The sequence below is a fragment of the Lytechinus pictus genome, chromosome 3 (assembly GCF_037042905.1).
Source record: "Lytechinus pictus isolate F3 Inbred chromosome 3, Lp3.0, whole genome shotgun sequence".
Classification (NCBI taxonomy): Eukaryota; Metazoa; Echinodermata; class Echinoidea; order Temnopleuroida; family Toxopneustidae; genus Lytechinus; species Lytechinus pictus.
This window is the reverse complement of record NC_087247.1, coordinates 40582587-40726765: the sequence shown is the minus strand read 5'-3', so window position 1 is coordinate 40726765 and position 144179 is coordinate 40582587. Positions and strand designations below refer to the sequence as shown.

Genomic DNA, 144179 nt, shown 5'->3' with positions numbered 1-144179 from the left:
CATGCGCGCGTGTGTTTCAGATTTAGACCTAGAATCTGCACATTATAAATACATTTTTAACATGAAAATCAATAAAACGAGCGGCGAAGCGCGAGCTCAAAATATTTGATATTCCGATCTGAAAGGGGGTCAATTTAAGCTATATATTTCAAGCACTTTGTAGGCAAATTGTGAGGTGGATATGGATCGCATAAAGAGCTAATATTTTTAATTATTATTACTTTGAGTTTTGACATACGACCGGGCCATTCTAAGGACATTATGTCATCATGATAATCTTCCTATTCCTCTTCCTAACCGCGAGATGAAACTTGTCGATATTCCATTCTGAAAAGGGACAATTTAATCATTAAATTCATATCTTATTTATTAATCTAATAAGCCTATTGAGAGCGCGAAATCTGTTTATATCATGGCCTGAAAACTGGACATTTCAAGCACTTTCGTAATTATAAATATGATGCATGAGAAATATATTTCTAACAATATGCGAGCGCAAATTGCAAGCCGAAATTTTTTATAATTTGTCATGAAATAGGGATTTTAAGTAGTTTGTTATAGAATTAATATTGAGATGTACGTAAGCGCTAGCTGATACGTTTTGACAATCAGACCTGAATAGGCATATTTTGAAAACTTTATGGAATACACGAAAATAATAGGCACCTGACAAATCAAATTTTGCGAGCGCGCAGCGCAAACAGAAAATGTTAAAGGGATGCTCCAGGCTGAAGATACTTATACTTCAATGAATAGAGTAAAATTCATATAGCAAAATGCTGAAAATTTGATCAAAATCGGATAACAAATAACGATCAGTTATGGAATTTTAAAGATTATTCCGGTGAAACAGTTTTAGGCACATTAGGTGGCCTATTGATGTCATATCCCCACTTGTTCTTTTGTATTTTTTGTTATATGAAATTAAGTTTACTCACAATTTTTCTACCAAAAACTAAAACAATTGGATTGACAACTGATTAAGTGCATTAGTTATTTATTGCTGCAACTTATTTCATCATAATGGAGACACATCATTTACACATGTATGAAAAATGAAACAATTATGATTTCATGTAATACCATAAGAAAAAGGAATGTGGGGATGTGACATGATCAGCCCACCTCATAAATATTCATGACGACGTGCATATAACCGTTTTCACCAAATATTGCTTAATTTAAAAATTCAGTAACTTTGTTATTTGTCATTTTGCTTTGTAAATTTTACTCTATTTATTTAGATATAAATATTCTTTGCCCGAAGCATCCCTTTAATATTCAGACCATAAAACTGACATATTTATGGAGCACTTTTTGAAAATCAATTTGTAACTCAAATAAAATAATGAAAGTTCGATATCCGAGCTGAAATATGTTTTGAATATGGACTTCCAAACTTAATATTTTAAGCTGTACATTGAGCAAGATATGTGGATCACCTAACAGGCAATGCGAGCGAAAATTTTAAATATAATAGTGACATGAAAGATTTTGTTTATTTTCCAAGTCTCCCCCCCCCCCCCCCATTTTGTTTTATTCACTCGTCTTCCTCCTCTTTTTTTCTCTCGTCCCTTTTCCCTCCTTTTTTTCTTTCTTTCCCCCTTTTTTGTTTGTTTTTTTTTCCTCCGCCAATGGGGGAGGGGGGCGGGCCCCCAGGGTCCGCCTATGGTTTATGCAAACATTATGGATAATTTATCAAGCATATACATGCATAATGCCCCCCCCCCCCCTGATATATACACGCCACTAGTGCAGGGGCTGCGGAAGCGGGGGGGGGGGCTGGGGGGCTTCAGCCCCCACTTTTTTCAAAACCATGTACAAAAACGTAAAAATGACCATACGATTGTGCCGTGATTTTTTGCATGGTCAGCCCCCCCCCCCCCCCCCACTTTGAAAACCGTTTTGCGGCCCCTGTAGTGGGATCATACGGGGATCAATATCATATTGACTTTATACCTCGTCTCTTTTTGACAAAGTTCACGTTGGATGCGACATCGTCGCGTAAATATGTAAATAGATAGGGGCTCGTCTACCCATGTGACCATGTCTTTGGATTAGGATTGGTCACACCCACAAAAAATATGTTAATGTGACCTGTCGATCACGTCACATCTGCTCGGCGAATCGTGATTAGTCTAAATTTTCCCTCGTTTTGCTATTTTGTGAACAGTAGTACCCTTTACTATCATGTATAAGAGCTCCAGCGATCTTCCAATACTGTTCTGTGTAGAAGACTACAAGAAATCATCCGGCTGTATTACGTCGTAAAATAAGCGAAGGCGAATTCGCCGGTTACTGAAAGTTCTGTTTGCGTCGAAATCAACCGTAAAAATCCCACATACTTTCTTCATCAACCTATCAATAGAACTTCTGATTTTCTCAGGAAGAAGTACTTGGAGAGTGATGTTGATTTTGGGGAGAATATTGCCAGGCAATTTTATGGTTGGTTGTTTGCGGCGGAGCAGCAGTTCCCCGTTATAGACTGCGCTGCTTGTTGTGCATGCAGAGAGGGGCTGAGACCGAGACGGGCTCGAGGAGGACAGGGACAATCCATCCACTGCATGTGCATGCCGCATTGCCATTGTCTTTGACACTACTCCACTCTAGATTAGACAGAACTGCCGCTACATCTTGCTTCATCATGGTTTCTTTGGGGCGGTTTGCCTCAAGAACATTATTTAGAGTGCCCACAAGCAACGTGTATTGCTCTCACAACCACAGGAGAAGATTATGTTTATCACATCAGCATTTTCAAGAAGTGAGTAGGCCTAGATCTTTTTTAGCTCTAACATTAACAAGTTAGACCCTCTCTAGTACCGTATGGGTACTAGTATTCAACCCGGCATAATTCAAAGATTTTGACATATTCCCCAAAATATTTAGAAATAGGGAATTTATCTTAATTTCATACCTTTGTTATTTCCAGGGTAATATCTGTTGTCGATATTTTCTTTGTCAATCTGTCGACTGTATGCGCGGAGGATCGAATTATGCGGCGATGGCCTTTTGCACTGAATGGTACTAGTATTCAACCTAGTGAGGATTGATAGCAAATCTCAAAAGGGTTTAGATTGCTAAATTAGATCTAGATCTATGTAAGTCTCTGGCTTTGATTAATTCCCTGTTTGGTCTCATCTCAAATGGTCTAGTCCATAGTCAGATGGGACAAGGGCAGATTGAGAGACAGGGCCATCTTTCATCGCTAGGTTGAATACTAGTGCCGACGGGTTGAATACTAGTACCAAAAATCCGTCGCCGTATAATTCGATCGCCCGCGCACACAGTCAACTGGTTGAAGAAAAAAATAACGGAAAAAGAATAACCAGCATTTGCTCTCGGAAATAAGACAGGTCTGAAATTCAGGTAAATTCTATATTTCTATATATTTGAGGAAACTCTCCAAACGGGTTGAATACTAGTGCCCTTACGGTACCGGTATTATTAATATAGACTTGTTAGAGTTTAGATTTGTCTATGTGAAAATTATATTTAAAATTGTGTCAGTGACAGTGTTATTGTAATTTGTTGATTATGTTTAATGTTTGATGGTGTTAATATTATGTTATTATTGATTACTTTCAATGTTGATCATGTTAATTTGGCATTTTCATGGCTTAAATTTATAATAACTCGAGTCTATAGTATGCATGCAAATCAGGAATGACATATCTGATGTCTGAGCCTGAGGAAAAAAAGTCCTGACATCATAAAGTTTATCATAATTGATATTTATTATTATGATTATCCACCATATCCAACATTTATATGCAACCTTTCCAACCTATAGGCTGTGTATCTGTCGTATCCAAGCATCCAAAGTATCCACTGTTCCCAGCTTGATTGTTCCACCATATTATTGATTCCCAAGCTCATAAGTCATGGCCTAAACTCAAGAATTCAGACCCAGTCAGTTTCAATGCATGTTGGAACTCTTCATAAAATAATCTGTAGAGTACTGCATTTTAACTATTTAGAGGTACATGCTCTGATGCTCATGTGGAGAAGGTTTTACACTTGTAAGTCAACAAAATTTATGAACTGCCGAATAAAATATGAAAATAAGCTCAACAATTAATTAATTTTAGTCTCTCGCTAGTATGTGTGTCATTTAGTTTTGTTAGACAAAGATCTCTACTTCCTAAGTTATAGTACTGTGTTTTCATAAACCTATTTTTAACTCTTGACAGAAACAACTCAATTTATCATTACTTTTGGTAATTTCGGTACCGGTACACGTATCTCACATGTACATGGTGAACTAATTTTTGTCTCACCTGCATAGCAGAGTGAGACTATAGGCGCCGCTTTTCCGACGGCGGCGGCGACGGCGACGGCGGCGGCGGCGGCGGCGTCAACACCAAATCTTAACCTGAGGTTAAGTTTTTGAAATGACAGCATAACTTAGAAAGTATATGGACCTAGTTCATGAAACTTAGCCATAAGGTTAATCAAGTATTACTGAACATCCTGCCTGAGTTTCATGTCACATGACCAAGGTCAAAGGTCATTTAGGGTCAATGAACTTAGACCATGTTGGGGGAATCAACATCAAAATCTTAACCTAAGGTTAAGTTTTTGAAATGTCATCATAACTTAGAAAATATATGGACCTAGTTCATGAAACTTATACATAAAGTTAATCAAGTATCACTGAACATCCTGCATGAGTTTCACATCACATGACCAAGGTCAAAGGTCATTTAGGGTCAATGAACTTTGGCCGAATTGGGGGTATCTGTTGAATTACCATCATAACTTTGAAAGTTTATGGATCTGATTCATGAAACTTGGACATAATAGTAATCAAGTATTACTGAACATCCTGTGCAAGTTTCAGGTCACATGATCAAGGTCAAAGGTCATTTAGGGTCAATGAACTTTGGCCAAATTGGGGTATTTGTTGAATTACAGCCATAAATTTGAAAGTGTGTTGGTCTAGTTCATAAAACTTGGACATAATAGTAATCAAGTATCACTGAACATCCTGTGCGAGTTTCAGGTCACATGATCAAGGTCAAAGGTCATGTAAGGTCAAAGAACTTTGGCCACGTTGGGGGTATTTGTTGAATTGCCATCATATCTCTATATAAAGTGTATTGGTCTAGTTCATAAAACGTGGAAATAAGAGTAACCAAGTATCACTGAACATCTTGTGCGAGTTATAGTAGTTTTCGAAATCAGCACTGCTGCTATATTGAATCGCGTGATGCAGGTGAGACGGCCAGAGGCATTCCACTTGTTAAGTAATATTGCCCACTAAGTAAAGTGTGTTGTTTGCATTTCACTGGTCTCACTTGGTTATTAGCTATAAAGGAAATCACATCCAGTTTCTGAAAATTGAGGAAACACAAGGTAAAATAAAGAGATGGAAAGTACTTTATGAAATTACGATTTTGTTATCTGGAAGCTCAGACTTTGAGGAATTTTCTATAAAATAGCCAACATGTTGTTATACATGTATTTTTTAACTTTGAATTTCTTTTATACCGTCTTCACACTGGTTTTCAAAGTTATCACGGTGCTGTCACGGGACGGCGACACGGCTGTAAACGCAATAAATGCATTCACAGTAGAAAAGTTATCCTGGCACAGTCCTGGGATAAATTTCATATTTTCATGTATCCATTCACACTGCAGCAGGTGATTTTTATGACCTCCGTAACAAAACATTGGTAGGCTTGTGACCCAGTGAGTGACCTAACACTGATAAACCAGAAATATTTGAGGGTGGGGAATCGAACCCACGTCCTTCAGATTGAAAGACGAGAGTCATAACCACTAGGCCACGACACCCCCACATTATTGTAAACATATCACAGGTGGTTTATCCCGGTGTTGTAGCGGTGTGCCTTCACACTGAAGAAACTCTGCGACTGTCGCAGGGCTGCCCCGCTACTATTACTATGGCTTGCCTAGCAATAGTTTGCTGCGGAGTTATAGCAAGGCAAGGTTATTACAGGGTAATTTTATTGCGGGTCCGAGAATTCACGCTAAAGGCAACACTGCTACAGTTCTGGTACAGTCCCGGTACTGTAGTGGTGTTTGTGGCCAGTTGAAGATGGTAGAAGTTTCATTTATTATTTTGGGGGCAAAGCCGGCCCATGCCCCCTTATGAGAAGCAAAATTAAAATCTGTAATGTAAAAATGCTGTTAAAACAGAAGTGTGCCCCCCCCCCCTTTGTTTTTAAGTGAAGACCTTTTTTTTGCTTGTCAATTTTTTTCGGGGACGAAATATCTTAAATTTTTGGTTAAAAACCTTTTTTTTTGCTTGTCAAATTTTTCCTCGGCAAAATGTGCCCCCCCCCCTTGGAAAATCCTGGATCTCCCCCTGGACACAAGCACCAAATTTACCATTACAATGTACTTTATTATGTTTTATCCATATTTTCAGCAAAACCTCCCAAGCTTTGGCCTTCTGTTTGATATTGATGGTGTCCTGAAGAGGGGAAAGACAGTACTACCTGAAGCTCAGAAAGCATTTCGTCTCCTAACGAATGACAAAGGAAAGATGAGAGTACCCACTGTGTTCATCACTAATGCTGGAAATTCACTCAGAGAACAAAAAGCCAGTGAACTTACAGATATCTTAGAAGTACCAGTAAGTTGTGTATTTTTTGTTTGTTTACTGTGATGAAGAAATGCCTTGACCTTCAGCAGCTCACATTAAAAAAGTTTGGAAAATATATAGTGTTTAGAAAAGGAAAGTACATGTGTATTGAATTCATTATTTTTGGTTATTATTGTTATATCATGTCCATGTGTCCTTATTTTTTTTCTGCTTATTCCTTACTATCATAGACTATTGCCAAACTCTGTAGACCTCCCCTTGGAGAAACAAATTGATATTTTAATTACATGCAGGAAGATATGAAATTACCAAACTAGCGATGGCATAGATTTATTATTTTGGTTGATTATGTATCCTTGATATCAGTTTGTCATCTTCTTATTCCTTCGCTTTTAAGACTCATTGCTTAAACACTCACCCCTCACTTTGGATAGATTTTTATTTAAGAAAGATATCAACAATATAATGAATTTCAATGGCTTTTTTTTTTGGGGGGGGGGGAGCTCTTGGGAGTATGGACAGTATGATATTTAAAATCAAACGCAATGATTATTACTCTATATACTTGCAAATTTTCACCAACCAGGAACCAATCATATTCATTCATAATTGCATTACAGTATATCAAATACAAACATTTTTATCTCAAGGCCTTGTTAGTGTTTGTAAGCTACATGTATGCACACATTTAATACTAAGACCTGTTATATTCTGAAAGATTTTACTGCTTTGATTTTGACAGTGGGAGTGAATATCTGTATAACCACTCAAATTAATCCAATGTAAAAAAGGCCATGAACTGAGTGCACGTGCAACTCCATGTGCAACTCAGTGACCTTAGTTCCTGGTTTTAGCAATGCAAAGTGGGTAGGTCTTGCCAAGTGCCAACATATATGTGTAGGCCTAAATAGTAAACAAAACAATCATCAAAAGAGATACAGTGGTTAGGTTTCATGGTGGCCCAATTCACCTTTAAGAATGGCTTGTATTAAATGAAGTTATCTGAATTGGAAGCAGTCCAAAGAAATGAAATAAACCGTATCAAATGAAGACTTTAATTGTTTACTTATTCACTAATTCTTGCTACATGCACTTCATGATGTGGAGTCCCAGTTGATATCCAATACTCCCTAGAGTTGTAATTTGGTACACGATAGCTGAGCTGGTAGAGCTGTGGTATCGCACGATGCTGTTACTTGGGTTCAATTCCCACTTGGTGCACTGATGCTTTTTGTTACAGCATTAATCATCATTTCCAGATCCCTTGTTCTAGGAACTTTAACAAGTCTACCCCAATCAAAAGTTTATTTGAATAAAAAGAAAAAAATCAAACAAGCATATCATTGAAAATTTCACTTAACTCGGATGTAAAACAAGAAAGTTATGACATTCTAAATGTTTGCTTAATTTCACAAAATAGTACAAATGTGCACATCCTTGTCAGTATTAATGAGGTGACATCACCTTTTGTTGTATTTTATATTTTTTCTTCATTTCCTTTTTATTCTTGAGAAACTTTTTATTTCATGATATGAACAAAAATTACAAATCAAATTATTTTACATAACTCTTTTTCATACATTCTTTTATTTTCTGCAAAACATACAATTTAACATTACATGTATCTGTATTTGAATGAATGAATGAATGAATGAGTAATTGTGATGCCTACTTCATAAATAATTTTGTAATATGAAGTACATGTATTTTAGTGTTCTCATTATCATAATGTTTTATTCCTACCTGAACATATTGGATTAATAAATGTGGTTTAATTAAAAAGGTCCTTATTATCAAATCTGCATACCGGTAATTGAAATATTGTATAATTCAGACAATAAAAACAAAAGAAGTAGTGAGTGAATAACTTCATTGACTCTCTACTTTGCATAACACTGAGTCCTGTATAACTGTTTTGTGAAAGATAAATAAAGCCTTTGATTGTGCTTTCTTATTTTACATCCGATTTTGATGAAATTTCCAGCATTATGCTTTTTAGATTTTTGTCCATTTATTCAAATCACCTTTTTTCTGGAGTGGACTTGACCTTTAAACTAGTTGCTTGTTTGTGAGCATAATGCTTGCTTGGCAGTTGCCAGTACAACAAAATATAAATCACCGGAACTTTTATTACATGTACATTACGTATTAATCCAAGTGCAATGATAATGTGCTACAGTTCCACACTCCCCAATTATATTATTATTTATTACCTGTTGATTTTATTTTCAATGAAAAAGATTTAATGCAAAATAATGCATAGTTTTCAAGTACTTGCAAGTATTAGTTTTACAAAAAACCAATGGGGATTAAAAATAATGTTTAGCTGTATCCAATAACTTAATGCAAATTCTCCAAAATTGATAAAACATTCCTTTAAAAAAATGGTATAAAAATGTATTTATTCTAAAGAAATTTGTTTGAAAGCATAAAGTCATCAATATGAATTATTTCTTAGCTAAACATTAGAAATGAAAACTTTTCTGTTAATATAAGTGTCATAATACCAGATGTTGATGTTGGTGATCTCTTGATCATATTTGAATATAATATTCTATTTTGTTTTTCACTTTTTGAACAGATCACCCCAGATCAAGTTGTTATGTCCCACAGTCCTCTCAGGATACTGCCTCAGTTTCATGATAAGCATGTCTTGGTGTCTGGTCAAGGGCCTGTTGTGGAAATAGCTAACATGTATCCTTTTCAACTTCAAAAATAATTACTGTTCCACCAAAAGACAAAGGTCAGAAAGTTTTTTGATTGATTTGTTTATTTGATTTTATATTTTCAGCTTGTCAGAATAAATGTGTGCAATATGAATATTATTATTGTCACATGTATGGACTATGGACATAATATTCATTTTCAAAGAAGCTTTGTTGAATTAGAAGCAAGTGCTAGGCTTGTCCCATACATGTATGTTGCTGTAAAATAGCCCCTAACTGGGTCTTTCTAATACTTGGAAGAATGGAAGGGCAGTTCCTTTACTATCTAGACTTGCAGAGGGAGATACATGTATAAGACAACAAAAAAACCTTCGTAATAGAACTGATTTTAACAGACCAACATTAGAAATTGAAACACACTCCTTTATATTAAAAAGATTTTTTTTCACATTGTTTAAAGGTAAAGGAAGGTAGTTACAGCAATTATTTCATGAGAAATTCTATAAAATCAAGGTTAAATGCAACTATATAATGCTAGATCTGGTACATTTATAAACTTTGTGAAATCATGAAATCTTAGGTGAAAACCGATAATTCTCATGATCACTAACAAAAAGGCATAAGTTGGACAGTGTATTAATATTGTTTGAAAAGATATCCGACATTTTATGGAATCCGTGGCTTATTTTGCTCATTTCTCAGCAATTACACTTTTTTTCCAGAGCCATTTGGCACATACATGTATACAAACATTTTGGTGGTCAGCTTATTGGATTCTGTTTAAATGCATTTTGAGATCATTATCAGAACTGCATATATGAAGAAATGTAATCCTTTGAATTTTTTCATTTTGATTAAATATGTTTCTTTTTTAAAATATTATTTTCTTCAGTGTACCGCTACTAGTTTGAAATATTGGCTGGAATTCACAAAGGTGGTTTTGGAAACCCATGGTTGAATCCATGGTTTATGCAGATTTCCTGTATAAATTACAATCCTGTATATTACAACCTACATGTACCAAGTTTGGTAATGAAGTTCATTAACTTATTTCAAATTTCAAAGTACCTGAATTTTGCAGGTATACAAAGCGCATGTACTGTACATGTATTCTCCCTTTTTTAGGTACTGGTACCATTTTAATGTAATTTCTTCCTCAATAAAACAATACTTTACTTTAACTAGAGAATAAAAATTTATAAGCCTTAAACTTAGTACCAAGAATACATGTAGGCAATTGTAAAAATAAATATTTTGACAAGTAAGAATTTATTTATGTTTTTGATACTGTTCATATTAACTGAAATGTAGGTGAGTTTGTATATTGTATGCCATTTCAGACAGTAAGAGCAGTGATGCTTGAAGATGGCTTTGCTGATCATAATAGTTTTTTTGCAAGTTACATGTAGATTGAATTTCTGCCTGGATGAGCTTTGGATTGGTTTTGAAATCTGAGCAAATAAACTAATTCAATAGTATTGTCTGCAGTGTGTGCAACTCAAAAGTTCTGCCTGGGTAGGCCTACATGTATAATACTCATATATTGACACTTAAAGGGATGGTCCGGGCTGAAAGTATTTATAGCTTAATAAATAGAGTAGAAATCACTGAGCAAAATGCCGAAAATTTCATCAAAATCGGATAACAAATAACAAAGTTATTGAATTTTAAAGTTTAACAATATTTTGTTAAAAAACAGTCATCATGAATATTCATTAGGTGGGCTGATGATGTCACATCTCCACTTGTTCTTTTGTATTTTATTATATGAAATTAGGTTTATTCAAATTTTTTCCTCCAAGACCTAGAAAAATTGGACTGACAACTGATTTAGTGCATTAGATATTTATTGCTGCAACTTATTTCATTATAAGGGAGACATATTATTCACACAAGTATGAAATAATGAAAAAGATATGATTTTATGTAATAACATAAGAAAACAGAAAGTGGAGATGTGACATCATCAGCCCTCCTAATGAATATTCATGATGACTGTTTTCACAAAATATTGCTAAACTTTAAACTTCAATAACTTTATTATTTGTAATCCAATTTTGATGAAATTTTCGGCATTTTGCTCTGTGAATTCTGCTCTATGTATTAAGATATAAATATTTTCAGCCCGGACCATCCCTTTAATTTGATTTTGTTGCACACACGTCTCCTTCGTGCTCTGTTGTTGGAAATGATGCCATCATTACATAATTTGATCTCCAATAGTAACTCACAAGTTTGCCATTAGCAGAGCTATGAAGTTCATGTTCAATACATGGCCTAGATATTCAGTGATTTCAAGTACGGTGTTCAGTGTTGGTGTTGGTGTTGAGAGCATAAAAAGGCCACTGAACTGTGTTCCAACACCGAGCTGGGTTCAGAGGAATGATACTGATTGCGTTGTCGATAGCACACCGGGATAGCATATGACGTCACGCCTCTGCGCTGCGCTGCTAAATCATCTCAACTTCACGCGAGAAGTCTCGACTACGAAAGTGAAATCGGAGAGAAATGCATTGAATTCTCATCGTATAGAATACAAATGCTTTAATTAATTCAAGAATTCTAAATAGTGAACATTATTCTTCGTCAAAATATATAAAGCTCTAATGATTTGTACTCATCTTAACTGTAAAAGCTAATTTTACGGGGATGTTTCATTGTGTTCGCCGCCTGTTCACGAGCTTGAAATTGCCAACACCAACATTGATCTTAAAATCATGATTTTCCCAATCCCTGGGGTTGGTGTTGGAGAATGGGGAAATTGCACGTAGATCGTCAACACCAGCCGCAGTGCTGGGTTCAGCGGACGACATTCAACACCATCCTTCAACACGAACTGCTGGAAATACATCATATTTTCCGAGGTCAATCCCAGCACCAGCCTGATTTCAAGTACAGTGTTGTGGCTGGTGTTGTCCGAACACCAACACCAGATTTCAACACCGTACTTGAATTCACCCATTGTTTATCTATACTCCTTCAGAATAGTTTGGACCCAGCAATAATAATTGTGTTCACCATTTCAGGGCCTTGTCTTACAAAGAGTTCACCTATATGGAAATCCATCATTTTCATAAATTTTCCCAAAGGAAGTTTGCACAATGTCCTTTGTAAATAAAGAGAAACACACAGAATTTTTAAAAAAGTTATGAAAGTATGAATAGACATTATATCTAGTAAATATTTCTAACAAACATGCATTTTAGACGTTGACGTTGCTGGCTTTCCATAGTTGTGCTTGATCGGATCAATTGCAGCTCTTTGTAAGACAGGGCTTTGAAATACTCCCCAATTTTTTTCATGATCTCGGTGAGGAAATACTTCTAACTATAATTGCTAGCTAGTGGTAACACGTGCATCATGCACACCAAGTACGGAGCCTAGCTGTGCACAGGAAACAAGTGACCTTTGACCGCAGTTTTGACACTAATTGAGAATCACATCCATTAATTCCAAAATGTGATCGAGTGGACCTATAGCACCAATTATAGCAGCACCCAAATAATGTGGAGTATTCTAGTCTGCACACTTTTTTTTTTTTTTCAAGAAATATTTTGCCTACATGTAGTCTGCATCCTTCAATTCATGGACAAAGGGGTATAGCCAGAGTATTTTTTTTTCATGGTCGATGACTAGTTTAATTTTGTTGCTCACACTACACTCTTCATGCATGCTCTGTGGCTGGGAGATGATGCAATCATAACAGCTGATAGCACGATGGTTCTAGCTGGTTTACCTTTTTATGTCATGAAGAGGCAGACAACTCAATGGCATTCATGCTCAATAGATCACTGACAGCTTCGGGAGAAAAAAAGAAACTTTAATTTTCAAGGTTTTCTGATCAGGGTTTCATGGATCTGGATGCGTGTGATTGTATTATCTCTGCACCTTATAACCCTTTCACAAACCCATCCTCCAATTATCCGCCTAAGAGTAATGCGGATAATTCAATAAAAATTGCATTCACAAACTCCGAAAATAATCCGCACTATTTTTTTACGAGCGCCCGACCTGAAAAGGCGGATAATTGTCATGGCAACTGCACACACCCCCTCCGATGGGGTTGTGTTGGAAAAGGGTGACCTTGTGTGACCGCACCATGGCAATTATCCGCATTACTTTGGAAATGCGTTCAAAGCCAAAATCTGGTCCCGATGCTGCTATTATGCGGATAATTGCAGCATCGAAATAATGCGGATAACTCTGGTCCCGCTCCGATTTTACAACCAAATTATGCGGATATTATCCGCATAATTGGGTTTGTGAAAGGGGTATTAGTGTTGAAAGCTGGATGTAGACAAGAAAATAGTCATACTTGTATGTATACATGATAAAACTGCTCTATGAAGTATACTATAGTACATAAAAATATCCCTTCCTGATCCATTCATACTACTATTCTCACTTCTATGTAGTCATGTACCTGTTTAGTGGTTTATTAAGTGTGTTTAGAACAGGAATCCATGGTTTTATAGAACAGGATAGGGTTGAGGAGACTATGCACAGTTCAATGTGTCATTACACATGGCAATATTTCTTGCCAGGGATCAACCTTGAACTCTTGTCCACAGTCTTCAGACCCTTGGGATAATGGATGTTTATGTGTTTTTAACAGACATACATGTTCCTCCCAGTGCCTTGACAGACCAATTTTTCTTGCCTTATCGCTGTTTTCACTTTAAGTGCCAAATGAGCTTGCAATCAAAGGGACGTTGGTTTTGAGTAAATTGTTTTCAAACATTCAGAAATCAATACCAACCTACATGAAATTACCCCCATGAGGATAAATGAAATGTATATCCATAATGAGTATGAAACAAAGTTTGTTAAATTAAAACTTGTTTCTACTCTTTTAGCCTAGATCTAACTATTCAAACAAGATATGTTTTCACACTTTTTGGAACGTACATGTATGTAGGCCTAGTAAAATGGTTGAAAAGTTTCCTTAACACCCATTTCTCAGGTTGGGTTTTAACAAAGTCATCACTATTGAAGAGGTACGGGATCTGTTTCCTCACTTAGACTGTGTGAGTCATAAACGCAGGAGACCATCCTCAAGTGTAAGTATATTAACTAATCCAGGTGAATAAATTCATCAAATAATTTTTGAAAATTTGTTTTGTTTTATGGAACTGAAAAGGTCAAAAGTTTCATTAAGATCAAAGTCAAGCCCACCAATTATTCATTTTCATGACAATGCTAGTGTGTTGCTAAACAATGATAAGTCTGACTTGAATATTTGTAAGTTGTTTGTAAAATTACCTGTTGATAACGGTACTATTGAAAGGTTGCGATAGCAATTTTCCACAGTGAGTTTTGATAATTCATTGATTTGAAAATTTTCATAACCTCAGGTCAAAAGAATAATAACTAAAATGACTTAAAAAGTTCTTTATTATGTGTACATGCATGCATATACATGATAAAAGTGCTCTTGTATTATAATCAGATTGCAGCTTTACTATCCTGGTCAATCTTTTTCTGAAAACATATTCATTGTTAATCTGAGGAAACAGAGAACATGGATTATGAACAGATACCCTATATTTATTTTCAAAATAGGACAGGAAAAACTGGTAAGAAGTACATTATTATTACCTTGTTAGTAATGAACATGTGCTCTCTGCAAAGTGTCCCCAAAGGAAGTAACATAAACACATACTGATGTACTTTTAAGGAAATAGCCATTAATTAGTTGTTTTAGCATGGGAAAACAGTATATGAATCACAACTTCACAAGCACCAATAACAAATTGATTTATCCTTAGATTGAAAAAAGGAGAAGTTATTTTTTTATAATTTTCTAGGTATTCAATCAAATCACATCACAATATTACCAATTCAGTCATTTTAAGTGGTAACTGTTAGTGGAGAAATTCTGGTATTAAAACATTTGGAAAAACATGCAGAATCTAATGGCCATGTATTGTAACAAGTTATATTTCAACTAAAGTCCTGCTGAATTAATTTTTGAAAGAGAGGGATATGCTGACAATTTCATTTTAAAGAAAAAAATTGTTCTTTTGTATTTTACACTGTAAAATAGTTACTTATTCTATTACAGTTTATAAAACATATATATATGCGTTTATCTCGTTCAGTAATGAAGGAGGAAAAGTAATTATTTTATCATTGAATTTATTTACATCATATGTTAAAAAATAAGCCAAACTATGATCACTAAAAGAGGAAAATTTGAAATATTTAATTTTTGTGAAATGTATCATATATTGATTTTTTTCCTCATTTATTTCAAGGTCTTAATTTTGTATTAGAATTGGCATTTAAATCTATTTGATGATGCCCCAAAAAACCCCAAGTGTGAAAAATGAATTGATTATGAAATATTTCAGGAGCTATTCTCTCCTTTTTTTAACTTTAAATCTCATATATATTTATCAATCTTTCACTATATACAGCCATCCACAGAGAGAGTATTACCACCGATAGAAGCTGTAGTACTATTTGGTGAACCAGTAAGGTGGGAGACCAACCTACAGCTCATTCTTGATGTGTTGATGACAGACGGTCAGTTGGAACTCAAACCTTTAACAGTACCACGGCCACATATTCCAATCTTAGGCTGTAATATGGACCTGCTGTGGATGGCTGAGGCACATCTACCAAGGTTGGTTTCTGGGTTGTTTGCTAATTGAGAGAATAACATATAAACAGAAACAGAATTTTGGAGAACATGAGCTAACGGGACTTGAAATTTAATGTCCCCAGATAGTGACGTATTGCACATGAGTAAACTTGCTTTACAGATATCAGATAGATCCAAGCAGTGAAATATTATAGTCGGTATCCCTTTGGAGATATCCCCATTATTATTACTGTTTATCACCTTAGTTTGATTAGTCACTTGTATGTGCTGTTTGCTTTAATACATGCCTCTCATTTGCTGTTATTGGTCATTAACCAGATATATGTTGATTTTAAATGAATGATTGTAAAGTAAATACAGGTAAATCTAATTTAGATGAATGTTTGCCTAAATTCAATGTAAGCCTTCATACTCTAGTCCACTCTTTGTTCCAACTTTGCCTTGAAAAGAAGTATTTTGAAAAAAATATTTGTTTCATATTTCATAGGGGGGGTAAATTGATATTCAAAGAAATTGTTCAAATTTTTTTGATCATCACCAATGATAGATAGATAGATAGATGATATACATGTATTGTATTTTGGTTTTCTGTAAAATGAGTGATCATTCTTGTCTTATTATACATATAATAACAATGATGATAATGATCATACACATACTGGTGTCGCAGTTTCACGTTCATCTTTTGCAAGTCTCAAAGTCATAACAGAGTTGACATGAATTTTGTTGTATAAGCTGCATTCTGTTGATAAATTACTAGCGTTTGAGCACAATGGGGCCTTTCTGTGACACACCTTTTTTTTTCATGAAGTCTGTGCTCAATGCCTATTCTCATGTTGTTTGATATAAACTATTAAAGCTCTTGCATTTCCAACTCTTATGTTTTTATTCAGGTTGGGACATGGTTCATTTCTCCTTTGTCTAGAAGCACTGTACAAGGTAACCAATCTTTTGAATTACTCTAAAACTAGTCAAACTTCACATGCACACTCTGCATAGTTATTGTTAATGTTACAGCAAATAATGGGAATTGTCACATGTGAAATGCAATTAACCTCCATTGAACCAGCAACTTCTTGATTACAATATTATTTACTTTATATGATTGCCGCTAGCTTGGTTTCAAACAGTTAATTCCATATTCATATTGAACTCTCTGCCCTCCCATATATGAGTTTGCTCATCTTTTTTGTGAGCACTTGAAATCGATACAGATTAGATGTTTGCTCTCCTAGTTGAACTTTGAATGGCAGATGGCACCACATGCCAGAATATTTATTTGTCATAAATTTGATAGGGATTAAACAGAATTATTAATTTTGATGATGGGATTATAACAAGTTTTATCGTGCATTCAAGGAGTCTTGTGAGATTTATGTCTTGTATAATGACAATGTATTTTCTGCAGAGTGCTCAAGTGGCAAGTAATTTTCACTATCATAATGGTGTTAGTCCATACTTCATCATGGGGCCAGTGCACAAGTATTTCAAGGAATCGATATTCCCAAGTATGAAAAAGATCAAAATTAATTCATAGTGTACACGTATGCTTAAGAAAATGTACACATTCTCCAGTGCACCTGCGTCTATAGTTTGTGACTTGGAGCTGATTAGAAATGATTTGTGAATCCATCTTAGGTATAAAAGTGTACACTTTGTTGTATTTATTTTGTTCTATTACCTTGTATTTTATAGAAAGTAACAGGGCATGACCTAAGATACACGGTGTTGACAGGGAAGCCAAGTCAGATCACATACCACTATGCTGAGCATGTACTCAAGCAACAAGCTAGGACTATGGGCATTCAACAAAGTGTGAGGACACTTTATGCTATAGGGTAAGTTTCCACAATAAGGATAGATAATAAAAGTCCAGTCCAAACTTTTAAAACTAGTTTTATCCCTGTGGACATGGGTTGCTATGGGGAAGGTTTCCAGAATAAAGAGATATGTTCAAAGTTTGTCCCTATGAACGGGCTGGTATGCATGAATTTACCTTAAACCTTGCCCCTGCTCCCTCCTTCCTTAGTGCCTTTTTGGTTCACATTTCCTCCTTAACCTAGCCTGATAATGGGTCGTTGTAAGGCACTCAAGTCTGACAGATTGGACACTACTGAGAGTCCTTGATTTTTACCATGGTTCTTTGAAATTTTAGCAAGAAGCTAATTTAATATGATACCATAACATGTCAATGACTCTTTAAAGTTCATTCTAATTTAGTGTATTTTTAGACAATATTGAGTTTTGCTGTGCTTTTCGGAGATGCATTATTGATGAATAATGATTATATGATTACCATAGGTATTTTAGACTTTTTATATTTTCAGATATCTTTACATTATCCAATATGCTCTGTATAGAAATATGATTAAATTTAGAAAGATGTTTATTCAGTTTCTGTATATATGTTTCTCTCTGTTCAGTGACAACCCAATGACAGACATCTACGGTGCTAATCTTTACAACCACTACCTGACATACATGAACATGAGCCGTGTAAAGAAGTCAATGAGCATAGGTAGCTCCATGAACGACCCTGGTGACAAATACAGACCTTCCCTTGGCGGTACGCCTGGCAGTGATTTCCATGACTCCTCGATTAACCTAGACAAAGACTGGAATGACATCATTGCAGAAGAAGGAGCTGAAAGCATAGAGTCGATCCTTGTATGTACTGGTGTGTACTCTAAAAGAGACAGTGTGGAGAAGATAGAACGTGATTCAGACCTTGATCTAGATCACGGCCACAGGGACTTTAAACACGATCCTGATCTTCTACGTCCTTCCATTGAAGTCCAAGATGTATTAGAGGCAATAGAAGAGATATTCAAGATTGAAAAATTTTCTTGACCCTTGTCAGGATTCATTTACTATGTTGTCACTTCACCAAATATTTTCTATTGTTCGACACTTGTGGGCTTTCAGTGTTAGTGGAGGTGTTTTGATGTACGTGTGTGTGCGCATTAAGAATGGAATACATACTCCTCTATAGTAAACCCCAATGAAGATGAAGAATGATTGAGAGCATTTTAATATTTCAAGTGAGTACATGCTAATGTCCTTTTAGGTGATTCTTTCTTTATTTTGGTTTATTGTGGCATCCTTGCTGTCGTTAGACTTCCTATAGGAGTTTTACATAGTTTTGGGCAGCTCAGTTACCTCAACTGTACAAAGACTTTCCCCAAGACCCTGTTCCATAAAACATTTGCAAATTACTATTTTGACTATCATATATATAGTGGTGCTAAAAAGTTGGTGAACTGCACCAGAAAATGAAAATATTTAAAGTGTTCAAGTTCTGCCATCTTTTAGATATCTAATTGTGAAGTCAGGTGATAAAATATTTCATTCAATTAGTTTGTTTCACAAGGCTCGCCGGACATTGTAGTGTTGTTGTCTTTTCCTGATGGGGTTCACTAACCTGCTAGCAACACTGTAAATATATATTCCCTTTTTTTTCAGCAAATTAAATTTTATTTTTGTTAAAATGGATTGTTTTCATTAAACTTTACAATTTTTAGCTCATGGATCAGTTTATGCCATGGTATCCATCGTCTGTCGTCCGTCCACAATTTCAAAATGCTTCTTCTTCGTCATTTCAAATCCGATTTCAATTCTGTTTGCTATATATGATAGCACTAGGTGGGGGATTCAAAACTTCTGCACAGAATTTTGAAACTCATTAAATATGCTAATTTATGCACATTTTTTAAAATTCACGTAAATTGCTTCTTCTTTACTTGTTGACCGATTTTGATTTTCTTTCTTCCATCAGGTAGAGCTTCATGAGGTTCACCAAACTTCTACACTGAATTTTGAAATTATTTTGAGTAGAAAATTATTTACGCTAATTAACGCGAAATTTACTCATAAATCACAGAAAATGCCTCTTCTTTATTTGTTGACTGATATTGATTTTTTTTTCCATTTAGTAGAGCTGCATGTGGTTCACCAAACTTGTACACAGAATTTTGAAATTTTGTCTAGAAAATTCTTTAAATTTATGTGAATTTTTTTCATAAATCACAAAAAATGCTTTTTCTACTTCATTTGTTGATCAATTTCAATTTTGTTTGCTTTATATGGTAGCTCTAGGTGGGGATACAAAAATTCTACACAGAATTTTGAAACTCATTTAATATGCTAATTTATGCATATTTTCAAAACTCACAATAAATGCTTATTTATTTGTTGACCGATTTTGCTTTTCTTTTGTTCCATCTAAGAGCTACATTAGTTCACCAAGGTTCTACACAGAATTTAGAAATTTTGAGTAGAAAATTATTTATGCTAATTTGTACAAAATTTATTCATAAATCACAAAATTGCTTTTTCTACTTCATTTGTTGATCAATTTCAATTTTGTTTGCTTTATATGGTAGCTCTAGGTGGGGATACAAAAATTCTACACAGAATTTTGAAACTCATTTAATATGCTAATTTATGCATATTTTCAAAACTCACAATAAATGCTTATTTATTTGTTGACCGATTTTGCTTTTCTTTTGTTCCATCTAAGAGCTACATTAGGTTCACCAAGGTTCTACACAGAATTTAGACATTTTGAGTAGAAAATTATTTATGCTAATTTGTACAAAATTTATTCATAAATCACAAAAATTGCTTCTCTGTCATTTCTTCATCAGTTTTAATTCTGTTTCCTCAATTTATGTCACCAATGTAATTCACTACAGTGTCAACTGGGCTGAAATTAAAAATTGTGTTGAATTTCGTTGCAAGATGCTGGATGAGCACCACATCACTGATGTGCTAGTTTGGTTTGAATAAGTGTTTCCTCAATATAAGTACAATTTCATAAATGATAGAACATAACGATAAAACATGTAATAGAAAGAAAGAACATATTTGGTTACATTCCCTGATCAAGTGTGGAATGATGAGAGCCATGTATGATATTACAGCCAAGTCTTCATTTCTTATGGCTCTTTTGAAAGTTTTGACTTGCAATGTTTTATCAAGTCATCAGCGTTACATTTATAACCTGTGTGGTTCCGTCAGACTTTTAAAAAGAATTTAGAGGGATGGTAAATACATCGTCACACATGCAGGGTATCAATTCTAATAGTGCACAAACTTCATGTAGTGATATATTGTAGGGATTGGACATAGTCATGAAATCTTGTAAGAGATAATAGATCGATAAAGAGAAAAAGAGAGGTTAAGAGCTAGAATATCTTGGAAACATGCATTTTATGCTTAGTTGCCGTTTTCTGCTCAAGGCTTGTTGATGCCAAAGAAGAGTGGACCTTTCATGAAATGAGGGAACAAGTGTAGCACATAGGAAAATTGGATGTGCTGAAGAAATAGTTTGTAGTTTTGAAATATATTTATTATTAAAAACTACTGTACGTTATATATATGGATTTATATAGAATATTATCATGGTTGCCAGATATTATTTAAAGAAGTAAAAATAATTAGAACTGTATGCCTGTGAAGAAAAAAACTAGAGGGGTTGATGCCTAAGACAGGTTTAGAAATCATGCTTCCTTGAAAACCCCGTAATCTTTGAATGATAGCTGGTGTGCACATTATAGTATACTGGTGTATTGTTTTTCCATGGTTGTTGTGCTGTTGAAGACATAATGTATTGTAATTCAAAAATTGTATAGCTTATCTTGTTTTTTTAAAGGACATGATAATTTATCCCCCATTTGTCTAGCAAAGTCTACTTTGTTTAATTTGTATGTTTTCCTCAACCCTGTTATTTGCAGTTCATATTCAGTTCAGTATTTTGTTAATGTAAATCCATGATAATACTACGTGGATGTTGAGGTAAACAAGGTTATTCCTTTATGCCCTTGTGGAGTTAAATACATTTTCGACAAACTAAATATTGCTTTTTTTGATACTCCAATTTGCATTGCATATCTTTTGAATAAAATATCAGTAGTGAGTTAAGGCAGATATCATTAAACCCATATTTTATGATAGCAATGTCTGTTATTCAAATATATTTCAGATCAGAGAGTAATAGATGGATGAAATTATACTGCACAAACTCATCCATGTAGTCATTTGATTGAACCAACTGCAGTTGCAGATCCAAACATATTATTTAACTGAAAAAAAGAACACAAACACCTTTTAATTTTTTTTCTTTTGTTTGGTTTACTTCTTTGAAAGTCATTGAATGTGTAAAGCATTTTATATCATATTATGAACAAATTATCATCAAACTTAAAATAGATTTCACATTTTGCCATCATGCTTAAAATTCTCTTGTTCAATAAGTGCAATCTTTTATTGCACTATAAAAAAATACTTATGTTTTTCCTAAAATGTATCTTTTCCCTGTTCTATGTTACAAGATAAAGTAAAGGGAGTATTACCTCAGGACATCTTATGTATCATGGGACTATTTTAACTTATTCTTAAGTATACTCCGTATATTGCTGTAATGTTTTAACCCTCAAGACAATATATTGTCTTGTTCTTATCATGATGCAACCCTGTGCCTGTGTTTTGCTTTTAGAAGCTAACATGCAAATATTTGTAATATGCTAACAAGTATTCTGTACAAACTAGCCTTATGAAAAGGGTAAACTGCAAATAAAATCATTTTATTATATTGAGCCGTCTTTCGCTTGTACCTTTTGAAATGTGTATACATTTTCAATTGTAAACTTTTTATGATGCATCCTTGTGAAGGGTGAGTACTATATCCAGATGTTAATTTTTGTTAAAATCTGAAAATTAGAGAAACAAACCAATGAAAGTTAAAAGATCTATATAAAAAATGAAATGGTTATGATTTTTATGTGAAACAACTTTCAGCTGCTCTGCCATATTTAATAATAATTGTATTTTAAATACCATTTCTTTAAGAAATATATTTATCAAATTAGACATACAGGTAACTCTGCCTAAGTCAAATCTCTTGGGATCAGAGAAATTTGTTTGACTTAGGCAAAATTAGATTTTGAAGAGACATATAACACGTTTTCAATAATCTGGTCTAAAAAATTGCTTTGACTGAGGCAATTATTTGACTTAATGGAAGGTTGACTTAGGCAAAGATACCTGCTTTCATGAAAAACAAGTCATTCATCATAAACCTTGAAAAATGAACCTTGAAAAACCCCTCAACCACACCACACACATACCTCTATCTACTAACCCCCACCCTCATACATACAATCACAACATGCTCTCATTCATGTATGCAATATCACGGAAATTATAATAACATAGAAAAACATTAAATTGATCCACAAAATGCAATCTATGTGCAATTTATTTCATGTATTTACTGACATTGTCCATGGTATGTAATTTAGTCAATAACAGTCAGCCCAGTTAAAAGTACTGATAACAATACTATACAGAATAACTGACAAAACATGCCCTAGGTATAGATCGGAATGTTTGCAAGGAAATGATTTCACTCAAGTTGCTCTGGAAGTCAAAACATGCGATACAAATGAGCAACATATCCTTGAAAGCTTGTTGTAGTACTCAATTCTAGAGTAAATATTATTTATGAGTCCTATTACTATAAAATGTACAAATCAGCCTTATGATTTGAAATACATGAAAGAAGTCAAACATTTTGCATTTTGGCATAAGGGCTTCTGTTTGTCTACTATACAATGCAATAGCATTACTTCTTCACACTTAGGGTAAAATTCAATAATCGATCATTACAAAATGAGCTTGTTTTATATATCAATGTTCAAGTTTTCATATAAACTGATTAAATGTTCTGTATAAAAGTAGAGTTGTATTACAGTACAAGTTACGTGATAAATACCAGAGCTATGGCTGAATATGAAAACATAATAGGTACTTGAATAACTCAGGGCCTTTTCACACTTGAATCTTGAATCATCATTGTAATGATGATTGCTATTGTGATTGTGACTGTGATTAGCGTTTGTGATTCTAATCTGTTCTAGTTTGGTTTCACACATGCTAAATATTTGTCATTAGCCTCACTGGAATCATTCATATTACAATTTTTATACCGTGTGAAAAGGGCAGTCACTCAAATCAATTTTTTAACTGATGGCATATCTATTCTGATTTTGAAGAAGATTTTTAATCTGAACCTGCGAATTTCAATTAAAATGTTTAGTACCACTACCTAACCACGTTATAAATGACACCAATAACATAAGGTTTGAGCATATTGGTAGAAACACAAAATATATTTTGTAGACAATGATCTTCAACATATTCCAGTATAATGCTTCCTGCACCTGGGAAATCTCTACATGAGTGCCAATCAAAGTGTAATCACTTGAAATATTTTTACAGGTACCTGCGGATGTCAGTTGAAATAGGAAAGCTTGGTTAGAATAAAAAATAATAAACCACTTGATATTTCTCAAAAAGTACACAAACACATAATGATATAACACGTTTTGAAATAATAGATAATACAGTGGACATGATTTGTGAGAATGATCATTCTACACTGTCTTCAATTCATTGGAAACCCTATTTCATAAAAAAAATTTGAATAATAATGATTCAATATGATATAGTGTCTGTTAAAATTCTCTAAACGCTTTACAGTACACAACTTAACTTCTTAACTTAATTAAATTTACCAAAACTCGATAACTTAGTTAACTTAACTACATTAAATAACTTAGCTACCAACTTTACTACAGATAAATCAACTGTAAAAATGTCAGAATCCATTATACATACTACCAGCCTAATCAAGAACAAGATAACGCTATGAAGATTATAATAACATATAAAAAATATTCTCATCAAAGTGCCTTCAAGATGTGTATATAAAATAATGTGTATGTGAATATGAAGCCTGTCCAAAAGTTGAGAGGCACTGCCAGTGACTCAGTAGGACGAAGAAGCCTTTTGTCGTGTCATGTCGGTGCAGGAATGTCCTTCGCACCACACTTTCGCGCACCCCACTGGTGCAGAAACGCCCTTACGCGCTTTTCTAAGGGCGTTTCTGTGCTCATGCAATGCGCTTAAGTGTGGTGCTAAGGGCGTTACTGCACCGACACCCTGTGAGGCTATGTATGATGTCACTTGATTGGCTAGGACATAATTTGTCACAGAATTTTAGTATGTAGACTAGTACTGATAACAAATTTTTATGAAATGGTGTTTCAGTGCATGTTGAATGAAGTTCGGCACCAAGACGGCTTTAATAGGATCATACCACCAATTTAGTCACCTATAGTAAGTATTGAAGTGAAAACTTGGCTTAAAAGTTTGTCAATTTGTGTTTAATTGAATTCAAGGGCCCTATTGCACAAAAACTTAGTATAAATGATGACTGCTTTAATATTATTAAATCTATCATGGTAACATGCAGCTAATCCAAACAACTGTTTTCATGGTAATACCACTGCAGAGATGCCAACCGTTACGGATTCGCCGTATTTGTTCCGATTTTGTTCCTCCAATTACGGTGTTACGGCAACAATAAAAAGGTTACGGAAAAAACAACTACAATACATGTGTATTGTGTATTGCTTTGCTGTGCATGTGTATATATGCGTGTATTGTGTATTGTGCATGTATATGCGTGTATTGTGTATACATGTATCGTGCATGCAGCGTGTGTGGCCAACATCAAACCAACGGGAGTTTCTCTACTGAGATTTCTATTGCAAGCGCCTCCGCGCGCTGCTGCTGAATACACAGTGAAGTGCGGAGTGCAAGCCGCGGTTCATGCATGCACAATGTCAATGGCGATTGGGTGGTTGAGCGTATAAACGATGCTACTTCGCGGGATGTTCCTGAGAAACTCCCATTTGTTCCTGACAAATATGGTAAATATTCCTAGACAACCATCCCTTTAGGTTGGCATCTCTGCCACTGATGTCAATTTACCATAGTTAATAAAATAATTCGCACAGTAAGACTTGTGTACTAAATGATTTGAGTTGATCATTACAAGAAGAAAAATATAAGAAATTTTGTCCCATTCATTACAAGGCTGAATTTCGATTTCTATAAAATAATTAGAGCTAAATGAAGTTTATACTTTTTCTGCTAAAGTAAGTTCTCACAAAACTGATACCATAAATTTTGTTCTGGAGCTAAGACAGCCAGGATTTAATTCTAATCTCAGACCAGCTGACAACACTAGTTGATAGCCCTGTAATAGCTAGGTGAAAACACCCCCCCCCCCCCTCGGGGAAAAAAATTATAGAAGTATGAATGAATTTAAGTATTCACACTTGGGCCTGTATTCTGATAGCAAGTTTAACTTAAACTCAGGTTTAAAGTTGTGGTTTAAGTATGGGAAGCCAAAAGTATCAAATTTTTTATTAAGTTGTATGTTTCTTATGTTTACTTTGCTCTTTCCTGATTCATCGATGGTGAAGACAATTATCTATTTATACTTCCTAGACAATTCTGAATGATTTGAGAGCTAAATGAGCTGAAGTATGATATCTCTACTGTTAGTGATTTATGTAACAATTGGCTATCCATACTTAAACCACAACTTTAAACCTGGGTTTAAGCTAAACCTGCTATCAGAATACGGGCCTTGTGGTGTTTACAATGAAGTAAATACTTTAAAAGCGTTACTACACATATACCAGATACATTTTGTTTAGAATGCAAAATAAGAATAAATGTTGAAATACCAAAATACATGTATAAACAATGACAGAAACACAATCTAGAATAATTGTGGCATAGAATACATTACAGATTCTTACACATTCTCTTATAACAGGGTATGATGACAAACATTTTGTGTGTGTGTGTTTTCATTCATATGTAAAAGCCTATAAAACTGGAAGACAAAATCTAACATGCAATGTAGTTGTGCTTTTTGTATCTGTTTTTTTTTAAATCTATAACAAGCATTTCAGTAGCCTGTTTTTGTTTTTTTTATCTATAACACAAACGTTTCAGTAGCCTTGGTTTAATTCAAGTTTATGTCTTTACATGTATAAATGAATCTACATCAACATTCTGCCATACTACATGTACATAGTACTGACAACACAATATGCGTCTGAACTTCAAAACCCAATTCATTTTACAAGAGATGAATCCATAGGAAAAAAGGATAAGTTGACCTATGGAAAGTAATTATATCCAAAGTAAAGACCAACATCAGAGGATTTTTTTTCAATGCTTTGTCTCCATTTTCCACAGTTTGTTCCACTTTGAAACATGTTACTTTTAATAAATATCATATCACTGCTTTTGACTTAAGATATCATTTGAGAAAAAAACTGCAAAAACCTGTAATGCCCACCTGAATCATAGAATATCAACTATTTACTGGCAAGACTGTACACATTATACAGATTCAAGTATTCAGCCTTATTATCTACATCAGATTTTCACACAATATTATTTTTCATAACCTTTGAAATAACTGTATACGAGCAAATGTCACACATCACATTTACAACAATGCGGAATAGACATTCAGATGACTTTTTTTTGTTATAGCAAAGGCGAGTTTAAAATGAGTAAGAAAGCTCATGATTTATTCATGAGCTTCATTACTTGGAGGAAATGATACATGTATGATAGCAATAAATTTGCTATTAAATAAATCACCAATTCAAACTATCATATTGTGTTCAATATTAGGAAAATATTTACATCAGGTTTAAACTGGGTTTATCACTTCACTTCAAACTTATGTAATTTTGTACCATTGTTCGCCAAATCAAAAAGATCTCAGTAAAGCATGTTGGAATATCACTGTTAAACATAATTGCATCATATAAATAGCTGGTAGACTGTAAGAATTGTCACATACTTCCACATTCTAGACTTGTCTACTCATCTATTCATTAAAAGTTCAATATAAAAAAAAAATCAATACGTGATATGAAATCCACATTTTCTGAGACGTATAAGAAGTAAAAGCAAAATACATGTGAAGATTTAAAAAAAAGAGATGTCTTGATCCTCACACAAATTAATTAAAGTTACAGTATATAATGGATAACTTGTCATGAACAGAAGTGAAGACAAATTATTATGTTTCAAAATTACAATAAACTCATACATTGCCACTGGATTATGCATTCTGCACTCTGCTAACTTTCTTGAAAAAAAATTCTATCATTTAATGGCACAGCTTAGTAGATTTTTAATACAAAGGTTGAATTGTATATTACAACCCTTGCATGACAGAAGGTAGTTTCAAAAATGTGGAGTAAATTGCGATGCGATACCAGGAAAATTATTACCTGTAAACCACAAACCTCAAGACTGCTGCCATAAAAGGGTTTTACAATAAAGCATAAAACAGTACAGAACTTGAAATTATTTACTCACAAATGATAAATCACAAGATGAACCAATCAACATCTGTACAATCACAATATTGAATACCTGAGCAAGGAAAATTTACCAAGAAAATGTCACAATATCGAGAGAAGGCAACATGCTGAAATGTTCAATCAAGGTAGAATAAAGAAGCTACTCAACTATTGCTATGAATCTACCAGTTTTATTTCTATATTTGGTTTTAGGGAAGTCCATCTTCAACTTAAGTTCATTTCTAATGGTTTCATCTCTAAGCAAATGGAAATTCAACTGTACACTACCAAATCCCATCACTATCAAATCATGGAGATCTATCTGGTATCTCTATCATCAACCTGTATATGGTGCAACCTTGTTCAAAACCAGTGAATAATTATAAAATCATACTAAATGGCTGGGGTTTTTTAACAGGTTTGTACTGCAAGTTCCCTGTCAACTCCAGAATTCTGTAATTCTCAAAGGTTTGTACCTGGATAACAAGGTTCCATTATAAGGGATCCTGATCAAGTGTATCATACTTTGTAGAAGTGAGTAATCTCATAGATCCTTGACAGGAGTTGCCCTAACAATCTGAGCAATAATATTACAAAGTTTTAGTCAGCTGGGACACTCAACAACAACAACTAATCTAAATTTAAATTACTTGCCATTTATAGTTATAGACCACAAATAACTCCTAAGAAAATAAATGGAGCTTTGAGGAGAAAGAAAAAGTATTTAATCCATCAGTAATGTTTGAAATTTTGAAATCATTATATATTTTATTAAAAATGTTGGGTAGGCTTACATGTAAAAATAAAACCCTGTCATGAACCAAACTCTTGGCAAGCAATATCCTAAAGATAATTAGATATGTGAAGATGGTCAATGTAAAACATTTTCATGAATCACTAACAATTAAGTACTACAAAATTAATCAATCATTAAAATTGTATACATAAACTTCCTTTTACAAATGGGAATGATAAAATGATACAAATGTTAGCACACGCAAACAATAGAACATGATTAATCAACTATAAATAGATTCTGGCTCATATGACTATATTCAGTATATTATACCATTAATATGATTAACAAGCCATTTCTTACATGTTGACACTGCCAAACATTTTTAAAACATGTCTTTTAACTACGATTTACATGAAGAGAATAAGTTTGTTTTCAATTAGCACAGATCAGTGAATGCAATGAAGGCAAAATAAAAAGGAATAATTATGCAAACTATCAATATCAATCACAATTTAGCAACTAGAGGAAATTACACAAATATACAATTGTAACATTCATTTAAAAAAAAATCTTGAGTTTCAACAAAAGCAGTGTTTCTGGAATATGTTTCTTATAGCTGTTTAGAAAGTTATGCATGACTATACACACGACTGTTGATCTGTTCTTAGATGTGGCATCACATTCAATAATTTACATAAATTTTTCAAAATTTGATTAGAATTATCCCTATTTTTATTGCTTACTCTGTCTCTTTTGAAATGTTATCAGTCTCCAACATGTAAACTGTATCTAGTAGAGTAATCGTAAATTGCTTTATTAGGAGGAAAATGTGTTGTAACAAATACTCAATGATCTGGACTGGACTATACGAAATGCACCCTCAAAATGTCAAAACAGAAAAACATGAATATTTTATTTAGCACAAGAAAAAAGGTTAAGAGTCATGTAAAGTTGTGCAGAAAACAGTTTTATGAAACACCATCCGGAGTTTATTTCACTGAATTATTATCCAAATTCATATTTCAAAATGATTTATATCTCTCTTTTAGTGACAAAAGAGTATGAAAGAGAGCATCATACAAATCTGTCCTATTCTATTGTCTGACATAAAAGTAAATAATGTTCCTAAGATATTGATCTATAATAGTGATCAAATTTTAAATGGTACTAGATGCTGAAGAAACTTTTGCTCATTAAAATCAGTCAGTCATGTATATGAAGCAATAACCAAAACAACATTACATTTCAGTCTATTTTTGGCACCTCAATAGCAACCAAGTTTCAACTACCAGTGACACTTAATGAATTCATTGTGGTTACCCTGTCAAGCAATTTCAGCAAAAGTGAAATAATACATTTTGTAAAGTCAAGCTCTTGCTTGACATGCAATATGTGTAGCTATAATCATTTACATTAAATGATGACCAGGACACAAATCATTGGCTAGGAAGTATGAGGTGCGAATGAATCTCAAATTTTCAATATTAGTTTCCCTATAATTCCAATCTCAAGAATAAAATCAACAATTGCCTACCCTGTGAGAGTACGAATACTAAATTGAAACTTGAGTAATTTTGACCTCAAGATACTTATTGCAAGATGTAGTTTTCAACTCTTGAAACTGGTATCAGTAGTTGGGGTAATTTTGATGCATTTCAATTCTTTGCCAAAAATTTGAATAATTTATACCATGGCCCGAGCTTACAAAGGGTTGGGATAGATGCAAATCAAATTCAATTTTGAGACTAATCTCAGTTGGATTTTGATTTAAATCCATCACAACTCTTTGGAAGAATGGTCAAAGGTAGTGACTTACTCACAGTTAAAATCAATTTGTCAATTTTCTGAGAATTTGATTGGTCTACAGTTTTCAAGAAATTGATTTTGGATAACAATGAATCACCTCAACTATTTTGAGTAGATGCAAGCAATCACTGATTCTCTTTCATGCTCTCTCTCACACACGCTCACTTTATGTTGACCTGATATTACTGTTTGAAGAGAGTCTGATCATGATTTGGAAGCACTATTACAACATAATTCTAAATGTTACACTTCTTGTTAAGAAGTGCAAAACAATTTCATAGGAAAAACAGTTGACATTCAACAAAGACTGCATCAATTTGTGAAAACTGTTGAACAATTCACACATTTCTACTAACCTCATCTAGGGCATAGGGATAGCATGAACCATACACAGGTCAAAGTAACATGGACAAAAAATTCAATAAAATAATCATTAAATATATATATATTTCTTTTTAATCAATGTACAAAAATTTAGAAAGAAGTGCCTTGGACTAGGCAACGGAGTGTGTTCTTTCTAATCTAAAAAAGGAGAGAGGTAGAACGCTGCTATCCACAACAATTCCATCCATCCACTCGTCTTGTGTTGAGAGAAAGCTTACTGGTTTCCCCTGTTGCTAGGGAGGATTCTCCGCCATGACGACGTTTGAGTTCCTGGCCCAGTTTCCCAAAGGTTTCATCAATGTTGGTGGAGTCCTTAGCAGAGACTTCTATACATCCCAGCATACCATGATGGGTGGCCAAAGCCTTGGCATCCTCATAGTCTACTTCTCTTATATGCTCCAAGTCTTTCTTATTGCCTGCATGTGTATGAAAGATGAAAGAAATTATAGAAGGCAAAAAAGAGAAGAAGTTAAAAACAGGAAATAGCAAATATTGCTTATAAAAATGTTACAAAAACCCATGATATTCAATGATTGAAACCATACAAAAATCTGTAAAAACAAATAATTCTGGGGTGGTAATCTCCTATAGTATCTTTTATCTTATCTCAGTATGATAATAGCTCCCTAATATTACCTCAAATTTGCAATCAGATATTGTCTTATATCTTTTAAGAAGGCCCATATCTTATCTCTGACACGCCCAATCTTCTATCGTTAAAAACATATTCCTAGGCTGTCAATCAATAGAAGTGTCCCTTATGGCATGTCATCTTTGAAAATATTAATCACCTCGAATGAGACCATTGAATGTTGAAAATGTAAGATCTAGTAATGATCTAGTAAGATCTAGTAATGTCCACTCGTACAGAACTAGAAACTCGGTGCAGAATGGTGTAGTGGTACCGCTGGAAAAAAGGCCTTTTCTTACAGTGCTGCCATTCTTTGGAATCAGCTGGATAGTGGTACCCATAGTGCAGTTTTGAGGCAATCCTTTGCTACATCTTATTGGAGAGCGAGAAACTACTAAATTAAAAATAACTACCCCTATCTGACTGGTTCCAGGGACGAGCAATCAAGTAAACACAAAATTAATCAATAAACATATGATCATCTAGTGAATATAATTACTTATATGGATTTGCATATATGCACAATATACATATTGACTTTTGTTCTACATACACACATGTATTTCAGTATGTCTGTGTGTATTTCCTGCAGGTTGCTTGTCTCTTTGAACATATTTTCTTCCTTGTTTAATACTTTTTCATTGTATGTATGTATTTGTTACTTGTATGCAGGGCCCCCAAGAAAAATAGTGCTTAGTCCACTGACAGGGTTACCCTGTGTAAACAAAACAAAATAAATAAATAAAAGTCTGTGAATCCATCTCTGTGTCCCTAAAATAGTCTTATCTTCAGAACAAACCTCTCATAAAATAAGATGTTCATGGGTCAAGCAGGGAATAATTATTTTGACCAACAAAAAGTGTATTCAACATTGAATAGCCTACCTGTAAATAGTTGCCTTCACAGTTAATATTTAACACAATATTCAGAATACCTATCATCTTTAGATTTTATCTTATGCACAGGGATATAAACTGATTCCCAATACCATAATACAGAAATATGGAATCAATAGCAAATGGACAGGCCTATCCAGGAGCACTAACCCGTCCATCCTGTATAACAAGAGGGAAAATGAAGGTTTGTATTGAAAGCCTTTCTACTCATCTAAACTGCATCATCTAAATAGAAATGAATATGAGGACCTCATGAGGCAAGGAGAAGATGCAGGATAAAATCTTTTCCATGGGATGTAATATCCAGAGGATTCACCAGCCTGAGGAAATGTTTTTGATAACTTGGCTTGACAATCTGAGACATGCAAAAGCAGCACTGGACCTCATCACAAGAGAAGCGCTTCAAGCCATCCACACACTATGGTTAGTAAGACATAACAAGGTATTTGTTAACTGTTAACTGATCACAAGAGTCAAGACTCAACATTCCCCCAGCAGAAGAAATCTTGCTGGACACTACACTCTAACCAACCAAGACTTAAAGGCTGGGTTCATCACCTTGTGACCAATCTTTCCCTTAATAGAAATGGAACATCCTTCAACATCTACAGTGTACATATCCTATCCTGTGTTTTCGAGTCTATGGTACACAGGGTAAATTAGGGACAAGGACATGGCACTTTTGGTGTATTACACCGTTCCCAGCATTTCAGACAACAAATAAATAAAACTAAGAACTTGAATGTCCTGCATGTCCTGACAGTCAATGCAGCTCAACCCACCATCGCCCATCTTCAGTGGACTCATCAGAAGGTAATCAGGACTCACATGTAACCTGCATTTTACATTGATGCTGATCAAACCAGGAAGCTGCCATACCAGGTCTTGTATTTCAACCTTAAATAGTTAATATCAAACTCATTAGGCCTAAGGCTTTGATAAAGTTACTTATGTGAATATTATCATCAGACATAACAAACTTACAAAAGTGTAAGGGCTATTCAAAATCTATGTAAAGATTCTTTGTGAAAATTCGAATTTTGAACTTTTGGATATCTCGCATTCTCTCCTGAAAAAGGGGCCTTGGAAAACTAATATTGCAAATTTGTTGATTGGAGCAGAAAGCTACAGCCAAAGATTATATTCTGAAATTTCATGCTTTACAACTGTTTTTATGAAAAATTGATAAATAAATTATGACAAATACTTTAATTTTGATTGAGCCACTAACCAAAATAAATTTTCATGTAAAATCACAAAATGTGTGCATCAAAAATTGTTTATTTCATATCATCCACTCTAAAACAGAATAGTGACCAACACTTTATGGGGGATTACCAAAACTTAAGAGGTTTATCTGTCCACCGTAGTTGTGTTTTCTGTAGTTGAAAATATTGTTTGAAAAAATAAAATATACTACATTCCTCTAAAGGAGGACACTCTTGAAACCAATAGGAAATTATATTCATGAGAATAGTGGGTTTTTTCTCTCTCCTGGAAAATGGGAGGAGTGGGATGAAAAATGTAAACCTACCTAACAATATACAGATAACACTGCCTCCAGCATATTTTTGGACATCTTCTATCCACCGAGGTACATTGCAGAATGTCTCTTTCTTTGTGATGTCATAGGCGATGATGACCCCATTTGCACTTCGGTAGTAGCTCTGTGTTATTGTACGGAATCGTTCCTGTCCAGCAGTATCCCACACTTGAAGCTGAGCAAAGAAATTAAAAATAAGAACTGATTATTTCCATACCATTTACATTTAATAATTTGCATACACCACCATGAACACAAGTACATACACTGATCTTACACCTGTCTTATATGTTATAGAACTAGCACATCAATGATGTGGTGCTCATCCGGCATCTTGCAACAAAATTTAACAAAATTTTTAATATATTAGCCCAGTTGACACTGTACTAGTGAATTATATTGGTGACATAAATTGAGAAAACAGAATTGAAATTGATGAGGAAATGACAGAGAAGAAGCAAGTTTTAAGATTTATGAATAAATTTTGTATAAATTAGCATAAATAATTCTAAATTTTGTGTAGAACCTTGGTGAACCTCATGTAGCTCTCGGATGGAAAAAAAAATCAAAATCGGTCAACAAATACATTTAAATAAGAAGCATTTTTTTGTGAGTTTTGAAAAATGTGCATAAATTAGCATATTTAATGAGTTTCCAAATTCTCTGTAGAAGTTTTGTATACTCACCTAGAGCTATCATATATAAAATTTAAAAAAAGATCAACAAATGAAGAAGAAAAAGCATTTTTTAAACCTAGCAGCACCTTCAATTCTTTCAAATTGTGTGAAAGATGACAAAAACATAATCTCAAAAAGTTGAAATTTCTATAAGTGCATGGCTCCATCATGACCAATGTTGCAGAAATGGTCAAAATTGAAGTTTGCTGGAAATTTTTGTCACTGTCATATGGTAATTCCCACAATATTCACAAACACACACCCCACTTTTCAGACCTGAAACACCATCGACAAAGACATAATCACAAAATCAAGTCGCACAAGTGCTTAAAAGTTGAGTACATAACTCGATGTCTTTCGTTTTGGAATTCTTGCAAAGGAGATATCAAAATGGTCCGTGCTGAAAATATATCTAAATAAATAGAGTAAAATTTACAGAGCAAAATGCTGAAAATTTCATCAAAATCGGATAACAAATAATGAAGTTATTGAATTTCAAACTTTATCAATATTTTGAGAAAATGGTTATATGCACTTCGTCATGAATATTCATTAAGTGGGCTGATGATGTCACATCCCCACTTTCCTTTTTCTTATGCTATTACATGAAATCATAAATGCTTCATTTTTTCATACATGCGTAAATGATGTGTCTCCATTATGATGAATATCATGAAATAAGTTGCGGCAATAAATAATGCACTTAAGCAGTTGTCAATCCAATTGTTTTAGTTCTTGGTAGAAAATTTTTGAATAAACCTAATTTCATATTCATACAAAAGAACAAGTGGGGATATGACATCATCAACCCATCTAATGAATATTCATAAAGACACCGGAATAATGCAAATCTTTAAAATTCAATAACTTTGTTATTTGTTATCCGATTTTGATCAAATTTTCAGCATTTTGCTTTGTGAATTTTACTCTATTTATTGGGGATATAAATATTTCAAGCCTGGACCATCCCTTTAAATCATCTATGTATCAGTGTAGTCACAAACCTAACTTTCTTGGATTTTCTGTTTAACTTGGTACTTATGCCAGAATGTTGAGAGGACACCGAGTTATAAACACAAACATTGTCAAAGTATGGCCTGAAATATTTGTGTACAGTTAACTAATATAATGATTTTGAATTAATTCTGCATTAAATAATGAAGGACACCAATTATAAATGCAAACATAACCATTTCATTTCAGCAAACCAACCATTTGAACTTTAATGATGCCAATTTGCTACATAGAGAGTGATTTTCGTGCATAGCTCAGGACGTAACAACAGTACAAACACAAATTGCTCTCCAAATCTTAATACACACCATGCCACACCAAAGACAAGGCTAATTTCTGTATAATTAGTCCTGAATTACCAACTTCATATTTCAAAAGTCATTTGAAAAATATCTACCCCTAATTTCAAAATTTCTGCACTCTGTTTAGGTTCATAACAAAAGGCACCAAAAGCTTTGATGCCCTAGGTTTGAACACAACCTTAACAGGATGCAAAACTGAAAAAATCAGAAGTTTTAATAAAAGAAATAATGATTAAACCACTTCATGAAACTCATGTTTGTGTGCATAACCCTAGTTTGCAGGACACTACATTAACATCGAACGCTACCATGTGCAACCATCTTGCATGGTAGGCTGAAAACTTTTACTGATTTTTAGTTGAGTGCCTAAGTGCATTGCCGAATGGTGACACATTTTGAGAACAAAATATTTTCATAAAAAAATAATGTGTTTGTGTTCATAACGTCAGGACACTAAAAATTATGCAATATTTTTTAACAATAAATTACACATCCCCCAAACCCTGATTAAAAAAAATTTCATTGAAACTCTTTTGTCACTTACTAGAACTGTCCGAATCGGTAAAAAAAAATTATTAATCTATTATTTTAATGATTTGAGACCAAGACATATCTGGGCTGGGTGGTAGGACAGCAAGAGTTATGTACACAAACACATATTTTGACATGAAATATATATTTTCAAGAAGTCAATAACACAAAAGAAACAAATCAGACATACATTACTGACACTCCCTTATAATTCTATCAGCATTTTGATAACAAAAATGATATATTTCTGACAGTTATGACCAAATCTAAATAATGCTACATGTATCTCTAGTGCAACATTTCAATTCTCAAAAAAAGGCTAATTTTTTGCTATAAAAATTCAAGAAAAAATCAAGAAAAGAAGGTGGGCTGTAATTTCAGCTTCTCGTATAATATATCTTCTTTTTTTTCTTCATTTTTTATATATGTGATGATTTGAATTGTCCCAAGTCAGGAGTATCCATGATTGGAGCCATGCACATAACAAATCTGAGAAGTACAATAAATGCTGAACTTTATTCAATATCCATGTCATTTTGACCAAATTTTGTAAGCTTGTAGAGGAAAGCGGTGTAAAAATAGGGGTTCATGTGCTTGTTTTCAAACTATCAGCACTTTTGTTGTAGCAAGTGTGCTATTTAACACACCAAACATGCACCAAAGGTTTCATATCTATTAGGGATGTTATCGATAACGTCTTTATCGATAGTCCTGTCGATAATCGCTTGTTTTTGCCACTTAGCGACATCGATAACCTTTCTCTCTTTGTTGATAATACCTGCTATTATTTAGGGACACAGTGATTTTCTGCGATTTCACAGAATTCACAGAAACGGCCCTTTGAAAGTGGTGTTTCAAACTTTTCATCAAACTGCACAGAACAGCAACAGAAACAGGGTTGTTGATTTTTTTGATTTTTTTATCCGTATTGTGGGTGAAGAACAATAGAAAACAAGATGGCGGCGTAAACATCGGGCAAGTCTCTTCCGTCTATTCATGATATTTTCCTCATTTTTTTTGATGAATTCTTGTCTAGAAATAAAATCCATAGCGTAGAAATGTCGGAAATGAAGTTGTATCCCATGTACATGATTTAGGGCTAGATCTTTTAGAAAGAAAGTAGAAATCTCGGGGGCGAAAGTTTCAGGTTTTTTGGTGGTACACGCAAAAGTATAGGAAGGAAGACCTGGCTTCGTATGAGAGTAACCTTACGTTAGTAAAATGATTTTTACTCTCTAGAAGCCTCCTGGCTAAGTGCATGGAGCCAATGGAGTTCAGCGGAACAAAAAAGGTCAACATAACAGAGACCGAAGCTTTCGGTCTAATTAATCACCTGTTCATCCATTGTGACGTTAATGCGCATAAATATGCGCAGATCATGATGAGCACAAACATAACTGTAGAACGTCCTTAAATCCCCGAATAGTGACAGTGTGTGATTGGGTCGCAATCATGATCATACCATGGCCTGGGGCACCACATTTTTGTTCAATCTGAATTCATTGGCCAAGCCCAAGGCCAAGGTTATTTAAACTAAAGGAAAATCATATTTCTCTCAAAATTTTATGTTTTCGATACACTTGCTCATTGAATATAAGGAACATTATCAACTTTTTTGTGGAGTAGACCTCAATTTATGTTAAATCCTAAGTAGACTTATTTTTTGTGCGCAAAGCCGCAGATGGGCAGATGCATATGGAGCCCCCGGCCCCCTTCATTAATCTGCACCAGTTGCAACCTTCTGAACGGTCCGACGTGCTTAGTTTTGTGTACGGAAATATAACCTACCTTCACTTTCTTGCCATCAATATTTAGGGTTTTCATTGTAAAATCAACTCCAATCGTGCTATGCTGTTTCTCTAAAAATGTTCCAGACTTGAATCGTTGGACTACACATGTTTTTCCTACTCCTGCGTCACCGATAAGGACTATTTTGAAGAGGTAGTCGAACGACTCGTCAGAACTGTCTACGTAAGACATCGCAGAGTTCTTGCAATTCGGTAAACACGATAACATAAAAGTGGTAAAAGCTGCGTTTTGTGAGAAATTATAGACACTAAGCAGCACTTTCTTCGTGTCTTTTTTCTTTAAATATTATGAAAAGTACATGTGATGAAGAAATACAAGGCTTTGAGAAGTAGTCTGTGCATCTCCAAAGGCTGGCAGAGGGCAGAGAAATCACTGGACAATCGAATCTTGGTCTTGGTGATACGTGTTCATTCATTCGTCAAACAATAAACGTGGAGTTCGAGTTGTCGCTTCGAAGTCCGGTCCAACTCCAGTACGGACCGCACCACTGATCTCTGTTTGCATTGCTGCCCGGGCATTGCTGTTGTCTGTTTGAGGTTGCATGTGGAATTGAATACAAACTAATTACACCTTGCTATTTCATATTCTATACATGTAAAAATACGAATTCCCCGACGAATTCTCAACTTTCTAGAGGCTACACGGGGCAAGACTGAGAAAAAAGGACGAAATCTATGATGCGTGACGGATTAATCATTGGTCCGTGAGGGGATAGTAAATGTGCCACGCCCACATTAGCATTGGTGTCGTTTTGTTGTGATGACCAAGGAGTGCCAGACTCCTTGGTTGTGACAAAAAGTTCACCAACGTAAAAAGCCCGTACATAAAACCTAGCCAGCGGGCATCATTTGGCCACAACATTCAGTAGGCCTTTCATTTCCCGGGTTTCATTCATTCAAAATCCTAAACACTGTATTTCCATCTGAATTCCTTTCACTTAGTCATTGTATGAATTGTAGACCTTTATTTTTCCCATGTGAAATAATTTCATTCAAGTAGATTTAGACTGATTTTATGGCACATATGTTAATATATATATATATTTATATATACCCCCCCCCCCTTGGCAGCGCAATAAATGGGGAAAGGTAAGAAAAAGAAAAGAAAATGGAAGGAGGGGTGAAAAAGAAGAGGCTCGGATCGCCTGTTGAGTGAGATAATAATAATTTAACGGAGCTAAATATCTCCATATGCACCGATTATGCTGCTCGCACTTTTAGTTGTCATTATTTTGTTTTAGCTAAGATGCGCATTCTGTTCTTGATTACAAAAGAAGTGCTGAATAATAATGATAATAGATGCTTATATAGCGCATAATACTTTTACTTACTTTTACTTTTATCCAACGATGCTTGTAGGACTATGCCTGTTCATCGATCCAAGGGAATAAACAGTATGCTCCACACTATCAGTTTCAATTAGTTGCATGTGGCAAGTAGTAGCATGTGGCAAGTAGTTGCAAATGGCAAGTAGTTACGTATGGCAAGATATAAAATCCATTACTCAAAGTCGTAAACAAAAGCTATATCCTTCCAGTGATTATCAAGTCGACAGAATCTCTATGCGCTTTACAAAAGAGGTAATTAAGTCGAATACAGGTATACTTAGAAAAAAATACATAAATACTAAATGAAAAATTAACAAAACATTGTAACATACCTTTCATGAGAACAAGTACGTTTTTAAATTTTTTAGAAAGGTGGAAGTACATGTGATGGCCCTCAGAGTATTGGGTAGTTTATTCCACAGTACACACTGGTACAGGTGCTGCTGACTGAAAGGCACGACCACCAAACGAACAAGTTTTAGACGTTGGTACAGTTAATAAATTCTGGCTAGAAGAGCATGCAGAGATTTCTTTGTGGGACATATTCAGTAATCAGATCATACAGGTACAATGGGGACTTACTAACTAATGTTTTATGATATATTGCTAGAATCTTGAAAACAATTCTCTTCTGTACAGGCAACCAATGCAAGTGCGACAACAAGGGTGTAATGGGATCTTTACCTTTAGCACGCTTGATAAGTCTGGATGCGCTGTTATACATTCAACACGTGATTTTCCACTTAACTGTGATTGGATACACAAGTTTTGTCGGTGGTCATTGGATTCATTGCAATCCCGCACGAAAATTGCACAATTTCCACTCCCAGGGGAGCATTCCTTCCATTCATTACAGCCTCATAATTGCGCTGGCAAATTCAAACATACAATAACTTTCGCATCCTGCCAGAAACCCATTTAGCACCTGGGTCGAGAGTGGCAAAGTGTGGATTAACGCCTTGCCAAGGGACGCTAGACCGCGGTGGGATTCGAACACACGACGCTCTGTTTACAAGGCAAGAGTCAGAACGGTCAGAACCACTACACCACGGCTCTTGATGTTAGACATAGGGACGCCAAGGCGCCGAATTGATGTTAAACCTAGGGGGGGGGGCGCTGAATTGATGTTCGACCAGGGGGTGGGGGCGAATTGATGTTCGACAAAGGGGCTCCAAATTGATGTTAAACCTAGGGGACACCAAATCGATGGTCGACCTAGGGGCGCCGAATCGATGTTCGAAATGGGGGGGGGGGGGCGAATTGATGTTTGACATATGGGGGCTCCGAATTAATGTTTGACCTAGGAGCATCAAATTGATGTTCAACCAAGGGGGGGGGGGGGCGCCGAATTAATGTTTCACCTAGGGGCACCAAATTGATGTTCCACCTTAGGAGGCGCCGGATTGATTTGTATTTGTATTTTTATTCATTTAAACAAATAAAACATACAAAGTAAATGATGCCATTTGACATAATAAAAGGTTATAAAACCCCGTACAAGTTTGAATAAAAAATATAATTACAAAAAGTAGCATCAAGATAAAAAACATCAGTTTAATAATCGAAAAATAAAGTACATTACTTTAATGTACAAAAATAATGTACATTACCATAGAAAAGAACATAAACCTAGGGGGCGACGAATTGATTGATGTTCGACATGGGAGAAGGCGCGAAATTAATATTCAACCTAGGGGGGGCCGATATTCAACCTAGGGGGCACCGAATTGATGGTCAACATAGGGGAGCCGAATTAATGCTAAACCTAGGGGGGCGCCGAATTGATGTTTGACATAGGGGGGGGGGGGTGGGCGTCGAATAAATGTTCGACCTAGGGGGCGCCAAATTAATTGACAAATATAAAGTTAACTTATATAGTGTGCTCAAATTTCACAGGACACTAAAAAAAATAACTTTCATTTGCAATTTTTCATTTCTACCATAAGTGCTTCCTCTCCTGTGACACTAGGCCCGTATGACCTACATGTTTCATGGGCGTCAGTCCAAGCTTGACCGGGGGGGGGGCACCGAATACCTTTTCACCTTTCCGGCTATTTTACTACATCATTATACTGCTATAGCCCCATACCATCTCCAAGGGCGTAGGCTGTGAGGCACGGGGTGCACGTGCGCCCTCCCACTGAGGTATAATATTAATTCGGCGCACCCCCCCCCCGATGTCAAACATTAAATCGACGCACCTAGGTATATATCAATTCGGCGCCTCCCCCCCCCCCCCCACTAGGTTTAACATCAATTCGGTGCCTTGACGTCCCTATGTCTAACATCAATTAATTCGGTGTCCCTTGGTCGAACATCCATTCGCCCCCCTAGCTTGGACATCAATTCACCCCCCTGTCGAACATCAATTCGGCGCCCCTAGGTTCAACATCAATGCCGCGCCCCCTAGGTTTATTATCGATGTTCGACATGGGGGATATCGAATTGACGTTTAACCCAGGGGCGCCCAGGGTAGGCAAGAAGGCGGGCGCCGAAAAAAGGAAGGAAACAGAAAAAAGAGAGGGGGGACAAAAAGGAGGGAAAGACTAAGAAAAGGTAAAAAGGAGAGAAAGAAAGAGAGAAGGAAAAAAAGATGGAGGGAAGGGGGCGCCGAATCGATGTTCGAGATAGGGGGGTGAATCGATGTTCAATCTCGGGGGGGGGGGGCGCCGAAATGATGCTCTACCTGAGAGGTGTCGAATTGGTGTTCGACATAGGAGCGTCGAATTGTTGTTTAACTCAGAGGCGCCAAATTTATTGATGTTAGACCATGGACACAATATTGATGTAATGATTATAACAGAAACATGGCTTCGAGCAGAAGATCAAGTCGTCATCGCAGAATGCCTACCAGCTGGATATGCGGTTGTGAATGCTCCAAGACCAACAGATCCTCATGGCGGCATCGCGGTTATTTTTAAGTCTCCACTTCAACTGCAGCTGAAAATGGATGACTCTCTGACCTATTCTACATTTGAGCTAGCACATGTTGTTAGCAATGGAGGTCAATTGCATTTCTTGGTAGTCTACCGACCACCACCTTCTGTGCAGAATCAGCTCCGTACAGCAGACTTTCTTCAAGAATTTGATGATCTTACTGCTGAGATATCACGATTGGCTGGGCGAGTTCTTCTTCTTGGGGACTTTAACATTCACGTCGATAAACCTTCAAAGTCTGATGTAGCTCAGTTCCTATCCATCATAGAATCTGCTAGCTTGGTTCAACATGTCACCGGAGCTACCCATAACATGGGTCACACTTTGGACCTTGTAATGACCAGAGATGAGAGTAATCATCAAGGACAATCCTCTGCAGACATCTGTCCTACCCGTCATGGCTGCATCATTGAAGACATTGTCATTCATCATAGTCTCATGTCTGATCATCACTGCATCCGATTTGTACTCAGGTATCCTCGGCCGGTGGTGAAGAAAGTTAGGCGGACATTTAGGAACTTCAAGGAAATGGACATCGAGGGATTTAGTGAGGCACTGATTGACAAACTTAATGACTTGTCCTCGGCTGGTGATGTTGATTCAGTTCTTACTGCGTATAACACATCTGTAGCAGCCTGCGTTAATGAGTTTGCTCCTCAGAAATCAGGTCTCCGCTCCACAAGGGTTCGCAATCCTTGGTTCAACGAGGAAATCCTTACTGCGCGTCGAGAAAGAAGACGGATTGAACGGAAATGGATCAAAAGTTCTTCAGACACTGATCACACATCTTTTAAGCTAGCTAACAAGCATGTTAACGACCTCATAGATAAGGCTAAACAAAAATACTATACGGAGTTACTCTGTAAAGCCAATGTCAAAACAGTTTTTAATGTTGTTAATAATCTGCTCCACAAGAATGTTAAATTTCTCCCTGTGTATGATAATCCTCTTGATCTAGCAAATCGTTTTTCTTTGTACTTTGTCAAGAAGATAAGTGATATTCGCAATAATGTCACAAATACACCTGAACCAAGAAGTGTAGATAGTCAAGAAGTCAGTTCTGTTCATGAAAGTATGTTGAATTGTTTTGAGGTTGTCAGTGAGGATAATATCAAACGCATTGTGAGCAATATGTCTAATGCCACTTCTTTAACAGATTCTCAACCTACTTGGCTTTTGAAAAAAAATTGTCAATAGCAATATTCCTGCTCTGACCTCTATTGTAAACAGCTCATTATCATCGGGTACATTTCCAGATGGTGTTCATCAGGCTATAGTTACACCAATAATCAAGAAAAACAATCTGAATAAAGACACATTATGTAATTATAGGCCTGTTAGTAATATTTCACATATTGCTAAAGTGATAGAAAAGGTAGTATCACTTCAACTAACAGAACACGTAAATGATAATGGTTTATACGATCCAATGCAGTCAGCATATAGATCCTATTTCAGCACTGAGACAGCCCTTTTGAAATTGCAGAATGATTTTCTGTCATATTTTGATCAGCATAAGTGTGTTTTCTTAGTCTCATTGGACCTAAGTGCAGCTTTTGACACTGTGGATCATACCATATTACTGAATCGCTTAAAATCTCGATTTCGCATATCTGGTCTAGCTCTTAAATGGTTTAAGTCTTACCTGACTGGTTGGTCATCTAGGGTAAGCATAGCCGGAGAGTTGTCTGACCCGTGGGTCACTGAGTTTGGGGTACCCCAAGGGTCAGTTCTCGGGCCGATTCTGTTTAGTGTGTATATCACTCCCATCTCTGACATTATCAATAAACATGGTCTACAGTATATTTGTTATGCAGATGATGTACATCTGTATTGTTCCTTTGACCCGCGCTCTGTTGATAACATAAATAAAATACTTGAGAAAACCTCTCTTTGTATTTCAGAAATAAGTAGGTGGATGTCATCTAATTATCTCCAGCTGAATAATAGCAAAACTGAATTCATAGCTCTCTGTTCTTCTGCCCGCCATCTGCAATCAATATCACATATTCAGCTTAATGTGAATGGTCAATGCATCCCCATCTCCACTAAAACTACTGTTCTTGGAGTATGCATTGATAACATGTTCACACTGTCTGCTCAAGTAAATCAGGTTGTCCGTAATTGTAATTATCATCTCAGCAATTTGTGGAGGATTCGTAGATTCATTGATCTTAAGACATGTCACCATGCTGTGCGAGCACTTATTCTTTCTCGGTTAGATTACTGTAATAGTTTATATACTGTTTTGTCAGCTAGAGATAGACGAAAACTTGAGGTTATTCAGAATCGTGCCGCTCGATTAATTTTTGGCTTTGGATCCCGAACACCCCTACTTAAGGAACTCCACTGGCTACCTCTATTCCAACGTATTCAGTTTAAAGTCTGTTTATATGTATACAAAACTCTAAATCATCTAGCACCTGAATATCTTAATAATACCATCAAATTATACACACCCTCTCGTAATCTTCGTTCAATCACTGACACATGCAGACTTTGCATTCCCTTGTCAAAACTCTCCTCTGCCGAAAAACGGTTTGCTGTAGCAGCTGCCAAGACTTGCATGGAATACTATCCCTCTTTCAATAAGAAATGCTTCCAGTGTTCTTGGCTTCAAATCTTCCCTTAAGACATAACTTTTTCCTCAATAATTAATTTCCCTTTTTATCTTGAATATTGTAGTAATTATTGCAAATGTTAAATTGTTATTCCTACATTGTACGCGCTATGGTACTTTTTGTTTTTAGCGCCTCTAAATACCCATTATTATTATTATTATTATGGACCTATTAGAGATGTACATTCAACACTATCATTTCTTTGATCGAACGAGATCTGCATCCTAGTGATTATGTGCATCGGGATGAGAACATACAAGTGTTTTGACAATAGAGACTACCAAGGCATGTCTGATTATTTGAAAATGTTTTTCTATTAACATGCTTCAGATTTGAAGCAGCAAAATTAAGAAGCAGACGATTTTTTTGACATAGAATGTTATTATTTAATCCGTACACTTCCGCATGCACAGAATGACCTCAATAACACTAAGAAATAAACGCTCTTTACACGATATGAGCCATGTATCTCTGGAATATTAGGAGGAAAATTTGAAAAATGGGGTTATAAATGATAGACAATCAATCACAATATTGCCTCTATATATCTTGAAGTATGCATATATTTTCCCAAAATAAAACACATGGAACTATAAGATTGCCAAATGTAAACTAGAACTGCACATCGATTTTCCAGGATTTAAGTGAGTCATCATCTTCTGCGCATAGAATTTGTGTAATATCAATGTCTAATCACAAACTGCTTCCTTCAACTCATGGCCTAATTGACGGCAGAACAAGGTAGGATGAAAGTATAAAAAATATGAAGAGAATGTTATTCAGAGCACAATGACGGTCACATGCTAGTGAATTTATTAATTCTTAGATGAGTGTCTATCTGTAATAGGTCCATGATTAGACATAGGAGCGTCGAATTGATGTTCAACCAAGGGGCGGGGGCGCCTAATTGATGTTCTGTCTGCTTTGGGATTTTCCTTTCTGGGTATCCACACAGGGTATATCTTCACTTTCTTCTCCTCACGAATGCTCTCTATTATCTTAGCTTTCCTCTGAAGCTTAGGGTTTCCACTCCCTGCTTTCACAATTCTCACATCATTCTTATTATCTGTATACCATCGTACATTGAGCCCTTCCGGCCACGTGACATTTCAATGTCATGGCCATTCTCACAAAGACCTCGAGCTCCCTCCAAGTCGAGCTCTGAATCTTCTCTGATTCTGACCACGTTTCCACTTCTTCCATGTCGTAACCATCGACACATCCACCAAACCCAAAATCAGATGCACCTGTAAATACAGACAGATGGCAATGTAATGATGACTGCATGGGCGCAACGTTTAAGCGATCTATAATATCCTTCCAGAACATTAGTTCTGTCATAACGTCTGGGGTAATTAGCACTGACGTATTCCAACTTGCTCTTGTATTAATACAATTAAAACTACTCCTAGTTCTCAGTTGCGCTCAGGGACCCATAACTGTGTACAATCATGACAATCATTTCCGTTACGCGGGCTAGAAATCTAACGGATACAACCGGGTTCAAATTGACTTCAGCTATAAAATCTGATACTGAAGTCTTGAGTTCCTCAACCCGATTGACCGTTATGCTAACCTGGAAACTATGGAAGTCCCAGTCTAAGCTCAACCATTTTGCCTGTGGTTTAGGCTCCCAGTCACATTTCTCGTTTACCAACAAGAAACCTAATTTTCTCAATTCCAATTGCACAATCTCACTAAACGACTTTGCCTCTTGCAAACTATCAAGACCTGCTATGCCATCATCAAGAAACATTATAGCCTCATGCCATTGGTTTCGCCAATGAGATACCACTGGCCTCATTATCTTTGAGAATACATAACCCGCAGTTGACAAACCAAATGGCAGTACATTAAAGACGAAATATCGTCTAATCCCGTTAAAATTCCATACAAAGCCCATGTATTCTTTATGATCGTCATGTATTTCTATATAGTGATATGCCGATTTTAAATCGTAAGTAAAAACAAAATCCCCTTTTTCGAAAACATCACAAACAGCCTTGGCGTCCTCCTACTTAAATTTCTGCTTGAACAGATGCGGATTCACGCGCCTTCAATAAGAACCATTCTTAATACTGCCTTGTTGTTGGAAACAGTTAAAGGATTAACCACTTTTGGTTTTTTTTTTTTTTAAGCTCACTTACACATCCCTTTTTTATTAGCTTTGCGATTTCTTCCTCCACAAAAGATGAATTTTCCATTGCAGATCGATTATTTCTTAAATCTGCATCGTCAGTCATTGTCATGAAAGGTAACACATACCCCTTTTATCTAAAGTAGATAATATTTCAGAATTTGCACCTCTTTCCAATAATCCCTCCCCTTTTTCAACCTTCCAACTGGAGATGAACTTTTACATCCATCATTTTCAGTATTATCACACTCATTCCTTTTCACAATGGGATAGTTTGCATTTTCTTTCTTGTAATGTATTCAATTAAGTATTGGGTATATACCTGTATATATTTTTGTAATTATATATAAGCATTACTTTGTAAAGAACCCCATGAAAGAACAGTGGTATTCTGTTAATACCGCTGAAATGCCCGGACTAGCTTTCTTTGATTTTTATTTCGACGAAATTCGCAACCGCAGATAATGTCGTGTCGTGACGAAGAGAACAAGCTTGAATGATACACCCAACGTATCCTTACTACACGTTATCCTTTCTTTCCGCGCTCCAATTCACCAAATGCACCCTTAATTACATTCCACGGAGGCTTTGAACCTCTATTGACCACGCAACCTTGCAACGTATACAATGGTATACGAACAATAACGGAACAACATTTAGCTGCTATACAACCGTAACGCAGGTAAATAATATTCTACCTAAGGGCGCCGAATCGATGTTCGACATAAGGGGGGTGTCGGATTTATGTTAAACTTAGGGGGCCAGGGCGCTAAATTAATGTTCGACATAGGGGCGCGACATTTATTTTTTACATACGGAGGCGCTGAATTGATGTTTGATCTCGGGGCGCCGAATCGATGTTCGACATAGGGGGGGGGTGTCAAATTGATGTTTAACAAAGGGGGTCGATTTGATGTTCAACATGGAGGGGGAGGGTGCCGAATTGATGTTCAACCGAGGGGGCGCCGAGTAGATGTTCGACCAAGGGGCGCCGAATTGATGCTCGACTCCAAGGGTGCCGAATTGATGTTAAACCTAGGGGGCGTCCAGGGTAGGTAAAACGGGGGCGCCAAATACAGGAACGAAACAGAGGAAAGGAGAAGGGGGACAAAAAAGGGAGAAAGAAATAGAGAAGGAAAAAAGGAAGGGGAAGAGGGGGCGCCGAAATGGTGTCCGACCTAGGAGCGCCGAATTAATGTTCAACATAGGGGCCGAATTGATGTTAAATCTAGGGGGCGCCAAAATGATGTTCTACCTAGGGGTGCCGAATTGATGTTCGACATAAAATGTGAGGGGAGTGTCGAATTGATGTCAAACTGGGTGGCGCCGAATCGATGTTCTAACTAGGGGCGCCGAATTGGTGTTCAAAATAGAGAGGAGGGATCGATGTTCAGAAAAGTGGCACCGAATTGATGTTCGACATAGCATCGAATCCATGTCTTATCTATGGGCGCCCAATTGATGTTTGACATAGGGGCACCGAATTGATGTTCACCCTGGTGGGCGCCCCGGGTCGGCGAAAAGAGGGGCGCCAAAAAGAGGAAGGAACCAGAGGAAAAGAAAAGGGGGACAAAAAGGGAGGGAAAGACGAAGAGAAAGAGAAAAAATGGAAAGAAAGAAATAGAGAAAGAAGAGGAAAGGGAGCGCCGAATTGATGTTCGAAATAAGGGATGGGGAGGGGTGGCGCCAAATGGATGTTCGACTTAAGGATGCCAAATTGTTGTTTTACATAGGGGCGCCAAATCAACCGAGGGAGGCGCCGAAATGATGTTCTACCTAGGGGTGCCGAATTGATGTTCGACATAGGGGGGGGGGGTGTCGAATCGATGTTCAACATAGGGGGGGGGGGGGCGAATTGATGTTAGACATAGGGGCGCCGAATTGATGTTCAATATAGGGAGGCGCCAAAATAATGTTCTCCCTAAGGGTGCCGAATCGATGTTCGACATAGGTGGGGGGGCAGTGTCGAATTGATGTTGAACCTAGGGGGGCTAGGGCGACGAATTGATGTTCGCCATGGGGGGGGGGGCTGAATAGATGTTCGACATAGGATGGGAGTGTCGAATCGATGTTTAACCTTTGGGGGTGCCGAATTGTTGTTAGAAATAGGGGGCGCCGAATTAATCTTCAACCTAGGTGGGGGCCGAATTGTTGTTCGACCTAGGGGGCGCCGAATCGATGTTCGACAAATGGGCACCGAATCGATGTTTAACCTAGAGGGTGCCGAGTGGATGTTTGACCAAAGGGGGGGGGGGACGCCAAATTGATGTTCGACATAGGGTTGCGGCATTGATGCTAGACATAGGGGGAGGGCGTCCTGGGTAGGCGAAAAGAGGCGCCTAGGAAGAAAGAGGAAGAAAAAGAAAAGAAAAGGGGGACAAAAAAATGGGAAGACTAAGAGAAAGGGGAAAAGAAAGAGAGAAGGAAAAAACAAGGGAACTGGGGTGCCGAATTAATGTTAGACATAGGGAGGCGTCAAATTGATATTTGACCTAGGGGCGACAAGCATAGTGGCGCCGAATATATTTGACAGAGGGACGCCGAATTAATGTTCAATCTAGGAAGGCGCCGAAATAATGTTGTACCTAAGGGTGCCGAATCGATGTTCGACATGGGGGGGGGGCAGTGTCGAATTGATGTTTAACCTAGGGGGGCGGGGCGCCGAATTAATATTCAACATAGGGATGCGGCATTGATTTCTGACATAGGTAGGCGCTGAATTGATATTCGGAATAGGGGGGGGGTGTCGAATTTATGTTCGGCATAGAAGCGTCAAATTGATGTTCAACACGGGGAGGGGTGCCAAATTGATGTTCAACCTAGGAAGGCGACGAGTGGATGTTCGACCAAGGGGTGCCGAATTGATGTTCGACATAGGGGTCCGAATTGATGTTCGACCGAGTGGCGCCGAATTGATGTTCGACCTGGGGGCGCTCCGGGTAGGCGAAAAGGGCGGTGGGCGCCAAAAAGAGGAAGGAGACAGAAGGAATGAAAAGGGAGATAAAAAAAGGAGGGAAAGACTTAGAGAAAGAGCAAAAAGAAAGAAAGAAAGAAAATAAGAAGAAAAAAAAAGAAAAAAAAGGGAGGAAAAAAAGAAGAGGTAAGGGAGCACCGAATTCGTGTTTGACCTAGGGGCGCCTAAAAGATGTTCAACCTAAGGGGCGCCCTGTGAAGGCAAAAAGGGGGCGCCAAAAAGAAGAAGGAAACAGAAGAAAAGAAAAGGGAGATAAAAAAGGAGGGAAAGACTTAGAGAAAGAGAAAAAAGAAAGAAAGAAAATAAGAAGAAAAAAAAAGAAGAAAAAAAGGAGGAAAAAAAGAAGAGGTAAGGGGGCACCGAATTCGTGTTTGACCTAGGGGCGCCTAAAAGATGTTCAACCTAAGGGGCGCCCTGGGAAGGCAAAAAGGGGGCGCCAAAAAGAAGAAGGAAACAGAAGAAAAGAAAAAGGGAGATAAAAAAGGAGGGAAAGACTTAGAGAAAGATAAAAAAGAAAGAAAGAAAAAAAAAGAAAAAAAGGAGGAAAAAAAAAAAACTAAGAGACAGGGGGGAAAGAGGAAAAAAGAGAGAAGGGGACAAAATAAAGAAGTGGGGCGCCGAATTGATGCTCAACCTAGGGGGAGGGGCGCTGAGTGGATGTTTGATATAGGGGCGCCGAATCGATGTTCAATCTGGGAAGGCGCCGGAATAATGTTCTACGTAAGGGTGCCGAATCGATGTTCGAGATAGGGGGGGGCAGTGTCGAATTGATGTTGAACCGAGGAGGGCTGGGGCGCCAATTAATGTTCAACATAGGGACGCGGCATTGATTTTAGACATAGATAGGCGCTGAATTGATATTAGACATAGGAGGGGGCGTCAAATTGATGTTCGACCTAGATGGGGGGGGGGGCGAAATAATTTTCGACCTAAGGGCGTCGAATTGATGTTCGCCATTGGGGTGCCGAATATATGTTCGACATGGTGGCGCCGAATCGATATTCGACATAGGGGCGCCGATTTGATGTTCAACATTGGCGGGGTGCGTCGAGTAGATGTTCAACCAAGGAGCACCAAGGCATCGAAGTGATTTGTAGGCGAAGGGGGGAAAAGAACCCTAAGAGAAAAAGAAAAAAGGAAGAAAAATAGAAAGAAAGAAAGAAAGAAAGAAGAGGGAAGGGGACGCCGAATTGATGCTTGACTTAGGGGCGCCTAATTGGTGTTCAACCTAGGGAAAGCAAAAAGGGGGCGCCAAAAGAGGAAGGAAACATAGGAAAAGAAAGGGGGACAAAAAGGAGGGACAGACTAAAAGAAAGGGGAAAAAAGAGGGAATAAAGAGAAAAGGAAAAAAAGAAAAAGGGCACCAATTTAATGTTCGACCTGGTGGCGCCGGATTGATTTCTGACATAGGGAGGCGCCGAATTGATGTTCGACATAGGAGCGTCGAATTGAAGTTTAACCTAGAAGCGCGGAATTAATGTTATACATCGGGGCGCTGACCTGCTGTTCGACCTAGAAGCGCCGAATTGATGTTCGACATATGGGCGCCGAACCGATGTTCGACCTAGGGGCATCAAGGCACCGAATTGATGTTAAACCTAGGGAGCGCACAGGCGCCAAAAAAAGGAAACCGAGGAAAAGAAAAGGGGGCCAAAAAGAGGGAAATACTAAAGAAAGAGAAAAAAGGAGGGAAAGAGAGAAGGAAAAAAGTAGAGGGTTGCCGAATTGAAGTCAGACATAGGGGGAGGGGGGCGCCAAATTGATGTTCGACCTAGGGGCGCCGAATTGATGTTCAACATTCGGGTGCCAAATCGGAGATCGTGCTAGGGGCACCGAATTGATGTTCAACGTAGGGAGGCGCTGAATTGATGTTAGACGGGGGGGGGGGGGGGCGTCAAATTGATGTTCGACAAACTGCCACCGAATTGATGTTAAACATCTGGTGCGCCGAATCGATGTCCAACATGGGGGTGCCCCGGGTAGGCGAAAAGGGGGCGCCAAAAGAGGAAGGAAGCAGAAGAAAAGGAAAGGGGTTTATAAAAGGAGGGAAAGACTAAGAGAAAGGAAAAAAAAGGGGAAAGAAAGAAAGAAAAAGGAGAAAGAAAGAAAGGGGAAGGGGGTCACCGAATTGATGTTCGACCTAGGGGGCGCCGACGTGATTTTCTACCTAGGGGCGCCGATTTGATGTTCGACATGGGTGGGGGGGGTGTCAATCTTAGGGGGGGGGGCTGAAATGATGTTCGAAAAAGGCGTGCGGCATTGATGTTAAACCTAGGGGTGCCGATTTGATGTTCAACATGGGGGAAGTGCCAATTGATGTTCAAAATATTTGGGCGACGAGTCCATGTTCGAACAAAGGGCGCCGAATTGATGTTCAACATCTGGGGCGCCGAATGATGGCGTTTACTTGATGTTCAACCTGGGGGGCGCCCTGGGTATGCCAAAAAGGGGGAAGCCAGAAAGTGGAAGGAAAAAGGGGTAAGAAAACGTGGACAAAAAATAGGAAAAGACTAAGAAAAAGAGGGAAAGAAAAAGAGAAGGAAAAAGAAAGAAAGAATGAAGTAGGGCGCCGAATGATGTTCGACATAAGGGGGGGGCATCAAATTTATGTTCGACCTAGGGGTGCCCAATCCATGTTCGACATAGGAGCGTCGAATTGATGATTAATTTAGGGGCGCCTTATTGATGTTTGACATAGGGGCGTCGAATTGTTGTTCAACATGGGGGGGGGGGGTGCGAATTGATGTTCTACCTTGCGGCGCCGAATTGATGTTCGACACGGGGGAGGGGTACTAAATTGATGTTCAACCTAAGTGGGCGACGAGTGGATGTTCGACCAAGGGGCGCCGAATTGATGTTCAACATTGGCGGGGGGGGGGGGCGCCGAGTAGATGTTCAACCAAGGAGCACCAAGGCACCGAATGATTTGTAGGCGAGGGGGGGGCGCAAAAAGAGGAAGGAAACAGAGAAAAGGATATGGGGGACAAGAAAGGAGGGAAATAGTAATATAAAGAAAAAAGAGGGAGAAAGAAAGAGAAAAGGAAGTTTACACTTTGTGAGTAGGCATAGGACTTGTAGTCCGATTGGCGATATTTCTTTTGATGGTACTAATATAGAATGCTCTGCGGCTGCTAGAAACCTAGGGGTCATGTTTGATAATAATATGTCTCTAAAGACCCATGTGAACAACGTATGCAGATCTGCCTCGTTTGCATTGCATAAAATCGGCAGCATCCGTCAATTTCTTACAAAAAAGACCACCCAGAGGCTTGTTCAGGCACTGGTCATGTCTCGCATTGACTTTTGCAACAGTCTTCTGTATGGTCTACCTGATACACAGATTAACAAACTGCAGAGAATACAAAATTCAGCAGCTAGGCTTATTGCTAAATGTCGTTCACGTGAGTCTGTCACTCCACTGCTAAGGGAGCTTCATATGCTAAGGGTTCGTGAACGAATTGATTTTAAGATCCTCTTGCTTACTTTCCAATGTTTGATAAAATCAGCTCCAGTTTACCTTCAACAATTAATATCAGAATACTCACCCTCCCGCAACTTGCGCTCATGCAAAAAATCACTCTTAAAAGTTCCTGCCATCAACACCCAGTCTTATGGTTCCCGATCTTTTTGTTCAGCATCCCCTCAACTTTGGAACAACCTTCCTCAGAGCATAAAACAAGCAGACTCAACTGACAAATTCAAATCTATGTTAAAAACTCATCTTTTCGTTAAATAGATCATCCTTAGCATATGCGGCTTCAACTGTCTACTTTCAACTATTAACATGTATAATTTGATTTTAGCTGAAATTTCTTGTCTTCCTATGTATTTTCCTTAAGCGCTTAGAGACATTCTTTGTGATAAGCGCTATATAAATGATGTTAATTATTATTATTATTATTAAAGGAAGAAAAGAAGAGGGCGCCGAATTGATGTTCGACATGGCGGCGTCAAATTGATTTTCGACCAAGAAACGCCGAATTGATGTTCAACATCGGGGGCAGCGAATTGATGTTAAAACGGGGGCGCCATGAGTTCGCGAAAAGGGAAAAAAGGAAGGAAACAGTGGGAAAGAAAAGGGGAACAATAAAGGAAGGAAAGACTATGAGAAAGAGAGAGAGAAAAAAAAGAAGTGGGGCACCGAATGATGTTAGACATAGGGGGGGGGGCGTCAAATTTATGTTCGACCTAGGGGCGCCGAATTGTCGAATATCGAATTGATGTTCAAACTAGGGGGCGGGACGCCGAATTAATATTCTACATAGGGGCGCGGCGTTGAATTTAGACATAGGTAGGCGCTGAATTGATGTTAGACAGAGAGGGGGTGGGCGAAATAATTTTCTACCTAAGGGCGCCGAATTGATGTTCGCCATGGGGGGTGCCGAATAAATGTTCGCCCTGGTGGCGCCGAATTAAGGTTTGACGTAGGAGCGTCGAATTTATGTTTAACATAGGAGCGCGAAATTGATGTTCGACATTATGGCGCCGATTTGATGTTCAACATTGGCGAGGGGGGCGCCGAGTAGATGTTGAACCAAGGAGCATCAAAACACCGAATGGATGGGTAGGCGAAAAGGGGGTGCCAAAAAGAGGAAGGAAACAGAGAAAATGATAAGGGGACAAAAAGGAGGGAAATACTAATATAAAGAGAAAAAGAAAAATTGATGTTCGACATAGGGGGGGGGGCAAATTGATGTTCTTCCTAGAGGCGCCGAATTGATGTTCGACATAGGGGGGAAGGGCTGCGGATTCATGTTTAACCTAGGGTCGCTTAATTGATGTTCGACCTAGTGGAAGAGCCATGGTATAGCGGTTCTGACTCTCGCCTTGTAATCAGAGGGTCGTGTGTTCGAATCCCATCATGGCCCAGAGTCATTTGGCATGGCGTCAATCCACAATTTGCCACCGTTCACCCCGGTAGGATGCGAAAGCCTATGTAGTATGCCTAGCAATTGAGTCTTGGAACTCGTGTTGGAATACTCCCAAGGGAGTGGAGAAGGTGCATACACTGTATGCGGGCATGCAAGGATCCGATGACCGGGGTAATCTGTAAAGCGCTTAGAGACGTCGTTCCGATGTGGTAAGCGTATATAAATGCGGAATAATATTATTAGTGGCGCCGGATTGATACTCAACCTAGGGGGGGGGGCGCCGAGTGGATGTTTGACAATGGAGGGGGCGTCGAATTAATGTTCAACATGGGGGGTGGGCATCGAATTAATATTCAACCTAGGGGGGGGGGGCACAAATTAATTTTCGACATAGGGAGCGCCGAATTAATGTTTGACCTAGGGGTGCAGAATTAATGTTCGACATAGGAGCGTCGAATTCATGTTTAACCTAAGGCCGCCGAGTTGATTTTTGACATAGAAGCATCAAATTGATGATTAAACTGGGGGTGCCAAATTGATGTTTGACATAGGGGCGCCGAATTGATGTTCAACCTAGGGGTGCCGATTTGATGTTCAACAGGGGAGAAGTGCTGAATTGATGTTCAAAATTTGTTGGCGACGACTGGATGTTCGAACAAAGGGCTCCGAAGTGAAGTTTGACCTATAAATGGCGTTTAATTGATGTTCAACCTAGGGGGCGCCCTGGGTAGGCAAAAAGGGGGACGCCAAAAAGAGGAAGGGAAAAAAGGGTAAGAAAACGGGAACAAAAAAGGAGGAAAAACCTAAAAGAAAGGGGGAAAGAAAGAGAGAAGGAAAAAAAGAAGAAAAAAAAAGAAGTGGGGCGCCGAATGATGGGGGGAATCAAATGTATGTTCGACCTTGGGCTGCCGAATCGATGTTCGACGTAGGAGCGTCGAATTGATGTTTAAACTAAGGGCGCCTTTTTGATGTTTGACATAGGGGCGTCGAAACGTTGTTCAACATGGGAGATGCCTAATTGATATTCTACCTAAGGGCATGGTATTGATGCTCGACCTAGGGGGGGGGGGCAAATTGATGTACAACCTAAGTGGGCGACGAGTGGATGTTTGACCAAGGGTTCGCCGAATAGATGTTTGACCTAGGGGAGGGGCAAATTGATGTTCTACCTAGGGGCGCCGAATTGAAGTTCGACATAGGGGGAGGATGCGAATTGATGTTCGAACTAGTGGCGCCGAATCGATGTTCGACATGGAAGGGCGTCCCGGGCAGGCGACACGGGGGGCGCCAAAAATAGGAAAGAAAACAGAAGAAAAGGGGGGCAAAAAGGAGGGAAACACGAAGACAAAGAGAAAAAGGGAGGAAGAAAGAAAGCAGAGAAAAAAAAGAGAGGGAAGGGGCGCCGAATTGATGCTCAACCTAGTGGCGCCGAATCAATTGATGTTAAACATAGGGGGCGGGGGCACCCTGGGTAGGCGAAAAGGGGGCGCCAAAAAGGAAAGAAACAGAGGACAAAAAAAGGGGGACAAAAAAAATGGAGGAAAAGACTAAGAGAAAAAGAAAAAAAGGAGGAAAGGAAGAAAGAAAAAAAGAAAGAAAGAAAGAAAGAGAGGGAAGGGGACGCCGAATTTTATGTTTGACTTAGGGGCGCATAATTGGTGTTCAACCTAGAGAGCGCCCTGCGAAGGCAAAAAGGGGCGCCAAAAAGAGGAAGGAAACAGACTAAGAGAAAGGGGGAAAAGAGGAAAGAAAGTGAGAAGGAAAACAAACGAAGAGGGGCGCCAAATTAATGTTTGACCTGGTGGCACCGAATGGATTTCTGACATAGGGAGGCGCTGAATTGATGTTTTTATTTATTTATTTATTTCAATATATTCAACCAGGGTAGCCCACTCAGCAATAAACTGGTCTCCCGTGGGGCCTTGGAATACATGATAAAAACAAGTATAAAAACATTTAAATACATATGAAAAATACACAGAAATATTCTAAATAACTTAACTCATGTCATAACAGAAAACAGAGTAGCAAGCATACGGCATCCTTAAAAACATGATACTAATTAACAAATTACATACAAAACAATACATACAAATAAAATAAATTAGATAGACATAGAAAAGTTGATTTCATATTATGAGGCAATAATAAAATTTAAAATTTAAAAAGATGCACTTTCAGTTTCTGTTTAAAGATTGATAGAGATTTTGACTGTTTCAAATTAAATGGCAAGTTGTTCCAAAGTAAAATCGCTGAGTAAGATAAAGAATGTTTAAAAATGTCGGTATGAGTTTTTGGGGTGATCAAATTATCTTTTGCTGCATATCTAGTGTTAAAACAATGAGAGTCACTTGCAAAAGTAAACACATTACGAAAGAATTCAGATGACAGACCATTGATACATCTATACATAAAAATACACTTAAAATAGGTAACGCGATCGTTGAAGGGGAGCCATTGGAGTTCACGAAACATTTCTTTTGAGGGGGTATAAAAATTACATTTTAGGATTAATCTAGCCGCTCTTTTTTAAAGTGTGATTATACGATCTGTGTGCATATTGAAACGCAACCCCCACATTTCACAGCAATAATCAAGGTGTGATTGGACTAAACATAGGTATAGAGTATTGAGGGTATTTTGGTCAACATAAGGCCTAACCCTTCTTGGCATACTTAGGCTGGCATACACCTTTTTACATACATTATCAACTTGGTATGACCAAGATAGGCCGTATGACCACACGGCCCCAATGGAAATCAGTCTGTGAACTGTTTGGGCTTTTTAACCGTGTATAAATAAAATAAATCTTATCTTATCTATCTTATCTTAGAGGTGTTGATCAATTTTGACTCCAAGACTCCGTTGTACACCGTTCTATAACATCTCCATTAAATTTGATAATTACATTTGCCATAGAAATATTAGATAGCTTTTGGGGTGTCCCTATTAACATAAACTTTGTTTTATCCGTGTTAAGTTTTAGTTTATTTATGTTTAACCATTCTTTTAAGGAATACATATCTTGAAGCTTATATTGAATATCTTGTGCAGACGTACTGTGAACATATAATGTGGTGTCGTCTGCGTACACGGTAATACTACAATATTTCAGGGTATGAATCAAATCATCGATGTATATTAAGAAAAGGAGCGGCCCAAGGACGGACCCTTGTGGTACTCCTAGCGAAACAGATTGCTCATTTGAGAGAGTGCCTCGTACAGCTATTCTTTGGGTTCTATCATTGAGATAAGAATTAAACCACGTAGTAACTTTATCTGATGTTCGACATACGAGCGTCGAATTGATGTTTAACCTAGGAGCGCGGAATTAATGTTATACATCGGGGCGCCGACCTGCTGTTCGACCTAGAAGCGCCGAATTGATGTTCGACATATGGGCGCCGAACCGGTGTTCAACCTAAGAGCGCCAAGGCACCGAATTGATTTAAAATCTAGGTGGCACACAGGCACCAAAAAGAGGAAGGAAACCGAGGAAAAGCAAAGGGGGCCAAAAGAGAGAAATACTTGAAGAAAAAGAAAAAAGGGGAAAAGAGGGAAGTTGCCGAATTGATATTCGACATAGGGGGGGGGGGCGCCAAATTGATGTTCAACCAAGGGGCGCCGGATTGATGTTCAACATTTGGGTGCCGAATCGAAGATCGTGCTGGGGGCACCGAATTGACGTTTGCCATAGGGGGATGTCGAATTGATGTTTAACCTAGGTGGGCGATGAGTAGATGTTCGATAAAGGGACGCAGAATTGATGTTAAACATCAGGGGCGCCGAATCGATGTTCGACATGGGGGTGCCCCGGGTAGGCGAAAAGGGGGCGCCAAAAGAGGAAGGAAACAAAAGAACAGGAAAGGTGGTCGAAAAGGAGGGAAAGACTAAGAGAAAGAAAAAAAGGGGAAAGAAAGAAAAAAGGGAGAAAGAAAGAAGAGGGAAGGGGGCGCCGAATTGATGTTCGACCTAGGGGGCGCCGAAGTGATTTGAAGTTCGACATTGGTGGGGGATGTCAATCTTGGGGAGGGGCGCCGATTTGATATTCAACATGGGTGGCGGATATCAACCTTGTGGGCGCTGAATTGATGTTCGAGAAAGGCGTGCGGCATTGATGTTAAACCTAGGGGTGCCGATTTGATGTTCAACATACGGGAAGTGCCGAATTGATGTTCAAACTTTGTGGGCGATGAGTGGATGTTCGAACAAAGGGCGCCGAATTTATGTTCAACATCGGGGGTGCCGAATGATGTTTGACCTAGTGGCGTTTATCTGATGTTCACCCTGGGGGGGGGGGGGGCTGGATAGGCGAAAAGATGGGACTCCAAAAAGAGGAAGGAAATGACTAAGAAAAAGGCGGAAAGCAAGAGAGAAGGGAAAAAAAGAATGAAGTGGGGCTCCGAATGATGTTCGACATAAGGGGGGAGGGTATCAAATTTACGTTCCGCCTGGGGGTGCCGAATCGATGTTCGACATAGGAACGTCGAATTGATGTTTAAACTCGGGGTGCCTTATTGATGTTTGACATAGGGGTGTCAAATTTTTGTTCGACATGGGGGGTGCAAATTGATGTTCGACCTAGTGGCGCCGAATTGATGTTCGACATAGGGGGGGGTGCGAATTCATATTCGACTTAGTGACACCGAATTGATGTTCAAAATGGGGGGGGGGCGCCCCGGGTAGGAGACACGGGGGCGCCAAAAATAGGAAAGAAAGAGAAGAAAAGAAAAAGGGGACAAAAAAGGAGGGGAAGCCGAAGAGAAAGAGAAAAAAGGGACAATGAAAGAGAGAAAGAAAGAAAGAATGAAAGAAAGAAAGAAAGAGGGAAGGGGGCGCCGAATTGGTATTTGACCTAGGGACGCCTAATTGGTGTTCAACCTAGGGAACGCCCTGGGTAGGCATAAAGAGGGCGGCAAATAGAGGAAGGAAACAGAGGAAAAGAAAGGGGGACAAAAAGGAGGTACAGACTAAGAGAAATGGGAAAATGAGGAAAGAAAGAGAGAAAAGGAAAAAAAGTAAGAGGGACCGAATTGATGTTCGACATGGGGAGGGGGCAAAATCGATGTTCGACCTGGTGGCGTGGAATTGAATTTTGACATATGGAGGCGCTGAATTGATGTTCGACATCGGGAGCGCCGAACTGATGTTCGTTCTGGGGGTGCCAAAGCACCGAATTGATGTTAAACCTAGGGGGGCACACAGGCGCCAAATAGAGGAAGGTAACCGAGGAAAAGAAAAGGGGCACAAAAAAGAGAGAAATACTTAAAGAAAGAGAAAAGAGCGAGAAAGAGAAGAAAGCGGGAACGACAGCGAAAAAAAAAATTAGAGGGTTGCCTAATTCATGTTCGACATGGGGGGGGGGGCAAATTGATGTTCGACCAAGTGGCACCGAATTGATGTTAGACAAAGGGGGGGGGTGTCGAATTGATGTGAAACATTAGGGGCGCCGAATCGATGTTCGACAGGGGGTGCCCCGGGTAGGGAAAACGGGGGCGCCAAAAAGAGGAAGTAAACAGAAGAAAAGGAAAGGGGGTCAAAAAGGAGGGAAAGACTAGAGAAAAAAAGGGGGAAAGAAAGAAAGTAAAAAGGGAGAAAGAAAGAAGAGGGAAGGGGGTGCCGAATCGATGTTCGACCTAGGGGGCGCCGAAGTGATTTTCTACCTAGGGACGCCGATTTAGTGTTCGACATGGGTTGGGGGATGTCAAGCTTGGGGGGGCGCCGAATTGATGTTCGACATAGGTGTGCGACGTTGATGTTAAACCTAGGGGTGCCGATTTGATGTTCAACATGGGGGAAAAGCCAAATTAATGTTCAAACTTTGAGGGCGACGAGTGGATGTTCGAACAAAGGGCGCCAAATTGATGTTAAACATCGGGGGCGCCAAATGATGTTTGACCTAGTAGGCTTTATTTGATGTTCAACCTGGGGGGCTGGATAGGCGAAAAGACGGGACGCCAAAAAGAGGAAGGAAAAAAGGGTAAGAAAACGGGGACAAAAAAGAAGAAAAGACTTAGAAAAAGGGGGAAAGAAAGAGAGAAGGAAAAAAGAATGAAGTGGGGCTCCGAATGATGTTCGACATGTGGAGGGGGGCCCAATTTATGTTTGACCTTGTGGCCCTGAATTGATTTTTGACATAGGGAGGCGCTAAATTGATGTTCGAGGAGCGTCGAATTAATGTTCGACATCGGGGGCGCCGAACTGATATTCGTCCCAGGGGCGCCAAGGCACCGAATTGACGTTAAACCTGAGGGGGGGGGGGGCACACAGGCGCCAAAAAGAGAAAGGAAACCGAGGAAGAGAAAAGGGGCACACAAAAGAGAGAAATACTTGAAGAAAGGGAAAAAAGTGAAAAAGATATTAAAAAAAAGGGGGAAAGGCAGAGAGAAAGAAAAAAGTAGAGGGTTTCCGAATTCATGTTCGACATGGGGGGGGGGACGCCAAATTGATGTTCGACCTACGGGCATCGAATTGATGTTAGACATAATGGGATGTCGAATTGATGTTTAACCTAGGTGGGCGATGAGTGTATGTTCGACAAAGGGGCGCCGTATTGATGTTAAATATTAGGGGCGCCGAATCGATGTTCGACAGGGGGTGCCCCGGGTAGGCAAAAAGGGGGCGCCAAAAAGAGGAAGGAAACAGAAGAAAAGGAGTCAAAAAGGAGGGAAAGACTAAGAGAAAGAAAAAAAGGTGAAAGAAAGACAAAAGGGAAAAAAAAGAAGAGCGAAAGGGGGCGCCGAATTGATGTTCGACCTAGGAGTGACGATTTGATGTTAAATATTAGGGGCGCCGAATCGATGTTCGACAGGGGGTGCCCCGGGTAGGCAAAAAGGGGGCGCCAAAAAGAGGAAGTAAACAAAAGAAAGGGAAAGGGGTCAAAAAGGAGGGAAAGACTAGAGAAAGAAAAAAAGGGAAAGAAAGAGAGAAAAAGGGAGAAAGAAAGAAAAAAGGGAGAAAGAAAGAAGAGGGAAGGGGGCGCCGAATTGATGTTCGACCTAGGGGGCGCCGAAGTGATTTTCTACCTAGGGACGCCGATTCGATGTTCGACATGGGTGGGGGGATGTCAAACTTGGGGGGGGGGCGCCGAATTGATGTTCCAGGTAGGCGAACGGGGGGCGCCAAAAATAGGAAGGAATTAGAAGAAAAGAAAAGGGGAACAAAAAGGAGGGAAAGCCGAAGAGAAAGAGAAAAAAGGGAGAAAGAAAGAAAGTAAAAAGGGAGAAAGAAAGAAGAGGGAAGGAGGTGCCGAATCGATGTTCGACCTAAGGGGCGCCAAAGTGATTTTCTACCTAGGGACGCCGATTTAGTGTTCGACATGGGTTGGGGGATGTCAAGCTTGGGGGGCGCCGAATTGATGTTCGACATAGGTGTGCGACGTTGATGTTAAACCTAGGGGTGCCGATTTGATGTTCAACATGGGGGAAAAGCCAAATTAATGTTCAAACTTTGAGGGCGACGAGTGGATGTTCGAACAAAGGGCGCCAAATTGATGTTAAACATCGGGGGCGCCAAATGATGTTTGACCTAGTAGGCTTTATTTGATGTTCAACCTGGGGGGCTGGATAGGCGAAAAGACGGGACGCCAAAAAGAGGAAGGAAAAAAGGGTAAGAAAACGGGGACAAAAAGAAGAAAAGACTTAGAAAAAGGGGGAAAGAAAGAGAGAAGGAAAAAAAGAATGAAGTGGGGCTCCGAATGATGTTCGACATGTGGAGGGGGGCCCAATTTATGTTTGACCTTGTGGCCCTGAATTGATTTTTGACATAGGGAGGCGCTAAATTGATGTTCGAGGAGCGTCGAATTAATGTTCGACATCGGGGGCGCCGAACTGATATTCGTCCCAGGGGCGCCAAGGCACCGAATTGACGTTAAACCTGAGGGGGGGGGGCACACAGGCGCCAAAAAGATAAAGGAAACCGAGGAAGAGAAAAGGGGCACACAAAAGAGAGAAATACTTGAAGAAAGGGAAAAAAGTGAAAAAGATAAAAAAAAAAAAAGGGGGAAAGGCAGAGAGAAAGAAAAAAGTAGAGGGTTTCCGAATTCATGTTCGACATGGGGGGGGGGGGGCGCCAAATTGATGTTCGACCTACGGGCATCTAATTGATGTTAGACATAATGGGATGTCGAATTGATGTTAAACCTAGGTGGGCGATGAGTGTATGTTCGACAAAGGGGCGCCGTATTGATGTTAAATATTAGGGGCGCCGAATCGATGTTCGACAGGGGGTGCCCCGGGTAGGCAAAAAGGGGGCGCCAAAAAGAGGAAGGAAACAGAAGAAAAGGAGTCAAAAAGGAGGGAAAGACTAAGAGAAAGAAAAAAAGGTGAAAGAAAGACAAAAGGGAAAAAAAAGAAGAGCGAAAGGGGGCGCCGAATTGATGTTCGACCTAGGAGTGACGATTTGATGTTAAATATTAGGGGCGCCGAATCGATGTTCGACAGGGGGTGCCCCGGGTAGGCAAAAAGGGGGCGCCAAAAAGAGGAAGTAAACAAAAGAAAGGGAAAGGGGTCAAAAAGGAGGGAAAGACTAGACAAAGAAAAAAAGGGAAAGAAAGAGAGAAAAAGAGAGAAAGAAAGAAAAAAGGGAGAAAGAAAGAAGAGGGAAGGGGGCGCCGAATTGATGTTCGACCTAGGGGGCGCCGAAGTGATTTTCTACCTAGGGACGCCGATTCGATGTTCGACATGGGTGGGGGGATGTCAAACTTGGGGGGGGCGCCGAATTGATGTTCCAGGTAGGCGAACGGGGGGCGCCAAAAATAGGAAGGAATTAGAAGAAAAGAAAAGGGGAACAAAAAGGAGGGAAAGCCGAAGAGAAAGAGAAAAAAGGGAGAAAGAAAGAAAGCAGAGAAAAAAAAGGAGAGGGAAGGGGGTGCCGAATCGATGCTCGACCTTGTGGTGCCGAATCAATTTATGTTACACATAAAGGGCGGGGGCGCTTTGGGTTGTTGAAAAGTGGGGGCCAAAAGGGAAGGAAATAGAGGACAAGAAAAGGGAGAAAAAATAGAGGGAAAGACTGAGAGAAAACGGAAAAAAGAGGAAAGAAAAAAGAAAGAAAGAAGAGGGAAGGGGCGCCGAATTGATATTTGACCTAGGGGTGCCTAATTTGTGTTCAACCTAGGGAGCGCCCTGGGTGGGCAAAAAGAGGGCGGCAAAAAGAGGAAGGAAACAGAGGAAAAGAAAGCGGGACAAATTGGAGGGACAGACTAAGAGAAAGGGGGGAAAGAGGGAAAAAGGGGGGATTGGATAGGGGACCGAATTGATGTTCGACATGTGGAGGGGGCCTAATTTATGTTTGACCTTGTGGCCCTGAATTGATTTTTGACATAGGGAGGCGCTAAATTGATGTTCGACAGAGGAGCGTCGAATTAATGTTCGACATCGGGGGCGCCGAACTGATATTCGTCCCAGGGGCGCCAAGGCACCGAATTGACGTTAAACCGGGGGGGGGGGGGGCACACAGGCGCCAAAAAGAGAAAGGAAACCGAAGAAACTAAAAGGGGCATACAAAAGAAAGAAATACTTGAAGAAAGAGAAAAAAGTGAAAAAGATATTTTAAAAAAGTGGGAAAGGCAGAGAGAAAGAAAAAAGTAGAGGGTTTCCGAATTCATGTTCGACATGGGGGGGGGGGGGGGGGGCGCCAAATTGATGTTCGACCTAGGGGCATCGAATTGATGTTAGACATAGGGGGATGTCGAAATGATGTTTAACCTAGGTGGGCGATGAGTGGATGTTCGACAAAAGGGCGCCGAATTGATGTTAAATATTAGGGGCGCCGAATCGATGTTCGACAGGGGGTGCCCCGGGTAGTCAAAAAGAGGAAGGAAACAGAAGAAAAGGAAAGGAGTCAAAAAGGAGGGAAAGACTAAGAGAAAGAAAAAAAGGCGAAAGAAAGACAAAAGGGAGAAAAAAGAAGAGGGAAAGGGGGCGCCGAATTGATGTTCGACCTAGGAGTGCCGATTTGATGTTCGACATGATTGGGGGATGTCAAACTTGGGGGGGGGGGGGCGCCCAATTGATGTTCGACAAAGGTGTGTGACATTGATGTTAAACCTAGGGGTGCCGATTAGATGTTGAACATCGGGGGTGGCGAATGATGTTTGACCTAGTGGCCTTTATTTGATGTTCAACCTAGGAGGCTGGGTAGGCGAAAAGACGGGACGCCAAAAAGAGGAAGGTAAACGGTAAGAAAACGGGGACAAAAAAGAGGAAAAGACTAAGAAAAAGGGGGAAAGAAAGAGAGAAGGAAAAAAGAATGAAGTGGGGCGCCGAATGATGTTCGACTTAAGGGGGGGGGGGCATCAACTTTATGTACGACCTAGGGGTGCCAAATCGATGTTCGACATAGGAGCGTCGAATCGATGTTTAAACTAGGGGCGCCTTATTGATGTTTGACATAGGGGTGTCGAATTGTTGTTCAACATGAGGGGTGTGCGAATTGATGTTCGACAGAGGAGCGTCAAATTGATGTTCGACATCGGGAGCGCCGAACTGATGTTCGTTCTGGGGGTGCCAAGGCACCGAATTGATGTTAGACCTAGGGTGGCACACAGGCGCCAAAAAGAGGAAGGAAACCGAGGAAAAGAAAAGGGGCACACAAAAGAGAGAAATACTTGAAGAAAGAGAAAAAAGTGAAAAAAATAATTAAAAAAAAAGGGGGAAAGGCAGAGAGAAAGAAAAAAGTAGAGCGTTTCCGAATTCATGTTCGACATGGGGGGGGGGTGCCAAATTGATGTTCGACCTAGGGGCATCGAATTGATGTTAGACATAGGGGGATGTCGAATTGATGTTTAACCTAGGTGGGCGATGAGTGGATGTTCGACAAAAGGGCGCCGAATTGATGTTAAATATTAGGGGCGCCGAATCGATGTTCGACAGGGGGTGCCCCGGGTAGGCAAAAAGGGGGCGCCAAAAAGAGGAAGGAAAAAGAAGAAAAGGAAAGGAGTCAAAAAAGAGGGAAAGACTAAGAGAAAGAAAAAAAGGCGAAAGAAAGAAAAAGGGAGAAAAAAGAAGAGGGAAAGGAGGCGCCGAATTGATGTTGGACCTAGGAGTGCCGATTTGATGTTCGACATGATTGGGGGATGTCAAACTTGGGGGGGGGGGGCGCCCAATTGATGTTCGACAAAGGTGTGTGACGTTGATGTTAAACCTAGGGGTGCCGATTTGATGTTGAACATCGGGGGCGGCGAATGATGTTTGACCTAGTGGCCTTTATTTGATGTTCAACCTAGGAGGCTGGGTAGGCGAAAAGACGGGACGCCAAAAAGAGGAAGGAAAATGGTAAGAAAACGGGGACAAAAAAAGAGGAAAAGACTAAGAAAAAGGGGGAAAGAAAGAGAGAAGGAAAAAAGAATGAAGTGGGGCGCCGAATGATGTTCGACTTAAGGGGGACATCAACTTTACGTACGACCTAGTGGTGCCAAATCGATGTTCGACATAGGAGCGTCGAATCGATGTTTAAACTAGGGGCGCCTTATTGATGTTTGACATAGGGGTGTCGAATTGTTGTTCAACATGAGGGGTGTGCGAATTGATGTTCGACAGAGGAGCGTCAAATTGATGTTCGACATCGGGAGCGCCGAACTGATGTTCGTTCTGGGGGTGCCAAGGCACCGAATTGATGTTAAACCTAGGGTGGCACACAGGCGCCAAAAAGAGGAAGGAAACCGAGGAAAAGAAAAGGGGCACACAAAAGAGAGAAATACTTGAAGAAAGAGAAAAAAGTGAAAAAGATAAAAAAAAAAAAAAAAAAAGGGGGAAAGGCAGAGAGAAAGAAAAAAGTAGAGCGTTTCCGAATTCATGTTCGACATGGGGGGGGGGGGGGTGCCAAATTGATGTTCGACCTAGGGGCATCGAATTGATGTTAGACATAGGGGGATGTCGAATTGATGTTTAACCTAGGTGGGCGATGAGTGGATGTTCGACAAAAGGGCGCCGAATTGATGTTAAATATTAGGGGCGCCGAATCGATGTTCGACAGGGGGTGCCCCGGGTAGGCAAAAAGGGGGCGCCAAAAAGAGGAAGGAAAAAGAAGAAAAGGAAAGGAGTCAAAAAGGAGGGAAAGACTAAGAGAAAGAAAAAAAGGCGAAAGAAAGAAAAAGGGAGAAAAAAAGAAGAGGGAAAGGAGGCGCCGAATTGATGTTGGACCTAGGAGTGCCGATTTGATGTTCGACATGATTGGGGGATGTCAAACTTGGGGGGGGGGGGCGCCCAATTGATGTTCGACAAAGGTGTGTGACGTTGATGTTAAACCTAGGGGTGCCGATTTGATGTTGAACATCGGGGGCGGCGAATGATGTTTGACCTAGTGGCCTTTATTTGATGTTCAACCTAGGAAGCTGGATAGGCGAAAAGACGGGACGCCAAAAAGAGGAAGGAAAATGGTAAGAAAACGGGGACAAAAAAGAGGAAAAGACTAAGAAAAAGGGGGAAAGAAAGAGAGAAGGAAAAAAGAATGAAGTGGGGCTCCGAATGATGTTCGACTTAAGGGGGGGCATCAACTTTACGTACGACCTAGTGGTGCCAAATCGATGTTCGACATAGGAGCGTCGAATCGATGTTTAAACTAGGGGCGCCTTATTGATGTTTGACATAGGGTGTCGAATTGTTGTTCAACATGGGGGGTGCGAATTGATGTTCGACATAGTGGCGCCGAATTGAATTTTGACATATGGAGGCGCTGAATTGATGTTCGACAGAGGAGCGTCAAATTGATGTTCGACATCGGGAGCGCCGAACTGATGTTCGTTCTGGGGGTGCCAAGGCACCGTTAAACCTAGGGTGGCACACAGGCGCCAAAAAGAGGAAGGAAACCGAGGAAAAGAAAAGGGGCACAAAAAAGAGAGAAATACTTATAGAAAGAGAAAAGAGCGAGAAAGAGAAGAAAACGGGAACGACAGAGAGAAAGAAAAAATAGAGGGTTGCCGAATTCATGTTCGACATGGGGGAGGGGCCAAATTGATGTTCGACCAAGGGGCACCGAATTGATATTATACAAAGGGGGGGGGGGGTGTCGAATTGATGTTTAACCTAGGTGGACGATGAGTGGATGTTCGACAAAGAGGCGCCGAATTGATGTTATACATTAGGGGCGCCGAATCGATGTTCGACAGGGGGTGCCCCTTTTGGGGAAAAAGGGGGCGCCAAAAAGAGTAAGTAAACAGAAGAAAAGGAAAGGGGGTCAAAAAGGAGGGAAAGACTAGAGAAAGAAAAATAGGGAAAGAAAGAGAGAAAAAGGGAGAAAGAAAGAAAAAAGGGAGAAAGAAAGAAGAGGGAAGGGGGCGCCGAATTGATGTTCGACCTAGGGGGCGCCGAAGTGATTTTCTACCTAGGGACGCCGATTCGATATTCGACATGGGTGGGGGATGTCAAACTTGGGGGGGGGGGGGGCGCCGAATTGATGTTCCAGGTAGGCGAACGGGGGGCGCCAAAAATAGGAAGGAATGAGAAGAAAAGAAAAGGGGAACAAAAAGGAGGGAAAGCCGAAGAGAAAGAGAAAAAAGGGATAAAGAAAGAAAGCAGAGAAAAAAAGGAGAGGGAAGGGGGTGCCGAATCGATGCTCGACCTTGTGGTGCCGAATCAATTTATGTTACACATAAAGGGCGGGGGCACTTTGGGTTGTTAAAAAGAGGGGGCCAAAAGGGAAGGAAATAGAGGACAAGAAAAGGGAAAAAAAATAGAGGGAAAGACTGAGAGAAAACGGAAAAAAGAGGAAACAAAAAAGAAAGAAAGAAAGAAAGAAGAGGGAAGGGGCGCCGAATTGATATTTGACCTAGGGGTGCCTAATTTGTGTTCAACCTAGGGAGCGCCCTGGGTAGGCAAAAAGAGGGCGGCAAAAAGAGGAAGGAAACAGAGGAAAAGAAACCGGGACAAATTGGAGGGACAGACTAAGAGAAAGGGGGGATAGAGGGAAAAAGGGGGGATTGGATAGGGGACCGAATTGATGTTCGACATGTGGAGGGGGGACAAATTTATGTTTGACCTTGTGGCCCTGAATTGATTTTTGACATAGGGAGGCGCTAAATTGATGTTCGACAGAGGAGCGTCGAATTAATGTTCGACATCGGGGGCGCCGAACAGATATTCGTCCCAGGGGCGCCAAGGCACCGAATTGACGTTAAACCTGGGGGGGGGGCACACAGGCGCCAAAAAGAGAAAGGAAACCGAGGACAAGAAAAGGGGCACACAAAAGAGAGAAATCCTTGAAGAAAGAGAAAAAAGTGAAAAAGATTTTTAAAAAAGGGGGAAAGGCAGAGAGAAAGAAAAAAGTAGAGGGTTTCCAAATTCATGTTCGACATGGGGGGGGGGGGGGGCGCCAAATTGATGTTCGACCTAGGGGCATCGAATTGATGTTAGACATAGGGGGATGTCGAATTGATGTTTAACCTAGGTGGGCGATGAGTGGATGTTCGACAAAAGGGCGCCAAACTGATGTTAAATATTAGGGGCACCGAATCGATGTTCGACAGGGGGTGCCCCGGGTAGTCAAAAAGAGGAAGGAAACAGAAGAAAAGGAAAGGAGTAAAAAAGGAGGGAAAGACTAAGAGAAAGAAAAAAAGGCGAAAGAAAGACAAAAGGGAGAAAAAAGAAGAGGGAAAGGGGGCGCCGAATTGATGTTCGACCTAGGAGTGCCGATTTGATGTTCGACATGATTGGGGGATCTCAAACTTGGGGGGGGGGCGCCGAATTGATGTTCGACAAAGGTGTGTGACATTGTTGTTAAACCTAGGGGTGCCGATTTGATGTTCAACATGGGGGAAGTGCCGAATTGATGTTCAAACTTTGTGGGCGATGACTGGATGTTAGAACAATGGGCGCCCCGAATTTATTCTAGTGGTGCCGAATTGATGTTCGGCATAGGGGGTGCCGAAGTGATGTTCGGCATAGGGGGTGCCGAAGTGATTTTCTACCTAGGGGCGTGGTATTGATGTTAGACATCGGGGCGCCGATTTGATGTTCGACCTAGGGGGCGCTGAAGCGCCGAATTGATCTTAAACCTAGGGGTCGCCCTGGGTAGGCGGAAGGGGGGGGGGGGGCGCCAAAAAGAGGAAGGAAACAGAGGAAAAGAAAAGGGGGACAAAACTGTTCGGCATATGGGCACCGAATGGGTTTTTGACATGGGTGGGGGGCACAGAATAAATATTTGACCTAGGTTGCGCAGAAGATGTTTGACCTAGAGGAGGCAAATTGATATTCGACAGGGGGGGGTCACCGAAGTAATATTCGACTTATAGGGAAGAGCCGAAATATTGTTCGACATAGGGGTGCGGCATTTATGTTAAACCTGCGGTCGCCGATCTCATGTTCAACATGTTCAACATGTTCAATATTTGACCTAGGGGGGCCCCGAATGAATATTCAACCTAGGGAGGGGCCCGAAATGATGTTCTACCTAGGGGGCGCCGAATGGATGTTCACCCTAGGGGGCGCCGAATTAATGTTTTACCTAGGGGTGCCAAATTAATGTTTTACCTAGGGGTGCCAAATTGATGCGTGGCATGGGAGCGTCGAATTTATGTTCAATCTAGGGAGGCGCCGAAATAATGTTTTACCTAAGGGCGCCGAATTAATGTTCGACATAGGGGCACGGCGTTGATATTTAGCATAGGAAGGCGCTGAATAGATGTTTGACCCAGGGGCGCCGAAATGATGTTTAACCTAGGGACGCGGAATTGATGTTCGACATAGGGGCACCGATTTGATGTTCAACATAGAGTGGGGGGAGGGGGGCACCGAGTAGATGTTCGACCAAGGAGCTCCAAATTGATGTGCGACATCGGAGGTGCCGAAATGATGTTCGACCTCGGGCGCCAAGACGCCGAATTAATTTATAAACCTAGGAGGCTGGGCGCCCAGGGTAGGCGAAAAGAGGGCGCCAAAAAGGAGAAGGAAACAGAGGAAAAGAAAAAGGGGAGAAAAATGTTCGGCATAGGGGCACCGAATCGATGTTTGACCTAGGGGGGCCCGAATTGATATTCGACCTATAGGGAGGTACCGAATTGATGTTAGACAAAGGGGTGCCGAATTGATGTTAAACCTAGGGGGCGCCGAATTGATGCTTTACCTTGGGGGTGCCACATTGATATTTGTCATGTGTTGGGCAACGAATTGCTGTTCGATCTAGGTGGTGTCGAGTACGTTGATGTTTGAAGTGAGGGGGATTGTGGTTCGACATCGGGGTGTCGAATTGATGTTAAACCTATGGGGGTGCCGAATTTATGTTCTACTTGGGGGCTCTGAATTGATGTTTGACATGGGGGGCGAATTGATGTTTTATCTATGGGCGCCGAATTGATGCTCGACATAAGGGGGGAGATGTTGAATTGATGTTCAACCTAGGGAGGGGGGCGCCGAATTGATGTTCGACATAGGGGGGGGGGGGTGCTGAATTAATATTCAAACTAGGGAACCGAATTAATATTCAACCTAGGGGGCTTCGAATTGATGTTCAACCTAGGGGGGCGGGGCGCCGAATCGATGTTCGACATGGGGGGAGGCTGAATTAATATTCATCCTAGGGGGCGTCGAATTGATGTTCGACATGGGGGGCGTCAAATTGATGTTTGACTTAGGGGCGCCGAATTGATGTTCAATATAGGGGGCGCCGAGTGGATGTTTGACCAAGGGAGGTTGCGCCGAATTGATGTTTAACATAGGGACACCAAATTCACTTTTGTGTGACAAAGGGAGGCGCTTAATTGGTGTTTGACCTAGGGGTGCAGAATTAATGTCCGACATGGGAGCGTCGAATTAATGTTCGACATAAGGGCGCCGAGTTGATGTTCAGTCAAGGGAGGCGCCGAAATAATGTTCTACCTAAGGGCGCCGAATCGTTGTTTGGCATGAGGGGGGAGGGAGTGTCAAATTGATGTTCAACCTAGGGGGGGGGCGAATTAATATTCGATATAGGGCGCGCCGTTAATTTTTGACATAGGGAGGCGCTGAAATGATGTTTGACCTAGGGGCACCGAAAAGATGTTTAACCTAAGGGCGCGGGATTGATGTTCCACATAGTGGCGCCGATTTGATGTTCAACAATGGGGGGGGGGGGGGGGGGGGCGCCGAGTAGATGATCGATCAAGGAGCGCCAAATTGATGTTCGAACTAGGGGTGTCAATGCGCCGAATTAATTTTAAACCTATGGGGGTGCCGAATTTATGTTCTGCTCAGGGGCGCCGAATTGATTTTTAATCGATGGGCGCCAAAGTGATGTTCGATCTAGGTGGCACCGAATACGTTGATGTTCGTAGTAAGGGGGTGGGGGCGAAATTGATGTTCGACATCGGGGTGCCGAATTGATGTGAATCCTATGGGGGTGCCGAATTTATGTTCTGCTTAGGCGCGCCGAATTGATGTTTAATCTATGTGCGCCGAATTGATGCTCGACCTAGGGTGAGCCGAATTATTATTTTTTTTAAATAAAGTGTATTACATTAATTTCATGGAGTTTTTTTTTTAACACATCATAAAAAGAAAAGATGACCTCCAATTTACCTTTATTCGATTATGAAATAAGATTATTAAACATGTATTTAAGTCACATATGTTGAAGGGTGGCGCCATTTTCTAAAAGTACACAGGGGCGCCAAAGTCAGGTCGGGCCCCCGAGGTGCAAAATCCAGATACGCGCCTGGGGGCATTATTAAGGGCTATTTGAGTCTCACTAATGATGTAATGCCAGCGTGAAGTGCGACCTGAAATAGAAACATTTTTAACAGCGGCCGATCCAGCATTATCAGATTTGGGGATGTGAGGATTTGGTTTTTCATAAACATTTTCACCCATCGCCTGCACTAAGAGCTATAAAAGCTTATTTTCTTGGGGGTAGTCTTAAAGACAGAGAATTGGCTTTATTGTTACAAGATCTTTTAAGGTCTTTATAAGGACTAAATAAATGATGCAAGCTTATTTCATAAAAACACACTGACCTAATAGTCATTTAAGGACTGTATGCAGGAGTTCATGAAGAGGATATGTATCTCACTAATCAAATAGTATGAGCGCGAAGCGCTCACCTCGGAAAACGAAATATTAACCACTTTCTTAATCGTAAATAAGTAAATTAATTCCGTATCCCAATAAATGAATAATGCTAGTGCAAATGGCGATATTACATCTTTTATACTGACCTGAAAAGAAAAGATTTAATCATATTTTGACCTGTAGAAATATAATTTATTCGGATACGTTTGTCAGTAAGTAAATCAACTGAAATACAAGACATCCTAATATTTTTGGGGACATCTAGCTCATTGCGTCCCCCACCATTGAATGTTCTGGGGCGTATTTCCCTCGATCTGCCCCCCCCCCCCGTGTGACGCGTATGCATGTTTTATGTATTGTACACTCCTTTTGCAAAGTGAGGTTATGTGCCCTTTAATTCATTTTTATATGAAGGCACCGACATTCTTGTTCATTATCACCTCTACACATTACACCATGACGACAATCCGCCAATATACTTTGATAACACAATACCCAGATACCACACCATCTACTCTCTTGATCTCTTTCTAAAAAGTACAGTTAAAAATGACAATGAATATCAATATACCACAATAATAGCTCAGATAAAAATATAAATTGGATACATTACCGGCAGAGAAGATCACGTACATTGCTGAAGGAACTGAGACGAATCTAAGGGTGAATCTATCGAATCAAAAAGTCTCGGTTTTAACTTCAGGGATTTTTTTTCATGAAAGACATTGTCAGCGGCTTACCGACGGAGTTTATATCAGCCAGTCAGATTCGAGAATTGTATTATCTTGTCACACTTGTCAGTGAAAAATCCTTGAGAAGATTATTCGTGAAACAACCCCACAGCTAGTGATAAATACCTTCTCATTTAGCTTGACTACTGAACTCGTTAATTCATAAAGCCTTTCATCTGAATAGCATCCAGCTTAGCAATGTATTATGAATGTGCTTGACCATTACGAGCTCAATAAAAGACATCGAGAACCATTTAATGATCGAAGTGAACGCCAAAACATATCAAAGCAGTCGTTATCGGGCAACAATGGAATATCAGTGGTGGAGAGGGGATTTGACCGTTGGTTATTTGACCCCCTCACTGGCGTCCGGGGGGGGGGGGGCTTGGGGGCCACGGAACCTCCAAAAAATTTCACGACCAAGAAGGGACAAAATGAAAGAAAGGGAAAGAGAGAAGGGTGAAATATGACATTAATTTCCAAATATTGTATAAAATTCTATTAGATTTTCGTTATAAAAAAATGTCCGAATTTTTGCCTGCTCGCTTCGCTTTCTCCAGACTTTTACAATTTTTGCCCGTTACGCCATGTCTGGCCCCTCAAAATTTAATGGACCTCTTCCCGTATATCCGCCACTCTTCTGTTTGCTTGATCCTCGTCAACAAGGAAGGGGTATTTAAGTTTTTTTTTTTTAGTAAGCCAAAGGGATATCTAACCCTCTAGCCCCTATAGATTCGTCACTGAATATATAAGATTTGGAAACAGATTAATAAATCAAACAAATCCAAAAATGTAATCCAATCTTCTTTTCCTTCATCTTTCTCGACTATACACTCCACTAGTTGGTGTATTATTGTACCCGTAACTACATGAATGAATAATGTAAAGAGATAATTTGCACAGTAAAGATTACCATCAGTCTACGATTACTGGTATACAGTGCCGGATCTAGGAGGCACAGGGGGTGCCTTTCCTACATGTAGCCAATGGGAATATATGTGCCTCCAATTTGGATGTATTATTATAAACAATACACTTTTTATACATGGGCGTATCCAGGGGAGGGAGTGCTTTCGTTGCTTTTGGGTCATAAACTTGAGGGGCGCCCAAAAAATATTGACCGAAATTAAAGGGGATGCCATATTGGTTTCAAAACGATCGAGGATCGGAGAGCAAAAAAGGGGCAATAGTGAAGCGGCACCAAACCGACTTCAAAGTTAGGCATCGCTAAGATCGATCTTAAACGGGGGGGGGGGGGGGGGGGGGAATTGTCTTTAAATTAGGGAGTGCCAAATTGATTTAAGATATGGGGAGCGCCAATCTTGAACTTGGGGTACATGTATGAACATATACACCCGCACTCGCCCCCCAAAAAAGTTCCACTTGTTTTGTCATTGTGTCATGGATAATAATTTCAATTCATCATTTCCTGTAGAAACGGCAAATGCAACCGATTTATCATTAGAACAGAACATTACCATCGAGTCGCAAGGATACCCCCAAGCCAATCATGATACCAAGACCGTTTTACCAGACATGGGCTTTCCGTACTAAGCATAAATCAAGGATCCAGATACATATAGACCACCTCAGACTCGAAGAGGAAGATTCATTTGAAATAGGAATGGGTCTTAATCCAAGGGATGAGTTATCCATCATTTATCAGGTTTGTAAGGGGATCGATGTGATAGACGTTCACACTGGTAAACGAATTAAAATAATAGATATGCTTATGGAGTTATTCCATCATGAAATTAGCATTATTTCCTCTCCATATAAACTATGGAAGTGCAATTACTTCAGTACATGGCAACGAATCTACTTTTATGGTTTTAATTCTTCATTAAGTAACCTACAAATTTGTGCTGGCTTTTAAATCATCATTACAATACTTGATGGTTGATGAGATTGGAAACTTTTTAAAATAGTACGATCGCTTTTAATTACCAACGTATCTATTTCAGCAAATTTTCAGCTGTCTTCAAGATCGTATGGAGATTTTACTGGAAAAAAATATTGTTGGTCTATCGGTGGTCTTCCAGGGATTTTCAGAGCAATTCCACAGAATCACAAATTCCAATGATCTTGGTGACTGCTGGAAGACCTTGCAAATTTTCGGTCTTTCAGATATCTTTCAAGGGTCTCTGTTCTGTGGAAATGGTGCATAAGAATTGATATTGCTGTTTCAAGATTAATAACATAATATTCCTGCCTCCTTTGCTATGTACAAAACATGCTCTCCCTCAATATCAATGTTTGGAATAAATTTTTGAAATACTTTATAATCAAGTTTACTTGCTATACATTATCAAAACATTGCAACCATGCCCCAATTCCAAATTTACCACTGCCATCAAGATAAGTTGATACAATCTAGAGTTAATAAAAATAAACTTTAGAAACTTGATTGCAAATATTGATTTAACAGTTTGAATTGATTTGTATATATTTCAACTACAGCAAATTCTTTGTTGAAAGCAGACCAGCAATCAATTGTAAAGTTCCTATGAATTGCAAGAGTTATGACCGTGCCCCCCCCCCTTTTGAGAAGCAAAATTAAAATTTGTAATGCAAAACTGCCATTAAAACAGAGGTGTGCCCCCTCTTTTGAAAGTGAGGACCTTTTTTTTTGCTTTTTGAAAATCCTGGATCCGCCCCTGATCTATTCAAATAATGCATTAAAAAAAATTTAATTTGATTGCATTGCATTCCTCATGAAAGCTGGTGTTTGAAAGCCTTTGAATTATTTTTTTTATATATTCTTGAATTATTTTTTTCTAAATATCCCCAACCTATGCTCATGCTTCCTACTTAAAATTGACGAAATGAAATCCATTGACCAATAAATAAATGAACTGATTCCACTCTCATAGGGTGACAGTGGTTGTCCAGTAGTCCAGCTGATCAATGGACAGTGGACGATACAAGGCTTGACCCGCTTTGTAGGAGCGTGTGGCATCCCATATCAACCATCAGGATTTACTCAGGTTACTAGTTTCTGGACTACGTCGCAGATATATTGGAACATAACTGATTCATCTCTGGCCACTCTTATTGTCAGTGAACAGGTAGTACAAAGACAAGAAAGAGTTGTGTGATATCAATGATGTGATACTGGGTTGAATAAGATGGCTTTCTTTCTCCAATTGCAAAAGATTTATTATTTATGAATTAGAATTTTCAATATTTTTATTGTTCTAAAATTTTGTTGTACCTTAGAATTTCTGAAATTAATAATAATTATGAATTATTCTTAGTACCAATATCAAAATTTGGAAATGAAAAAAGAATTTTTGACCTTAAAAACATCATCATGACAAATTTGTTGATGGCACATACCGTTTAATGTGCATGACTTGCAATTTGCTTTTCCTTTGCATACTAAGCAAATATGCAATCAACTAATTAAAATATGCAGTTAACAAGCACAAACCACTGAAATACAAAAATCTTGTGATATGTGACTGACATTGAAATGCTGAAATAGTTCATTTACTATGGTACAAATGTTGCATGTATCTGCTCCAATAACATCACCTACAGCAAGCTAAGATGGCAGTGTATAACACTATATGACCTCCAATTCATTCCAAAGCTTTACGTTTTCAAATGCTTTATGTGAAACCAGTTATGCTTATTGTACAGAAAGTATGCAGAGAGTCACCAAGATTGTTTGTTTTGTTTGTTTTTATTTCTGTGTTCAAATAATACAATATCAAATGTGACGTGCTTATATGCAAAATACAAAATAATCCATAACATAACACATCATAATAATGAATGATGAAATAGTATAATCATAATAGATAATAAATACAAAATAATGATGTGAGCATTAACTTGACTTTTTGATATTAATAACAATAATACTTCATGAATGCAGGAGACCCCAATAGTGAGTGGTTAAAGCTTGAAAATGATGGTGGCCTCATAAAAAGGTTCATGTGAAAAGATCACTGTAAATTAAATATATCATCTTTAATTTGAATATTTTACCTGGGAATCATTGTAACAATTCTCCCTTTATCAATCCATCTGCAACTCGTATTCACATGACACCACATGAAAAATGCCCATTGGATTTGGCAATGTTCTGAGATTACAAATATTGGTTTCAATTACAATACATGTGAAAAACCAAAAATAAGTCATTTGATGATATCAATTAAAAATTTGAATAACATTATGCAATCCTGCACATGACAATACCCAAAATTTGTTTCAACAATCACCAGAACACTTTAATAAGAGGAAGACATATTGTAGAAATGTCCAACTTCATATTCAATTTCAAATGAAATGACTGTGCAGTAACAACAAGCTGTTGTTACAAGTAGTAGTTCTTAACTTGTTCAACTTTACATTGTAATTGATATTTAGCCATACCTTTTATTGAGTATTCATTCCCATGCATATCACCCTTTTATTATAAATTCATGTTATACTGTGTATGTATTGTAACAGTCATGTCAAAGTATTCTTGCTTTGGTACTAATAAAGATAAGTTAAAATACATCTTTCTAACATCTCTTTTTGCATTATAATCTTTACCCACTCTAAACTTGATTCTGATAAATATGTTTGAATATTACATATCAATTTGCATATCATGGATGACATAATTTTGAATCAATTGACGGGTAAATTATGATTTTGTGACTCTGAACAAGCAAAATTAAGCTTCATTAAGTGAATTCCCTTTATGCTTCACGTTCCTTGAGATATACACTACAAAGTGCTGTTATATTGAAGGAAATAGACTATTTTGAAGAAGAGTGATGATAAAGATGTGGAGGAGAATGAGAAGAAAGGAAGAAGGGAAGCAAATGGGAAAGAGGAGGAGGAGGAGACTTGAGGGTGTTTGTTAATGCAATCCCAACTTCACACTAGTTTGCATTTCCAGTCACATACATGAAGTAGTGTAGGTTAATTGATAATTTTTTTTTCTCTGTAGGGCAATTTTTTTACAATAAAAGAAAACTTGCACGTTTACAGAAGTAAAATAATTATATGAATTATACAAACAAATGCTTCAGCATACTCCATTTCCCCTTTTTTTTAAATTTATGAATGGTTGTCAATCAATCATAATGTATAGAAACATCTTGGAAAGTCCTAGATGATCTAGGTCCATTACAGAAAGAGTCCCAGCATCAAATATTAAATGCAACTTGATTTCCAGCAAGTATAAATAGTGCAACTAGGGGATGCATTGTTTTCTTCAGTTGCACATTTATAACTTTTATTTTTCATGGGGCCTGGTAGATGCAAGATGTGATTCATCCACATAAAAACTGTCAAGTCATGATTTCATTCTAGAAAATTTTGTCGTTTGGCAGGCAAATGTTATTAAAAAATATAATTTTTTTTTTATTACATTTTGTGATGGAGTGTTTGGTATAATTTTGTCCACTCGATAGTGCCATATTCCCCATCTACTTGCCTAACAGCGATTATATGTCTGATCAAGGACGCATCATCAGCTCATGGAGTTAACATTTGAGCAAAATGTTCATGAATTCTCTGGAATCCAAGAGTGAATATGCCATGGACCTCTTGTCAAGAGTTGTTCTCAGCATCGATGTAGATCTCTTCTTGTTCTAAAACTTGATGCCCTGGTCCTAGTTAGTGTCATGACCCATCAAAGAGTAGGACCACATCCTCCTGTTGAGCTAGATCCTTGGGTAGCCTTCCACTTTCATCCCTCATCATCTTCGCATTGTGTTGAAGAAGAGCACCGACACAGCTAGCTTTCTGACTGCCTGCTGCAATATGTAGGGCTGATAAAAAAATAGGCTCGTCAGTTTTGATATCTTTAATACCATGCGGCTTTAAAATCTAGCACTACTTTTTTTTCCACATAACACATGATGCACTTTTGGTAGTCCCAACTATATTAATCAATGGCAGGATTGTTGACATTATGACATTGAAGAATGTAGACCATGCAGTAGGAGATCAATTAAAAAAAGACATTATTTTTACTTGTATTATCTAATAGCCGAAGACATCTTTGAATAGTTTTTTTGTTTCTAAATGGAGTCATGATTTTTGTTTACTCTTTGGACCAATTACAAAACAGCATATTACTACAGTGTGTACCAACCTGTTCTACCCTTGTTATCAGTGATGTTGATGTCTGCTCCAAGGGTTATCAAAGCCTCAATAACTTCTACTTGACCCTCCTGTGATTAATACATAAATCATACAAGAATCATGATAATAGGTAACAGAATGTGATTTTGACGCAAACAAGTTAGTTATAGGGGTAGTCCATGCTGAAAAGTAATATCAAAATAAATAAAATAAATCTAGATGAACAAAATATCAAGGATTTCATCAAAATTATGAAGAAAAAAAACCAACATAAGTCATAACTTTGTTATCCTTTGTCGGAATTTGATGAAATTTTTAGTGTGACTCTAGTTTTACTTCATCTTTTCAAATCATATCATTCCATCTTGAATTACACCTTTAAGAAGAAACAAAAAATAAATGTTTCATGCCAGATTGTTCAGATATCATCAAATTGCATTTGGTGTTGATATGCATGTTAATCGATTCTAGCTAGAAGATATAGATGTCATTAATTTCTAGGTAAAAATGAATCAAAATATCAATGTTGAAAGCTACAGTCTACTAACATTTAATACATCTGAATAAAGCTTATGCAAGTACTTAAACTGAAGAATTTTAGCCATAACATGCACAACCTACTGCCTGAATAGTATTAGATGGAACTTTGAAGAAACAATAATCTCTTTGCTCTGATTTCTCTCATTTACCTTATTAATAACACAACTATAAGCACAAAAATAGAATTAAAAAATAATGGATATGCTTCTTCAATGGCGTATGTAAATGAGGGTCAATGACTTTTTAAGTGTTTGGCCTTGTCCTTATCATTGCTTAAACCTTATTTTGCAGCAATTTGGGAAATGGGCCCTGGGTATAACACCGCATTATTATTGTGATAAGTAGGGATCAAAAACTGCAGCCACATAACTCCGTAATGTTGTGGCTTTTTAGCGGATATGTTGATATACATGCTCACATGCAACTTGCAAACAATCATTCTATTGTTACACAATCATTGCATCTGTCACAAAAACGAATGATGCTTAGCTTTTGATGATGATGTGTATCAGCTCTTTAGATTACAGTATTCTAATATTGAGTTCTTTTTTTGGTATTCTGAGGCATATATCATACAATTGTATTGCGGTATTGATGTACAAACAGGGTAATACAGAAACAAAATAAAATTAAAATTTTCCTTATCTGTTTCACGTACCTTTGCAGCTAGGTGCATGGGTGAGAGACCACCAGTGCTGGTAGTTGTATCCAAACTGATCTTGTATCTTTTTGCCAGAAACTCCACAGATTTTAAGCTCCCTGCCTGGGCTATAAGATGGATTGGCTGACGACCCAAAACATCAGTCTTCTCCACATCAGCCTAAAATGGAGACAACACAAAGAGGAGAAATGACTTCTGAAATCATTCACAATTCATTGATTTTTTAATTAGACAAATTTCCTAGAACAAAATTATGTTTTAGACTTCTGTTTTAGACTACCATCAAAGGAAACAGCCAACTTAATTATTTCCCAGATAAATTCTCCATTTGGAGAAATCTAAAAAATTATGGTATAAATTTCAACGATATATGAAAATATAAATCATAAGTAAAAAAAGCAATATTTTATTGCTATGCTCCATTTCCTTGCATAATCTCCCTTATAAATAATTTCATATTTCACTTCATTTATTTATTTCTGCAACTTTGTCATAAACAAATTTAGAAAGAAAATACAAAAAGAAGAGTATGAAACAAAATATTTTATTGCATCAAAAAGATATTTTGGAAAAAGGTGTATATAATTACAAGCAAAGCAATAAATAAAGTTGTATTTTCTAAGACATATCAATGAAAAAATTGCAGGCGTTACCACTATAAGCTTAGCAGACTGCGTGACAGTCCTCATCAAGGAATTTTTTTTTCATACAAATTTTGACTGATATAAGATTATATCTAACCTTGTGTCTCCCTATGAGTATCTCTGAAACATCTACATGTCCAGCCCTCAAAGAATCCATAAGAGGTGTTGAACCGCAGCTATCTTGCTCATCTGTCTGAAAGTTACATCTGTCCATCATCATCTCCACAGCTGCTACACACCCATGCAAGGCTGTCAATCAATGGAAAGGCATAATTAAGAATAAGACTCACAAGATTTAAAGACTCATCTTGATCAGCCCAGGGTTATAAATCATACCATTGTATCTCATCTAATATACTATCTTAATCAGAATAATATTGAAATTACCTGGAATGAATACACAACTAGTGGGATAATTCAGGTTCTTCATTTCAAGATTACATTATTAATCTGTTGAGTTTTTTTTAATAATTCCTATTTGATGAATTATCCAGTTAATTTATACATGGAGATGCACTCCGGCTTTGTATCAGAATGTAACAACAATCAATTACTGCATTATTTTCTTATTATGTAAGAAAGTAAATAGTCATGGAAACAGATACATGCACAAAGGAAAATTGAGGCTAGAGAGTAAAGGTAGATTGGGAGCCAAAATAATATATCTTACAGGAGTTACAATTCTGTGAAAAAAAATGTAACAGAACTGCACTCTAATTGATTGATAATACAGTAGTGCTAGTATTTTATAGAGCTTATTAAGGTATCTCAATATTATACCTGCTGTATGCAAAGGGGTACGTCCATTTTTGCTGACAGTGTTCCACAAGTCCATAGAAGACTCCAGGAGAAAATTCAGAATATCAACATGTCCTTCCCTGTATAAGGAAAAGAGAATATACAGTTGGTGGTATTGGGATGGGGGGGGGGGGGGGGTATAAAACGTTGTTAGCATTGATTATTTTGATGAAATCTGTAGTATTGATTGGTTGAGAAGCATTAGGCTCCGACTATTACGATAGTAATTGTTGAGAATATCAGTGCTTAGAAACTATTCATGAATTGGTGCCCAGTTGCTGGTCAGAGAGTAGGTGGGGAAAGTGCATTTTTCACTATTATAATGTAATTTTCAAAACAACTACAATGGATTTGCTAAGACTTTAATTATATACCACTAAAGGGGCCTATTAAATTTTCAAAATAATGAAGATAAAATCTTCTACGACATGGCCAATTTTACATATTTGCATTTATATGATAGAATTGATTTATGAATAACTTATGACAAAAAAAGTAATCTTTGAGCTTACACATTTTGTTTTCTTGCAGATTTTCCATAATGGGGCACCATGTGGAAAACTCAGCTCCCTCAAGTTTTATTTGGTTTTATTACACCACTGATTACGATTACTTTTAGCACCAATCTCACCTACATGTACATCTAGTTAAAACATATCATCTTGACATTGTAACTAAATTGACAAAATACAGTCACTGTATAAGTAACAAGATGGTTCATGTACCAAGAGTCTTGCCTGATTTTGCAATGCAATCAATAAAATATGCAATATGATCTTTTAAACCCTAGATGACCTCTGACCCCATCATCCTCATGAACAAACATGTGGTATTACCCAAGAATCATTTGTACCAAGTGTAAACAAAATTTATCTGGAAATAAAGAAATGAGAGCAAGTTGACCTTTTGACCCCTAGATGACCTCTGACCCCATCATCCTCATGAACACACATGTGGTAAACACAATGATCATTTGCACCAAGTGTGAACACAATTGATGTAGAAATAAAGAAATGAGAGCAAGTTGACCTTTTGACCCCTAGATGACCTCTGACCCCATCATCCTCATGGACACACACATGGTATTACCCAAGGATCATTTCTACCAAGTGTAACCAAAATTGATCAGGAAATAAAGAAATAATTGATGTAGAAATAAAGTCATGGGAGCAAATTAACCTCCCCCGATGATCTCTGACCTTATCGTCCTCATGGACACACATGTGGTATTACCAAGGATCATTTGTAGCAAGTGCGAAAAAAATGATCCGGAAATAAAGAAATTATAGAGCAGTTTGAAAGAAAACTTGACCTTTTGACCCCTAGATGACCTTTGACCCCATCATTTGCACCAAGTGTGAACATAATTGATGCAGAAATGAGGAAATGATAGCAAATTGAACAAAACCTTTTAAAAAAAAACATGACCACATCATTTGACCTTTTGACCCCTAGATGACCTTTGGCCCAAAGATTCTCATAAACTCACTTGTGGTATAACCCAAGGATCATATGTACCAAGTATGAACATAATTGATGCAGAAATAAAGAAATGGGAGCAAGTTGAACAAAAACTTAAACATTTTCGAACAGACTAACAAACTAACAGACCAAAAGGGAAAGTGATTACTAAGTCTCTTCCGAACTTTGTCAGGCAAGACAAAAAGGTGTCTGCACGATATATTTTTCATATTACTTTATGCCAATTAATTACTTACCTGCTGGCAATATGGAATGCATTCCATCCATCTTTATTACAAAGTTTTGGATTAGCTCCCGCATGAATAAGTGACTTCACAACATCTAGTTTAGGCTTCGTGCAGGCAAGATGAAGAGGGGTCCTGTTGAAATACAGAAATTTGAGAATCAACAATATACCAATTTCATTAAAAGGGTAATCTATAAACTGTTATTGCTTAAACAACTAAATAAAACTTGAACTGTTGGTTAATTACTAGTATGCAGAGTAAGTCTTCATTTTCCTTGTTAAACCCCAGAACAGAAACAGTCAATGAGTGATCAATATAAGAGTTTCTTCCACATATAGACAATTAGAAAAACAATCATATTCAATGAATGACCTCAGTAGGATTCTTTATTCAATCATCTTAGAAAGCTGGAATGTAACGAATTACAAAGTGTTATGAAATTAAATATATTTCAAAATCTTGCCCTAATTGAGGTCTTTACAATTCAACATAAGCCTGTTAAAATAAGTGATATCTTACCAATCAGCCCTTTTGAGGGGATCTACCATAACACCTTGCTCCAAAAGATAATCAACACAATCTAGATTGCCCATAGCAGATGCTTCATGTAGGGATCTCTTTCCATCTAAGTTAGCACTCTCTAAATCCACTCCTTTGTTGTGCAACCACCTGATGATAGTGATGTGACCCTGTCTGGCTGCAAGGTGGATGGCTCGATCCCCTGAGCGTGGATTTGACTTCTCACATAACTCTTTTGCATGTAGTTGTTTACCAAGTTCATCTCCACTGATGCTGAGATCTTGAGCACTGGATATGATTTTCTCAACTTCAGCAATGTCCCCTTTCTGAATGGCTGTGTGGAGAACTTCTACAAGCTTCTTCATCACCCAAGAGTTCTCACTTCTAATACTCAAGAGAACCTATCATTTTGGAATAAAAAGAATTTGCGATTAAAAAATCACATTAACTTTTGTCTACTCTAAAATTAAAATTAAGTCTTTCTGATCTAACAATAACAAAAATCGATATTTCTATAGCACCTTTTCAATTAGATTCATAGCTCTTTGAGATGCAATCCATAATAATTACTAGGCAATTACAGTTTTAATCATTCTTACCCTCTGTAACTTAGTTCAGTCAGTACATAGTTAAGAGAGATTTAAATAGTTTTGTACCTGATGAACGGGAGTGGCTGTACTACCAGTAACGACAATCGCCTCTACATTACACATTTCAGTACATCCTCCAATGGAGTGAATCCTCAGCCCAACCTTTCTACTCTTCTCCACTAGCTTTATCCAGTGTTTGGCCATCCCCTCCTCAAAATTAAAAAGCCCTTCTTAAAACATGCCTATCATCCCTCCTCAGCACATGCCCGCACCTCCTAGCCCTATCAGTCTTCGCTAACAGGTTCAGCACTTCTTCCAAACCCAAACACCTGCATCAAGTCCTCTGAGTTCTTCCCATCCATCAACTTCAAACTAGGTATTGCTCTCACCATTTCTCTCTATGTCCTCAATATTCTCAAATGTTTTTTTTTACTCAAACACAAAATCTCATACCAAAGAGTCCAATCATTCATCTTCAAAGGATCTTCCTAAACTTCACTCCAAGGCACAAGAACCAAACATTGCTTTAGCTGTCACATGTGTCTCAGATCCACTACCTACACTTCCATGAACACTGGGCACTATTTGACAGGTATGAATACTCCAATGATTTCACCCCTTTACCCAATTTGTCCTCCTGTTCTATAATCCCTTCAACTCTTTTCTAGCATCGTCAACAAATGAAATTTCTTACTAAACTTGGTGTTACCTACCTCAGCAGGTGAGGGTTCATGTAATAATAATAATAATTTTGTATACCGCAAATTAATTGCCTCTAAGCGGTTGAGAGAAAGGGAATGTGAAGTGAAAAGAAAAGAAATAGAAATAGAAATACTTCGCATTACAAAATGTATAAAAAACTAATATTACAAATTACAAATAGTCCTCACCAGATCATGAATAAGGAATACCATTAAAATTGACCAACAAACATCTGATATGATCAATTTAAGATTTCAAGAGATGATTTTAAGTATAACTTTAAATGTATTAACATAGTTAGCATCGCAAATTTGTTGTGGGAGATTGTTCCAAAGAAATGAAGCTGCATATTAGAGAAAGAACGTTGACCATATTGTTGAAGTATGAGATTGAGAAAGGAGAGATTGAGAAGCAGAACGTAGAACTCGAACAGGCTGATATCGAGGATGGAGTTCAGAAAGGTATGAAGGAGCGAGACCACGATATGACTTGAAAGCAAGAGGAAAAATGTATGCTGTACTACACTACCTGCTACACTGTGTAGCCGTAGTGTAGTGTAGTGGAGCGTACACAAACCATCACCTGGGGTAGGGGTTATCCTCATCATCTTGGTTCACCTACTGTGGATCCACTTCCCACATTTCTCTCACCACACCTAATTTGACTTACCCTCTTCATCCCTTTTTTTCTGCCTTCCAAAGATTTATATGAAGAATCTAACACAGTCTCTCAAATGCTTTCTTACGGTTACAATTCCAAATCTTCTTCATTGGTCCCTCAATTGTATCATTCGTCAAAACAGTGCTTCCACTTTTCCCAAAATTCAGGAAATTTTGGGAATTTTTTTACTTTGTCCAGGAAAGGTCTGGGAAATCCGAAAATTACAATTAAATAACAATTAAACGTAGCAACTTTTAACATTCATTTTATATTTAGAGAATTGTTTACCTTGATAGGTAGCTCAAAATTTTCTACTCGCGCTCCACGCTCACATTTCATAATTTTGTTCCCATTTTTAAAGATAAAAATATGTTAAATTCCTTGATTTTGGTCACTTGGACCAAATTTAGGCTCACTGTATTATTGCCCGATTTTCTTTAAAGATCAAATTTGAAAATTCCATGAAATATTTATGAATTTCAGGAAATTTGGGATACAGTTTCGGGAAATTTGTTTAGGATCTGCGGAAACACTGCCTAAGAACCAAATCATCAGCAGACAGCAGCATGATACAGCAACTGTCTCATCAATCCTTCCCGATAAACCACAAGTCCACATGGCTTTGTTGGCTTAATGTTAATATCTTTTGCATTACAAAAGCATTGGTTCCATTGAGATTAGACCAGACAGTAGTGAATTTGATATAATGAAAACAAGAAACTTGACAGAAATTCTCTAAGAGTATTAGTAACAGGGGCAGATCTAGCCTTCGCCAATAGGGGGCCCCAGAAATTTTTTCAGCCATATTTTCCCTGATTTGCCGCTCGAAGTTGATTTTGTTTCTTTGAATGGGTAGTCCTAATAGTCACTTCTTAGCTTTATTTTTATAAATCAACATAAATATATAATAATCTCATGTAATCCTTATTTAAATTGTGCAAGCGCAAAGCGCGAGCTAAATAAAAAAAAATGTACTTTGTCCTAAAATTTGAAAATTATGGTCAATATTTGTGATCCTGAACAAGATGTGTATGGAACTAAATAATTACTGCCAGCGTGAAGCGCGAGCAGAAGGCGTTTTGAACTGATAGAAAGATTACATGTTAATGAACTGCTTGCAATTAGCCATGACGACATTACATATTTTCACCAATGAAAAAATGCGAGCGCAAAGCGCGACTGATTATTTTCCAAATTTCTACCTAAAGAATGGAAATTCTAAGCACTTTTTGTATTTGGGAACAGGATGGGTATATACATGTAATTAAACAATTGATGCGAGCGCGAAGCGCGAGTGGAAAAATTCGAGATTTAGACCTAAAAACGGGACACTCTATTCATGTTTTGTAAATCATGAAAAGGATGAGTAATTGCAGATCTTCCTACATTAATAATGCAAGCGCAAAGCGCGAACAAAATTTTTTTGGTATTCTAAAAAAAATATTCTGAAACTGGATGTTTTAAATATAGAACAAACTGCATATCTAAATAAACAAACGGGCGCATGTTTCAGATTGAGACCTAGAATCTGGGCATTCTAAATACATGTTTCATCATGAAAATCAATAAAGCGAGCGCAAGCTTAAAATATTTGATATTCCAATCTAAAAATGGGTCAATTTAAGCTTAATATTTCAAGCATTTTGTATAAAAATTGAGGTGGATATGGATTGCACTTCATAAAGAGCTGGTATTTTTCATTATTATTACTTTGAGTTTTGACATAGGACTGGGACATTCTAAGGAATTTATGCCATCATATCAAAATGATGACTATCTTCCTATTCCTCTTCTTAAACGCGAGATAAAACTTTTTGATATTCCATTCTGAAAAAGGGATAATTAAAAAAATTAACATCTTATTTATTAATCTAATAAGCCTCATGAGAGCGCAAAGTCTGTTAATATTATGGCCTGAAAACTGGACATTTCAAGCACTTTTGTAATTATGAATAGGATGCATTAGTTAATATATTTTTAACAATTAATGCGAAGCAAATCGCATGCCGAAATTTTTGAAACTGTCGCGAATTAATATTGAGATATACATATCGAGCGTGCAGTGATACGTTTTGACAATCATACCTGAATAGGGATATTTTGAGAACTTTATGGAATACACGAAAATAATAGGTACCTGACAAATCAAATTTTGGGAGCGCGCAGCATGAGCAGAAATTTTGATATTCAGACCATATACTGACATTTTTACAGAGCACTCTTTAAAAATCAATATGTACATCAAATAAAATAATGAAAGTTTGATTTCCGAGCTGAAATATGTTTGATCTCCAAACTTGATATTTTAACCTCCATATTGAGCAAGATATGTAAATCACCTGACAGGCAATGCAAGCCCGAAGCGTGAGCGAAAATTTTATATAGTGACATGACAGATTGTTTTTATTTTCCAAGTCTTCCCCTCATCTTATTTTATTCACTCGTCTTCCTCCTCTTCTTTTTTTCAACTCTTTTGCCCCTCTTTTTTTCTTCTTTTTTTGCTCCGCCAATATGGGGGGGGGGGCCCGGGCCCCTCTGGATCCGCCTAAAAGTATGAGCAAGATTAAAGTCCCAGACTAGTCAATCTAGACCCACTCAAATCAAGGGTTCATTACATGCCGTTGCGCACAGAAAATCAAGCCATAGAAGTCGCATGTTTTTTTTATAACGCATCCCCGGGGGGGGGGGGGGGGGGCAAGTCAAATGTGTTGCTGTACACACGCATGGCCAAATTATTTCCATAATTTATAAACACCCCCTAAACGAGTTTTTCTCTGTGTGCAAAATAACCCCCTAAACAAGTTTTTTGCAGGCTTTATTTACACATTTTAGCGCCTAAACAAGTTGTTGCCAGAATATGACCCTGGGGAAAAAAACATACCTAAAATAAGTTTGACCCTGCGATTGACCAGTGACCGGTCACGCGTGTGTACAGCAAAGTATTTGACTGACCCCCCCCCCCCCCCAAAGGCATCGCAGCACGCACAACACACTAGTTAGAAATCCACTGCCAAAAGCGGTTCTTTGTGCGAGGTTAGTATACTATTAACCTCGCACTAGTGTGAGTGATCTAGACCCTTCGGCCTTTTTGGATGTGCTTTTCATTCTGTTGTAAAAACTAAAGGTGATGAGGGTGAACTCGTGTGTTAGCGATGTGATGGCACTAGACAGGCCTATATACGTTGCAATAAACGATGGCGAGTGGGTTAAACTTATTGACAAGTACAACACTGACAAGGATTACGACTCACGAATACACGAATGGGTTACTTCGACGGTACAAAACAGTGACAACAACTAATACTCACCTGACACTTGCACAAACGATGCCACACGGTAGAAAACAGGTATACTAAATCTGCAGACTTCTAATAACAGACCACGGCGCCGGGTGGGGAGCAGCTGTGTTGGTGCGTCCACACTCGTTGGCGTCTCGGGGTCTTCTCTCTGTGGTGTCTGGATTCCATCTCTCATGCACCAGCTTGTGTACGTGCTGTGCAACGCACACACGTAGCAGGCGTAGGAGCATATAAAGGCTCCTCCAATCAGGAGCGCTCCTCGCATACACACAGCACATACACAGACTTAACATACATCAACATATGTCAATACATAGATTAATACAGACTAATATAGGGTACTGCATGTACATGGCCCAATTACTACATTTTTTTGCTCACACAAATGATCCCAAATTACCTGTAACGTTCTGACGTTACTCGTTAGCTGTACACGTTGCCTCTAGCCTCTCTAGCAGCTAGCCTCATCTTTTTGAACAGACAAGAATCTTCCATGACCAACACCGGCGATTACCATGTATCCGTGGGTATCCTTCATCATCGGGTGTTGCTGCATAAATGTGCATTAAGTGGGGAAAACCCGAAAAGGGGAAACCCCTCTCTTCGTGTAGTTTTGGCCTATTTCAAGACAAATCAATTATTTTATTTTTTCATTTGAATTTTTAAAAGTCTAATAAATTAAAGAAGAAATTCAAAGGAATATTCAAAATCCGATACTTTCAAAATAATGAATACAAAATTTAATCTCATTCATATTTTTCATATGATTGTGCATATTTGATTAACATTGCTCTGAGTGATAATGATATTTGCCTTCGTTTCCAATGCATCACACACCAGCGCGGTAGCCGATACCAGTCGAAGTCTGGGGCCATAACACCAGTGCCATTAGACCAAAAGCTTCGGTCTCTGTTATGTTGGTTGTTCAGCTGAACTCCGTTGGCTTCACTCACCAAATACAGAGACCGAAGTTCTAGCGCGATCTGTACAGGGGACTCAATGGCCATATGTTTATGTACTTAAGATCGGATAAAACAGGGAAGTGAATTTGCGCGACAGCCGAGGTAAGTCACTGTTTTTGTTCCTTTTAACTTGATTTTTCTCCGTTTCTTGGCAATAAATGCCAAGAGGGAATGTCAATTTGTATTTTGGTCGCATTAATTTTCAAAAAAAAATTTCATTAAAGACAAAAATTGAAGAGCCCCGACGGGGGGATTTTGCATTGCAAGTCCCCTAATGGTGGCTGCACGATAGCGAGCCGTCTGTGTATGAGAGAAATAAAAAAAACAAAATGTTAAAAAACTCCTCAAAACAGACGGCTGCCAGCTGTCTACAGTGCCATTAACCCGCAATACGTGTGAGTGCATTACTATTAGATCAGGATTTCACCTTATATTTTAAACGGTGTGGCGTCAAACAAGTGCAAACCTAGATTATCAAAGTATATTGCGTAAGTATGAAGTATGCCTGTAGCTTTTCATTTAAAATATAGTCTATAGATGATGTAAATCAGCAGTGGTTTCATGTTTTTTTTAGTACATAGTCATAAGTCATAACTAAGTACCGGTATATTTAAATGATAAAGCTGAGGATGAATTTATTCCTTCTGACTGTAGTAACATGTGGTAAACTAACCAAGGGAGCTCCGGCCTGCTTCGCGGGCCAGAGCCCAGGAGTAGACCGTGCAAAACGAGGGAGACACGGGACTGCAGATTGGGGTCTCGATAGTATATAATCTTAATAAAATGTGGAAACAGAAATTATGCACTTACCACGATTATATGGATTATATGGACCTCGATTATAAGGTTTTAGGAAATTGGCAAAGCCGATCTCCTAATATTTATATAAAAGTTAGGTCCTACCTTAATTCTTGCTCGCCAGAAGATAGAATGGGATCCAGCCGCTCAGAATCTCAGATAAATTGCACAAATCCGTGAATAGAAATATATACACTTCACAATTTCAAATAGATTAGAAAAAAGGGATAGATGTCACAAAATGTCTCGCGAAGTAATGAGCTCATTAATTATGCAGAGAATATAGACTTCGAATGAGTGGAAGTGACGGTAAGGAATAAGATTGGAAAATGCAGAGAAATAATTAAGTATAAGTTGATCCTCCACAAGATTTGATTCGATCCTCACTAGCAGCTGGATAAGATGGTCAGCGTGAGTGGACAGGACGAAGGCAGAGAGTAGAGTGATGATGTGATGGAGAAAACAAGTTGTTTTTACCAACATCAGAAAAGGTGAGACAAAGAAATAAGCGCCAAAAGGATGGCATAACACAGTTGAAAAGAACAAAGAAGAGAGAGGTAGACTGTGAGAAAAGCAAACATGCCAGCATCTCTGTAGTGATGTTGTATACCTGCAAGTTCATCGCAATAAACAAGAGACAATGAAAGGATGTTTGCTCCAAGTCTAGGAACAAAAGAAAGGTTGTTTCTCAATATAAGAATGTGTTTGCCAAGTAGATTTGGACAGGAAATTGTCTTGCTCTGTGAATGTACAGTCTTGTAGTACATACACATGGCGTGAACAAGTGAGAATATATGAACTTGGAAATAAAAGAAAGAATTTATATACATATACAGAATGTTGAAATATAAATGAAAATATATACAAGGAAAGAATATATAGATGTAGATATATAAAAAGATATAGTCAAGTCACTACAGTAGCTCCCCCCTAGATTTGTACCGAATAGAAATGTAGTATCAAATCGACAAAGGAAAGTAAAAGGGAACTTGGCTATATAAAACAAGAGAATAAAAGGAGTGGAAACACTAGTGAATTTTGAGACATGTTTCAACCGTCTCCGAAAAATTGAATGAACTTGGCAGGAAACCTGACATGGCGACCAGAACGGGTCTTACGAATTTCGGGAGGCATGTGCTTGTCATCAGAATCCACTGCCAAGTCCGTGGAGTTGGATTGTTGATGAACTTGGTCAGGTGGATCTTGATGATAAAATGGAGTGGTAGCCTCCTGCTCGATGAAAGCCGGTTTCAGCCTGTCGACACTGACATTTTCATGTTTACCATTATAATCAATGGTATAATACTTGTCAGTGCGACGGATGACTCGGAAGGGTCCTCTGTATGGAGGCTGCAGTGGCTTTTTAACAGCATCATCTCTTAGAAAGATGTGAGATGAAGAATGCAGTTCAGGATGTACCTGTGTTTGAGTTTGCTGTTTTCGAGTAGGAGTGGGATGTAATTCCCGCATCATTCTCTTTAGTCTGTGGGCATAGTTAGATGGGTCATCGGCAGAATCAATTTGTGAAGGAGCTACAAATTGTGCAGGTAGAGTGACTGTAGTCCCAAACACAAGTTCTGCAGCAGAGCATCCAATGTCCGCCTTGATTGCTGTGCGTATTCCTAGCAAGACTAAAGGGAGTGACTCGGTCCAACGGACCTTGTTATGAGCTTTGAGAGAAGCTTTAAGTTGGCGGTGAAAACGCTCCACTAAACCATTTGCGGCAGGATGGTATGCTGTTGTGCGGATGCGTTTAGTGCCGAGGAGGTTGGTGAGTGAAAGGAAAAGTGCTGACTCAAATTGCCTACCTCTGTCTGTTGTGATGGTAGTAGGTGCACCAAACACTGCTACCCATCTGGCCAAAAATGCTCGCGCTACCGTCTCCGCAGTGATGTCTGGGATAGGGATAGCTTCTGGCCATCTGGTGTAGCGATCAACACAAGTAAGAAGATAATTGTTACCCTCTGATGAAGGAAGCGGGCCAACAAGATCAATGTGCACATGAGAGAAGCGTGCATCAGGTGAAGTGAAAGTACCAAGTGGTGCTTTGGTGTGCCGATGTACTTTACACTTTTGACATTCGAGGCATGTTTTGGCCCATTTTCTGACATCAGCGTTGATGCTAGGCCAAACAAAGCGCTCTGTAATGAGCTTTTGAGTAGCTCTGATTCCTGGATGAGAAAGTCCATGAAGGGAATCAAAAATAGCTCTTCTATGTTTGACTGGTACCAAAGGCCTGGCAGTACCAGTTGATATATCGCACAGAATGGTAGTGGTAGAACCTGGGAGAGCAATTGACTTGAGTTGAAGTGAGGAGTCTTTCACCTCAGTTTCATCTTCCTGATCTTTTGCGATGGCCGCAAAGTCTATGATTGAGGAAGAATCAACTCTGTCAATATACAGACGAGAGAGGGCGTCTGCTGCTGTGTTCTCCTTACCTGAAATGTGCTGTATATCAGAAGTGAACTGAGAAATGAAATCGAGTTGTCGGATTTCACGTGGTGAATGCCTATCCGGTTTCGATTTGAGTGCATGGGTAAGAGGTCTGTGGTCAGTGTAGATAGTAAATGACCTACCTTCAAGAAGATGGCGAAAGTGCTTGATACCCAGATATGCTGCAAGCAACTCCCTACCAAAAGTGCTGTATTTGGTTTCAGCGGGTTGTAACCTCTTAGAGAAGAAAGCCAGAGGCTGCCAAACTCCATCTACTCGTTGTTGGATAGCTCCCCCAACTCCTACGTCAGAAGCGTCGACTAGTAGGCACAAGGGAACATCAGTGCGAGGGTGCACAAGAACAGTAGAGTTAGCCAATTGATCTTTAGCATGATTGAAAGCAAGAAGCTCTTTCTCTCCAAGATCAATTGGCATGTTCTTTTTTGTTCTGTTTTTCAACAGATCAGTCAGTGGTTGCAGCACCTCTGCACAACGAGGAATGAATCGCCTGTAGAAGTTTATCAATCCCAGGAATTCTCGAAGTTTGGTGAGTGACGTAGGTGCGGGAAAATCACGGATGATTTTCACTTTGTCGCTAAGAGGGCGGATTCCGGTGTTGTCCACCATATGTCCGAGAAAAGATAGCGATGAAGCACCAAACTGACATTTCGAGGGATTGACGATGATGCCATACTCCTGCAGGCGATCGAAAAGCTGACGGAGATGTGTCACATGTTCAACCTTAGAGGAACTGGCTACCAGTATATCATCCAGATAAACATAGACAAATGGGAGGCCGCGAATGACGGTGTCCATCAATCGCTGGAATGTTTGTGCTGCATTCCTAAGGCCGAATGGCATTCGAACGAATTCGAATAAGCCGAATGGAGTGGTCACGGCAGTCTTGTGAATGTCGCTAGGCTCGACTGGGATCTGATGATATGCCCTAATGAGATCAATTTTAGAAAAAATTGTCTTACCTGCAAGAGTTGAAGAGAAATCTTGCAAGTGTGGGATAGGGTATCGATCCGGGACTGTGCGAGCGTTGAGCAAACGATAATCACCACAAGGCCGCCAGTCCCCTGGCGTCTTCTTGGGAACCATGTGCAATGGACTTGACCAGTTGCTCTCAGATTGTCGGATAATGCCAAGTTCAAGCATGTGCTCAAACTCTGCCTGGGCAATTCTCTGACGATCTGGAGCAAGACGACGAGGGCGCGCTGCCGCGGGCGGGCCTCGAGTTGGGATGTGATGCGTGGTAGTATGTTTCACTCCTGAATGCTTGTAAACCGGTCGTGTGATATCCGGATATTGACGGAGAATGGAGTGAAACCGCTCCGATGAGTCGTGTTGAACATACATCGGGCTAATAGTACCAGTATATGAACCACATCCCTGGACTGTAAGAGTGGTTTTGGTGTCTATCAATCGGCGGTGTTTGATATCCACCAACAGTCCAAATTGGTCAAGAAAATCGGCACCCAAAATCGGCGTAGGTATGTCTGTCACAACAAATATCCAGCGGAAAACACGCCGTAAACCGAGATCAAGTGTGAAAAACTTTTGTCCGAAAGTCTTGATTGGTGATCGATTTACAGCCTGTAGTTGGATATTTGTCGCGTCAACCCTAGCCGGTTTTCCCAATTTTGAATGAGGGAAAATGCTCACCTCAGCACCTGTGTCGACGAGATAGCGTGTACCAGTGTACTTATCGTTGACAAAGAAAAGGCGACTGGGTTGGGTGCTGCCAAGGGGGTTAGTCGCCGCTATTCCTTGGCGGGGTCGTTTCCCTGGGCCTGTCTTGCTGAGAAAGAGCAAGGACTAATGCACTTTTGAGCACTGCTCCCATATTTCCAGTGATACCAGCACTGGGCACCTGCATGCTGTTTACAGTGATGCGGGCTGCGCGAAACCGACTTGCGCTGTCGACTACGAGTCCATCTCTGGTTTTCCAGCATGGAGCAGGTTAATGCTTGAACCTGCATTGTGAGCTGGTCAACCTGAGCGGAGAGTTGGTCGATTGGAGAAAGGAAAGATTCAGGAGTAGAAGAAACATTAGGGATAGTCATGTTGTAGGGTTAAGAAAAATTGAGGAGTAGAAAGGAAACAAAAAAATAGCGAAGTGAGAATAGCGAAGTGAGAGCTCGAGAGGAAGCGAAAATAGCGAAATGAATAGAAGGCGATAGAAGAAAATTAAGGATTCAGGATCACGTCGGGGTCACCAGTTTAGGAAATTGGCAAAGCCGATCTCCTAATATTTATATAAAAGTTAGGTCCTACCTTAATTCTTGCTCGCCAGAAGATAGAATGGGATCCAGCCGCTCAGAATCTCAGATAAATTGCACAAATCCGTGAATAGAAATATATACACTTCACAATTTCAAATAGATTAGAAAAAAGGGATAGATGTCACAAAATGTCTCGCGAAGTAATGAGCTCATTAATTATGCAGAGAATATAGACTTCGAATGAGTGGAAGTGACGGTAAGGAATAAGATTGGAAAATGCAGAGAAATAATTAAGTATAAGTTGATCCTCCACAAGATTTGATTCGATCCTCACTAGCAGCTGGATAAGATGGTCAGCGTGAGTGGACAGGACGAAGGCAGAGAGTAGAGTGATGATGTGATGGAGAAAACAAGTTGTTTTTACCAACATCAGAAAAGGTGAGACAAAGAAATAAGCGCCAAAAGGATGGCATAACACAGTTGAAAAGAACAAAGAAGAGAGAGGTAGACTGTGAGAAAAGCAAACATGCCAGCATCTCTGTAGTGATGTTGTATACCTGCAAGTTCATCGCAATAAACAAGAGACAATGAAAGGATGTTTGCTCCAAGTCTAGGAACAAAAGAAAGGTTGTTTCTCAATATAAGAATGTGTTTGCCAAGTAGATTTGGACAGGAAATTGTCTTGCTCTGTGAATGTACAGTCTTGTAGTACATACACATGGCGTGAACAAGTGAGAATATATGAACTTGGAAATAAAAGAAAGAATTTATATACATATACAGAATGTTGAAATATAAATGAAAATATATACAAGGAAAGAATATATAGATGTAGATATATAAAAAGATATAGTCAAGTCACTACAAGGTCATTACATTGTTGATATTAATGACAAACAGAAAGATAACAATTAATTCACATGCAAATTTTTGACCAAAAGCATGGAAATTTTGGCAGAAAATGATTGCAATCGATTTCTACTCTTTAAATCATTGTGAAATACGTATTTATTTAATATTTTCCCATTGTGCAAAAATATGAAAATAATTGTTTTTCATTAAAAATATCCAAGATGGCTGACAAAAATGGGGTCTGGGCCTTCCGCATTTGACCCGGCAGCAACACATTTTCTTGACCACTGATATACATGATGGGACCATCAAACCTTTTTATGTACCTAATCAGCTGAATAAACTCTCTCAGCCCCTGGTCTATCTGGCTAAAGATGTTCAACAGTGTCTTCTAGGGTGCATAAAGTAAATGTTCGGTCAGTTCCCTTTCCAATGTGCAAAGCCTGGATTGAGTAAGCTATTGTGTATATAGGAACTGAGCTCTTGTAGTTACCGTAATGCTCTTCTGATTATGGATGAGAAAGGGTCTTTGGGATGGAGCTTGGATCATGAATCAGTTGAGGTTCTCAAGGTCCAGCAGGTAGTGATGCGTGTATTGCATACACGCCCAGCCATAGCTTTCACTGACACTGTTTACATGGTGAATTTTTGATAATTTTTAAACTGCTTTAAAGATATTCTGATGAACTAAGATGTCCCTTACTGTAGAAGGAGACAACAGTATAATTTATGCTGACAAATATATTTTAACTAGCTTTTTACAATTCATAAGATTAATATATTACGTTTACAAGCATTCATTATGTTTATGACTCACCTATTAGTGGAAAAAATCAATAAGTTCTTCTATTCATTCCTTTAAATTCTAACAGCTTTGCATTAAAGAACGATTTAAAGTGATACTTCCATTCAACAAAAAGAGCATCAAAGTATGAATAGATGGGTCTATTCAGAAGTACAGGGTACTAGACAGGAAGTCCATTCAGAAGTACCTAGCTAAGAAATTAAGTAGGAGTATAGTTCATTGTCTACTTATATTCCTCAGTGTACATTGAAGCACCACACTTCCATCTTCATGCAGATAGATATTAGTGGCAGGCTTTGGGGGACTGTGTATAACCTAATTTAGACAGTCTTTGTTTAAAAGTGACGATTGTAGTGTAGGTGACTTGATGGCTCTTTCTGGGAGCTACTCTGGCTAGTGATAACTCTTGCTGATACCTTGAACATACCTTGAAGTTCCACACTTCCATCTTCACGTAGGTAGATATTAGTGTGGCAGGGTTTGGGGGGCTTTGTAGCCCATTAATAACCCAATTTTGATAGTATCTGTTTAAAGCTGAGGAATGAGGACGATTTGATAGCTTCTTCAGGGAGTTTATTCCAGCTATCGATTACTCTTTTACTAAAAAAGTGTTTCCTTATGTCCAGTCTGGAATGAGTTTTTTTTTAGCTTTTGAGAAGACCTCTGGTACTCTGATACATTGCTTTCTGGAACATGAAGTCAGGATTGATGTTATCGATCTGTGACATTATACGGTAGGCTTCAATGAGATCACCCCTCTTCCGCCTATGTTCCAATGTTGTGAGGTTTAGTCTTTTCAATCTGGATTCATAAGGTAGATCTCTTAATTGGGGTATGAGTTTAGTAGCTCTAGCCTGCACCTTTTCAAGGACTTGAATGTCTTTAGATAGATATGGGCACCAAGCTTGCATACAATAGTCCAAATGTGGCCTGACAAGGGATTTGTAGAGTTTTAGGATTACATCTCTACTTCTGTAAGTGAAATTCCTCTTGATCATTCCCAAAACTCTATTGCCTTTCTTGGCAGCTGTGGCACATTGGGTTGAAACCTTGAGAGACTTATGTATCCATACACCAAGATCCTTTTCTTCTTCAGTTTCTCGAAGACTGTCATTTCCCATATGATATGTGTGATGCTTTATAATTTCCCGTCTAGAACAACTTTTGTCAAGCTTTTGAGAATGACATCTAGTCTGGTACTCTGATACATTGATTTCTGGAGTTCACATGGAGTGTGTATTAATATATATATATTTTTTTTACATTATGCAATATCTTTCAAATATCATCATCCCTCTTCTGTCTGTGTTCCAATGTTGTGAGATCACTAATTAAGCCAGATGTCATCATTTATATGTTTCAGCTTCTAAGGAACAAGTTGATAGCATTATTTCTATCCTAAATTGCCAGGCTCAGTGTTACCTTCAAGGCATGACTTCAGTAAAGCTTATGAATACATCTGTTGAATGAACTAATTCAGAAAAAAATAAAACATTGATATAAAGTATGAGATATAAGAGGTGTGAAGTACCCTTCTAAATGTGAAATTGGACACAGAATGTTTAGTTAAAAGTCTAAAAATCTCCATTATACATAACAAACAATGATACTATTAGCAGGATTATTCATTTTTTTTAAATATTGCTACTACATACATGTACCATCGAAAGTTATTGCAAATTGAATGAAAGTACATGAAGAACCCCTGCTTAAATGGCACCCCAAAATCAATGTGGTGCAAGGAAGATTTATGTATCAGGTAAAAGATTTAAGGTTGCACAATATTAGATTTTGGATGTAGGATCTTCTGTTCCTTTTGCTTTGTTTTATGCTTTGTAGGTCATACATGTACATGTACACTTCCAAAGTAAACTTAAAAAATTATTTCATTATTGAAAAATTATGATATCAGCAGTTAACTTTCAGTTGCCTGAGGGCATTCCCATGAAATAATCAACCTTTTTTGTACATCCGACCCCCATTTTTGTCTCACCTGCATAGCAGAGTGAGACTATAGGCGCCGCTTTTCCGACGGCGGCGGCGACGGCGGCGGCGGCGGCGGCGTCAACACCAAATCTTAACCTGAGGTTAAGTTTTTGAAATGACAGCATAACTTAGAAAGTATATGGACCTAGTTCATGAAACTTGGCCATAAGGTTAATCAAGTATTACTGAACATCCTGCCTGAGTTTCATGTCACATGACCAAGGTCAAAGGTCATTTAGGGTCAATGAACTTAGACCATGTTGGGGGAATCAACATCAAAATCTTAACCTAAGGTTAAGTTTTTGAAATGTCATCATAACTTAGAAAATATATGGACCTAGTTCATGAAACTTATACATAAGGTTAATCAAGTATCGCTGAACATCCTGCATGAGTTTCACGTCACATGACTAAGGTCAAAGGTCATTTAGGGTCAATGAACTTTGGCCGAATTGGGGGTATCTGTTGAATTACCATCATAACTTTGAAAGTTTATGGATCTGATTCATGAAACTTGGACATAATAGTAATCAAGTATTACTGAACATCCTGTGCAAGTTTCAGGTCACATGATCAAGGTCAAAGGTCATTTAGGGTCAATGAACTTTGGCCAAATTGGGGTATTTGTTGAATTACAGCCATAAATTTGAAAGTGTGTTGGTCTAGTTCATAAAACTTGGACATAATAGTAATCAAGTATCACTGAACATCCTGTGCGAGTTTCAGGTCACATGATCAAGGTCAAAGGTCATGTAAGGTCAAAGAACTTTGGCCACGTTGGGGGTATTTGTTGAATTGCCATCATATCTCTATAAGTGTATTGGTCTAGTTCATAAAACGTGGAAATAAGAGTAACCAAGTATCACTGAACATCTTGTGCGAGTTATAGTAGTTTTCAAAATCAGCACTGCTGCTATATTGAATCGCGTGATGCAGGTGAGACGGCCAGAGGCATTCCACTTGTTCTCAAGTTTTATTTCAGTTCATAAACTGACTATTAGAGCATTTAATACAGACTCAAAAAGAACCAGAAATCATATACAGAAAATTTCATGAAGGTCTTACATACATGGGGTCAGACATTGATATTTCATGGAATTACCCCTGATAATATCTGCTTATAAATTTTGTTGTTGTTCAATTCTACTTCATTCTTGTGTTCCTTTCTCCACAGGATTTGGATCTCCTGTTTAATTCAGTTGTCCGTAGACTTCTGAATTGCACTTTCTAAATGAGGCTAGAATCCATGCACTGAAATCATGGAAGGTCAGGATGGAGGTAGAAGCACTCCTTTGAACCAACCGCACTCAAGTTCATCGGTACCTGTGGCAGACCTTGAGATAAGATCTAATGCTGGACCTGTGGTAAAGAGAAAGAAAGTAATACAGATGAATGATAAGCAATGCCTTAGCCACTCTATGACTTCAGAAGGGGCAATGCCACTTACCAATCCTAAACCACAAGGATTGTCAAAGTCACGGAATTGGGATGCCAACAGGGGACTTTATCCAAGACAAAAAAATTCCAGAAATCATTGGAGCCCGAAGAAAGGAAGCAATGCTCGTCCGGGACATCCTGCTTTATTGGGATCACCAATGAAGCAAGGGAAAATTGATTCATATTTCCCAACATCACCTAAGAAGACACCTAACCGTAATCTGCCAAGCAACAGGGATTATGCACAAACCAATCCAAACCATGCATGTCCTCAGTCTTTTGGTAACAAGCAAAATGAATCCTCAGCTGGTACAAGTAGCTGGAAAAGTCCAGGAAAGTGTACTCATGCGACTTTAACTCTGCCTGCCAGTGGAAATCACAAAGCCTACCCTCCAGGAATCTCTCTTCCAAAGTCTTATGTAAGTATGGGGAAGGCTTCTGCAAATACCTCCAGTAGCCCAATTCAGTATACCACATCCACTCCTGTGACCAATGTAGGAAACTGTAGTACATTTCCTGCTTCAACTAGTTCAAAAATTTGTCATTCTTCAGTGAAATCTCTGTTTCAAGCAAAAGGTACATCAAGACATTCTACAAATATTGTTAAAGCATTTGAGGAAGATGACTTTATAACAGCTGAAATGTTTGATAATGCTGTGGGAAGCATTGAGCAAGACCAGTCATCCCAAGGTTTAATGTCGTCGGTCAAGACTGAAGCAAATTACCCAGAGACTGCAGACTTTGAGAAGGCACTGGATGAGGAAGATCTGCTGACAACAGAGGAGTTTGATGATATTCTGCAATCCTCACAAAGTCCTGTCAAATTTGGACCCCTGAAATCCTCACCGAGAGAGACTACATTTGGTCTCCTTGGAGAAGAAGACCAGTCATTTTCTGATGATGTAGAAGATGACGTGGATCATTTTAATCGTCTTCCTGATGAGCTTCTGGAGAACATCTTTGGCCAGTTACCCATTCTGGATATGTGCCTTACAGCATCTAGTGTTTGTAAGAGATGGAACAGCATCATATCAAGTGAAAGGGTGAGTTTTCTATCATCAGGATTACAATTTGAGTAATGATTAATATGCATCAGTATTCATCTACTATTTACTGTTCTTATATGTATTTAATTAAAATACTGTAGTAAAGTCATCTAGAATAATATAATTAATGATGTGAGAACTAAGTTAAGAGCTTAGCAGGCCCTGCTGTTATATTGTAGCACGGTGAACCGGTTTGACACCATGTGAGATGAATATATGTTTATGCAAACATTTTGGGGTGCCTGGTTTTAAAGCTTTATAAAAATTACAAAATTAAATTTGTAATGTCTTTCTTATATTATATGTATTTATTCCTGAACTGTTAAATGGTTTCAAATGATATTTGTAAAGCAATTGTTTCCTTTGAAATTTTCATGTATCATATATACAGTACATATGCCACAGGATTGTTTTTTCATGCTCTTTGCACATGTATGTTATTTTTTCCTTGATGATATTACTTGCATGCAAATCTGTCACCAGTTTACTCCATGGAAAAAGAGGTACCACCAGATGAAGAAAATTCAGAATTCTGGATACATCCAGCAAATTGAAATCCTGATCTCAAATGGAAGGGGGATAGCAAGTACAGCTTGTTTGATGCAACTTATAGAGTGAGTCTTCGATTGATTTTTCATGAAAAAAATCATCCCCACACATGATATAGTACTTGTAATTGTTTAATAGCTTGATATGGTACAGGTAAAATGCAGTTTGCAACAATTTACCAGACTTGATGTAAATCAAACATTTACTAACACAGAAACAGTTATAGAACCCCCTTTAGTGCAGAATCACAATCCCAAGCAGAATTACAATCCCAAGGACAATTTGAAGTTTTTAGCTGTTCAAATTACATTTGATTTATATTTTGAAATGTCCCAGAACTTTGCATACCTGAGTTTTAATGTTATATTAACGGATTCAAAATGAAACTTTCAAAAGATGCAGACTCCCATTATTCTGAAAAGATCCTTGAAATAAAATTCAAATTCTTACAAATCTTGTTTACCTTGCAATCAATCCACATTTCAATAGAAGTTGTAGGAAAGTAATATTGATTCTTTTTAAATTTCAGGTATATGAAGAATTTACGTGTATCAGATAAGTCTGCTGTAGATTATCTGAAGGACCACCCAAGGTACAATGAAGCAGTACTAGTTATGAAAGGAAGGACACCAAACATCTTTGAAAATCAAGTAAGTTACAATGATGATGTATGTATGAGGAGAGGGAAACACAATATGATGCTGGTATCCATGTCCAGGAAAGAATGTACCAATATTTTGGTTGAAAATGTATTACTTCTTTTGAGGTTTTGATATGTTGCAGACACCAAAACTTACACAAATTGAAAAAAAAATACAAATATGTGACAAAACCTGGATCTCTTATCTTTACTTACCATGGTCCAAATTAAATGTTAATAAATTGTCAGCCCTAACCATTTTTTTAATTCTCTCTCAAGTCTCAATGCATTATGTATGTTATCTCAAGTGGTTAAAAAAATGTAATATGTGTACATTGCTTGACAATCAATCATGGGGATGATAAATCAATTTCTCATATTTATTTTTAAAGCTGCTCCTAAACAAATACCTGAATCTAGGATATCTAGCAGCTCTAGCTAGGGCTATGATAAAAAAAATTTAAGGCACAAAAGGACAATTTTCCCCTTTTGATAATTGTTTGTATAAATTCTATGGCTCATATCCTTAAGTCCAGTTTGACTGAGACCATGGCCAAATCTGCTAAAATTATGGGAAACCAAAAATGTCAAAAAATTGTTTACATTGTATGTTTCTTGTTCATAATTCCCAGACAGTTATTACAAATTTGAGTGTCAAATTTGATTGATGCTGATTAATTTTTCCTGTACTGTTGGAAATTTGTTACAATTGGATATCCATAGTTAAACCAAGTTAGTCCAGAGTTTAAATTAAACCTTAACTCAGAATATATGGGCCATATGGTTTACATGGTTGAGTTATCAATGTGTTAAATGATCAGATTTCCAGTACAATTATGCTACCATTAAATGAGTGTAGCCTATCATTAATTCATTATGGGATGGGAAGTTTGATCAAGGTGTGGTACTCCCAAGCAAAATGCTTTTAACCAGGGGATCATGATTTGACTATGATACTCGTTTTCAAATATTTTCAAATAAGACTGGAATCTGGGTATCTCGGCCTTGGCTTATTAGGGCTCAATGAGTTATGCTCCAAGTGTTCAAACAGTCAAAATTAATTTTATTAATCCATATTTGTAATCCATGAAGTGAAATATTCATTGTAGATATATATTGTTGATTCTCCTATTTTTTATTGTGATTTTCACTGTTTATACCGTGTTTATACCTAATCGACATCTTACTACTTCCATGATGAGCATTTCTTTCACTGCCTGATTCGACTGTCATCTAACATAACTTTCCATCTCCTTTGATTCATTTGTTGTGTAATTCTATGAGAGGATTCTTGATACTAATAACACAATGTTTTCTTGGTGTAGGTCCCTCACCCTTGGTGTACCGTTGCAACTATTGTGATATTATCACAGTCGGCTCAAGAAGTGTTGCGTATCCTAGACTGTCTTCTACTGAGGAAGGAACCAGTTTCAAGAATGGATGTATCGGAGTGTTTGTACTGCCTTGCATCAGCTCTATTTCTCTACCAGAAGAGATTCAAGATAAACAGAGGGTCAGTTACTTTTCCTCTTCTGTGATGTCCTGTGATTTACCAGGGGCCCCGTTTCATAGAATTACATTTTTTTTGTCATTATGGCAACTTCCATAACTGGGTTCAGCATCTCATCACTTTACAGATTTTCCATGGTACATGTAGTTACAATGATGGCAAAGTTACCATTGTTTTAGCTCTTCATGAAACAGGTCCAAATGAATGACAATGATATTTCATTTATTTGTTCATTATTGAATGATAATTTTGATATTGTATTAATTATATGGTATCAAAATATCCTTGTCAATAGAATATATTATTATGCCACTAATTACCTTTATTAGGACACGCATAAATTTGACATTTATTGTTTCCAAATGCACACACCTGAATATCTTGGCAATACTGTGGACTTGCAATTTGATAAATGGTCAGGGTAGTATGTGACAGAATGTTGCCTGTATTTTAGTATATTTGCTCATGGGGAAAACTTAGAAGAGAATATCATGTCAAGTTATGCCTACCCATTTGGTATAGCATACAAAATACAATGTTTTGTTTCAAATTTTACCATTAAAAGCTCTAGCTGATTGATCTCTTGATAAATGTTTATATAACAGACTTCACTATAGGGTATTTCATGCCTTACATATCCTGGAGTGCGATGGGGCTGGTAATGATGAAGAGATGACAAACACTGCCAGAAGAAGCAATAGAGGACAACAGTCACTCTTCAGATATGGGTAATTTAGCAGTATCGATTATGGTGATAGAATGGTAGAATCCATTCTGATCATGGTGGAGATATGACGTTGATGATGGTGATGATGACGATGATAAGGGTAATTGTGGTGATGTTGGTATTGGTGCTGATGACGATGATAGCAACGATGATGATGATGATTGCAATGATGGTGATGGTGATAATGTTGATCTTGGTAAGGATGTTGGTGATGGTGAAGAGGAAATAATGATGATGTGAATGACAAAGGTGATTATGGTGATGTTGATCATGATGAGGATAATGATGGTAGAGGCGATGTGACAATGATAATGCTGATGATTATAATTATCTCTGTAATAAGGAAAAATGCTAATTCAAATAGGGGGATAAGTTTGACAATGGGGATTATTCAATATCAAATAACAGTTCAATTATTTTTCTCACATGTACTGTATGTTGATGTTATATGTTTTTCATCTTTACAGTCAGAGGCAAGGTATGAGCCTGACTCCAGAGCAGCTGCGGATCATCAATCATAATCTTCTCCCTACAGATACAATCAAAATCAACGCCTTTGCAGGTCAGAATGCCATTTATTATTTTTTTCTTAGGTTTCTTAGAAATCAATAAAGCTTAGACTTCTTTCTTGGTTCAGAGACAATGTGACTAGATGAAAATGATGCTATTGTTATCAAAATTTGAATATAAAGTGAAAATTGATTAACTTTTCAATTGAAATGAAAAGATGTGTATTATCAGAACACAAAGACAAATCTTTTGAAAGAATAATAAATCAGAATCCTGCCAAAACTAAAAGCTAGGAATTAAAATCAATAATTCAAAAATATTTACTATTGATTTCTCTTTTATTTGAAGTATTTTCCCTTATCATTCGATTACTTTTATTTTTGTGTAGGTACAGGGAAGACAACAACTCTCATCAAATTTGCTCAGTTGAGACCACATCTCAGCTTCCTCTACATCGCCTTCAACAAGTAAGTAACAAATAAGGACATTCACAATAATAGACATGTCATGGGAACAAGGTGATTTCTAGATGACATTTTCAATCAGGGATGGTCAATGATCTATTCATGAGCTCTTCCTGTGTGGCCTATGTAATATTGAAAGGTTGTACATTTAAATGCTGTCTCAATTGCAGTGATAAAGTTTTAGAGGAATGAAAATCTTTTTTTTTTCATTCTTACAGAACAGTGCAGCAACAAGCAGCGGAGAAGTTTCCAAAGAACGTTGAATGCAGGACCCTTCATTCTCTTGCATATAGGGCAGTAGGCTTCAAGTGAGTATGGATGTATGGAGGACATAAGTTGTGGTGTCATCATTTCCTAGCATTTTCATGATGAAAAATGTCTGCACACCAAATTTGAAAGTGGGTTGGTTCGTGATGGCCCAAGACATGGCTGCATTAAAGGGGAATCCAACCCAAATAAAAACTTTTTTTATAAGAAAAAGAAAAATCAGACAAGTTGATAGGTGAAATTTTGAACAATATTGGACAAACAACAAGCAAGTTATAAATTTTTAAAAGTTGTAAATATTGGTAATCACTATACCCATGGAGACTTCAAGTTGGCCGCATATGGGATGTCATAGTGATGTAAGGCAAGGACTACTCTTCCATGTACTCTAATACATATTATGGCTAAAATGTCATTTTTCCCAAAAGTTCTATTTCAAATTATATTTTTCTTTCATGAGGATATAAAACAATATACTACCTGGGTTATATTTATATTACTGCCCCAGGGGAATGGGTACTTAAGAGAAAACCACAAATCCCTGATAATAAAGTACATGGCCTAAGGGAAAGTTGTCCTTGCCCCTTGTCATAATTTACTTACCCAGTTGCCAATTTGAAATCTACATAGTATTAGTGATCTTTAATTCTAAAGCTGCTATAACTTTCTTATTGCTTGTCCGATTTCTTTATAACTTTCACCATTCTGTTTAATTTATTTTTCTCCTTCCCAACACAACATTTTATGGCCAAGGCTGGATTTCCCTTTAACACTAATTAGTCCCATTGAAATCAGTGCATAGTAGCCAGGTCCAATATGTATTTTATTTTGGCTAATCAAGTGATGATGCAGCCACATTTCAAGTCTCCTTGAAGTGATTCCCACCCATTTTGGGCTGTAGGTGCTTTACATCATTCTCAGAAATGGTATTCATAATGGTGCATATGAAGAGATTTTCTTATGTCATTACTTTGGTACCCTATTACAAATGAATCGGTAGTTTAACGGTACACTTGTCTACTTTCAATCCTGTTGTTGTTATCGATATCAAATACTTGCATTTCCTAAAACTTTGCCTATCACAATTTAATTTCAGAAGTGGTTATTTTTCCTAACTAAAAAAAAAAGCATGATTGTAAAGCATCAGAGGATCAATTTCTTACTAAAGTCTTCTTAAAGGGACCTGGACCTGGTAATGAGGATTATTGCTATTCCAAATAGCAACGGCACATTAAATCTCCTTAGAACATCAGTTCTCCAGATTAATAAACAATCTCTTTTTATGAAATGTGCTATTGTACCATCATTAACAAATTATTTGAACTTGTGCTCAGATCTTTGGTTTGTATTTCATTTGATGACTTATCTTGACTGGATGAAGTGAGATATTCACCCAACTATGAGTATCACATTATCAATCAACTTGTTCTTGTTGTCCAGGTACAAAGGTAAGATGGGTACCATGCTGAAGCCATACTTTATCACAACACTCTTGCCGAAGGTTGATAAAAAAGGGGTAAAGATACATCACATGACCCTTGCCAAGTATGTCTGTACAACCATCAATCACTTCTTGGCTTCAGACAATGCGTTCATCACCACTGCTCATGCTCCAACGATGGACACGACACATGTACCTAGGCGGGCATTGGATCACAGCACCAAAATGGTGAGTTATACTTGCTGAAAGGTCAAGCATGAACAAAAGATTCATTTTATGGTGTCATCTGATAGAGAAAATTTAGAGCATCCTTCAATATTAACAATTGTACAACTCCTACTTAGCTTGTTGTACGCGAGCAAATGGGAGGCTGAATGTCAAACATTCGTACCGTGCACAAAAGACGTACCATCCAAAATGTATCGTCCAAAATGTACCGTTGCACGGCTTTAGGAGGTGATGTAAAAAAAACCTCAGTAAAAATGAACAATACGCATATAAGCCTGCTGGCTAAATGCGCAAGGCTGCCCAAGGTCATGTGCGCTTGTGGGATTTTGCTTTCTGCTTTCGGTATTTTTGCTCCCTTTTCATAGATTACTATAGGGATAAACTCTTTTTTTTCTTCATATTTTCGGTAAATTCCGAGGCGTTGTACAACACAAATAGCGAATATTCTTATTCGTGCAATGGTGCGAGATTTCGCATTCGGTGAAAGAAAGAAACACTCTATTCAACTCGGCTAACGCCTCATTGAATAGAGCATCTTTCTTTCACCTCATGCGAAATCTCGCACCATCGCACTCATGCCTATTCGCTATTTGTATAATATCCTTCATATTAAGAGAGATGATATTAAGAGCTTTTTTTAATAATGCATCATTTTGGAGGATATGCACTAAATAGAGCCTCATTTGAAATTGATGTAATAAGACACAGAAGCAGGGCTGCTCTTTATAATATGTATACATTGAAATATTGATTTTGATGTATTATATATTACTATTGCAGTTTGACTGTTCAGCTTTAAAATATATCTAGTTCATTCATTCATTTGTTATGACCAAGAGTTATTGATGGATTTCTTCCCATTTTTATCCCTTCACAGGTTATTGCAAATGCTGCAGAAAGAGTGTTCCAGTCTCTGTGTGATGTGAACAACAAAGATGCTAAAATAACACACGATGGTAAGATAATGAACTTGTCGTAATTGCCAATGTCACATTTGCAATGGGAAATGGTCCTTCCGAAAACTGGTCATAGCTTTATATGAACAAAAAACACTTTAAACTTAAGTTTAGATCATGGCATACAATATGTATATTGAGAGTATTCCTTTTATATGCATTTGAATAGTGCGATTGCACTGCAATGCTTTGCTAACACTGATTGTTTCAGCAACAAAAACAATGGTGTGCTTTCCTTCCACTGACACTCATTATTGCAGAATATTACAAATCCAGGTAAGAAAGTAGAATTGAAGGCTTATATGCTGTTCATAATGTAAGCTATATTTGCTGTTCTAATGCTCCAATTCACCTTACTTTGAAGGTTACTCTGACCATATGACAGTGAAGACCACATGGTAACCAGGGACCTGTTGCATAAAACAGCCATAAAAAAACTCTAGCAAATCTCTTTCCAGAATTTCTCAATATATTTGTTTCAAAGGCATAATTTTGTTTGCTAGAGTTTTTTCTGGCAAAATTTTTATGCAATTGGTCCCTGGGTGGCACTAGCTGGAAGGATGTGGTCGCAATAGATAAAGGGTAAAGTAGATCCACATTGAAGCTTCCATACTAGAGCCTGTCTCCCTTTGTGTGTATCAATATGAAGATGTACTTAGTGGAGACTGGATTATCCAAATTATGTTCTGTACCTGTACCAAGGTGGATCCATGATGATCTGTTTCTGACATTAGATTACAACTGCTTTGTACCATGTGATAAATAACTAGTACCTACTGAAAATGGCAATTCCCATCAGTCTGACTGGCCATAGGTCTATTGATTCAAGCAGATTGCTTTAATATCTGCATAAATTCATGAATTGATGAGTGAATGATAATCCAAGAGTCTAGTGTCAAATTTCTACCATTAGTATTGTATATCATGTGATTTGGACTTCCCTTTGTCTCCTCTGAGTCTGGATCAATTATTCTTTTCATGTCCAGACAAAACAACAACAAATATTTTTTTTTACAGTCCTTGATTAAAGAGAGCATTTATCCATATCAGAACAAAGAAATCCACAGATTCCGTACTGAAAAGTTTTAAAGTGAAATATTCCTATCTCCAATATAAAAAAAGGGAATTTCCATGCTGATATTATTTCTTTCTTGTATTTTTACAGTTTATTTGAATGTTACAGTTTATATGAATTGTATCATCCAATACCTGGCTTATGTCTTCTTTGTTTTTGTTTTTCAGTTTACATGAAGTTGTATGAGCTCCAGCATCCAACACTTGAAGGCTATGACTGTCTGCTTATTGATGAAGCTCAAGATCTCACACTAGGTATATTCTTTGTCATATATTTTTATGCTTCCACCAAACTGTAGGTGGTTACTGGTGGCATTATGTTTTTGGGTTGTTCTTTTGTCTGCCTGCCATCCCATATGTCCAACTAATGAACAATTAACAGATAAATTTAAAACTTGGTCCAAGTATGCATATGAAGGTGACCTAAGACACCGTTCTCACTACCTTCCTAAAACTAGTTTAGTGGAAACTAGTTTAACGTGTAATGAGAACGGTTGAAGCGGTCTTGGATGCGATCTTCCAAACCGGTTCAGAAAACCACTTCGCGATGCTGTTTTGAAGATCGTTTTGCCTCGTTAAACTGGTTTTAGCATAAGTGAGAACACAACCATTCTTTGGAAGCGATCTTCGCATATTTCGAGCGCGTTACTCTACACAATGTATGTGGAATGCCTACGCTGCGGTTTCAAATTTCATGGAACCATGTCACCCCAAAGTCACTGAGAATGTTCCCATAGCAACAAGACTGCTTTACAGGAAATGGTTTTTAAAACCACTTTTGGATGATCAAATGGGAACCCTAGCAAAGCGATCTTCCAAACTGGTTTCCTGAACCGGTTTCCAGTAAACCAGTTATAATGAGATCGGTGTCATAGTCTCATAAGTTTGGGGGGTATCATGGTCAAAGGTTACAGAGGTCATCATATACATTAAAATATATAATATTTTTTCCTCAAAAACTTTGAGAAGGCTGCTCTTTTATTGCTGCTTGTAACCGGGGATGGAGGGGGGTTCAGGTCAATTCCCTTATCCCCCCCCCCCTTCCACCGCCATTTCATTATTAACAGGCATGGATGAGACCTTGTCATGGACCTCTTTAAAAATATATTTCTTCCGAGATATTAACTTTAAAACTCACATTGGTTGTGTTCAACTTCCCTTAGAATTGTAGTGGTTAGATGTGCACAGCTTTTTGATTCGGTCAGTTTCATCAAAAAACTTCTTTTCCAATGTTTTCTGATCGCTCTTTGTGATTGTTTTTTTTTTGTACTGACTTGCAGCTCAGCAGAGTATCTTGCTTAAGCAGCGGTGTGCTAAGATCTTGGTTGGTGATCCGCATCAGCAGATCTATAGCTTCAGAGGTGCTACCAATGCTATGGCTAGAGTGCAAGCCACTAGGATGTACCATCTCACACAGGTATGTAATACATCTAGTCCGGTGGGTGAAGAGATGGAGAGAAAGAGAGGGGGGGGGGGGTGTTACTGATGTTATAAACTCGAGCCCAATACAAGATTATTTTATTTCAAATTCTACCTGTAAATGGCACTTGATAATAAAAATTAGACTCTATAGGTTCTTTCAGATGTAGCATGACAAAGCGTATGAAGGACAGCAACGTATTTGTGTACTAAGTCAATGGGATATGAGGGCAGTGCAGGATATAAATAATAACATAATTAAAATGATGTGTCATGAGTATTGTGTCCATGTAACTTTGGAAAAAAAACCTTCAATAATGCATGTTTATTTGCATATTAAAATGAGTGAGATTGAAAAATGAAATAAAGTGAGACTGAAAATATTCCTGTCATTCAATCATCATCGGATCTTATTCACAAACATTGAAGCTACCTTGCTATGGGCCTTGCTATTTGAACCCTTTGAGGATACAGTGTTCACACTGAAATACATTATTCACACTGAAAATACGTGAGGATAATTTGTAATAGCTCTTATAATGCCCATACCTTGCCACTTTTTCACGATCTTCATCTACTTACTTTGTCTGATTTAAATAGGAGGTTTAACATCGCAATATCTATGTATCTTTGTTCCAATTTGGTCTGAATAAGAAAATTGACTGCAAAAATTTGAAAGTATATATATGTTATTTTTTTGTTCTGATTCATTTCAATTAGTCCTTCAGGTTTGGGCCTGAGATTGCTTATGTTGCCAGCTGTCTTTTAGAAGTACTCAAACATGAAACTAAGAGCACAATCATTGGTACAGGACCTAAAGGTATGTTTGGAGTATTTACAATACATTTTTTTTACCTGATTCATATGAAGCTCTCTAAGGCACCTTGTCTTTTGTGTAGGAATCCTGCAAGCAGCTTTTCAATACCGATCCTCGTATTTCATTACAGACAAAGTAATGGGGATTGCAGGAAAGCTGCCATGAAAAGATGCAGAACTCCTGCTAAAAGACACAGCACAGGCTTTTGACAAGTTTCCTATTAAAACAAACAAGTATGATGGGCTTAATTATTTGTACTGTTATTTCTATCCCCCTGTCTCTCTTTAAGGGGGGGGGCAGAGTATTACTGGTATATATTTTTTTTTATTTGTTATTGAATACAATGCAGTGATTGATATTTCTTGGGATGGTCTTAACCCTAATAAGTCTGGGGGGGCCCCTCCACATTTTTCGCGATAAATCCGCAGCGCAATTTTTTTTAGTGTCACTCGCTGACTTTTTACTTAGTCTCGTGCCACTTTTGAGACCAAATTTGCAACCCCCTGGTAAGCAATTCTGAAATTACGCAACATTTTGTAAGTGCATGCAGACCCAAATTGCTCTAAAATGTGAATTCATGTACAAATCCAATGCAAATAGTGTTACTGATTAAAATCAATTAATTTCATCTTGTTTATGGTCAAAACAAGGTCCCCGACAATTTTCATTAAAAAACAATAAAAAACAAGAAGTCAAAAACAAAGAAATGCATAAGAAATTTAGAAAACAATAATACACATAACTGAATAAAAGTGATGTTGAAATGTTTTTTAATACATTTGATCAGATTCCTATAAAGTGTCTCTGAACCAAAAATTAGCATTTTAGGGGCATTATTTAATTGATTTGAGTAAAGTTTTGATTTTACACATAAATTAGCATAATTAATTAGCAATGAAATTTTTCGCAGAATTTGATCTTATAGTATTGTAGATTATGCCATGGGTAATGTGCATGCCAATTTTCGTCGCAATAGCGCCATCAACGGCCAAGATCAAAAGGGGGGAGCTGAATCCCCCAGTCTTATTAGGCGTCGAAATAGCCCAGTCTATTTGGGGTTGAATCACTAGAGGTTTTACTATCTATATACCTCAGTAAAGTATGTAACTTTAATCCTAAATTTTATCCATAATATTCTGACTCTTTATTTGGATATTGTTAGTGATAATGTCTTGGACTGAGCTCACTACATGGTTCTTTATTTCATCTGTTAAAGACTGGCTGATTATGCTGTAAAATTCATTTTTTATATACCTTATAGCCAACATACAGTATGTGTGCTTAGTCTTTAATGATTAAGGTACTATGTATTGATCTTTCAGGTCAAGTAGATGGAGGTTGTGTAGGTCAGCTTGCTACCATATGCCGCAGCAATGCCACTCTTTTTACGGAGGCAGTCAAGTTGGTCGACAATAATGAGAATGTCAAGATCCAGTTCTCTGGTGTAAGTTCATACATACAAAAATAAGAACATCTTAATGAAGTGAATCCTTGCAGAGCTCTTGCATTTGTCAGTTGGGATGGCTTGTTCCATAGTAAGAATGCAAGTATCGAAAATTGAATTTAAGTATTTAGTTCATGTACGTATTGTAGTAGATATTGGAGTTTCACTGGACTGTGTGGCTAGTTGATATTTTCAGGTAACATGATATTATTGTTCCTGATTTCATTGTCTTTGAAAATACATTTCTCAAATTTACCAAAGAGTTCCAGACTCATTGTATTAGAATGGTAACCTGAATAAAACTCACTTCACCCTCTCCCCTATAGTTGTATATTGTAGTTTAAATGACCTATAATAATTAGTATTCAAAGAATAATTTGCCAATGATTTGATATACAGTGCTTGTTTGAAGATTTTACTTTTCTTCTCATCTACAACGCCAACATTATTTAATTCAATTGCCTTTTCTTCTGTAGCGTGTTCATTATTGTTTTTTATTATACGTGGTATCAGGGAAGTTCAATTTGAAAGTATGAAGGCATTGTTGGCTTGAAACGTTGATATGCATCACTCTTTAAATCTTGTTCTTAGGGCATAGAAGGCTATGGCTTTGACAAGATCTTGGACTTGTACTACTTGAGTCTACCACCAGAGCAAAGAGGTATTTTATTCTCAACTGTTTCAGTTCAACCTTTTCAAATTATTATTGACTATTTATCAACAAGATATATAAAAAGATTTAAGCTTGAGTCACTCTGTAATCATGATAATACATGTAGAATAGTATTGAGCCCTTGAGATCTTTGACCCCCAAAACTTACCCCATTGTTTTTTCTTGTTACAGATTTATACTTTTTTATCTGATCTGACTTTGTGTAGAAACTATTTTTCGTCCTCCCTAACAGTTATCAAAAGATGTCAGGCAATGGAATTTCCTCCCTTAAAATGTCTCTGGTGACAATTTATGTGCCTCATACTAGTCCTGTAGCTCGGATTGTTTACCAGACTGAATCACTCCGAGTTAAGTTTGTCTGACCCGGAACATTAGGGGTCAGGTTCCAATTTGCATCCATCGAACCCAGTAAATAAACCTGGATGGTCTAGTAAGATTTATTGAGGTGTTATCTTGCACCCCAACAAAAGTAATTCAACTGTTTTTAACAAGCAATCTATCCACCTAGTATGATTGTCGAGGGTAGAGGTCAAATGCCAAGCCTTCCTACCTTATTTTTATTCTTCCCCAACCCTGAAGTGTTGACATATTCGACAGAGTCGGTGAGGTGAAAATAAAAGTTGGTTCAGCTGGCTGTAAAACATTTTAATTTTGCGGCCCATTTTTTCTGAGGCTGGATGGAGACATTAAAGACTATGGATTGAGACAGATTAGGAGGGGGAGGGAGAGAGAGAGAGAGAGAAGGGGGGGGGGTACAAGAGCAAAAAATGTGTTAGATGAAGAGATGATTAACTGGATGATATTGGGCTGAGACTTTGATGGTCAAATTTTAATATGCAAACAAACATCTATTTTAAAAGGAAAAAATAAATTAGTAACTTTTATCAGATTATTCTTTTTTGGTCAATTGGCCTATCACATAAAAATATTAGCTGAAATCTAGGATAAGACAGATAAAAATAAATCATGCACAAAATTGGAGTATGAGTGAAATATTCTACTGCTTCAAAGCAAAGATATACAAAAAATGAAATGCGCTCAGAAAATAACCCTTTCTGCCACCTCCCCCCAACAAATTCATCCTATGGTAGACAAAAACAATGTCTGTGAGAGCCTGTTTGAAAATCGGGTCACTACAATGATGACATTCTTCAGCAGGGTACAATAAAAGATGTGCTTTGTAAACTGCCTCTCACATATAAAAATATTCATTTCAAAGCACATTTTTAGCAGTAAGTGATTCTTGTAATTTGCAAGCAAATGAACCAATCATAACGGCGCACAGACTCATGCTGTTGACTTCTGATTCAACCCTAGGCCAATTCCCGATTGTCAAAGAAAGGAAGCACACGAGGGATTGCGAGTTGGCCTTGTATCGCCTCGATCCCCTCTCGACACTACTACTGGATAATATAAACAGTGCATAGAATATTTTAGGGGTTTGTATCTTCTTTTTAGAACAAGGTCAGAAGGTGGTGTCGGTCACAGATTAAGAGTCAAGTAGGCCAAAATATTGTATTTTTGCATGTACATAATTAGCTGGTCCGAGTTACCTGGCCTGTTCGGGTCAAACTCTGATTTTCTTAAATTTTACGAGCCGGGTTTGGACTGAGTTGAAGGTAACAAGCAACAGGACTGCCTCATACCTGCATATTTTTATGCCATGTTACCAGTGATTTTTCATCTATTTTCAGGAAATTACACGATGAAGGATAAATTCATCTCTCGATTCAAGACTTTTGAAGCAATCAAGGCCTACGCTAATACAGTTGATGACATGGAACTGCAATCGCGCATCAAACTTGTCATGCAGTATCATTCCAGAATACCAAGTTTGGTCCAGAAAATTAAACAAGCAGCAGTCAAAATGAATGGAGGTATTGTCAGTAGATCCTAATTCTATTGTTTCTGTAATGGTATAGCAGCAAAAAGCTTCAGAAAGGATTGAAAATAAACTTAAGGTTCATTTTATTCCATAATATGCATAAAGAAATGACATTACAACTCATCTGCATGTGCTAATCCAAGTAAAGGTACTTCATAATGATTATTAATAATTACCTTCAAGTAGAAGTGTGATGAAATTGTAATTTGCTTCATTAGTTACATTCAAAGAAAATAGTGATAATTTGGTAAATTTGCTTAATTAGTAAACTTCAGAGAAAATTGTGATATTTTAAATTGGCTTCATTTGTAATCTTCGTAGAAAAGTGAGAGACCAACTTATGTAACCTCTGCATAAGGGTTATCAAGTGTTTCATTATTCTCCTCATTCCACAGAGTCACAATTTACATAAAAAAATATTTTGAAGGCATGCTAAATAAAAGTTCATGCATTAAATGATTAAAACTTGTTCAAGAAATGTTATTTCTAGTCAAAGGAAAAGTAGATTTGCTGATTTGAACTAAACATATACTTCAAGAAAACTCATTTATATGTTCCTTGTTTGAGGTATGTAGCATAACATCAAAGTACCCATGGTTTGAAGTACTTTTGGAATAATGTGCTGTTCTTTGTATTTTTTATTGGGTAGTATTCATTATTTCCTTTCTGTAGATGAATTATTTCATATTTCGATTAATAATGTATACGATTCCAGCTAATAAAGATAGGGGATAATCTGTCACTTCAGAGACTTCATTGGATTAACAATTTTTCCATGTCTCTATCCAAATAAATCCATTGAAAATTTCAATTCAATTAGCTGTCATTTTTTTTCCAAAAAAACTCACAACATTTAGGTACATTTTGTTATAATTTCTCCAACATTTGACAGCATACCTCCTTACAACTGCCCATAAAGCTAAAGGATTGGAGTATGACACTGTGAAACTCACAGATGACTTCTTGAATGATCCTTATGAACAGATACCTGTTGGTAAGTTGAAATCATCATTATCCACATAATTATATTGCTTTCCAAATGCCAGGAAAAGGGGGTAAAATTTGAAAATGCAAGTATATATATTATGCCTTTACCCACCCTTTGGTTGCTGGTTGTCCATCCAACTCCCATTTTCAAGAATCATCTTCATACTTTGTTCATGCATGTATATAGGAGTGATAATGATCTAATTAGATTTATTATCACAAGGTCATTAAATACCAAGAAATTTCATATTCTCATGTAACTCATGGACTATATGAGCAATCGATTAAAAACTTAGTTTGTATTCAATATCAGAGAGTAGATAATCTGATCAGATTTAGAGGTCAAATGTATTACAAGTTGTTGTTCATTCTCACATTAATTTGTGGATCCAATTGTTTCATAAACATGCAGGTAGATGGGATTGTATCTGATTATGATTAGATTACTAATGTTTTTAATTTAATGAAGTGTTTTATATATATCTCATCTGATAATTGGGCATCAATTTTAGGAGGCACTGTCCCCAAAACCTTAGCTGAAGATATCTTCCTTGGGACTTTTGCCATTAGGGGAAGGCGGGGTAAGTTGAGCATAGGGGCAAGTTGAGCCACCACCCCCAGGCTAATAATGAATGAGTCAGACATTGTGGTGGTGTCATTTATTGATGACCCATTGCATAATGCTTAACCCCACCACATTGTTTTCAACTTTGAAACAAAAAGTACTTTTTTAGAGGGAAAAATACAAATTTCAGCCAAAAAAGTAAAAAAGGGTATGAAATAGATCAGTGCTTTTTACCCACACACGTCTTTAAATATATTATAGAAATAAGAACAATATTGTTAGTCCAGGGGAGTGTTTCATCAACATTTCTATCCGACAAGTTGTCAAAATTTACAACTTTTCTTGGTTTTGATTGGCTGAGGAGCACTGTTACTATGGCAACTGTCGGATAAAATAGGACTTGTCAGATAAAATGTCTGACAAGTCCTTTCATGAAACGCTCCCCAGGTATGGATTCTCACTCTTGTCATAGTCTTTTACATGATGGATGCATAAGAAATGTGTGGATGTGAAAATATCGCAAAAAGCTCGGACGGGGCTAATTTAAGCCAACCAACATGGGGCAAGTTGAGCCATGGTAATTCTTATGGTAATATATAATAAAAAATAAAAAAAACATAAAAAGCCATTGATATGCAGGCAGAAAGGAGCAAATTCACATGACAGTTCTTTTACTTTTAGAAGATGTTAGTATTTATAGAGAATTAGCAAGTGAAAAGACTTTAAATGAAAAATTAACATCCTGTTTCTCCCGCATACATTTTGTACATAGTTTTTGTGGCTCAACTTACCCCAGATGGTGGCACAACTTACCCCACAGATGGGGCAAGTTGAGCCATTTAACATCATTTTTTTCAAAGGTCACAACAACTTTCAGTGTGGGGGTAGAAAGTTATATATAGGTGAAAAATATTTTCCAAGAATCAAATTTAAAGGCAAGGTACTTCTACAATATTACTAGTCATATCAATTCTAACATGCAAAATGCAAAAAGTGTCACAACTTACCCCGCTTTCCCCTATACATAATTTTCTTTTAAAGGTTTTTTTTCATAGTTTTTTTAAATGATTTTTTAAACAGGCACTCAGAGTCTAGAAGATGAGAAGAACATTCTATATGTAGCTGTTACTAGAGCCAAGAAAAGTCTTCAACTCAACAGATCCTTGAAAGACTACCTCAGCAAAGTTCAGGTATGGGCAATCCCATGAAAAATGATACCCAAGGCTGAAAAAATGAAAATGGAGATACAATTTTGTTTTACCTGTAAAGTATCCATGAAGGGTTATTCCAACAAGATTGAATAAAAGAAATGGTTGTCCAAGTTGGAAAATGTATTTTTTTAACCTGATGAAAAAAAGATGTTTCTTCAAAAGACATTGCCATAAAATTCAGTGCATTTTGCATGTATTTCTTCTGAAGTAAACTTGTCACCATAAAATGACTCTGGTGATAGTTTTCATATGATAAAGCTCAGGACCCATTTGACATCATCCAACATGATTTTGAAAGGGTATATATATTTTCTGAAAAAATAGCCATTTCAAACTTTTTTATTTCCACCATGCTTGAGTGTAATGTCTGTATTAAACGTTTTAGATACAAAAGTATTCATAGCATACTGTAGTTTGGTCCCATTTTGTTGCAAATTCAAATGCAAAGTTGCGATGTGATATCACATATTTAGTATACAAAAAGATGTTTTCGGGATATCCTTACCAAAATGATTTTGGAAATCAGACACAACTTTATTTTTTTCGATTTTTTTGGGTAAATTCTTCAATTGCCCGTAATCCAGTGCATAATTTTTTGTTTCATATTCATGTAAGTTTTAAGAGGTATTTTCAGAACTTCATTTACCTCATTAACACTCATAATGCTTATTATTGGCTCTAAAGAGGCTTGTATTTGCCAACTGCAGATTGGTGTTTTCAGATGGAAAGTCAGTGAATTCTACAGTACTTTCCTGTATTAACTTGTACCATTAATTATTATAGTTCATTTATTTTCCGGTAATCACCCACTCATCTGACACTAAACTTCAACCCAGATTGTTTTTACTAAAAGATAAATGCCAGTTCTGGTACTGGTTTCAAAATGAGTTCATAAAGTAATATTTCCCAAAATATTCTGAACGAAATTGTGTAATTGCTGAGAAATTATCAAAAATAAGCGTGGCATTATGGACATTTTTCGGTTCTCTTTCCTAGCAATAATAATTCACTGTCCCACGTGAACTTATTTGTGTTGGCAACCTTCATTATGATCGTTTTTGTCTTCCATGCATAGCAAATTGAGACTGTAGGCACCCCTTTTCTAATGGCAGTGTCGGCGTCGTCAATATTGAAATCTTAACCAAATTTAAGTTTTTGAAATGTGGTTATATGGTCCATTTGATGAAACTATAAGGGTAATCAAGTATCACTGATCATCTTGCAGGATTTTCAGGTCACATGACCAAGTCATTTAATTAATTTAGGGTCAATGACCTTTTACCATGTTTAAGGTATCAACAAACTCTTAACCAAGGTTAAGATTTTGAAATGTCATTATAACTTAGAAAGTTTATGGATCTAGTTCATGAAACTTGAACATCAGGGTAATCAAGTATCACTGAACGTCTTGCTCGAGTTTTAAGTCATGTGATTAAGGTTAAATGTCATTTAGCGCCAAAGAACTTAGTATAAACTCATGTGAATAGTGTTATTTGTGAATAAATATTAATCTTACTTTTTAAAGTCGGCACTGCACTATATTCAGTTGTGTAATGCAGTCAAGATCGCCATATGCATTCCACTTGTTCAGCTTAGAATTCATGCTTTCACAAAGTTCAGTATATGTAACCCTACCGAATCTAGATTTACAATGATAGTGACATTTAACCTTGGTTCAACAGATTTTTTCATGAATTCAGCGTCTTTTACAACTACATTCATGTATCTTTGATATAAGTTTTTGTTCTTTCTTGTAAATGATTTCTTGTAGGAAAAGTTTGAATACCCAGTTCTTGCTACAAAGGTGAAAGGAGAAAGTGGACCCCCAAAATGCCAAGAATGTGGAACAGTCCAGAATGATGAACAACCGCTTCTTCTCTTAGAAAGAAAACAAATAAAGCTGGTATGATAACCTACATTATTCAAACTATTTCAGCAATTTTGCTTGAAAATAAATGTAGTTCTGAGACACTTAGCATGTAAGGTAACATCATGGTAACTTAACCATCTACTGGTAACTACCATGGCAACAATGCTCAGATGCCAATCAAAATCAAAGATTCCATGAAAGCGCTCTAGAATGGCTACCTACCACTAGTCTGGGATTACTGAAATTTGTGTGAAAAGCAAGCAATTCCTACATGTAAGCTGGGGTTAGGCAAAAAATTTGACCTTTGAGAAAAGAGAAAATTAGAATACAGGACTTAGAATAATCAGGGGTTAACAAAAAGTGAGAAAAGGGCATTAATGATTAACGCAAGGTAGAACCCGTTTTATGAATGTGATCGGATTGTAGACTCGAGATCTGGCGGTGGTGCATTATTTACCACATGCAGCTGGGAATTTAAGTGTGAATCTTGTAATTGACAGCCTTAATCTATGTGAAACACCCCCATTATTCATTCTTGTTGTGGCCGATCAGTGGCCCTTTAGTCAAGTGAAAAAAGTTTGCCATAATCTGACTGACCTTAAAACCAGCATTCCATGATCTAGGTCAATGTTAACTCATTAAATAGTATACAAAATACCTTATTCTTACTTTGATCATGCTATTTTTGTTATTCTTTAGATGCTACCCAAATATCTTGCTCATTACCTAATTATAAATACCAAAACAAAAAGTGCCTGACAAAATCATTTGAAGCCGAAAACATTTTAGATCAATTTTGATTTATTTTCATTATTCCCACAGACACATTCCATTCGGCCAATGACAATTGATGGTGGGTTTGTATGTCCCAAATGTGTAGAGGCACCAGGCTTTGAAGAGCTTTATGGGAAACCCCCACCAACTGAAGAGGAACTTCTTGCTATGGAGAGGGCCGAGATTGCCCAACAGCATGCTGTTGGACTGTTCATATTGTTTAATCCTTGAAGCTGCAGAACTGTTGAGGCCTTTGCTTAGAGAATAACGCCCAATTCCCGTCAGGGAGATGGTTCATAAATAGTGGAAATGGATTGATTCTGTGTACTATTCCAAAGTGACAATTCACCCCACATATCTCTAGTAAGCAAGGTGATCAACAGAACATTGCTATGTATGCAGCTTAGGATATGATCATTTGGCCCGGTGACAGTGCCCTTTACTGTTCCATTTTGTAGAAGCTAAAATTGGAATTGTTATATTTAGTTGGAGCTGCTGAACTTCTACTCTGAGACATTATACAAGCAAGCTGAAATATTCTAATTTCTCTGGATTTTTAAACTGTTACGTATGGGATGTTGCAGAAAGCAAAATCATGTTAACTTCTCAATTACGTGTATATGCATCCTGTTGATGGCGATCAGAAATGAAATGTATCATGGTGCTTTTGACCTTGATAATGGACTTTATGCTATATAAACAAATTCATGTGATTGTGTGTGATGAATGTAATATCTACTGCCTTTGTTCTATCTGTCCACAACAACTAGATACAGCCAATTATGCTTTATCATAATTTGTATGAAAGATATTGTATATTTATATTGTTATTGTCTTTGCCAAAAAGCATTTGTCTTTGTACTTTAAACAAGGTTTGCAGAAAATGAATCTTTTAGTGGTTTAATTTATCTTTCATATGAAATATTAAACTTTTATGTGATGTAACCCAATCATGAACATCAAACTTTTGTTTATATCATCAGTGAAGTAGAACAACTATCCATTTGTATTAATTTCATATAAGGTAATGCCAATTTAGTATTATAACTTACAATGTAGAAGAAAGATGGCATTTTTCCTTTGAGATATCACACCAAAGTGTGTGAAGTGTTTGGTCTAGTCTACCTATATTTTAAATTTCATTGCTGAAACAATAGCAGTTTTATACCTTTGTAGTAGTATCAGTGGGTGCTTAGAGGTTGGCAAAAAGGCATTCCCTATAACTTGCCATTCTTTGGCCATATTTTATTTTCAAAATCAGGTATAAAAGCTCACTTGTGCCTTGCAATGAACCTACATCTTTTTGTGCATCAGGCCTGACTTCAAGGCGGCATTGAGTTACAATGGAATTTGTATACAACTGGGGAACATTTTATGGAAGTTGCCATTGTGAAGAAGTTGTTCTCCACTCACATTTTCTGTAATTCATCAAGAAGCACTGATCATGTATTGTTGATTTTAAAGTGAACAAATTACTATACTAATGACTTTCAGAAAATGGTGCCCAGCAATATAGCATCTTGTGTCACTAGACCCCATTAGGTTGTTTCACAATATTGTTCATCAAGTTAATCTTACAATTATAACACATTAGAATAAGTGCCAAAATGTGAGCCAAGGTTTCCCGACATGTGACTTTATTTCCATCATTTAAATAACAAAAAATTAGATGTGTTTTAGTTTTTAGCAAAACTTGTCATCTACATACACATACATGTACTACAACTAAAGTTGATGTGATGGCGATTTGAAACACACATGTACATAATGGGATATATAAAGAAATACAAAATAAATTTTGTATGTGTCATCATTGACTCTCATTTAGATACGTTTATGTTGTGGGAATAAATGTTATGTTTGTGAAGATGAAGTATTTTCAAATCAATTTGTTAGGATGGATTTGACCTTAAATAGTTCTGAATCCCTTTAAACGAATATCCAATCAAGGTCAAAAGTAATTAAAAAAGAAAAAAAAAAGAAGAAAGCACAGAATAGCAGATGCGCAAAAGTTTCAACAAAATTGGACAACGGCGAGAATATGGGATGGAACATTTGGTACGCTTTTATTTTATATTTTTGTTCTGGCCCTAAAGGAAAGGGGAATAAGGAGAAACCACAAATTTCAGATTATTACCTACATGACAAATGAAAGAGTAATTTATGCTAACAGAAATAAGAAAACAAAGATTCAATATACTTTGCCCATTTAATGACTTTTCTGAAACATATATTTGTAAAACTGGAGAACTATTAACTGATGTATGTTTTGATTCATCCAGGTAGAACGACAAATAACGATTAGAAATAAATCTGATCATCTGGACTTACTGTTTGAAACAGAGAGAACAGTTTCGCGTCCAATCGGGACACTTCTTCAGCTCGCCTGAACTGGCGACATCTCAAAGACAATAACACCTATTGTGTTTCGCCGCCTTGGCGTCAACGACAATGTTCCATCAGTACAGACGAGCTGAAGAAGTGTCCTGGATTGGACATGGAACTGTTCTTTCAAACGGAGTCCAGATGATCAGATTTATTTCTAATCGTTATTTGGAGAACAGTTACGCATACAAAATTAGAATACATGTATAAGAAATTAATTGCAGCCTGCAGTACAAAACAAAGAGTTCAATATCAATGAGAATAAAAAAGCCCCTTTATTTCTACTGTTTCTTCACATTGGATAATTTATTATTGCATTACTTGCTTTTATGACTGCACCTTAGTAATTTGCACTCTGTATTGTAATCCATGTGCTGTTTGCACCAATATTTTTTCCTCCATAGTTAGAACAGTAACAGTCTTGCAGATTAATATGTAGACTCATTTTATCTTTATAAGAAATGCAATTTTATGCATCACTAAAAACATACATAATTATTTTGTACAATGAAGTATGCATTAGGCACCAAGAAATGCATTTCTTAAAATGTCATATTTTCATTAGTTTTCATTTTTTTATGTACATATACTTTTGTTACATATTTTAGTACTATCATACTTAACATATGGTAGCAAGAGAGAAATACATCCTTTACTAAGCCTGTTTGGATACAGAGCCTGTATATGGGTGTATGGAAAATGTGTTATGGCAATATGTATAAAAAAACTCCCAAGAAGTTCTTGCCTTTAAGATGACCTACAGTGTACTTTTATGTTTTATGTAATATGATCTACAGTGAAAAGACATGTTTTTTATGCATTACCTTACCTTACCTATCCTCCACATGCCTAGTGTCACACGGGGCCTCCACCCTGGTCTATTGGCTGCCACAGCTGTGGCTTCTGCCCACAACCTCCATCCTGCCAGGGTCCTTTTTTTTTATGCATATTTTAATTTAATTATGTATGATAAGGTACACGTTTTTCTTTGAGGTACCTGTTTTTAGTCGATCTTGGTATACTGAGAATGATTGAATACAATAAAATTTGTCTTACAAGAATAAAAACAAAAAGATCCAACATTATCTTCCTAAAACTGAGACCAACTATTGGTGAAATTAGGACCTGTTCATTGTCTTTCCCCCTTCCCATTCTTCTTTGTTTTTTTCAATTCAGAAATGGCAGAATGAATTCCTTCTGAAAGACACAGCAAAATGCAGTGAATTTTCATAATTAATGGGCAAGGATGACTTACAATGTGTACTTATCTTTTATAGTGATCAAAAGAAGATAAGCATCATTTGTTCTGTTTGTTCCAGTCATTTTTGAAAATTTAAATTATAGTTTCATCCATGCAATTGTATTTTGTAATGGGGATATAACTGCTCCACAGCAAATAGAAGATTGGGATTAGTTGTATATAAATTAAATATTAAAGGTAAAGGCCTATTTTAGTTCCTAATATACTTGAGAAAGATGGAGAAAGCTCACAAATAAATTGTCATTCCTAGAACAAAATATAAATTCAGGCATATTGTTACCTTGCACCCTCTGTTTGGCCTCTTAAACCACATCTAAAATGTCCATGAATAATGTGGATCTCTTCCTGAGCAAGTGATATAGTGTATGATGAGATGTCTCAAGTACAGTTTCTGTACAGACAGGCAATAATCATGCAATAGAAATTATTCATCTTATGACTGTGTTTACGTCAAATAATGTATTATGTAAGATATTTGAAATAAAAGCTATAATTTCTTGTTTTGATATGTTTCTTTGATTATGTGATACATCAATTTTGTGTAAATGATATTTGTTTAAGAGGCAAGGAATGAGAACTCTCAGTGTAGAGTAATCTGGTCCTATTATACGACTATTACATTTCAGTACATTCACAATACGGTGCGCCATCTATCGGTTACAGCGACAGGCTGAAATTTTCAACGCCTAATGGGGAAAAAGGTTGACATCTGTGTTGTGCGCGCTGGTGCGATAGTGCATGCAATTATATTCAGCACTGGCCAACGGGAAAAAGGTGTTTACTAGGGTCCAAGAGGTGGGAGAGAATTTCGCCTCATATTTCTTTGAGAAATTTAGACCGTTTTTGGTGAATTCTTGCGATATAGTTTTCATTTTTGAAGCGTCACAGGCTAATACTTTACAGTACACTAGCACTGTGTGCTGCCTGCACCTGTGGAGCATTGTGGCCCAGTGGATTGGTCTATGGACTTTGAAACAGAGGGTCGTGGGTTGGAATCCCAGCCATGGCGTAATTTCCTTCGGCAAGAAATTTATCCACATTGTGCTGCACTCGACCCAGGTGAGGTGAATAGGTACCCGGTAGGATTTAATCCTCGAATGCTTTTTTTAGCGCCTATTAATATGGCGGCTCAGCTACAGCCAGAGTAATATGATACCAAGTATCAAAGCGCAGTGAGTATATGCACATAGTAACTGCGCTATATAAATGGACATATTATTATTATAACCTGCACATGATGTCGACCCCAAAGTTAGAAATTCGGCCTGTTCGCTGCAACCGATAGTTCAACATAGTTCAATATATCAACTTTTATTCTAAGTTGTGAGAAATTTTGTAATTGATTGAAATATATATATTTTTTTTTTTTTTCCCCCCTATCAAAATAAATAATCCAAGAGTTAGCTTTCAGAATATACCAAATTTATGGGTTGAAAATAATGAATTTTGGGAGGAACTGGAGTATCAATAAAGATAATCCATTTTCTTTTCCTCTTGTTTTTATTAAGATTTTTTTATTACATCAAGATAGCATTTTTTTTGTGAAAAGCAATCATCAAATTGTAGCTATATGATCATATTTATTAAGTTCGATATGAAGGTGTACACTAACACACTTCTGAGGAGTAGCATTTGAAACTTGAGATTTTCAATTTCTCAATTAAATATTTTGTTCCACTTTTGACTTTCATCATTTGGTAAAGAAACTTATATATTTTAACTTCTTGGATTTTAAGCTTCTAAGACTTCAAACTTTGTGAGGGTTGACAGGTATGATTATAACAGGAGACGTGGAATGTGCTGAATTCATCCCACTGCCAAATATTATCAACAAAGGTGAAAAGGGAAATAATCCACATATTTGAGTCAGAATTTTTCAACTGAAGTTATAATTCTTATAATTATGTGTATCTCTACAATATTATACTTATAACACTTGAAAACTTTTCTTGAAAAACTTCTTGCATATGAAATAAAATATACATTTGTATGCAGATGCTATTGCATATAGTTCCATTTGTAAACAAGCATCCTATCCCGAATCTTATTAGTCAATGTACATGTATTATCCATGGCAACTAAAGAATCTGTTAAGACAAACAGCCAGTGACCTTCAAGGCCTTTGTGTGATAAAGAAAGGATGGGTTCGTGAACAAAAGAAATGTCTTCAGTCCTTACATTATCTTCCCACCATTCCACAACATATTCCTTGTGAGTTGAAGAACTGGATCCTTGGTCATTCTTATATTCAGCCTGTTCAGAATCACTGCTTTCACTATCTTCAGTCTCATAATTGTCCACACCAGTATCAAATTTGGTCCAAAGTGTATCACTCTCATCAATACCAAGTAACTTGGACATATTTCTTTTATAGATGTTGGCTTCATCAGTCACAGGTTCATATGTTGCTTGTCTGCACTTGTGGGCTGTCCACTCACCATCAGGTTCAACATTCTGCATCCTGTCTTCTCTAAGGCTATGTGCTTTCTTTGCAGGATGGGCTGTTCTGTTTTCACTTTCTTCATTATGGTCTCTTCTTTTGTAAAGTAGCAGACTACATTGATTGTTGTTGATCATCATGATGCTGCCATCATACAGAAGAACAAGAGCTTCAGCAGTTTCCTGTGGGTCCACACAGCCAATACAATTCAACTTTCTACATTCTTCATTCAAGTAATAAAGGAAAATATCACTTGGTCCTGCAAGTAAAAGAAAATTGGAGACTACAAGTAGTCCATGTGTATAGCAGAAGCTGAAATCACATTCCGATAGCCTTTACAGAAATCTTTTGTACCTAAGTAAGCAAAGGAACTCAAGCCATATTTACTGAAACACAAATGCAAAATTACATTATGAGGCATGTTATGCAGTATTCATATCTAACAATGCATATCAAGTCCATATTGTGACCAGACTTTTGGCTTATCCATGATTGCAATTTCTATTTTTGACGAAAAAAAAAAATCACATTTGGACTATCTCATGATTACCTCTGGCATATGAAAATTGAAAATTAAATAATTGGAATGTAATTATTTGCTATGTGTCACATTTGTGGCCAGACACACCCAGTCAAGTAATTTCAACTCATATTTCAAGAAATATTGCACTACCTATCCTCAATCGCTCCACAACAATTACAAAAAATATGTACTATTTATATCAAAGAATATTGCAGTGAAAGTAAATGTCATTCATAACATATTTTCCTTCAAAAATGGTTCAGATAGTCTGTACTTAAGAAAGAATATTTTGTCTACTAATAATCTGTAAGAAAAATGAATTTAAGCACATGTGAAACATATTTTATCCTGGCAGCACCAAACATGAATTCAAAGGGTATGTTTTGAGTCCAGGGTGGTATTTCATAAAGCAGATTGTAAATTACACACAACCTCAATGCAAGAATGAGATTCCTTTTGGCGATGCAAAATCAGATCAAAATCATTTAGATTCACAGTTGAAGTTAAAAATCATATTTTTAACTTTCTTATCTTTAACAAGCATGTGAATGAAATATTCAATTTAAAAAAATGTGATGAGGGTTATAGGAAATACGCTATTATATTAACACTTGAAATATCAAATTAAGGATATTAGTTTAACAGCATAAGGGTCACCAGTCTTGCATAAAGGTGTGCATAACTTACAAACTTCCCCAGCTTCCTTTAAAGCTTGCAGCAAAAAAGTAGTAATTAAATCACTCTTTAGACCATAAAGATGAACAAATTTACTTACCAATAGAGAAAGTGAAGGCAATCATACTACCGACCCACGACATGACTCCTATTGCTTTGTCATATCCACGTACTACATCTTTGTTGGTACAGATTTCACAGTATTCTCCTTCATCAATATCCCACATACTAAGTGTTGAATCTTCTACAATGAAGGCCTACAGAAATGTTTTTATAAACACAGGAAAATAAGTTTCCTATCATGTTACTCCAAATAGGTCAACATATTATTTTACATAAATCATAAATTTGCAGCAATTTTACCAAAATACACCATTTATATCTTGTCCTGAAGTATGATCAACAATACTTGAAAGCTAAAGACATAAAGGGGGTCATCTTATCTCAAAATAGCAACACTTAATTGAGGATCTACAAACACAATGTTTGAAAGCACTAAGCTGGGAGAGCAGATGCAATAAAGTCTCAATGTGACATATAGGTGCTATGCCTACTGTATCCTCATTGTGACATCCTGGATATATGCTATCATATCGCTTGCTTGAGATTGTTGCATTGAGAGTGTACAAAAGGAGAAAATGAATAGTTTTACATCAAGTATAGTCCCATTTGTTTCCCTAGAGAAAAGATGAACTATTTTTCCGACCTCCCCCATAACACGTACAGCGCTCAAGACACATATACTGATGCACATGGCAGCTCAAGCCATTGTGTGCATCTCACTGGGTGCGCCTAGCACTAGGGGTGGGGGCTGCCTGCCATGCGATCTGCATATCCGAAAAAAATCGATGAAATTTTTCCTAAGATATCAACTTTTTCTTTATATTTTCTTATTTGAATGTGATGAGGAATGATACAGGTGGAATGGGACATGAACAAACATACAATGACTCACTCTCGCAACAGGCTAAAACTATTCAGACTCATGCATGAACATCAATAGTACCATTCTCGGGAGAAGGGTACAATTGATGTTCAATTGATGTGAATAGTTTGAGCCAGATCCTCAAGCGTCTTAGTATATTTGTATACTGTATGTTTAATAAGCTCTGCTGATTACTTTCTAACCTTAAACATTGCAATTAAGATTAAAACAGCAGCTGAATCAATGATTTTGATTTAAATCCAAGACAAATTAGTTACTAACTGGCCTTTAAGGAATATTTTGAGTGACTAAACAGTGCACATATTTGCAACTATACCTTATTTTCTGTGAGTTGCATAGCATAAACTGTTTCCAATGATCTTAGACGACAGGTCTGGATGTGATGTACTGACAGTTGTTTGGTCTCTTCATCATACCCTACTTTGAAAGCTTTAACTACAGGACCATCAGGTACTTCTTCTTGAATCAGGAAGGTATCATACCATGTACTAATGGGAGAAGAAGATACAAACGAAGACAATTCTAACAAGTCAGATTAATGTCATAAAACATTTCTAAGAACCTGCCCCAATTAGTGGGTTCGATTCCTCCTCTTTTAAAGCTGAAAACTGGTCAAGCCAAACAAAAAGAACAAGTGAAATGCCTCTGGCTGTCTCACCTGCATCACACGATTCAATATAGCAGCAGTGCTGACTTTGAAAACTACTATAAAATAATTATTCACAAAAATCACCATTCATATAATGATACAATACCACGTTCATTGACATTTGACCTTGATCTTGTGACCTAAAACTTGTCAGTGATACTTGAATACCCCTATATCCACATTTTATACACAATATCTATAAACTTTGAAAGTTATGAAAGCAATCTAATAATTACCTCTAAAATGGCCAAAGTTCAATGACCTTAAATGACCTTTGACTTTGGTCATGTGACCTGAAATTCGCATGAGATGTTCAGTGATACTTGATGACTCTTATGTCCGAGTTTTATGAACTAGACCAATATACTTACAGAGTTATGATGGTAATTTATTTGTCTTTATTTTCTGCCTGAAAACACTCTAATGATGTAGGGAGATAAAATTTGAATATATATATATATTTGTTTTCATAGTGAGAAAAACAGTGTAATTTTAAAAGTTTATGGATCTGATTCATGAAACTTGGACATAAGAGTAATCAAGTATCTTTTAACATCCTGTCTGAGTTTCAGGTCACATGACCAAGGTCAAAGGTCATTTAAGGTCAATGAACTTTGGCCATGTTGGGGGTATTTGTTGAATTACCATCAAAATGGCCAAAGTTCAATGACCTTGACTTTGGTCATGTGACCTGAAACTCGCATGAGATGTTCACTTGTTCAGTGATACTTGATGACTCTTATGTCCAAGTTTTATGAACTAGACCAATAAACTTTCAAAGTTATGGTGGTAATTGAACAAATAACCCCAATTTGGCCAAAGTTCATTGACCCTAAATGATCTTTGACCTTAATCATGTGACCTGAAACTTACACAGGATGTTTAGTGATACTTGATTACTATTATGTCCAAGTTTAATGAATCAGATCCATAAACTTTCAAAGTTATGATGGTAATTCAACAGATACCCCCACTTTGGCCAAAGTTCATTGACCCTAAATGACCTTTGACCTTGGTCATGTGACGTGAAACTCAAGCAGGATGTTCAGTAATACTTGATTAACCTTATGTCTAAGTTTCATGAACTAGGTCCATATATTTTCTAAGTTATGACATTTCAAAAACTTAACCTTAGGTTAAGATTTTGATGTTGATTCTCCCAACATGGTCTAAGTTCATTGACCCTAAATGACCATTGACCTTAGTCATGTGACCTGAAACTCAGGCAGAATGTTCAGTAATACTTGATTAACCTTATGGCCAAGTTTCATGAACTAGGTCCATATACTTTCTAAGTTATGCTGTCATTTCAAAAACTTAACCTTTGGTTAAGATTTGGTGTTGACGCCGCCGCCATCGGAAAAGCGGCGCCTATAGTCTCACTCTGCTATGCAGGTGAGACAAAAACAAAGGGTCCTCAGTCAGAATTGTTGGACATTTTGTCCCTGAAACACTGTTTTTCTTCCCTATCTTTTGTTGCTTTGGATAGTCTGGAGGCCTGAGAACAATCACATTTCTAAAAACTAACAAGTGGAACGCCTCTGGCTGTCTCGCCTGCATTACGCAATTTAATATAGCTGCAGTGCTAACTTTGAAAACTACTATAAAATAATCATTCACAAAAACACCATTCATATAATGACATAATACCACGTTCATTGACCATAAATGACATTTGAACGGAGACTTAAGACTGTCAACTACACCCATGTCCACATTTCATTCACTCTATCCATAAACTTTCAAAGTTATGATGGCAATTCAACAATTACCCCAACATGGCCTAAGTTTATTGACCTTAACTGACCTTTGACTTGGTTTTGTGACCTGAAACTCACAGGGGATGTTCAGTGATGCTTGATTACTCTTATATCCCAAGTTTTATGAACTAGATCCATAAACTTTCAGAGTTAGGATGGTAATTCAACAAATACCCCCAACACGGCCAAAGTTCATTGACCTTAAATGACCATTGACCATGGTCATGTGACCTGAAACTCGTACAGGATGTTCAGTGATACTTGATTACTCTTATGTCCAAGTTTTATGAACTAGATCCATAAACTTTCAGAGTTAGGATGGTAATTTAACTAATACCCCCAACACGGCCAAAGTTCATTGACCTTAAATGACCATTGACCATGGTCATGTGACCTGAAACTCGCACAGGATATTCAGTGGTACTTGATTAACCTAATGTCCAAGTTTCATGAACTAGATCCGTAAATTTTCAAAGTTATGATGGTAATTCAACAAATACCCCCAACTTGGCCAAAGTTCATGACCCTAAATGACCTTTGACCTTGGTCATGTGACCTGAAACTCAGGCAGGATGTTCACTAATACTTGATTAACCTTATGTCCAAGTTTCATGGACTAGATCCATAGATTTTCAAAGTTATGATAGTAATTCAACAAATACCCCCAACTTGACCAAAGTTCATTGACCCTAAATGACCTTTGACCTTGGTCACGTGACCTGAAACTCGAGCAGCATGTTCACTAATACTTGATTAACCTTATGCCCAAGTTTCATGAACTAGGTCCATATACTTCCTAAGTTATGATGTCATTTCAAAAACTTAACCTTCGGTTAAGATTTGATGTTGACACCGCCGTCGGAAAAGCGGCGCCTATAGGAGATGAATAAGTATTTCACTCTAGTGGTTGCCATACTCAATGTTTCAATTAGGGGGGCTTGAGAACAATGCTAAGGAGAAATAAAATAGGAATAAGTATTTCACTCTAGTGGTTACCATACTCAATGTTTCAATAAGCCATGCCACAAAGTAAACATTTCATGAAACTCACTTGTTTTGATCAGATATCTATGTTTAAATTAATATCTTGCAATAGCCATTAACTCTTTTTCTTGTGTATAAAATTCAAACCCAAGAAATGCTTTGTATTTCGAACAATAAAATATGGATTTTCATTTCATTTTCAAAGATGGTGAGGACAACTAGATATTGATGGTGAATTACTTTTAAAAATAAACTCAAACAATGATTTAACAAAACAAATTTAGGTGTGTCAAGAACACACAGTATGGAATATGAGCATGAATAAGATCAGCACAAGTATTTCTTTTGCTAGAGTGTTAATTCTGGCTAAATGAGCAACTATTGGAAGCGAGGAAATGGTTAACTGCATTATTTCTCAGTTACTAGTATTTAATGAACATCTCCTTACTGAATATATATCAAAATTCATATCACTTGAGAAAAGGAGTCAATGTCACATGATCTCAATATATGAAAGACCGACAAGTCAAAGCAAACTGTAGTATTGGAACATATTCAATATTTCCACATAATTCATGAGAACTAAGAAAAATCAATCTTGAGAATGATATTTTTTGTTCAGAACTATAGTGTCTATTTATCCATATCCCATTACCGATCAAAGCTACACATAATATCTTACCACATAGGCTGCATGACCATATTGCTGAGTATAACTGTCTCCTTCGTTTCCAATCCAACAAGAATTTCCACATGTTCTCTCATTAAAAGGATGGCCACTGCCTTTTCAACATTTGCTTCAAATCGGGTTTTTCCTGATAACAAGAAAAGAAATGAGTACTAGTTCTCAACTTTGAATTTCTTGAAAAGAAAAGAAACAATATTTGATTCAACGGATATGACATGTGGAGAAAACTTTGTTTCAATATTAGGTTGCATATCCCTACTTTAGAATCTTTGGAAGGGGAGACTGTGACTTTTATTATTGGCATGGCTTTATTGGGCAGAGAGAAGTTTGCTGACTCTGTAATCATAGTTAAATCATACTAAACAAATGGATGTAGTTAGCATTGACTGAGATTTTATGTCAGCATTAAAGGGGAATCCAATCCAAATAAAAAATTGTTTTTATAAAGAAAAGAAAAATCAGACAAGTTGATAGGTGAAAGTTTGAACAATATTGGACAAACAACAAGAAAGTTATGAATTTTTAAAAGTTGTAAATATTGGTAATCACTATACCCATGGAGGCTTCAAATTGGCCGCATATAGGATGTCATAGTGATGTAAGGCAAGGACTACTCTTCCATGTACTCCAATACATATTATGGCTAAAATGTCATTTTCCCCAAAAGTTTTATTTCAAATTATATTTTTCCTCCATGAGGACATAAAACAGTATACTACCTGGGTTATATTTAGATTACTGCCCCAGGGGAATTGGTACTTAGGAGAAAACCGCAAATCCCTGATAATAAAGTACATGGCCTATGGGAAAGTTGTCCTTGCCCCTTGTCATAATTTACTTACCTCGTTGCCAATTTGAAATCTACATAGTATTGGTGATCTCAATTTTAAAACAGCTATATCTTTATCATTGCTTGTCCAATTTCTTTCAAACTTTCACCATTCTGTTTGATTTATTTTTCTCCTTCATAACACAACATTTTATGGCCAAGGCTGGATTCCCCTTTAAGTTCAACATACTTTCTCATATCCGTCCTACAGGACAATTGAGGAACATAATTTTATAAGCTATGCATGGGAAAGCCTGCAAGATCTTTAATAAATTTTAAGAATGGATCGACCAAGTGGAAGAAAACCCTTACTGATACTTTTAATATGAAAACAAAATTCTGTGTCACAAATCCCCTACGGCCCCCCGAGACTTTGAAAAATGAAGCACTTGCCTTTCATATGTGCTCATCACACATGACTTGAAGGGTCAATTACATTATCGATATCGCAGAGAATTTATCATATTCAAATAGAGCTACTGCCAAATCATCTTGCTAAAAATGATTCTGTCTGTTAAGTCAATTTCAACCCATTACAGTATTATATTTGTGGATAAGCCAATTTAATTAGACTGACCGTAAATCACTTTCTGCCAATAATTAAACAGAAATAATGCAAAAGTTGCTCTCACTCTCGCAAAGTATTACCTTCAACATTGAAAGGAAGAGAGATGCCTAAGGCTTGGATGGCTGTAGCAGACGTAGTAAGAGTAGAGTGTTCTCTTATCATACAAGCTTCACTGTGCATGTCATAAGCCAGTATGTGCCCTTGAATATAGCTATACACCACATCATCTGGATACAAGAGGAAACCAATGTTTTGTTACAAGCTTTATATTTCAAGTAGGATATTGGCAGGGGCATTTTTGCAATTTTGAAAATGTTCAATGTGCTGTAATGGTCAACAAGATGATCATAAGTACTCCTACATGCATCATGCCTTAATCAGAAGAGATCTTTTTGATCATTTTCATTTCTTTATTCATTTTTATTATTTATTTTTATTTGTATTCATTTTTTCTTTTGGAGGAAGGGAGTATGGGGCCTGGTGGGAGTTTCATAAAGCTGTTCGTAAGTTAAGAGCGACTTTAAGAACGACTGGTCATCCTTTCTTGTGGTACATGATATGTTCATTTGTGGTTACTTAGCGCGTAAGAAATAAGTCGTTCTTATAGTCGCTATTAACTTACGAACAGCTTTATGAAACTGCCCCCTGTTTTTTGCTGGGCCAGAAATAAGGGTAAACATACCTGTGAAATAAGATGTGGTGCATCCTTGACCATACATGCCAGATGCCTTTGCTATGTCTTGCACAGGTTCAAGCTCTGCGACCAAGACCCTATTTCCTCTGAATAGCCGCCATCTTACATAGACATCTTTCCATTCTACTCCACTTTGGTATCCAGGCCTCAGTGGATGATTACACATTTGCAGCAGAGTGTACTTTGGAATCTCCTCAGTACATTTCCGGAACCAAATATCAGTTCTGCCAAGAGAAGATCAACATGATTTATTTGATTCTGAGCTTGATCCAACCACATTGCCGTAAACAGTTATGGAAATCCCCCCCCCCCCCTGAAAAAAAGGATGGGCTACCTTTCGATGATGTCACACATACTATTTCTTTTGTATTTCATCATCTGAAATACAGCATATTTCATTTTTTTCCTGATTATTGTGTAAATGAAAAATAAGATTGGTTTGATTCCTTATTATATGTGATTGCCAATGTTGCAACTTTAATTCAATCTATGCTTCCTTATTGTCAAATTTGTAAAAAGAATTAAAATCTACAAAATAAATATTGGAAGTGCTGCAACCTTGACTTATTTATTCATTTGCATCCAGGGTTGTTGATTTTTTTTATTTTTAAAAAAAATTTAAAAAAATCTGATTTTTTTTATTTAAATCTGATTTTTTTTATTTAAATCGGATTTTTATGATTTAAATCAGATTTAAAAAAATGTTTTTCCAACTAAAAATAATGGTCACACTTAACAAGTTTTAAACTATATTTAAACTGTTTTACACCAATAATAGTGGTCAAGTAGTCTTTTGAACATTGTGTATTGTACTATTTGACACAATAATCCACTTATATACAGGTAATTTGTTTAATTTTTTTTAAATTTATTTGCATTATAGAGATGGACATTTTATGGAAGCCCAAGTAATGTTATGTATTATGTATACATTTAAACTCTTGAAATTTTTATATCAGTCAGTTCAAAACATCCGAAGTGTTACTCCAATGCATGAAGTACTCAAAGAACTTGAGAATTTCCAACAAAATTGACATTATTAAAGGCCTGTTAGGGTTCCTATACTGCCCTTGGGAATTCTAGCTGGGAATATTTCCTAGAATTATCACATGGGGGATTTTAGCTAGGAATATTTCCTAGAACTATCACATGGGGGACTTCCCAACTAACAGCTGGTAATAGCTAATAAACAAAGGGTTTTGCAGCTTTTGTGATGCATGAATAAGCATCATGTCTGGAAGAAAATCAGACCCCATTTGGTACTTTTTTGAGAAACTGCCATCAAAATCTGCAACTGGATGCAGAGCAAAGTGCAAACTATGTGGTTTTGAGTTGATGGGGATTGTGAAGCGGATGAAAACACACCATGAAAAGTGCAACAATGATCGACCGGATGTTGCCCAAGATGACCATCAGCATCTTCAGCATACACAAGGTAAATTCTTTCTCTTGGTTTGTTAGCTCATCTGAGTTGAAGGCTGGAGTAAACTTTTTACATTTTCTTTCCTTATCCAAGTTGTGGACTTTGAGCACCTTTGTAGATTTTATATATTATTTTATTGAAGATTTAACAGTTTGGTGTACATACAGAGAGTTATTTATCATTACTTCGTTAGAAACTTGTTGTTTTCATCAGTTTTGCTTGTTTTACAAACGGAAAATAAAACAGTGGTGTTAAATCAGACTCCATGAGGGTGTATCATTCTTTTAAAGTATCTCTAAAGCATGTGGAACAGAAATGAAAATGATTACATTGAAAGTATCTGTTAAAAAGAAGAGAAAATAGAGAAAAATATTTTTTTTCATAAAAGTTGATTTAAATCAGTGATTTTTTTGAAAAAATCAAGTGATTTAAATCGCGATTTAAATCATGATTTAAATCGACATGATTTAAATCAAACAACCCTGTTTGCATCTCATGTAAAAATATTAAAAACTTTATTAAACTACCCCAACTTTTTCTTTCACATCACATTTAGATGACAATTCCAGCATTATGTTTGATTTGTTTTTCTCTATTGTTGAAATGGACAGTTGTATTAAAATAAGAATAATTAAACCTAAAATACCATCAATCTGAATGTTACTTTCCTATTCATTCATATTTCTGTTCATGGTAATTCCCGTAGGAACTCGGCAGGACAGCGTTTTGCTGGTAAACGCCAAGCTTGTATATAACCAATTACCTTCTCCTTCAAAAAAATGTAATTTCATCTTAATTCATTTTATTTAATGTTATTTCATTTCATCTTATCCTATTTTGTTTTATTTAATTTTATTTTATTCCATTTCATTTTATTCAATTTTGGTACTTTACTTTAATTTCTTCACTTCATTATATTACTTAATTAATTAGATAGTCCTTTATCATCATTACAGGGTATTTTTTTTTGCTTTTGGGGGTGGTGATAGCTGCTGCGCAATACCCCCCCCCCCCCCACCAGCACCAACCACCATCCGGTAACCCCTGTGTGCGCTTAATTTCTCTTGACCTACAAGATATATGCTTGATTTTTTGCACAACCAGAACACAAAGAAACAACCATTCATCAAATGCCTCAGCTTAAAACTCTTTAATTAGACTGTCTTTTTTCTAATGAATTAAAAGATTTGTGGGCCACTTTTCTTTACTATCCACCAATTATGGACTTCATATACCGGTAAATATAAAAAAAAAAAGAGATTATAATGACAAAGATTACATTAAAGGCCCGGAGGGGCCACTTACATTGACGAGTGGATACCATGCGCGACCAAAAAAACACGTAAAAAGGATGTCTTTTTCACGATAGGGCACGTTACGTACGTAACGTGATAAGGGTGTCAAAAACACAAAAATAATGAAAAAAGGGTATCTATTTCGCTAGGAAAATTACTTGTTTAGGGTCGAATTCGCGGGGATGATAAAACAAAATTAAAATGTTTTATAAAGGATGTCCTTTTTGCCCCAACACTTCGTGTTTAGAGTCCGATTTGCGCGAGGTGTAGAAGGTGGGGTCGTACTAAACCAAATAAGGTAAAGCCGACGACCGAAGGACCCGTAACAATAAAACATTCCTGTACTTGTTTAGGGGTTCATTTCAAGGAACATTTGCCAAGAGTATCGTTTTGTTACCAATACTTGTTAAGGGTAGGGTTTCACACGCCAATACTTGTTAAGGGGCGCATTTTCAGAATATGGAAATTACGTGTTTAGGGTGCTTTTCGAGACCCCATGGTCGCGCATGGTATCCACTCGTGAATGGAAGTGGCCCCCCCGGGATTAAAGGAGAAGTTCACCCTGATTATACAACATAGAAGAAAAAAAGTAATAAAATATTGGTGATTGTTTGAGTAAAATCCACCAGAGGTTATCAAAGTTATTTGAATTTTTATTTTCTTTTGATTTGTGACATCAGATGGGGGAAGCTTAAATTTAAAAAATAAATGAGACTATTTTATTGTACCTTGATCAGATTGTCAAAGATAATAATTTCACATCCCCTCCTAAAAGGAAAATAATATTAATACTAATAGTCATCAATCATATGATCATGAACCATTAAAAATTGAAATTTATTCAGTTTATATTATAGAACACATGGGGCAGCTGCTCATATATGATGACACAAATAAATTCTAATAATTTTTCAAAATATTTATTGGATTTTCCTCAAACCTGGCTTCAACAGTATATTTTGCTTTTTTTTTCTTTCTGGTATTTATTAAAACAAACTTTTTGTCAGGGTGAACTTCCCTTTTGATAAAGACCTTTTTGGGTGTTGTATGTTGGATATCACTCAACACTGGGTGGTTGTAGTCGAGTGCTAACAGATGCCTCGACCACCACCACAGCCACCATGCACCCACTAGCCCCAACCACCTCCAGCATCAACCACCCATACAAAGACTATTAAAGCAGTGGCCATGTAGTATGTCCCTTTCCCTACACGTACTTGCTTGTTAACATTGTTAGTATTTGATTCCATTTTTTACAAACTGCATGGGCTCTCCCTATGGTTGTTGCAGAGAAATGATAAAATATAATCTCTAGGAGCTCATCAGGAAAAAGTGGCGTTGTCTCTGTAATTGAAACTGTAAGATCGCTTTGTGACATCCGTTTATCATTCTGTCTCCATTCGTGACTTGGTCCCTGGGAAGAGTTCCATTTTGGCTTTGCATCAGCCATCCAAACTGAAGAGATATACCGGTTCATACAACTGATGGAATTATAATTTTCAGGATGATTAGAAGATGCTCAGCTCATCTCGATCTTATGTCACACTCCCTCGGTCAAAATCGCAACATCAAAAGGGGGAGAGTTGGCATGTTGTGGATTGGAGCGTGGAGCTGCAGAGATCTCTGACATAGTCTAAATCTAGACCTTTTAATCTATAATTTTGATTTAGTTGGGTGAAAATCAAATTAAAATGTTATATAATTTATTAAAAGTATCGAGAAAATGTATGCATTATTACTTTTCTTTATTAATATATTTAGAATCGAGTCTTAGTGGACGCAATGCAATTATTTTTCAAGACAAAACTGTTAATAAAAGAGCTAGAGGTGATCAAGACTACGAAATGGTGAAGATTTGAGATTGAGCAAGAGACTTTCGTTTCGGCCTTTACTGCATCATGTTTGCATTAATGCGAAATGGAGAGAAATCATAGCCCTGTCAACGGTTAGATCTAAATTTATCCTGAATTCTGAGGGAGTGAGGAGTATTAGGAGCTTGGATCAGAGCCTAACTGAGCTGAGGTGAGTCAGAATTGTACTTATGTCTTTGTAGGCCAAATACACGATGTACCGTATTGCACTTGCAGAGAGGCAGATGCAGAGCTGAGCAATCCACACGGCGGGTCAGGCCGGAGCGCAGCCTGCTGCGGGTCCGCTCTGGCTAGCTGGTATGGTAAAATTGGTAGTGGATCGTACTACCGAACACTTTTCATGAATTCAATCATATCAAACACTTTATTCTCATAAAATTCACCAAACTTTCACCATAAATACAAAATTACCTACAAAATATAAATATGTAAAAATTTTGCAGAAATCGTTTTTCCTTTTTACGATATTATTAGCTTCCAATCGGACCCCTCTTCACATGTGAAATATTTTGGTCACTTGAAAAAGGTATCGTATTACTAGCCTGGAGGCGTCTGGGGAGTAAAAGTCATATACTAGGGCACATGAGAGTAATTCGACCGCGCGCAAAGCATGTCGGACAGGCGTAAGTAAAGATCACATGACTTTATTGATTAAAATAATTCATTAAAAATGGACAAAATGTTTGTATATCAAAATATAAATGATAGAAACAATGTCATGTTCATACTCTTTCATAATTAAGGCCTTTGGGGAGGCTAGACTGCATTTTTGTATTTCATTTTAATTATTATTAGGGAGGACAACGAGCATCCTGGAACCCGCGACACTGCCTGCGAGGAAGCCGCAGCTCACAAATGGTCCCAATGTCAAAGTATCTTTGCCAATGTTGATGCAAAATGAAAACACGATAAATACAATAAAAAATCTTTTAAAAATATAAATCTTAACATCTTCAAGATAAAAACAACACTCATACTCACAAATACTATACTTGTCCCTACTATTATCGTTCGTTATCTAAAAACTGGCCGATGCCGAAGATTTCAGTGGATTTTGTACCCAATTCCTCCCGAGTTTTCTCTCTAAACGCACGGCGAGACCAATGCGGAAGTGACCGTGTTTTTCCACATTTTGATCATTAAATTGCTTGGGATTGGCAACTGGTAAGTCTATGAAAAATGTGGGCTAACTTCAGCGAAAATCGTATTCTAGTGTTATTCCTGTTGGTTTCATGCCAATACCTATCAGGGTTTTGGATTCCCAAGCAAAAAACTAAAAATGACGTCATCCAGTGCTGTTGAATATTCACGTTTCCGACGATCTTTTCGATCACGTGGTTACGATTCCTCATGAATATTGATGAATCGGTAGCGTGGCGCGACGCTTGACTTTTACGTCTAGTCTAAAAAACAGTCCTTTTTTTGAAAATATTAAGAGAAATACAGTCGCTGCCATGTAAAGTGAGGAAAATCAATCGAATGAAAAAAAATAAAAGACTGGATATTAGTCTAAATTATTTATGAATGGAATTTTCCACAACTTGAATGGAAAGACCGCATGCGAGAGATCAAATGGCACATGTTCGACCCCAAGCCTGTCAAGAGACCCAGGGAATTCCCCTGATTGACGCAGAAATTCAAAGCTTGATCGATGGGCTTCAACATTCTATTTGAAGAAATAAAATTCAGAGAGGATGAGAGAGATAGGGGGGGGGGAATATCTGGGATTAAATTGCTGATAATACAATGAAACTGTTATTTAAACTAAAAAGTTATTTTTATAATTTAGCTCTAAAAAAAATAGATATAATTGTTATTTGTTTAGACCTGTTTTTATTACTTTTTCTACTTGCCTTTATCAAAGATTTTCCACTGTTGCTTTTACTCTGCTTGACTCATTTTTTTTATTTTATTTTCTATTTTTTTTTTTTTTTTTTTGGGGGGGGGGGTGTAAATAGTTACCTAGAGGTATGCAAATCTGGGCGTATCCTCTGTTATGAACTTGCACCAGCTCCACCACTCCACCTGGGCAGCTTCCTCGTTGGAGTAAAATAATAAATATATGTCTTCGTGGAGACAAAAACTGCTGCATTTGATATGATAAACAAAAGAATATGCCTTTAATATCATAAAGACATTGATATCTTTGCAATACGCCACAGCAGGCATTGTTGCACGTGTTGCACTGCACCGTATCGTATTTGATTTGATGAATGAAATGAAAATAAGAACGGGTTTCATGACATGAACCAAAGGGCACAGAGTAACTTGAACTTGTAAATGGGGAAATTCCACTCAAACATAAAAGAGTATTCTAAGCATAAAACTGAAATAATTGATATGTTTGATACAGTGCTATATTGTTATGGATGTTTATGATTTAGAGGTAAAATTAATGTTTATGATATAGAG

The 144179-nt window shown here is 37.6% G+C and overlaps 6 protein-coding genes across 10 annotated transcripts; 3 read left to right on the top strand and 3 right to left on the bottom strand.

Moving 5' to 3' along the window:
• Nucleotides 1–2099: 2099 nt before the first annotated feature.
• On the top strand, nucleotides 2100–22440 carry LOC129257240 (haloacid dehalogenase-like hydrolase domain-containing 5). Its single transcript, XM_054895523.2, has 8 exons — nucleotides 2100–2761; nucleotides 6395–6601; nucleotides 9153–9265; nucleotides 14201–14297; nucleotides 15657–15865; nucleotides 16738–16783; nucleotides 17540–17682; nucleotides 18268–22440. The coding sequence occupies exons 1-8, from the start codon at nucleotides 2504–2506 to the stop codon at nucleotides 18692–18694; spliced, it is 1500 nt and encodes a 499-aa protein (XP_054751498.2). The 5' UTR covers nucleotides 2100–2503; the 3' UTR covers nucleotides 18695–22440.
• A 3187-nt stretch (nucleotides 22441–25627) lies between these two features.
• On the bottom strand, nucleotides 25628–39078 carry LOC129257242 (ras-related protein Rab-43-like). Its single transcript, XM_054895524.2, has 3 exons — nucleotides 38404–39078; nucleotides 34083–34266; nucleotides 25628–31437 (listed from the first exon to the last, which is right to left on the bottom strand). Exons 1-3 carry the CDS (start codon nucleotides 38629–38631, stop codon nucleotides 31187–31189), a joined length of 663 nt encoding a protein of 220 aa, XP_054751499.2. The 5' UTR covers nucleotides 38632–39078; the 3' UTR covers nucleotides 25628–31186.
• Nucleotides 39079–42541: 3463 nt separating this feature from the next.
• Nucleotides 42542–75554, top strand: LOC129274037 (uncharacterized). The gene is made up of 2 exons (XM_064095973.1): nucleotides 42542–43760; nucleotides 75436–75554. Exons 1-2 carry the CDS (start codon nucleotides 42542–42544, stop codon nucleotides 75552–75554), a joined length of 1338 nt encoding a protein of 445 aa, XP_063952043.1.
• Nucleotides 75555–77685: 2131 nt separating this feature from the next.
• On the bottom strand, nucleotides 77686–91756 carry LOC129257243 (ankyrin repeat domain-containing protein 16-like). Of its 3 annotated transcripts, XM_064097059.1 has the most exons (9): nucleotides 91608–91756; nucleotides 90619–90836; nucleotides 84968–85368; nucleotides 84458–84580; nucleotides 82722–82819; nucleotides 82039–82190; nucleotides 81295–81456; nucleotides 80107–80185; nucleotides 77686–79780 (listed from the first exon to the last, which is right to left on the bottom strand). In XM_064097059.1, the coding sequence occupies exons 3-9, from the start codon at nucleotides 85330–85332 to the stop codon at nucleotides 79632–79634; spliced, it is 1128 nt and encodes a 375-aa protein (XP_063953129.1). In that variant the 5' UTR covers nucleotides 85333–85368; nucleotides 90619–90836; nucleotides 91608–91756; the 3' UTR covers nucleotides 77686–79631. The 3 variants fall into 3 exon arrangements, with proteins under 3 accessions (XP_063953129.1, XP_063953130.1, XP_063953128.1); XM_064097060.1 differs by lacking the exons at nucleotides 90619–90836; nucleotides 91608–91756 and adding an exon at nucleotides 90228–90553; XM_064097058.1 differs by lacking the exons at nucleotides 90619–90836; nucleotides 91608–91756 and adding an exon at nucleotides 85624–85808.
• LOC129257244 (F-box DNA helicase 1-like) lies at nucleotides 90809–124570 on the top strand. Of its 3 annotated transcripts, XM_064097054.1 has the most exons (22): nucleotides 90809–91100; nucleotides 91545–91668; nucleotides 101457–102762; nucleotides 103249–103379; nucleotides 103844–103964; nucleotides 105280–105467; nucleotides 106070–106192; nucleotides 106659–106753; nucleotides 107090–107168; nucleotides 107384–107473; nucleotides 108873–109101; nucleotides 109979–110057; nucleotides 111300–111386; nucleotides 112412–112548; nucleotides 113271–113370; nucleotides 114690–114811; nucleotides 115403–115472; nucleotides 117179–117361; nucleotides 118262–118363; nucleotides 120002–120111; nucleotides 121904–122035; nucleotides 122825–124570. In XM_064097054.1, exons 3-22 carry the CDS (start codon nucleotides 101542–101544, stop codon nucleotides 123005–123007), a joined length of 3582 nt encoding a protein of 1193 aa, XP_063953124.1. In that variant the 5' UTR covers nucleotides 90809–91100; nucleotides 91545–91668; nucleotides 101457–101541; the 3' UTR covers nucleotides 123008–124570. The 3 variants fall into 3 exon arrangements, with proteins under 3 accessions (XP_063953124.1, XP_063953126.1, XP_063953125.1); XM_064097056.1 differs by lacking the exon at nucleotides 90809–91100 and having other exon boundaries at nucleotides 91550–91575; XM_064097055.1 differs by lacking the exons at nucleotides 90809–91100; nucleotides 91545–91668 and adding an exon at nucleotides 99453–99492.
• A 396-nt stretch (nucleotides 124571–124966) lies between these two features.
• On the bottom strand, nucleotides 124967–141531 carry LOC129257245 (uncharacterized). Its single transcript, XM_054895528.2, has 7 exons — nucleotides 141114–141531; nucleotides 137167–137402; nucleotides 136565–136711; nucleotides 135082–135214; nucleotides 131323–131494; nucleotides 130161–130317; nucleotides 124967–129121 (listed from the first exon to the last, which is right to left on the bottom strand). Exons 1-7 carry the CDS (start codon nucleotides 141371–141373, stop codon nucleotides 128421–128423), a joined length of 1806 nt encoding a protein of 601 aa, XP_054751503.2. The 5' UTR covers nucleotides 141374–141531; the 3' UTR covers nucleotides 124967–128420.
• Nucleotides 141532–144179: the final 2648 nt, after the last annotated feature.

Coding starts and splice junctions, on each gene's coding strand:
- LOC129257243 (XM_064097058.1), bottom strand. CDS start 85,761: ATGGCCAAACACTGGATAAAGCTAGTGGAGAAGAGTAGAAAGGTTGGG. Junction 82,820..84,457: donor GCATTCCATATTGCCAGCAG/GTAAGTAATTAA, acceptor TTCCTTATACAG/GGAAGGACATGTTGATATTC. Junction 79,781..80,106: donor TGATAACAAGGGTAGAACAG/GTTGGTACACAC, acceptor TTTTTTTATCAG/CCCTACATATTGCAGCAGGC.
- LOC129257245 (XM_054895528.2), bottom strand. CDS start 141,373: ATGAACCGGTATATCTCTTCAGTTTGGATGGCTGATGCAAAGCCAAAA. Junction 135,215..136,564: donor TCTTCCTTTCAATGTTGAAG/GTAATACTTTGC, acceptor TCTTGTTATCAG/GAAAAACCCGATTTGAAGCA. Junction 129,122..130,160: donor TGCCTTCACTTTCTCTATTG/GTAAGTAAATTT, acceptor TTTTACTTGCAG/GACCAAGTGATATTTTCCTT.
- LOC129257242 (XM_054895524.2), bottom strand. CDS start 38,631: ATGTTATCGTGTTTACCGAATTGCAAGAACTCTGCGATGTCTTACGTA. Junction 34,267..38,403: donor TTGATGGCAAGAAAGTGAAG/GTAGGTTATATT, acceptor TTCTTTGCTCAG/CTTCAAGTGTGGGATACTGC. Junction 31,438..34,082: donor TGTTATCTGTATATTGTTAG/GTAGGTTTACAT, acceptor ATACACATGCAG/GCAATAAGAAAGACTTGGAG.
- LOC129274037 (XM_064095973.1), top strand. CDS start 42,542: ATGATTATAACAGAAACATGGCTTCGAGCAGAAGATCAAGTCGTCATC. Junction 43,761..75,435: donor AGTCAGTTCTGTTCATGAAA/GTATGTTGAATT, acceptor CATTTCCTGTAG/AAACGGCAAATGCAACCGAT.
- LOC129257244 (XM_064097054.1), top strand. CDS start 101,542: ATGGAAGGTCAGGATGGAGGTAGAAGCACTCCTTTGAACCAACCGCAC. Junction 106,193..106,658: donor CAGTCACTCTTCAGATATGG/GTAATTTAGCAG, acceptor TCATCTTTACAG/TCAGAGGCAAGGTATGAGCC. Junction 110,058..111,299: donor TGCTAAAATAACACACGATG/GTAAGATAATGA, acceptor TTTGTTTTTCAG/TTTACATGAAGTTGTATGAG.
- LOC129257240 (XM_054895523.2), top strand. CDS start 2,504: ATGCAGAGAGGGGCTGAGACCGAGACGGGCTCGAGGAGGACAGGGACA. Junction 9,266..14,200: donor GTTGTGGAAATAGCTAACAT/GTATCCTTTTCA, acceptor CCCATTTCTCAG/GTTGGGTTTTAACAAAGTCA. Junction 15,866..16,737: donor GCTGAGGCACATCTACCAAG/GTTGGTTTCTGG, acceptor GTTTTTATTCAG/GTTGGGACATGGTTCATTTC.